General features: G+C 40.2%; 3 protein-coding genes across 6 annotated transcripts in view; 2 read left to right on the plus strand and 1 right to left on the minus strand.

The window, feature by feature from the left end:
- Positions 1-19,507, minus strand: part of LOC138855329 (uncharacterized) — a 22,269-nt gene extending 2,762 nt beyond the window's left edge. Inside the window, exons 1-4 of one of the 3 annotated variants that reach the window (XM_070104234.1) lie at positions 19,414-19,507; positions 16,109-16,374; positions 7,492-7,697; positions 1-1,811 (exon numbers count right to left, since the gene is read on the minus strand). The exon at positions 1-1,811 is cut by the window's left edge and continues 2,762 nt beyond it. In XM_070104234.1, coding sequence (XP_069960335.1) covers positions 143-1,811; positions 7,492-7,697; positions 16,109-16,351 — 2,118 coding nt within the window. In that variant the 5' untranslated portion in view covers positions 16,352-16,374; positions 19,414-19,507 and the 3' untranslated portion in view covers positions 1-142. The other 2 variants (XM_070104226.1, XM_070104218.1) reach the window with 2 other exon arrangements.
- Positions 19,508-29,647: 10,140 nt separating this feature from the next.
- On the plus strand, positions 29,648-43,738 carry LOC128685100 (uncharacterized). Its single transcript, XM_053771611.2, has 3 exons — positions 29,648-29,824; positions 37,726-38,197; positions 38,667-43,738. Exons 2-3 carry the CDS (start codon positions 37,728-37,730, stop codon positions 41,290-41,292), a joined length of 3,096 nt encoding a protein of 1,031 aa, XP_053627586.1. The 5' UTR covers positions 29,648-29,824; positions 37,726-37,727; the 3' UTR covers positions 41,293-43,738.
- A 6,193-nt stretch (positions 43,739-49,931) lies between these two features.
- On the plus strand, positions 49,932-117,323 carry AGBE (1,4-alpha-glucan-branching enzyme). 2 transcript variants are annotated; one of them, XM_070104243.1, is made up of 16 exons: positions 49,932-50,463; positions 52,640-52,809; positions 56,053-56,168; positions 57,525-57,551; positions 68,358-68,486; positions 71,753-71,897; positions 73,412-73,502; positions 78,049-78,258; positions 86,095-86,166; positions 91,917-92,088; positions 95,144-95,353; positions 99,968-100,139; positions 100,472-100,656; positions 104,499-104,606; positions 105,772-105,912; positions 112,909-117,323. In XM_070104243.1, the coding sequence occupies exons 1-16, from the start codon at positions 50,360-50,362 to the stop codon at positions 112,954-112,956; spliced, it is 2,100 nt and encodes a 699-aa protein (XP_069960344.1). In that variant the 5' UTR covers positions 49,932-50,359; the 3' UTR covers positions 112,957-117,323. The 2 variants fall into 2 exon arrangements, with proteins under 2 accessions (XP_069960344.1, XP_069960350.1); XM_070104249.1 differs by lacking the exon at positions 57,525-57,551 and having other exon boundaries at positions 49,933-50,463.
- The last annotated feature ends 373 nt before the right edge of the window (positions 117,324-117,696 follow it).

Here is a 117,696-nt window from a genome sequence, read left to right on the forward strand (position 1 = left end):
ACGTCTAATAGAATTAATATAGTTTTTGCTTCCATTATTCGTACTATCTTCAATCACACGATTATTATTATTATTATTATTATAAAAAAGAAGCGCTAAGCCACAAGGGCTATACAGCGCTGCTCAATCACACGAAATACATCTACGTTCTTGAGCTAAAATATTTTCTGTAATCCCAGGTCCCTAAATTTTCTTTGATAATGTATTTGATCATTTTCATCCATGCCTCCTTAGATTCAACAGTTTGTGCTTTAAACCCATAGCTCCTTTCCCCTACAGACATTATCTCTAAGACAAATGCTCTGGCGTCCGTTGTAGGTAGTACTCTTAGTCTTCTGGTGGGGATGCATTCTATGTACTCGTACTTGTCTTCTCTTGGCATCGTTATTACCAGCATTTCCGCGAAGAGAAGCACGCGGTAATCAGTCGTGGTTTTCGCTGATGATAAACCCTTTATGTGGAAAGAGCTATGAAGGAACAGGGGAGCATAGTCATGAACATCGAATGGAGCTCCTTGGATGGCATCCATCATAATGCCAGAGTCTGCTTGACGAGTCAGTTCTCGAAGCATCTTAAGAGCTTCTTGAATGACCTGTGCGTCTTCAGGAGGAGCAGTGGCCAGCATTTTTTCCATGCTCTTGGCGTAGAGATACAGCCTCTTCCACGAACTCCGCACATCATCCTGCAATTTTGGGAACATCTGTTTCACTCCCTTTGATTGTGCTTCTATGAGTCTGCTGATTTTCGGGGAGTTCATCAGGTAATACTTGTACCGCTCCAGCTGAACTTTCCGGGAGATAAATACTTGAGCAATTCTCGAAGGTGATTTGCATCCCTCGTGGAGCTCAACATACATGTCGTTCTGAATATCAGCTAACATTTCCGTCCCTCGAAGGAGAATCTGCAGATCAAGCGAGAGTGAATGTATTGCTTCTCTTATCCTCCAGAAAGTACTTTTGAATTTATACTCGTCTCTGAGAAAAGAATCAATATCCTCTTCTAGAGTAGTTTCTGATTCCCTTTTCTGCAGCTGCTGCGGCTGCTGCTGCTGCTGGGGCTGCTGCTGCTGGGGTTGCTGCCAATGTTTTTCCTCATCATCAGGCATTGATACACTCATATAGATTTGTTCTGCATCTTTTACGTCGATCCCTATTATTTCATAGTACTTCTCACCAATATCCTGGTTGCTTCCATCATCATCGTCATCAGACCATGAATACACATCTACGTCGGGGTCAGCAAAGGATCTGTAACTTGGCAGAGGTGGCATCGAATTCGCCAGTTCACGTGTATTCCCGTAACGCACCGGGAGAGGAGGTGGGAGAGAATAATAATTATAAGGCTCTTTTTGTTGTGGCCTTTGATATGATAGTGGTGGCGGTGGCGGCGGCGGCAGGGGTCTCCGGTCGATGATTTCATAGATCGTCTGGTCTGGTGTTAATATTGGGTCCACTTCTTCGTAGATTTGTTCCACGGGGTGAACAGGATAAATTATCTCATAATCTGGAGGAGGGATGACACGGTTTCTCTCGCTAGGTCGTCTGTCATCCGGTCGTCTAGGTGGGTCAGGTTGTTTGTCATCAGGTCGTCTAGGTGGGACAGGCAGTCTGTCATGAGGTTGTCTAGGTAGGGTGTATTTTCTCTCCTCAAGCCATCTCGATGGGGTGTATTTTCTGTAATCAGTGGGCTTAAAAAAAGCGGGTTGTTGTTCCTCAGGAGACCTAGGCGTGGCGGGCTGCTCTTCCTCAGGAGACCCAAGCGTGGCTAGTTGATTCTCAACAGGTAACCTCGGCAGCGGACAACTCATGGTGCTGTTGATATAACATATTTATTCGATGTATTTTTTGGTACAAATAGTTATAATTAACTGAATTCACATATAAGATTACATTCGTACAACTTTCACAGGTAAGAACATGAAAATGAAGAAACTATAGTAGGCTTGTTAACCAATGATAACCAGGTTCAACTTACATTCACACCCACTCATGTACCCGTCCAATCTATATTTAAAGCTACACAAAGTTCTTGCCTAATTTTATGACGCTACCTGGGAGTTTGTCCCACTCATCTACAACTCTACTGCTAAGCCAATACTGCCTTATATCCTTTCTAAATCCAAATTTATTCAGCCTAAAGTCATTGTTGCTAGTCCTGTCTTGGTTAATTACTTTCAGCACTTTTTTTTATATCCCCTTCATTTATTCCTGTTTTCCGTTCCTACACTTCAGTCATATCCCCTGATTCTACGTCTTTCCAGAGAACGCAAGCTCAGTGCTTCAGTCAGTATTTCCAGAGAGTGCAAGTTCAGTGATTCAGTCAGTCTTTCCAGAGAGTGCAAGTTCAGTGTTTCACTCAATCTTTCCAGAAAGTGCAGGTTCGGTGCTTCAGTCAGTCTTTCCAGAGAGTGCAAGTTCAGTGTTTCACTCAATCTTTCCAGAGAGTGCAGGTTCGGTGCTTCAGTCAGTCTTTCCAGAGAGTGCAAGTTCAGTGCTTCAGTCAGTCTTTCCAGAGAGTGCAAGTTCAGTGTTTCAGCCAGTCTTTCCAGAGAGTGTAAGTTTAGCGTTTCAGTCAGTCTTTCCAGAGAGTGCAAGTTCAGTGTTTCAGTCAATTTTTCCAGAGAGTGCAGGTTCGGTGTTTCAGTCAGTCTTTCCAGAGAGTGCAAGTTCAGTGTTTCAGTCAATTTTTCCAGAGAGTGCAGGTTCGGTGTTTCAGTCAGTCTTTCCAGAGAGTGCAAGTTCAGTGCTTCAGTCAGTCTTTCCAGGAAAGGTTTTTGATACATAAGATCAATTTCGTTATCTTTCTCTGCATATTATTTCCCAACACATTCGTGTCCATTTTGTAATACGGAGATCCGAACTGAGCAGTGTAGCCTAAAGGAGGCCTTGCCATAAATATAAGCTTGGTACTTTTATTATTTATAATTTTTTATATTAAGAAAATAATTCTTTTAGCTTTATTACGAACACTTATTTACTGTTGTCTTGGCTCTAAAATTCTATTAACCAAAATGTATGAATATTTTTTTTGTATTCAGTTTCAGTCTGACTAAGACCTACATTGTTTACCTTATAAGTACCATCATTATTTTCTTTTTCTAAGATTAGAACCTTATATTTCTTGACTGAATTCACTGCGTCTGCGTCTGCGTCTGCGTCTGCGTCTGCGTCTGCGTCTGCGTCTGCGTCTTGTCCGACCATAACAACGACCTTCCTAGCGTCTTCATCACAAATTATCTGAATTTAATATTTAATTGAATTTTGCCCTAACAAATTTTTCCAACTTGAAACCATTGTTGCGAATCCTGTCTTGGTTAGATATTTTTAGCACATTATTTACATTCCCTTTATTTATTCTCGTTTTCCATTTAAACACCTCAGTCATATCCTCCATAATTCTACGCCTTTCTAGAGAGTGCAGATTCAGGTCCCTCAGTTCCTTGAGTTCCTCAAGGAACTTATTGCTGCAGTTCTGAGTGAACGCAGGAAAAAGTCTATAATTACACCACATTTAGTTTTGGTGTCGTGGTGAGAGAAGAAGTGGAGAAGATCGTGTTGTACAAGAATGGTATGATATACCGACAAGATGATATGTAGACACATGTGCAATATCTGGGTATCTTTATTGTAGACGTTTCGCCATCCAGTGGCTTTATCAATACAAATTCTAGGGCATAATTTGAAGACAGTAGAACTATATACAGAAGATGAGGTAATCAGTCCCTCAGCCTTGGAGTTGGTGTGGAGAACACCGTGGTCGTGGAGATTCTGGAGCATAGGCAAGAAGGTCGGCGCTTATAAACTAACGTTAGTATATAACCAACGATATATAGAGTTGAAGAACAACCTGAGGACTCCTGTTAATTATACTTCTTGATAAGAAGCCGAAAATTCTATTCGCTTATTTCGAACACTTGCGCACTGTTGTCTGGGCTTGAGATTACTACTAAGAACATAAGAAAGGGGGAACACTGCAGCAGGCCTGTTGGCCCATACTAGGCAGGTCCTTTACAATTCATCCCACTAACAAACGTTTAACCAACCTAATTTTCAATGCCACCCAAGAAACAAGCTCCGATGTGCAAGTCCCACTCAAATCCAACCCCTCCCACTCATGTACTTATCCAACCTAAATTTGAAACTACCCAAAGTCCTAGCCTCAATAACCCAACTAGGTAGACTGTTCCACTCATCAACTACCCTATTTCCAAACCAATACTTTCCTATGTCCTTTCTAAATCTAAACTTATCTAATTTAAATCCATTACTGCGGGTTCTCTCTTGGAGAGATATCCTCAAGACCTTATTAATATCCCCTTTATTAATACCTATCTTCCACTTATACACTTCGATCAGGTCTCCCCTCATTCTTCGTCTAACAGGTGAATGTAATAAAGTTGGTAGAATTACCGACAATATGTAAAGTAAAAGGACACAAGTGCAACTAATGTGACATTTATTGTGGCAACGTTTCGCTCTCCAGGAGCTTTATCAAGCCATTACCTTGGCTTGATAAAGCTCCTGGAGAGCGAAACGTTGCCACAATAAATGTCACATTAGTTGCACTTGTGTCCTTTTACTTTACAAGTGAATGTAACTTAAGAGTTTTCAATCTTTCTTCATAAGGAAGATTTCTAATGCTATGTATTAATTTAGTCATCCTACGCTGAATGTTTTCTAACGAATTTATGTCCATTCTGTAATATGGAGACCAGAATTGAGCTGCATAATCTAGGTGAGGCCTTACTAATGATGTATAAAGCTGCAGTATGACCTCTGCACTTCTGTTGCTTACACTTCTTGATATAAATCCCAGTAATCTATTTGCCTTATTACGTACGCTTAGGCATTGCTGTCTTGTGCAAGAAAGGTATAAAATACCGACAATATGAAAGTTAAGACACATGTGCAACATCTGGATATCTTTATTGTAGTAGACGTTTCGCCATCCAGTGGCTTTATCAATACAGATTCTAGGACATAATAGGAAGACAGTAGAACTATATACAAAAGATGAGGTAATCAGTCCCTCGGCCTTGGAGTTAGTGTTCACAGCATCGTGGTGGAGGAGAATCTGGAGCAAAGACAAGAAGACTGGCGGTTTATATAGGCGTCAGTGGATAGGGACGGGCAGCAGACGAGGGCAAAGTCACTGCTGCCCGTCCCTATCCACTGACGCCTATATAAACCGCCAGTCTTCTTGTCTTTGCTCCAGATTCTTCTCCACCACGATGCTGTGAACACTAACTCCAAAGCCGAGGGACTGATTACCTCATCTTTTGTATATAGTTCTACTGTCTTCCTATTATGTCCTAGAATCTGTATTGATAAAGCCACTGGATGGCGAAACGTCTACTACAATAAAGATATCCAGATGTTGCACATGTGTCTTAACTTTCATATTGTCGGTATTTTATACCTTTCTTGCACAACTTGTCAGACACTGCAACATCATGGAATCTTGGTTCAGAGGACATCTACAAGACCTTCACGGCTGCTGCAACTAACCCATCTCTTTGGGAAGGACCTACTTCCACTGGGGAATCCCGCCTACCAGTGACTTTGCCCTCGTCTGCTGCCCGTCCCTATCCACTGACGCCTATATAAACCGCCAGTCTTCTTGTCTTTGCTCCAGATTCTCCTCCACCACGATGCTGTGAACACTAACTCCAAGGCCGAGGGACTGATTACCTCATCTTTTGTATATAGTTCTACTGTCTTCCTATTATGTCCTAGAATCTGTATTGATAAAGCCACTGGATGGCGAAACGTCTACTACAATAAAGATATCCAGATGTTGCACATGTGTCTTAACTTTCACATTGCTGTCTTGGTTTAAGGTTGCTGCTTACCATAACCCCCAAGTCCTTTTCGCAATCTGTATGGCTAAGTTCTACATTATTTAACTTATAAGTGCTAGGGTTATGGACACTCCCGAGCTTCAGAACCTTGCATTTATCTACATTGAACTGCATCTGCCACTTTTCTGACCAAGAGTAGAGTTTGTCTAAATCCTCCTGAAGTTCCCTAACATCTACGTTTGAATCAATTATCCTACCTATCTTTGTGTCATCGGCGAATTTGCTCATATCACTAGTAATTCCTTCATCAAAATCATTGATATATATTATAAACAACAACGGGCCCAAGACTGATCCCTGTGGAACGCCACTTGTTACTGATCCCCACTAGAATTTAACCCCATTTATGGACACTCTCTGCTTCCTGTCTGTGAGCCATGATTCGATCCACGAGAGCACTCTTCCCCCAATGCCATGAGCTGCTACTTTCTTCAACAGTCTTTGGTGCGGAACTCTATCAAATGCCTTACTAAAATCTAGAACTCCTAAAACTTCTTCGTAGTCAGAGATATCAAAATCTACATTATTTAGTTTATAAGTATCATATTTATTTATCTTTCCCACGCTTAGAACTTTGCATTTGTCTATGCTAAACTGCATCTGCCACTACACGTCTCTAAACCATACCCCCGGCCGGGATTGAACCCGCGGTCATAGAGTCTCAAAACTCCAGCCCGTCGCGTTAGCCACTAGACCAGCTAGCCACAATAAGATTCATCCAACTAGGTACATTTCTACACCATAGGAAAGTTAGCACAGGCACCTCTGTGACCACAAATGCAAGTTTTTACAGACGAATCTCCAGCTAGCGTGGCCGTGACGAACTCTAGCTCAAGTCCCTTCACTGCCGTCAACATGACTCAAGAAATCGTAATGACACGATTGCAAATAAACCATACCCCCGGCCGGGATTGAACCCGCGGTCATAGAGTCTCAAAACTCCAGCGCGTCGCGTTAGCCACTAGACCAGCAGTGAAAGGACTTGAGCTAGAGTTCGTCACGACCACGCTAGCTGGAGATTCGTCTGTAAAAACTTGCATTTGTGGTCACAGTGGTGCATGTGCTAACTTTCCTATGGTGTAGAAATGTACCTAGTTGGATGAATCTTATTGTGGCTAGCTGGTCTAGTGGCTAACGCGACGGGCTGGAGTTTTGAGACTCTATGACCGCGGGTTCAATCCCGGCCGGGGGTATGGTTTATTTGCAATCGTGTCATTACGATTTCTTGAGTCATACACGTCTCTAGCTATATTACTGATACATAATTCTCGTTGATCATGAATTACTACTGCAACTTATTTAGTCAACGGAATGCTGGGGCCGAGATCTTAGGCCCATCATGTAGGTCTGTAATGTTTTGAATAGCTATCAAACTGACACCAGCTATATAGGTAACAGAAGCACATGCATGCCACCAACACACGCTACATGCTGCTAGTACCAGCTATACATCATAATGTTAGAAACGCTTCTTTAGTCCCAAAGTGGCTGACAGACTGACAAGTTGGATGAGGAAGTAAAAGAAAATTCAGTACTCAGCATCAAAGAGATGTATGAAAAAGACCTATGAAGATGGAACCGAGACTCGACCCCAGGAACATAATTATGGGATTCCTTGCATCACCACTCACCTGTTGATTGGCAGGGTCTTGAGTGATTTCGTCTTGATCCTCTGGTATTCTTCAATGAACTTGTTGGCACTTTCCTCAGAGAAGAAGTTAAGTACTACAGCCTTACGCTTTTTCGCCTGTTGGCACTTCCCGATGAACACCAGCTTGCCTTGGGAACCCTGGACGGCATTTAGGACGCTAATGCTTAATATTTTATGCATAGTTACCTGTCGGGAGCACCAGTGGTGAAAAAAACTTAATTATCTCTGCTCTACCCTAACTAATTAAATTTAACATAACCACTTTGTCTTATTTACCTACTAAGGGCACCAGTGGTGAGTGAACAAGATCTTACGCTATGTAGAATGTTATAAATCATGGTATCACATAATATGGTGTTGCTAACCATACCACGGGCGGGGATAGAACCCGCCCGTGGTACGGTATGGTTTGTTTACAATCGTGTCATTACGATTTCGTGAGTCATTTTGTTGCTAATTGTAATAATTCTCTTATCACAAATCTTACCGTGGAAAATGAACCTGTGAGCAGCAACATCACATTCATAAGAACATAAGAAAGGAGGAACACGGCAGTAGGCCTACTGACCCATGCGAAGCAGGTCCATGTCCCCCTCCCCGATTTGCCCAATGACCCACCTAGTCAGGTCACTTCCGCTTAAGGAAGGAGCACGGCATCAGACCTGGTAGCACAAGCTAGTCAGGTCCAACTCACACCCACCCACATCCACTCATGTATTTATCTAACCTATTTTTAAAACTATACAACGTTTTAGCCTCTATAACTGTACTCGGGAGTTTGTTCCACTCATCCACAACTCTATTACCAAACCAGTGCTTTCCTATATCCTTCCTGAATCTGAATTTTTCCAACTTGAAACCATTGCTGCGAGTCCTGTCTTGGCCGGAAATTTTCAGCACGCTATTTACATCCCCTTTATTTATTCCTGCTTTCCATTTATACATCTCGATCATAATCCCCCCAAATTCTACGCCTTTCAAGAGAGTGCAGATTCAGGGCCCTCAGTCTGTCCTCACAGGGAAGATTTTTGATACATGGGATCAACTTTGTCATCCTCCTCTGTACGTTTTGCAGTGCATTTATATCCATTCTGTAATACGGTGACCAAAACTGTGCAGCATACTCTAAATTCAATTCAATTCAATTCAAAGTTTATTCTCTATAAGGATTACAGTGCCGAGTTTACAGAAATTTGGTTATTGTGTGGTTTACATGTAGTAAAATTGTGATTACAGAGTGTACCACTAGAACGCTTAGCATGGCTAGGCATTTCGGGCAGACTTAGTTTTATTCTTAATAGTAAAATATTACAAATTATGCGGTAAGTTGGTATTATGGCTAAGTGACTAAATACTAGTTTGTGAGTTTAGCAATGTGAATGTTTTTGTTTTGGCACAGTACATAGTTTCAGTATTGGAGTATCACAGGATTCATTATTTTAAGATTGAGGTTAATATTTCTGTTTATGGTCAAATGAGTGAGTGAGTGTAAGTGTGAACCACCAGGTTGTATTCGTGTAGTTAGTTGATGGGGTGTATCAGGGAGATAAGATGTTTTCTAATGGTAGTTTTGAAGGTGATGAATGTGTCTGCAGTTCTAGAGTTCTCAGGTAGGGTATTCCAGATTTTAGGGCCTTTGACATACATTGAATTTTTGTAAAGGTTTAGTCGGACACGGGGAATGTCGTAGAGATGTTTGTGTCTGGTGTTATGCCTGTGGGTTCTGTCACAACTATCAAGAAAGCGTTTTAGGTCAAGGTTGATATTAGAGTTTAAGGCCCTGTAGATGTAGATTGCACAGTAGTAAGTGTGGATGTACTGAACTGGGAGTAAGTTTAGGTCTATGAAGAGTGGGGGGGTGTGTTGCCAGGGATGGGATTTAGTGATTATTCTTACTGTAGCTTTTTGTTGGGTTATTATTGGCTTTAGGTGTGTTGCTGCAGTTGATCCCCAAGCACAAATAGCATAGGTGAGGTATGGATAAATAAGTGAGTGGTATAGTGTGAGAAGGGCATTTTGCGGCACGTAGTATCGTATCTTGGAGAGGATCCCAACCGTTTTGGATACTTTTTTGGTTATATGCTGGATATGGGTGCTGAAATTCAGGTTGTTGTCAAGGTATAAGCCTAGGAATTTGCCGCCATTAGTTCTGGTAATTAGAGTGTTGTCAATCTTAATGTTAATTTGTGCATCTCCTGCTCTGCTACCAAACATAATATAGTAGGTTTTGTCAGTGTTAAGCATAAGTTTATTGGCTGTCATCCAAGTCGATATTTTAATCAGCTCCTCATTCACAATGGTGTCGAGGGTGGCAAGATTAGGGTGAGAGATGACATAAGTCGTGTCATCAGCAAAGAGAATGGGTTTCAGGTGTTGGGATACGTTTGGAAGGTCATTGATGTATATGAGGAAGAGCAGGGGACCAAGGACACTTCCCTGCGGAACTCCAGTATCAAGTGGCCGTGTTGCTGATGCTGTGTCTTTAATGGTGACGTACTGATACCTATTAGTAATGTAAGATTTGAAATAAGCAAGCGCATGGCCTCTTATACCGTAATGATCAAGTTTGTGGAGTAGGATGTCGTGGTCTACCGTGTCAAAAGCTTTTCTTAGGTCAATAAAAATTCCTAGTGGATATTCCTTATTTTCCAATGCTGTGTAAAGCAGATCTAGCATTTTTATGATTGCATCATTAGTGCTTTTATTTTTCCTGAATCCAAATTGGCAGGGGTTGAGTATGTTTTGAGCCGTTATAAATGAATACAGTCTCCTGTGCACGAGTTTCTCAAAGATTTTGGATAGCAATGGTAAGTTTGATATTGGCCTATAGTTGTTTAAGTCTGTAGGGTCACCACCTTTATGTATTAGTGTAACCCTTGCCATCTTGAGTAGTTTCGGGAAGGTGCTAGTCTCTAGTGACTTGTTAAAAAGTAATGAAATAGCATGCGAAAGGACATGGGCCGCTCGCTTGTAAAGTAGTGGTGGGACATGAGACAGATTCCCCGAGTTATTTTTAAGTGACTTTATAATCTCAGTGACTTCTGTGGGCTCAGTTGGTGCAAGATAGAAGGAATTAGGGAAATTCCCATCTAGGTAGTCCCCGGCATGGGCATTGGTATGTGGGATTTTACTGGCGAGATTAGATCCTATGGTTGAGAAGAAGTCGTTTATCTTGTTAGCTGTGTCAGTGGGATGTAGTGGTGTTTCATTAGGTTTAGTTATGGACAATATTCTTGGTTTTTCTCAGTTTGTGGGTCCCTAGAATCTGAGTGTTTTCCAGGTCTTTTTTATATCTCCTCTAGTGTCTGTGAATCTGCTGGAGTAGTATAGTTGTTTGGCTTTCTTTATTACTTTGGTGAGAGCTGATGAATAGTGTTTAAGAATATCTTTGTGTATTAAGCCCTGTCTATATTGCTTTTCATATTGGTGTTTCTTGTCGATGGATTTCAGAATGGTGCTGGTTAGCCATGGGCTAACCAACTTAACACTGACAATTTGTTAAGAAAAATGTCTGTCCAGTCATCAATACCATTGGCCTTGGAGAATTCTGTAGGCCAATCAACAGTCTCTAGGTCAGCTGTGAACTTCCTTACTGAGGCCTCGTCATGGAGTCTAAATGAGACTGTTGTATTCAAGTGGTGGTTTACTAATGTTTGTCAGGAGGAAGGTAGGGTAGTAGTCTGTAGTGCTATCTGTGATTATCCCTGATTTAAGGGGGGCTAGTATATTGGTCCATATGTGGTCTATTATGGTTGCACTTGTCTCAGTGAGCCTGGTTGGTTTAGTTATTGTTGGTATGAGAAGTGTGTTGTTCATATTGTTGATGAAATCAGTTACAGGCTGATCATCTAGTAAGCCAAGGTTGATGTTGAAGTCTCCAGCTAAGAGAAGGTGGTGTTTATTCATTTGTTTGTTTGTTATTAGTGACTTTAATTTCTCACTGAAATTTGGGATGTTAGTGTGAGGTATCCGGTAAATGGCACCGATTGTTATAGGCGTCTTAAAGTTTTTTACAGTAAAATTAGCAAAAATGTATTACCCATATTCATCACTAAAGCAAGTGGTGCTAAGACAAGATAATTGGTTAGAGTAATAGATTGCAATACCACCCCCAACTTGGTTTGGTCTGCAGTTGTGAATTGCTGTGTATCCTGGTAGAGGGTAGATATCTATTATGTCCTGCTTAAGCAAGGTCTCAGTAAGAATAATGCAGGCCTAACCAAAGATATATAGAGTTGAAGAACAACCTGAGGACTTCTATTATTTATACTTCTAGATATGAAGCCAAGGATTGTTAGCTTTATTGCAAACACTAATGCACTGTTGTCTTGGTTTTAGATTACTGCTAACCAGAACTCCTAAATCCTTTTCGCAATCAGTAGTATTAAGATCTACATTATTTAGTTTATATGTGGCATGGTTATTTTCCTGTCCAACATTTAGAACTTTGCATTTGTCTATATTAAACTGCGTCTGCCACTTCTTCGACCATTGCATCAGTCTATTCAAATCATCCTGGAGTGCTCTAGTGTTCTCATTAGAACGAATTGGACGGCCTATTTTGGTGTCATCAGCAAATTTGCTTATGTCGCTATTTATTCCTTCATCTATGTTGTTTATGTAAATTGTGAGCAACAAGGGGCCCAACACTGACCCCTGCGGAACACCACTTGTGACGTGCCCCCATTCTGATTTCTCCCCATTTATGCAAACTCTCTGCTGCCTATTTGTCAACCATGCCTCTACTCAGGAAAAAAAATTCTCCTCCTATTCCGTGTGCCTTAAGTTGCCTCAGTAGCCTCTGATGTGGAACTCTGTCGAAAGCCTTACTGAAGTCCATATACACAATATCATATTTATTACCATGATCTACCTCCTCAAACACCTTAGTGAAAAAAGTTAGTAAATTCGTAAGACAGGAACGCCCCTTTGTAAAACCATGTTGAGATTCATTAATCAACTTATGCCTATCAAGATGGTTACGAATTGCTTCGGCAATTATTGATTCCATAAATTTTCCCACTATGGAGGTAAGGCTTATTGGTCTGTAGTTCGAAGCTAAGGACCTGTCACCTGCCTTGTAACTAGGTATTACATTTGCCATTTTCCACATATCAGGCACTATGCCAGTTTGTAGTGATATGTTGATAAGATTAACCAAAGGTATGATAAGTTCCTCTTTACATTCCTTTAACACCCTTGCAAACAGTTCATCAGTTAGGTTTTAATTTCTCTATTTGTCTGAGGACCATGTCACTAGTTACTGCAATCGTGCATAGTTTATTATCGTCCTATTCTACATAATCTATTAATTCAGGAATTTCGCTAGTATTTTCCTGGGTAAAAACTGAGAGGAAGTAGGTATTGAAAATTTCACACATATTCTTATCACTGTCAGTGATCTGACCAAAGTTACTCTTAAGTGGGCCTATCTTGTCCCTAATCTTACTTCTGTATACTTGAAAGAACCATTTTGGGTTAGTCTTCGAATCCCTTGTGACCTTAGCCTCATAATCCCTTTTTGCTTTTCTTATTCCTTTTTTTTATTTCTCTCTTTAATTGAATATATTGATTTCTTAACTGCCCATCCCCTCTTTTGATACCCCTATATATGCCTCTCTTTTGACCAATGAGATGTTTTAATCTATTGTTCATCCATTTGGGATCATTTTTGTTAGATCTGATTTCCCTACTCAGAACAAATGTTGTCTGGGCAGCTAGAACTATGTTCTGAAAACGTCATATTGGCAACCAAGATCACCTACCTGACCCATAGTCAGGTCATCCCAATTTAGTCCACCCAGGTAATTTCTCAGTCCCATGAAATCGGCCAAGCAAAAGTCTGTGACAGAGATTTGATTGCAGTTATCTGGGTAATTCCATGATATATTGAAACTAAGTGATTTGTGATCACTTTCCCCAAGCTCATCATTAACCTCAAGATTAGTGATTCTTTGTTGGCAAGAACCAAGTCAAGCAGATTGTTTCCTCTAGTTGGTTCTGTCACACTCTGTTCTAAAAAGCAATCCTGAACCGCATCAAGAAAGTCACTAAACTCAAGATTTCCTGTCATATTGTTCCAATCAAATTGTCTAAAGGTAAAATCTCCCATTAACACAACATTTTCATATCTAGATGCCTTATGAATTTCGTCCCATAACAGCTTACTGCACTCCCTATCAATGTTTTGAGGCCTATAAATCACACCCACAATTAATTTGTCACGACCCTCAAGAAACTGTAGCCAGATTCTATGTTCAATGTTTCTAATCTTATATCATGTCTAAGACAACAATTTAAATTATCTCTGACATACATCGCCACTCCACCACCCTTCCTGTTGACCCTATCAGTGTGGAATAGTTTATAACCCTGTATGTTGCATTCAGAAGGCATTTCTCCATCTTTCAGGTTGAACCAGGTCTCTGTTATACCAATAATATCTATATTACCTGCACTTGCAATTAATCTTAGCTCATCTATCTTATTTCTTAGACACCTATTATTTGTATAGTAAACCTGAAGGGAGCTAGTCACTCGTTGCCCTCTACTATCTCTCTTTGTTTGTTGATCAAGTGATTTGCCTTTACTAGCAACTTTATTTTGAATATTGTCTTTTAAACATATCCCTGAGGTATCCCGGTAATATCTGCTATTTTCAGCCCTAATATTGCAGTCTGATTGTTTCCCACAAACACCCATACCTCTATAATCTATCAGTTTAAATTCCTAGACAGGTCATCAGTTACCCCCTCAATCGAATTGGCTAATGCAACCACTCCATCCCCAGAGAGATGAACCCTATCCTTTGCATACATATCACGTTTGCCATAGAACTGTGAACCACTTGCCACTTAAAGAGGCTGTCACTCTCACTGCTGGTGACTATTTCCTCCTTTCCAGCTAAATTCTTCTCACACTAATATCCCATATCATAAAAAATAATATTTGAAAGGGTCCTAAGAAGCAAGATCGCCACCCATCTAGATACCCATCAATTACACAACCCAGGGCAACATGGGTTAAGAGCAGGTCACTCCTGTCTGCCTCAGCTACTAGATCAAACGACAAGGTCCTAGATGCACTAGAAGACAAAAAGAATGCAGATGTAATAAATACAGACTTTGCAAAAGCCTTCGACAAGTGTGACCATGGCGTAATAGCGCACAAAATGCGTGCTAAAGGAATAACAGGAAAAGTTGACAGATGGATCTATAATTTCCTCACAAACAGAACACAGAGTAGTAGTCAACAGAGTAAAGTCTGAGGCGGCTACGGTGAAAAGCTCTGTTCCACAAGGCACAGTACTCGCTCCCATCTTGTTTCTCATCCTCATATCTGACATAGACAATGATGTCAGCCACAGCACCGTGTCTTCCTTTGCGGATGACACCCGAATCTGCATGGCAGTGTCTTCCATTGCAGACACTGCAAGGCTCCAGGCGGACATCAACCAAATCTTTCAGTGGGCTGCAGAAAACAATATGAAGTTCAACGATGAGAAATTTCAATTATTCCTATATGGTAAACATGAGGAAATTAAAACTTCAGAGCACAAAACAAATTCCTTCCACAAAATAGAGCGAAAAACCATCGTCAAAGACCTGGGAGTGATCATGTTGGAGGATCTCACCTTCAAGGTGAGATCAATCGCACCTGCTAGAAAAATGACAGGATGGATAATGAGAACCTTCAAAACTAGGGATGCCAAGCCCATGATGACACTCTTCAGGTCGCTTGTTCTATCTAGGCTGGAATATTGCTGCACACTAACAGCACCTTTCAAGGTAAGTGAAATTGCTGACCTAGAAAATGTACAGAGAACCTTCACGGCACGCATAACGGAGATAAAACACCTCAATTACTGGGAGCGCTTGAGGTTCCTGAACCTGTATTCCCTGGAACGCAGGCGGGAGAGATATATGTTTATATACACCTGGAAAATCCTAGAGGGACTAGTACCAAACTTGCACACGAAAATCACTCACAACGAAAGCAAAAGACTTGGCAGACGATGCACCATCCCCCCAGTTAAAAGCAGGGGTGTCACTAGCACGTCAAGAGACAATACAATAAGTGTCAGGGACCCGAGACTGTTCAACTGCCTCCCAGCATACATAAGGGGCATTACCAACAGACCCCTGGCAGTCTTCAAGCTGGCACTGGACAAGCACCTAAAGTCGGTACCTGACTAGCCGGGCTGTGGCTCGTACGTTGGGTTGCGTGCAGCCAGCAGTAACAGCCTGGTTGATCAGGCTCTGATCCACCCGGAGGCCTGGTCACAGACCGGGCCGCGGGGGCGTTGACCCCCGGAACTCTCTCCAGGTAAACTCCAGGTAAACTCACTCCCAAATTCATCTAGGCGAAGCTTCAGCCTCCTATTTTCCTCCTGAAGAAGTAGAATCTCCTTCTCCAACACTTGAACCTGAGATTCTAAAACACTACAACAAGCCATGGTGCTTGGTAACACATCACGCTAACTCCCAAAGAGCTTAAGTCGGGTATGACCACATGTGACCAATTAAACAATACACTTCAATTGTGTTAGTGTTAAGAGTGGACAGTGTAGACACATCAAGAATAGTTTCTGAACTCACCAAGATATTTCGATGATAAATCTGAAGAGTTTCTTTCTCCATCAGGATCTGCACATTGATGTTGCTCATCTCAACACGTCCTAGTACACCCTGGTCAACGTCTCGCCCTTGGCCATTGTCACGTACCACGTTGTAACATATCTGGGTCAGGGAGAGGCGCTCCTCCCTATCCAGATTAGACATAGTACATTTTACCTCCACCAGCCCCAGGAGTAGACCTACGTAGGCTGTGTGATCCTCCATGATTTCTTGACTGCACGCTCCTGCTGAGGAAATTAATAATAAAGACTGATAGAAAGCAGACCAAGGTTATCCCATTCACTGAGAAGCGCTAACACCGCAGGAGTCATACAGCGCCTAGGAAATGGGAGGCAATCAGATTCGATCTAAATAAGAAAAAAGGAGAAGAATAGCTCCAGTTCCTTGAAACAAGAGCATTTCAACAGCATCAATGTACAGTAACACAGTATTTGTATCAAAACTAACGACTACTTTCTTAGTCTTCACACCATTGTAATTCTGACAGAGAACATGGCAGATATGTACATTCTGAATGGGGTCTCTTGTGATTAACTAACAAAGGATCGAGTCTCCACAACTCCATGTGCTGAAAAAACCCAGGTGGGTTCAGCGCTTCATATACACAAAGCAAAAATAGAGAGGTATATTATGGCACAAGCGATGTTACACATTCCTGAATGAAATTAATTGACGGAAAGTTAGTTCTTAGTTTGATAGTTATATTATACATCCCATACCCATCCTGTGGGTGATGGTCACCCCATACCCATTCTGTGGGTGGTCACCCCATACCTATCCTGTGGGTGGTGGTCAGCCCATACCCATCCTGTGGGTGGTCACCCCATACCCGTCCTGTGGGTGGTGGTCACCCCATACCCATCCTGTGGGTGGTCACCCCATACCCATCCTGTGGGTGGTGGTCACCCCATACCCATCCTGTGGGTGGTGGTCATCCCATACCCATCCTGTGGGTGGTCACCCCATACCCATCCTGTGGATGGTGGTCATCCCATACCCATCCTGTGGGTGGTCACCCCATACCCATCCTGTGGGTGGTGGTCACCCCATACCCATCCAGTGGGTAGTGATCACCCCTTACCCATCCTGTGGGTGGTCACCCCATAACCATTCTGTGGATGGTCACCCCATACCCATTCTGTGGGTGGTGGTCACCCCATACCCATCCTGTGGGTGGTGGTCACCCCATACCCATCCTGTGGGTGGTCACCCCATACCCATCCTGTGGGTGGTGGTCACCCCATACCCATCCTGTGGGTGGTGGTCGTCCCATAACCATCCTGTGGGTGGTCACCCCATACCCATCCTGTGGGTGGTGGTCACCCCATACCCATCCAGTGGGTAGTGATCACCCCTTACCCATCCTGTGGGTGGTCACTCCATAACCATTCTGTGGATGGTCACCCCATACCCATTCTGTGGGTGGTGGTCACCCCATACCCATCCTGTGGGTGGTAGTCACCCCATACCCATCCTGTGGGTGGTCACCCCATACCCATCCTGTGGGTGGTGGTCACCCCATACCCATCCTGTGGGTGGTGGTCGTCCCATAACCATCCTGTGGGTGGTCACCCCATACCCATCCTGTGGGTGGTAGTCACCCCATACCCATCCTGTGGGTGGTCACCCCATACCCATCCTGTGGGTGGTGGTCACCCCATACCAATCCTGTGGGTGGTGGTCATCCCATACCCATCCTGTGGGTGGTGGTCATCCTATACCCATCCTGTGGGTGGTTGCCCTATACCCATCCTGTGGGTGGTGGTCACCCCATACCCATCCTGTGGGTGGTGGTCACCCAATACCCATCCTGTGGGTGGTCACCCTATACCCATCCTGTGGGTGGTGGTCACTCCATACCCATCCTGTGGGTGGTCACCCCATAACCATCCTGTAGGTGGTGACCCCATACCCATCCTGTGGATGGTGGTCACCCCATACCCATCCTGTGGGTGGTGGTCACCCCATACCCATCCTGTGGGTGGTGGTTACTCCACACCCATCCTGTAGGTGGTCACCCCACACCCATCCTGTGGGTGGTCACCCCATACTCATCCTGTGGGTGGTGGGCACCCCATACCCATCCTGTGGGTGGTGATCACCCCATACCCATTCTGTGGGTGGTGGTCATTCCATACCCATCCTGTGGGAGGTGATCACCCTATACCCACCCTGAGGGTGATGCTCATCCCATACCCATCCTGTGGGTGTTAGCCACCCCATTCCCATCCTGTGGGTATTGGTCACCCCATACCCATCCTGTGGGTATTGGTCACCCCATACCCATCCTGTGGGTGGTGGTCACCCCATACCCATCCTGTGGGTGGTGGTCACCCCATACCCATCCTGTGGGTGGTGGTCACCCCATACCCATCCTGTGGATGGTGGTCACCCCATACCCATCCTGTGGGTGGTGGTCACCCCATACCCATCCAGTGGGTGGTATTCAAAACATTACAGGAGCACAAAATGGGTACTAGGACTAGGCCTCAAAACTTTTGTTATTCATTGTGAGTTACTGTAGTAATGAACTAGTATTTACAAACTTATTGATTTACAAATAACAGGACAGTGTTGTCTATGTCCAGATTATCCAGATTTTATGTGGTCATGAATTCAGTGGCAATCATAATGTAGCTTAATGGCCGACAGGCGAGTAATAAATATCTTTGAAACCTTACAAATTAAACGACCGTATCGCAGTGGGTGTCAGGTTATTCGTAGCCTATTATATTCCATAGCATTGGGAATCGTAGGTATTCAGGTTTGATCCAAGGAAGATTGGATTAGTTCTAATTCCTTGAATTAGGAGCCCTTCACCAGCATCCTTGAAGAGGCACGTAATTACATGTTCATGTTTCCACTAGAATCTACCTTGTCCATAATTACTATCGCAAATGCGATAGTAATTATGGACAAGGTAGATTATAGTGGAAAAATGAACATGTTATTAGAAGACGGGGGAACTTGCATGCCTCTTAAGGGTAATCGGAGCATGCAATTTGCTCACCTGTAGTGTGGTTGCTGGGGGTCGAGTTTATTCACTCCTGATTAATTAGTGTGTATTTGATGGGCCTCGAAATGGTTATCCTGCAGCTCTTGTTAGTGCTTCCACCGACCTTCTCACGGATAACGCAACTTTTCTTAGTGCTTCACTGCTATTAATAGGGTATCACTGCGTAATGAACACTGTCGGCGCTCTGAACCATCATGAAGATTAGTTTTTTTTTCTTTTAGACTACAGAAGATGACTATGCTGAAGTTACCTTTGCAAGTCTCTGTAAGACTGAGTTATCATGCCTGCAGCCTTGAAGTGATGCGAGATTCCATAATTAATAATTCTAATAACTAGGATATTTTATCTATATGTTATCAATGATTGAGTTAATTTAGTTAGAGAATTAGCCGGGTGGCAACTCAGATTTTATCACATGAAGTTTAATCGGATTTGATAAGATTACTATTGCATTTTTAATAGTACTTACTGCACAAGAGCAGTAGGTCCACTGAAGGTTGCATATTCAGATCCACTGAAGTCGGAAATAAGGTTAATGATTATTACTTTATTTCAGATTAATGTATAAGCACAATTTGGAAGTCCATGGTATACAAATTATTTCCGGCAACCTTAGACTACAACTAACACCACATAGTTCTTCTAGTGAATCTATTACAAGGCATTTACAAGGGTTACAAAATAGTTAAGATGCAACTTACAGCATAGATTCACCAAGATGTATCTATATCCTCAGCATATATATGCTGAGAATTTACTTTAATCCCTATTTTAGGGACTGAAGTATTCTTGTCTGGTGGTGACCCCTCCAGGGAGGTTCCTTGATGTCAATGAGTGGCTCTTGATCTAAGGAAATGGTCCTATTCCTTGAATACCTTCCATTCTCCCTGTCTGCGTAAATAATTCATTACGATTGTGACCAGATATAAACATGTAAACAGTTCATTACCACTGTAACGTGTTCATCTATCACAATTTTGGAGTCCAGTCTCTGGACCCATTATGTACCTCTGTAATCTTTTGACTCCCACCCACAGGATGGGTATGGCGTGCATAATAAACATATTAAGCTAACTAACCCCAGGCGCTGCATGAAAATTCTTATTTAAAGCAGTAATGATAAAATGGAGGGACAGGAAAACAATGATAATGCGAATTAAAGTAATAACTCGAATAGCAGTTGATAATTTAATTGTTTAGGAGACGTGGATTAAAGAAATTAACATCCCTACTTCCCTCAAGGAACCTTCCTTGAGGGGAGCATAATACTCTAATTTAAATTCAACCATACCTTGCCAAAATATAAGGCAATATAAATAAACCAAAACTACATTTAAGGTACACTGTAATATTTTTTATGACTTGATTCATGTCTGCATAAACAACTCATTACGATTGTAACCAGATAAACACATGTGAAAAGTTCATTACTACTGTAACTTGTTTAGATATGGAAATGTCATTTTGACTTTCTTGGGTTATCCTAGGTAATCTATACATATGCTGCTATGTATGAAAATCTAGGTAACTGTATTTATGTATACCTGTACCTGAACAAACTACTAACTTTGGGGTCCAGTCCCTGGATCAATTTTGTACCTCTAATCGTATGACTGCCGCTCAGAGGATGGGTATGGGGTGCATCATAAAGATATTATGGTAACTAACTTGTAACCAGTGTATAAATGCGCACTATACTGTAAAAACCTTTTGTAGTTAACCTAAATAAAGATAATCTTATCTTATCCATCAAGGGGAGAAGGTCTCCATGTTCTTGATCTGTTAGTGTAAGGAACAGTTGTTACATCCCATTTCCTTGCACCAAACCTGATTACCTCCCGTTCTCCAGACTTTCTATGATGACTATGAGTTTAGTATTTTGCTTTGAGCATAATAATAATATTAGTATTTCTATCGTGCCTTAGAGTTGAGTAAAAGGAACTAAGAGCGCACGTCACAGAAAATGGTAATCCAATTCATTCATAGAAAATAGAGGATGTCAACCCTGAATGGCAAACTTTTGTAGATTTTTAGATTTTTTTTTTTTTTTAGATTTTTGCCACCAAAGTGGCTAGTTTATTGTGCACCCCATATCCATCCTGTGGACGGTAGCACAAGAGCATATGGATACACAAAAGGTCTAGGAACTAGGCCCCCAAAAGGGTTAACAGGTGTACATATTTATTTATTTATTTATTTACAATTTGAGCACACATACAGAGGTACAAAAAAATACAGATAAGAGCAGCATGCCAAAGCCACTTATACTATGCATAGCATTACGGGCTGGCTTAAAATTAACTTAAGATTAACTAAGCAATGATGAAATCAGTGATGAAACATTAATGTAAACAGATTACTATAAAGCACAAGTGAGTATTACAAAGACAGGTCATATGGTTGCATGCATTGTTGTACATTCAGTAGAATGGAGTATTCTGTTAGGTAGTGTATTTAAAAAATAATAAAGTTAGATTGGGTTTTAGGTTTAACATTTATGTGATATAATTGTGAGAAACATTTAAGATATACAATTTATAAGGTTCAGTTATTCAGTATTTATTTGGTTTTGGGTGAGTAAGTGATCTTTGAGAAGAGACTTGAATTTATAAACAGGTAGTGTTTCTTTTATATTTACAGGTAATGAATTCCAGATTTTAGGGCCTTTTATGTGCATTGAGTTTTTGCATAGCGTGAGATGGACACGAGGAACATCAAAGAGTGATCTGTGCCTTGTGTTATGGTCATGTGTTCTGTTGAGGTTGGCAAGGAGATGTTTGAGGGGAGGGTTAATATCAGAGTTAAGTGTTCTATGTATGTAATAGGTGCAGTAATAAGTATGGATGTTTTGTATGGTGAGTAGGTTGAGTGTATTGAATATTGGTGGAGTGTGCTGCCTGTAGTGAGAATTTGTTATCATTCTAACTGCAGCCTTTTGTTGGGTAATTAGTGGTCTGAGATGGTTACTTGTTGTTGAGCCCCATGCACAAATTCCATAGGTGAGATAGGGGTAAATAAGAGAGTGATATAGGGCCAGGAGGGCTGACTGTGGAGCATAGTACCGTATCTTCGATAGTATGCCTACAGTCTTGGAAATTTTCTTAGAAATTTGTTGTATATGTGTATGAAATTTGAGTCTATTATCAAAGTGGATTCCTAAGAATTTTCCCTCTGTTAGCTTTGTGATAGGTGATCCCTTTATCATTATGTTAAGAGGGACATCTGTAGCTCTGTTACCAAACTGAATGAAGTAGGTTTTATCAATGTTTAGTGTAAGTTTGTTAGTCCTCATCCAGGTAGATATTTTCTGTAATTCGGTATTTACAGTACTGGCTAGCGTGACTGGGCTCGGGTGGGAGAAGACGTAAGTAGTGTCATCTGCAAATAGTGTGGGTTTGAGTAATTGCGAAGCATTTGGTAGGTCATTTATGTATAGGAGAAAGAGAAGAGGGCCAAGGACACTTCCCTGTGGGACACCAACTGTAATTGGTTGTGCAGAAGAGTTTGCCCCATTTGCGTACACATATTGGCTTCTGTTGCTGAGGTATGACTTGAGGTAGTTGAGGGAGTGCCCTCTTATACCATAGTGTGACAATTTTACGTGGAGCAAGTCATGGTCAACTGTATCAAAAGCTTTACGTAAGTCAATGAAGATCCCCAGTGGGACTTCTTTTTTCTCTATTGCAGTGTATATATGTTCTAGCATGTGTATAATAGCATCATTAGTATTTTTATTAGGCCTGAATCCAAATTGGCAGGGGTTGAGTATGTTTTGGGAGATAAGGTAGGAGTAGATTCGTTTATGAATTAATAATCTACATATCTACAGTTCACTTATCTGTTACAAGCAAATTTAGGTAATTTGCTTAGTATATCTGTTATCTTATTTTCATTAATAAGATATCTTGACATGTCACATATGTTATTATACTGTATCTCTATATTCTTCATACATAGCAGCAGCATCGGGCAAGTGGCCATAAAATTAGAAATTCGAACTGAACTCCCTATGGTGGATAGAGTAACTCAATACGAGGCCAATGAGCCTATATAAATGGATTTCTAATGTTTAGTTTTCGAGCAATTGCTAATCTCCGAAGTCCGAAAATTTTCCCACTTGCCCGACAAAGGGTTACTCCCTTTGTCGGGCAGGTCCGAAAATTTTCGGACTTAAACACGTGCACCTTTACACGTGCCATCCTACACGCGCCGCACATCTGGATTCCCGTTCTTTAATTCTAACCAATCACAAGCCTTCCCTGAGTCGCTTCAGCTAAGTGATGATGGTGTTTGCCGCCTTCCCATTGGTTGAGAGATCAAAACATAAACACTCGTGGCTTGGCGTCGCCCAGAGTGGGTTTTTTCCATCCAGTGCCACTAATATACCCTTGGATTTTACCTTCTACAGTGTCGGTAAGTACTGATTGTTGTGTTTAGTGCGTACATGAATAGTTTAGGCATATTTTGATATATAAATAAAGTCCATGTGAAGCATAATGTGAGTGTAGCATGCAGTTGAAGAAAGTGCAACAAAGGAAGTACGAAAATTTTTGTACCTGCCCGAGAAGTGACATATTATAATTTCAGTAAAATAAATATTTATAAAAAAAATTCTATTCCATATATGAATTCTGTAGTGGTCTGGATCTATACAGAAGGTTTTTATTGTCCTTCCAGATCAATGAGAAATTGTTTTATGGGGAGCCCTCCAGCACCAGGTCGAAATATGTCTGCATTTTGGATGACAGTGACTCAGAACCAGAGGTAGATGACCCAGAATTGCTGGATAGTGGTGATGAATACTTGCCACTGGATGCAGAGGTGTCAAGTGATGATGAGGAGGAAGAAAGGCCAGCCAAAAAACAGAAATTAGTGAAGAAAAAGAAAGGTATTACGATTGCAAATATTGCAGCCACTCGAAGAAATTGGTCACATCCTCATTCCAGTGTTCTGTATGCAAAGTAAATCTGTGTATAAAGAGTAATAGAAATTGCTTCAGCAACTACCATACCATCAATTAGCAATATAGAATAATTGGTCTTCCTCATGAATCTCAGAAATATGGGACTTGAAAGTTTTATCCCTTTGCAATATGTCCATGCTGCTATTTGTTTCATTTTTATATTTTTCTAATACATACAAACTGTTTTGATACAAGTTTCATTTATGTTTTTGATACTGTCTGTTTGTATAATAAATTTAAAAAATAGTTATTGGGTGTTTTATTAACAATTGCAAGTTTGCAACATTCAGATTCATACCTGTACCTGAACAAACTTACTAACTTTGGGGTCAAGTCCCTGGATCAATTTTGTACCTCTAATCGTATGACTGCTGCTCAGAGGATGGGTATGGGGTGCATCATAAAGATATTATGGTAACTAACTTGTAACCAGTGTATAAATGTGCACTATACTGTAAAAACCTTTTGTAGTTAACCTAAATAAAGATACTCTTATCTTATCCATCAAGGGGAGAAGGTCTCCATGTTCTTGATCTGTTAGTGTAAGGAACAGTTGTTACATCCCATTTCCTTGCACCAAACCTGATTACCTCCCGTTCTCCAGAATTTCTATGATGACTATGAGCTTAGTATTTTGCTTTGAGCATAATAATAATATTAGTAATTCTATCGTGCCTTAGAGTTGAGTAAAAGGAACTAAGAGCGCACGTCACAGAAAATGGTAATCCAATTCATTCATAGAAAATAGAGGATGTCAACCCCGAATGGCAAACTTTTGTAGATTTTTAGATTTTTTTTTTTTTTTTAGATTTTTGCCACCAAAGTGGCTAGTTTATTGTGCACCCCATATCCATCCTGTGGACGGTAGCACAAGAGCATATGGATACACAAAAGGTCTAGGAACTAGGCCCCCAAAAGGGGTTAACAGGTGTACATATGGATTTATATCTACATATCTACAGTTCACTTATCTGTTACAAGCAAATTTAGGTAATTTGCTTAGTATATCTGTTATCTTATTTTCATTAATAAGATATTTTGACATGTCACATAGGTTATTATACTGTATCTCTATATTCCTCAATAAGTGGACAATTAAACACAGTGTTCAAGAGTGACCATATGCCTGATCACATAATTTGCATTTAGTTTGATCATCTGTGTGTCTCCCAAACTGCCAGAAGTGCTTGTAACCAAGCCTAAGCCTGGCCACTACAACATCAGTCAGTCTGTTCACATTGCAAGTTGCTCCATAAACATACTTATCTACGTTCATGTTATCATAGTGGGTTATAGATCTACTCAGGCTCCTAACTGCATTCCTATAATTATAATTTTCATTATTTACTTCTCTCCTAATATTATTCCTAATGCTAGACACAGATATACCAAAGTTATATTCTACATTCTCCTTATGGATACTCTTCTTTACTAAAATATCAACTTTATCATGAAGGAGTAATCCAAACTTTCGTAGATAATGCAGAGAATGTTTTTTTTTGGGAGCTGATGGACTAAGGAGCCTGCAACTCAGTAACTACCTAATGGACTGATATACCTGGAATTCGAAAACTACCTGATGGACTGAAATACCTGGAACTCAGAATCTACCTGATTTGACTGAAATACCTAGAACTCAGAAACTACATGATGGAGTGAGATACCTGCAACTCAACAACTACCTGATACACTCTGTAACACAAAGGGATATTCTCATCATTCAGTTTACACGGAATCCAAGAATTCCAAGTTTATTCTCTGTATTAATAAATTGGCAAATTTGCACTTACTCATTATAAACTCAAAAGGTGTCATCCTTTTCATAATATGTATTAGCTATTAAAGACTGAAGCCAATCACTAGAGGCATATTATACTCAATTTATTTCACGGAAAAATACCGTACCATTATAGAAATCAAAAGGACATAAAAAATCACGGCCCAGCCCCTGGACCAATTTTGTGCCTTTGTAGTCTTTTGACTACCGCCCACGGTTGCTTAGTTTAATATCCTTATTATGCACCCCATACCCATCCTGTGGGTGGTAGTCAAAAAATTACTGAGGCACATAATATATCCAGGGACTGGGCTGCAAAGTTCTGATAACTAAACAAGTTACAGTGGTAATGAATTCTTTGTAGATGAGTGGTTCAGAGAGCCGACAAGTTGATAAATTAGACACATGTGCAACACTTGGGTATCTTTATTGAGGAAATGTTTCGCCACACAGTGGCTTCATCAGTCCATACAAAAGAGAATAGTGAAGAACAGGAGGAGTTTGAGGTAATCAGTCTCTCAGCCTTGAGACGATGTGGTCAGTCCATCAGTTTTGAAAAGTATACAGTATATATGCTGAGAAGTAGCTTGTATACCGTAGGCAGGAGAGGTGCAGCAGTTGTAATTCCCTGTATTAAGATCCCAAGATGTTACTGGGATCTTAATACTACAGGGAATTCTTCACTTGCCTAACCCTTGGGCACGACCTACTTCCACAATGGACAAATGTGATACCACCTACGACTGCTGCACCTCTCTTACCTACGGTATATAAGCTACTTCTCAGCAATTCTCCTTTGTATGGACTGATGAAGCCACTGTGTGGCGAAACGTTTCCTCAATAAAGATACCCAAGTATTGAACATGTGTCTAATTTATCAATGAATTCTTTACACGAGCAAGTAGACACAAATATAGTATAACGCGATCCTTTTTTGACTACGTTTCGCCCACATAGTATGCTTTATCGTCACCAACGTATTTGTGACGATAAAACGGATTTGATCGTATTATACTCCATTCGTGTTTACGTTTCCATCGTGTCAGTATTTTATATAATTTACCGCGAACTGTTTACATGTTTATGTCTGGTTACAATCGTAATGATTTATTTATGCAAACATGAATTAAGTCACCCAGAGTTTTGATAGCTACCTCGCTAATGTAGCTATCAAAACTTTGGGGATCAACCCCTGGACCCATTATGTGCCTCTGTAATCTTTGACTACCGCCCCTAATAGTTCCACGAACCTTTCCTTTCTTATAGTTCACCAGTGTTGAAAATATGAAGAACAACATCCACATCAGTGAGGTGCAAGTCCGGTCCTCGCCATGTGTTTTTGAGGCCACTAGAACAAAAAAGAACAAAAAAGGCACAATACCATGGCTGGAACAATACACAAATAACCTACACATAGAAGAGAAACTTATGACGACGTTTCGGTCCGACTTGGATCATTTACAGGTGGCTGTGAGAGATACATGATAATATACACTTGGAAAATCCTAGAGGGATTAGTACGAAACTTGCACACGAAAATCACTCCGTATGAAAGCAAAAGACTCCGCAGGAGATGTAACATTCCCCCAGTGAAAAGCAGGGGAGCCACGAGTACACTGAGAGACAACACAGTAAGTGTCAGGGGCCCAAGACTGTTCAACTGCCTCCCAGCATACATAAGGGGGATTACCAATAAACCCCTGGCTGTCTTCAAGAAGGCACTGGACAGGCAGCTAAAGTCAGTACCTGACCAGCCGGGCTGTGGTTCGTACGTCAGTTTGCGTGCGGCCAGCAGTAACAGCCTGGTTGATCAGACCCTGATCCACCACTAGTCCTGGTCTCAGACGGAGCCGCGGGGGCGTTGACCCCTGAAACTCTCTCCAGGTATACTCCGGGTATAAGCTGCTGTCCCCTATGTGCGGGTTATTTGTGTGGAGTGGGCTAAATTAGGAAAAGTTATATATTTGTATTTTTTTTTGCTTCACGAATTACTTGGTCCCTCCACTGTCTTCTTGAGGCTGACACTCACATCTGTGAGAGGTGCTCTGTTTCTGGTGAGGTGCTCTTGATCCACAAAATTGGACCTATCCTTCCCTTCCTTGGATTGAATATGATTATCTTCCATTCCCAAGGTACTGCATAATCCCTACAGGTTTAACTCTTTACCATAATGTTAGCGGTAATAAACGCAGAGTATCTTGACAGCCTTCTTATCTTTTATCAGTGGATTTAATGAATTGTTTAAGCAAATTTTGCCAGACTATTTAGGTCATTCAACAGTAAAGAACGACCTCCATCTACACTAGAAGCATTGGTCAGTGGGATACCCTGTCAGTCCTGACAACTAGATCAGTTAAAAAATTATAGCCCACAAACAATCCAGTCGAGACAGCTTAATCATGAAGACTTCTGAAACGATAACAGAACACACCCCTCAAAGAAGAGAGCGACTTGCACATGTTTTGACTAGCAATGACTCTCCACTTTGCTGCTTCAATCCACACTGAGAGTGATAACTGATCAGTATGGTCTGCAGGGCATGAACTCATCAAGTTCCAAAGAATGGCAAGGTAGACACAATACAGTCACAGTCCAGTTCCCAGCCGAAAGGGAACCACAATCTTAATTCTTCATCAACTGGATTATGCGTGCTAGCCACTGCAATGGGATGGCGATATATCCCTGGAAGACCGGTAAACAGCTGGTGTGGGACTATACATCTACTCTAACCAACAACTATTCTATTCTGCATTTGTCACTAGGGTGGTGCTTCTTACCATAGGGAACGGCACTGGGTCAGCGACAGTAGGTGCTTCATTCATTAGAGATTTGCCGGTACTTCCGGCCCGGGTCTTCTCCAGATGGTGACCCGGCGCCAGTAGGTGCCTAACCCACTAGTACTGCTTTGCCCAATAAGATCAGAGGCCTTGTTCCTGAATAAAGAATACCACACGTTTTTTTAAAATAACTAGGCTCTGAGTACATTTAAACTACTGGAGACCCAAGAGCTACCACCTTCCACTTGCAGTGTTTTAGTGTGGTGATCCAGTGGTAGAATGCTTACTGGATTTTCTGCTCCAGTTCAGCCACTGAGGCCCTTTAATTAAAAGCCCCACAAGACCGTAATAATCAACAAATTATAATTAAAAAATGTGATAGTAGTTCAAGACTAATATTAAAACATCTAATTTTGTGCATTTTATTTCGAGGCAATGGGCCCTCGTGATTATATATATATATATATATATATATATATATATATATATATATATATATATATATATATATATATGTATATATATATATTAGGTGGTAGTTCTTTATATGTTGATGGGTGAGCCGTGATCAACATACTGTCCTCTCCTGGCATTGCACTAGACTCTTATCTCAGCACTTATGAGGCAGAGTTCCCCCTTATCTCATATCCTTATCTAATCGTTAACTTACTTCATACACAAAATTAGTCCCTGAGGCCGTTTGTCTTCGTCTATAACCTTTCTTCTTTCATGAATATGGGCGACTCTTTCCATAAAAAAATCAAGGCTTAATATGCTACCAAGAAAGGGGTTAATCTACTAAAAATTCGCCTGGTAAATTTCCTTTCGGCATAGCCTTTGGTATTATATCTACCCACCTAAATGCTAACCATTTAGACATTGCATTGTGATAAGACACGAAGCAATGAGAAATTTCCCGGAGAAGGCTATATGGCCAGAATGATTAAGAATGAAGTCAACTAGTGCTTTGGTATGACGAGTGGCGGCCATGTTGCTCCTCGACCCTGCCTCTGTTTTTGGATAATTTCTCTAATTTACATACGTTCTGAAGGATAATACTCACCCACCGAATCCCCGGAGGACTGGCAACTTCATACAGTGTGGATATTGGATATATTAAACCCTGTCATCGAAATATTTGATGGTAAAATTCCTAGGAGCCTTATTGAGAGTACTCGACGCCATTTGGTACTTTTTTATGTATATATAATTATAAAGTTTTTCTCTTCCGCAGTTTCCAAAAGTTGTTTATCCCATAAGATCTTAGTCAGATAAATGTTGTAAATATATTATATAAATCTTTGTGAAGCGAATAAGTAAATAGCAATGTGATATTGAGGGAACCGTAAATCAGATAAAAAAAGTAATTCAGATAAAGGTAATCTTCCATATTTTATATGACTGTTAATATTATTACCTTTTAATATTTATAATTATTTAGAAAATAAATATCACTCTTACATGCCTTCAAGTTTTAATAGCTATATATATATATATATATATATACTCGGTAATAATTTAGGAACACAATGTTTATAATTACAACTTTAATTTTTAAGGAGGTGGACCGGTAAGCCAGTGGAAGGCCTCGGTCAGATGGTCAAAAGCTCCAGCTGTGAGTCATCATATGACCCGCGTCAGGAAACGCTTGTCCTGTTTCCTGACAAATCTTACCTAATAACCCATATGGAGATAAATTCAGAAAATTAATTGATCTGCTGAAATATATATGTCGTGCCGAATAGGTAAAGTTGGTCACTTAGCAAGAACTCATTTAAAATTAAGTCCTTTCTAAACTTTTGTCTTATACGTTCAACATATATATTTTTTTTCATTTATGTTAATGTAAAAATTAATAGTTTTGTACCAAAAGAACCTTAGAAAACTAACCTTATTATAAGAAGCGCAATTTAATTTAGCTTAATTCAACTAAATATATTTTAGATAAGTTTACAATAATGTGACGGCCCGGTGGTCTGGTGGCTAAAACTCCCGCTTCACACACGGTTCGATTCCCGGCGGGTGGAAATTACGACACGTTTCCTTACACCTGTTGTCCTGTTTACCTAGCAGCAAATAGGTACCTGGGTGTTAGTCGACTGGTGTGGGTCGCATCCTGGGGGACAAGATTAAGGACCCCAATGGAAATAAGTTAGACAGTCCTCGATGACGCACTGACTTTCTTGGGTTATCATGGGTGGCTAACCCTCCGGGGTTAAAAATCCGAACGAAATCTTATCTTATAATAATAAACAAATACAATGAAATATATTTTTTGTTCATTAGGTTCAGAATGATTTTTGCAAAATTATAGCATACACAAATTTTCGCTTGCCTTATTCGGCAAGAAGAACATTGCTATTTAAGGCAAAATCGCCACTTTTAGCTATTCGGCACGACACACACACACACACACACACACACACACACACACACACACACACACACACACACACACACACACACACACACACACACACACACACACACACACACACACACACACACACACACACACACACACACACACACACACACACACACACACACACACACACACACACACACACACACATGAAGATTGGGGAAGGGCAAAGAAGACCGCAGACGGAGTACAGTCTAGGGGGCCAGAGACTACAAACCTCACTCAAGGAAAAAGATCTTGGGGTGAGTATAACACCAGGCACATCTGAAGCGCACATCAATCAAATAACTGCTGCAGCATATGGGCGCCTAGCAAACCTCACAACAGCATTCCGACATCTTAATAAGGAATCGTTCAGGACCCTGTACACTGTGTACGTTAGGCCCATATTGGAGTATGCGGCACCAGTTTGGAACCCACACCTAGCCAAGCACGTAAAGAAACTAGAGAAAGTGCAAAGGTTTGCAACAAGACTAGTCCCAGAGCTAAGAGGTATGTCCTACGAGGAGAGGTTAAGGGAAATCAACCTGACGACACTGGAGGACAGGAGAGATCGGGGGGGACATGATAACGACATACAAAATACTGAGAGGAATTGACAAGGTGGACAAAGACATGATGTTCCAGAGATTGGACACAGTAACAAGGGGACACAGTTGGAAGTTGAAGACACAGATGAATTACAGGGATGTTAGGAAGTATTTCTTCAGCCACAGAGTAGTCAGTAAGTGGAATAGTTTGGGAAGCGATGTAGTGGAGGCAGGATCCATACATAGCTTTAAGCAGAGGTATGATAAAGCTCACGGTTCAGGGAGAGTGACCTAGTAGCGATCAGTGAAGAGGCGGGGCCAGGAGCTCGGACTCGACCCCCGCAACCTCAACTAGGTGAGTACAACTAGGTGAGTACACATACACACACACACACACACACACACACACACACACACACACACACACACACACACACACACACACACACACACACACACACACACACATACACACACACGCATACACACATGATATACATATATAAATATATATATATATATATATATATATATATATATATATATATATATATATATATATATATATATATATATATATATATATATATATATATATATATATATATATCTATATATATTGATAGAGAGAGAGAGCAATACAGATCAGTTAATCAGATCAATAAAAACGAAGAATGCCTTTAAAACTAAAACTTTTTCCGAATAATTAATCCCTGAGGGTTAATAACCCAGGACAACCAAAAAAAATAGTGTGGCTTATTTCCTCTATGGTGGTCAGGTCCTCCCCAGGATGCCACCAACAACAGTCTACTAACTCCCATATACAGACCTTCACTGCAGGGTGAACAAGCTCACCAGATTTAAGGAGACAGTATCATTCGTCTCGTCTCACCCGGTAATTGAACCCAAGTCGTCTGTAGCTGTGACCCTAAAGCTCGTGTCCAGGTATCATATAAATGAAAATAAGACACCAGACATATTAAGCAAATATCCCAAATTTGTTTGCAACCTAGAAGAGAAATTATAGATGTATATCCAGTTGTACCACTCTTTGGGACCTAGCTCCTGGGCCTTTTGTGTGTCCATATGTTCTTGTGCTACGTTTATGCGATGGATATGGCGGGTTGAACAATAAACTAGGCACTATCATCCACAGGATGAATATTAGGTGAACAATGAAGGAAAGTGTATTATTATTATTATTATTATTAAAGATTAGCCGGTATTCTCCCGGCCCGGGCCTTTTCCAAGTGGTGGCCCGGCCTTGGCTCCCTCTCTAGGGAGTGTCTGAGACCTAAGTCTCCCATGGGAGGAGGCACAAGTACCTCCTCATCTTCGGGACCAACTGTCCCCAGGCCTAGCCACAAGCTAGGCCTCTCTGGTCTGCCATCCCCGCCCCAAAGGGGCTAATGGGAATGACAGTCTTATGAGCTAAAGGCTCGGGCTCAGGCACCTACCCTACCCTAGAAGGGTTAGGCATGGTGTCGATGAAGGAAAGTGTAAGACGTAAGGCAAGACAACCATAACTAACTTGTATATAACTAACCGAGAGTAACTGATATATTATTATTATTGTTATTATTATTATTATTATTATTATTATTATTATTATTATTATTATTATTATTATTATTATGATCATTATTATTGCTACTAATAGTAAGAGTAGTAGTAGTACTGCTATTACTACTAGCTCTATTACTGCTGATAACACAATAATTAATAGCAAATTTGTTAACATAAGCAGCAAACGCCGCTAGTACTGTAGTGGTAATATTAACTGCAACTTTAACAAAAGGAGAGCCATTCATTACTTGCAACTTTTAAGCACTTGTTTGAATAATAATAATAATAATAATAATAATAATAATAATAATAATAATAATAATAATAATAATAATAATAATAATAATTAAAATAATAAAATTTAATAATAATAATAATAATAATTTATTTGCTACATCACATGGGAAGCAACAGAAAAAATCGCCAATAGAAAGAGTGTAAGTTTTAATCACATGAGTAAGGAAGCTGAGGAGAGCTTCAGTTCCTTGGATGAAGATCCCCTTGTCCTTTTCTTTCTTATTTCTTGCCATCTTCTGTCCTTGTAAATCACTTGTTAAAGCAACTGCTCAAGCAGAAATTTCTCACCTAGCTGGTAGTAATAAGTTATCACAAGTTATATACACTGATTGATCTAAACAGGAGTCTTCTGGCAGGGCTGCATCTGCTCTTGTTGCCACCTCCCTAGTTAAGAACGATAATAAATTTGTTGAACTAGGCATAAGAATTAACAACTGGGCGTCTACACTGCAAACTGAATTGTTTGCAATCCTAATGGCGCTAAAGCTAACTTATGACACTGAGCTTGACTCTATCATCATTACTGATTCTATGTCATCATTGAAGGCTCTTGACTCATATAATGACTACAACAACATGCTCATTGGAGAAGCCAGGTATAGATACTCAAAAATCCGGGACAAAGGAATTAATGTACAATTGTTATGGATCCCATCACACACTGGATTACTCCTTCATGATAAAGTTGATATGTTAGCCAAGAAGAGTACCCAGAAGGAGAATGTAGAATATAACTTTGGTATATTTGTGTCTAGCATTAGGAATAATATAAGGAGAGAAGTAAATAAAGAAAATTATAATTACAGGAATGCAGTTAGAAGCCTGAGTAGATCTATAACACACTAAGATAACATGAACGTAAATAAGTATGTTTATGGAGCAACTTGCAATGTGAACAGACTGACTGATGTTGTAGTGGCCAGGCTTAGGCTTGGTTACAAGTACTTCTGGTAGTTTGGGAGACACACAGATGATGATCAAACTAAATGTAAATTATATGATCAGGTATATGGTCACTGTCTTGAATACTGTGCTTAATTGTCCACTTATTGAGGAATATAGAGATACAGTAAAATAACCTATGTGACATGTCAAGATATATTATTAATGAAAATAAGATACCAGATATACTAAGCAAATTTCCTAAATTTGCTTGTAACAGATAAATGAACTGTAGATATGTAGATAAATAAAAACCCATATGTACACCTGTTAACCCTTTTGGGGCCTAGTTCCTAGGCCTTTTTGTGTATCCATATGCTCTTGCGCTACCGTCCACAGGATGGATATGGGTGCACAATAAACTAGCCACTTTGGTGGCAAAATATAATCGTCCTTGAAGGGACGTCAAAGGTTAAGGACAAACTCTGCTATTTTTACCAGAGTTTTGGCTTAACCATGCAGATTCCTGGCTTGGGTGCTGTAACTTGCCGATCCGTGACGCTTACAGTTGCGTCAGCAGTTGCGTCACGCCTAAGTTGACCACATACAGCGAGGCACAGTCACCGTCTTTATTTTTACATCAATCCTTTTTTAGTCTGCTTTTCAAGTAAACTTTAATGCGCATGCATAGATGTATGGTGGCCCGTGGCCTGGTGGCAAAAGCTCTCGCTTCACACGCTGAGAGTTCGGGTTCGATTCTCGGCAAGGGTAGAAACATTGGGCGTATTCCCTTACACCGGTTGTCTTTGTCCACTCATCAGTAAAATGGGTATCTGGGACAAAATGACCTAATTTGCCCGAAATGCTCTACAAAACAAGCGGTTTTCTATATAGTAGTATGTCATTGATATCAGCTACGTCTGTATACATGTACTTGTAGAAATAAAGATATTATTATTATTATTATTATTATTATTATTATTATTATTATTATTATTATTATTATTATTATTATTATTATTATTATTATTATATGTACTCATCTACTTGTGGTTACAGGGGCCGAGTCTCAGGTTCTGGCCTGGACGAATTATGTACCTCTGTAATCTTTTGACTACCGCCCACAGGATGGGTATGGGGTGCATAATAAACATATTAAACTAACTAAACTCAGGTTCTGGCGGTGATCGTGGGGGTGATTATACACATAATTGGGGTTGTCAGTTTAACAGGGAAAGTAGGCACATGAGTTTTCAACTTTCTGAGAAATAGAACAAAAAGGGCAGTAGTAAACAGAGCAGAGTCCAGCATTAACGAGGTAATTAGTGCTTAAAGGCACAGTCCTGGCACCTCTACTGTTTCTTACCCTCATAGCTGGCATAGAGAAAAACACTCGCCACAATTCTGTATCATTTACGAACGATACAAAAATAAATATAAAAGTAACATCGGCAGAAGACAGGGGGGAGATATAAGCAGGGTTTTCCAGTGGGCAGGGGAGAACAGCATGACCTTCAATAGTGATAAGTTACATCTGTTTAGTTATGAAAGGAATAAAGAACCACAAAGGGATATATGATATACAAAACTCGCGCTTATGCTGTTCTTCTCTGAAAATTGATGGACTGAGTACATCAGCTCCAGGTTGAGGGGTGAGGGGCTGATTACCGCTAACTCTTCCTTGTCTTCCAACGTTCTTCTCTGTATTAATAATAATAATACAATAATATCTTTATTTCTGCAAGTACATGTACAATGTATACAGTCCTAGCTGACATCATTTACATACTACTATATAGAAAGTCCCTTGTTACGCAGAGCATTTCGGGCAAATTAGGTCAGTTTCGTCCCACACCAGTCGACTATCTCCCAGGTACCTATTTTATTGATGGGTAAACAACGATAGCCAGTGTAAAGAAACACGCCCAATGTTTCTATCCTCGCCGGGAATCGAACCCGGACCCTCGACGTGTGAAGCGAGAGCTTTATCCACCAGGCCACGGGGCACCGTGACTGAAGAAGCCACTGGCTGGGGAAACGTTTAGACAATAAAGATTCCCAAATGTTGCACAAGTGTCTCATTGATAGGCCTTAAAGATCACTGCTAGGCTTTCAGTCTAAAACAGTCTAGATGTATAAGAAGCCCTGTGATTGATATATTTTGTCCGGCCAGTGACTGGAATGGAGACCCCGACAAGACAAGTCAGGAGTTTCTTCTCGACAAGGTATGTTCACATACCCAAAATAATTCAAAAGTGTTGTACAGCGTGGCAGACTGGAGAGATTCTTAGCGTCTCTGGCAGTGTCTGGCTGTGGGAGTGGACCCCATCACGTCATTAGTTTTCGAGGAATCCAGTAGTATTTGGATGTTTTATTGCGGTACTGATTACATATTTCCCAGTAATATTAGATTATATTCTTACAAGTACACGTATTCAGATATGAGAGAGAAAGAGAGAGAGAGAGAGAGAATGATTATCGGTAGGAGTGAACCTCTAAGCAAACTGCACGTAACCTGATAATGAAAAAGACGGAGAGAGAATATGTGTATTCACCTCACCTATTTGCGATTGCAGAGATCTAGTCTGAGCTCCTGGTCTTCTGCATTACTGAGTTTACTCTTTCGTGGCTTAGTGAGCCCTATCATACCTAGTGTAAGCGCTTTGTACATATCCTATCTTTATCACTTCCCTGTCCTGGTCCTTCCATTTCCTGAATGGTCTGAAGCTGAAGAAAACTTTCTTTTATTCCTATGACCCACCTGTGTTTTCCTAACTTCCATCTACACCCTTGTGTACCTGTTTTCCGAAACATGAACAGCCTGTCCCTATCCACAGTATTTTGCACGACCTGGTCAACGAATGAGCGACGGGGGCGTTGACCCCCGTAAAACCCTCCAAGTAGACTCCAGGTAGATAGACTCTCCCCTGGTCGTTCTGTTCTTCAGTGTCATCAGATTTATCTTCTTGTGTTTCTCTTTATAACTTTTTTTCAAAATTTCTGGTATACTTGATGAGGTGCGTGTTCCACAGTGGTGTTGCTTACTCCAAGCTTGGTCTCATATAGGGCTGTCAATAAATCTTTCTTGAGATTCTTGAAAGCTAATCTTAGATTTGCCAAACGCCTCAGGCAATATTTAGTACTGTGTGTGTAATTACCTTTTAATAATTACATATTTGTAGCTACAGGAGCAGAGTTATGCTCGTGGTGTCTCGTCTTCAATACGTTGTTCATTGCATTTTTTAATTTCAATGTTTGCAACACGTGCATACGCGCATATGCGTGCCTGCATGAGTACGTTACATATAATAAATATGGCTTACAAGTAAGGCATGACAATTTCAGGTATGGGCAGCGTGACGTGTGTGTTGCTGGGGGTGGCTGAGGTGAAACTGCCTTTACGACGCCTTCCTCAGGAGGTCCGCACCGAGATCGCCTATGTCTCCCACTGGGCTGTCCTACACAGCGGCCATACCAACGAGGAAGACAAGCAGGAGCTCCTTATACGACGTCAAAAATTCATCGGAGAGGTAGACAACTTCTACGCTCTCCGGGAGGTTGTGGTGAAGGTCATTGGTGAACAATGTCAGATTCTCCAGGGCTCTGAAGTAGTTTTGAAGCACCGTACTAGCGATGTGATCATCGCCACGCCTGTAGAGGGAAGCCCCTTACGGGTAGTGTACATCAGCAGAAGTGACAGCTTCGGCCGCGCCGCTGTCGTGCTACAGATGAAAACAGGGAGTGAGGTGGAACAGATCTTGGCCTTGTTCTCTACTGCAGTGCCAAGCAAACTGTCGCCTCTCACCCAGCAAAACAGGTAATGTAATATGATGTAAATGGTTTACAAAACCGACTACTTGAAGAATTAGACACTTTTTGCAACATTTGGGAATCTTTGTTGTGGAAACGTTTCGCCAACAAGTGGTTTCCTCAGTCCAGTAAAGAGATGATTGGTAAAGGATGAGGAGTTTGAGGATAGCTCAAATTCTTTGAATGAGGCACCCCATTCAAGGGATATGACCCGTACGAGTTTAATGTTTCCCAGGAATATACTTATAATAATAATAATAATAATAATAATAATAATAATAATAATAATAATAATAATAATAATAATAATAATAATAATAATAATAATAATTCAATGTAAGTTGGAAATATACCTATCGCGTGTTTAGTTGTCTCCGTGTACATTCTTTTGTGTCACTGGTTAGTGCTTATTACACTTGTATTATGATATCAGTAAGAGTATGCAGAAAATATGACTTAGTTACGTTGTATTGCAGTGACGGGCTTCAGATACCACCTAGCAAGGAGCCCAAAGCCTCATGGGGCCGTGGCATGGGCAAAAAATTTACAGCCATGCTGGCCTCGCTAGCCGGCACCACTAACCTCAACGTAGCCATCGCCACCACAGCCGCAGCAACTAGCATCACCGCCGCCGCCGCCGCCACTGCGAACACCAATCCTTGCTCAGAAGACATGTCCGTCTCCGGCGCAAACCTTTCTGAGACTCTACAGCCCAGTGTTGAGTCCATGCTTGACTCAGACGACGAGGAGGACTCTAGCGACGATACCGATAGCAAGTCCGCGCAGACGTACTATGAAGACATGGGCTTCGATGCCAACGTGCAGGAGCGCCTCTATGATGACCCACCGGCCGATACGGTATCAAGATCCAGCGACTCTTCTTTGGAATCTAACGCCTCCATTATAGAGGCTGAACTAAGGTTCTTTATAGAAACTGACGAGGACTTCGTAAAATCCATTCAGAGTCTAGAAGACGACAGGGAGCGTTTAGCAGACGCTGAGACTCCTCAGTTTATTCGTGAGAACTTAATTCTTCTGTTCGTGCAAGTGAAGGCGTTAATTCAGCTACACACGGAGCTACATGCAGAGTTTGAGAAGAGTAACAGTAACCTGCAGATGCTAAGTGAAGCGATTGTGCATCATCAGAGAGAATATGAGAATTATGTCTATTTTATGGAAAATATCCCTACTGTAGATCGTATTCTAAATAATCACAAGGATTACTTTCTAACCCATATGCCAGAGTTGCCAGAGAAACTGAGGAAGCCCAGAATGCGTCTCCACTACTACGTCCTCACCCTTGAGACCCTTCACAAAAAGTGTTGTATCAACGAAGAAAAGACGGCACTTCAGAAAGCTATCGACGTCCTCAAAGTTCCCTTGAAGAAGGCTGACTCGAAGCTCTTTCTCGGCGCCGTTACCGGATCACCTTTCGACTTGACCAACTTCGGAAACTTGATTCGTCATAGTGACCTTGGACTGCGACGAGGGGGAGACCTGCCTCGTCGGGTCTACCACGTTCTTATGCTGAAGACACTTATCTTGCTCACCATATCCGAAGGCAGGTACTACCGATATATTACGAGTTTCCGAATGGACCAAGTTGGTTTGGGGAAGCAAGAACGAGGAATCTTATTCAACCTCGATGTCAGAAACGGCCCAAGAGGACAAGTTGTCCATTACACATTCAAAGCCAAAAACATTAACATGCAGCAACAATGGATTAACGACTTGAAAGGAATCCTTAAAAACAAACCTCAGTCTTCTTCCCAGAGGAATAGTTATAGCGAATGTGAGTCAGATTCGAGACAGAGTGGTATGCGTAGTAAGGTACGTCGCGGGCCGTCTATGGAAAAGTCGAACTGGGGAGTCTCGCAGGCAAGTCATAGCGACTCAGATGTTCTCGACGACGACAGCTCACGCACAGGAAAAAGCGAGACCAACGTGTCATGGACTGGTCGTCGTGCAGCTATTAAGAAGAACTCTAGTTCGTCTGGCAAGGCTCGACCAGTGGTACGGCAGCCGAGTGGTTACTCGTCAGACGGTGAGAGCACATCAGCCAGGTGGAGTAGCCATTTGCCTCCCTTGACTGTCTGGACGGCATTTCAGCAATTAGAAGACCTTTATAAAGGGAAGTCTCTTCCGAACGGTACGAAAGAAAACCACCACGTTGTACTAATCACTTTATTAGAAGAAGAAGAAAAATATATATCAGGTGTAAATGAGCAACTTGGTTATTTCTTGCAAGATGAGTACTTGAGACCCCCACAGTTCTTGATGACTCACTTGCGTCACATTTACGATTTTCACTCTAATATCTTTCGTCCTCTACTAGAAAAGGCTGTAAGCTCCGGGACAACGGAAGAAGTCGCTCAGTGCTTTATTGATTGTTCTGAAAAGCTGAAAGAGCTATACTCGAATTACCTTGCAGATCGCTCTCGCTTAGAAGTAGCGATGGAAGATATGAACTGTCGCTACGTGCACCCGGTGCGCCAGTTCGAGCTGTATATGATGTATCTCTCGAGACTCAACATTTCAGGAGAACCGGAACATCCTGCCGTAACCGCAGCGTTAGCCGTGTTAAGAGAATGTGTAGGCATAGCCAACACCATTCTTCTAACGGAGACCATAGAGGGGGCGCCCTTCGATCTTGACGAGTGTGGTCCTGTTCTGTTAGAGGGGAACGCAAAGGTTCGATGGACCGGTCACATGAACAAACAGGAGTTTCACGTTGTCCTCCTGAGTACCATGATTCTCCTACTGGAGCCACATCCTCCCACCTATCACTACGTTGAAGCCATTCGAATGGACACAGTGGGTCTGGGACCAGCCGCAGACGATTACTCCTTCCAACTCGAGGTTCGAACAGTGGCCACTAAAACTCTTACATACCATTTCCGAACACGCACCAAAAACATAAAGAAGAAGTGGATGAGAGAAATTATGGATATACTCAAGATGCAAGTAGAAAAATTAAAAGAGAAGCAGCTAAGAAGACTGGGAACTGAGACGGGAAAGATGAAAACGCTGGAGACAGGAGGCGACACTGAACTTTACAAAGTCTCCCCACGAAATAAAATTCTTATAGAAACTGATTTGTGAGTACTTAGTGACGTTGCCTCAGCAAAATCCACAGTGAACAGACACACAACTTGCAGTGAACAGACACAATTTGCAGTGAACAGATACACCTCTTGAGTGAACAGGCACACATCTCGTAGTGAACACTCAAAACAATTTTTACTGAATAAAAATGGCTTGAATAATGAGTGCAAATTAAGTAACAGATGATAACGCTTCCGTAGCTATTGTCAAATTATGACTCGGCGGTAATATAAAAAAAATATTATGTAAATATTTATTTTATGTTTTGTTTTATTAGTTTGTTTAGTGATAACACTGCATAGCGATCACAGTGTTAAATTAATAGGCTAGCTTCAGCCCCGGAGAACCATTAAAATTACAAGTATTAGCTGGATGACTTTGTAGATGATCGGTGGGATTCTTGGAAAGGTGGATGACTGTATGACTAAACGGTTGACTGTAAGACTGGTTGACAGACAGTATGACTATATGGCTGAATGGCTGGCTGGATGGTTGTTTGGCTACCTGGATGGTTGTTTGGCTAGCTGGATGATTGTTTGGCTACCAGGATGGTTGCTTGGCTAGATGAATGCTTGGCTAGCTGGATGATTGTTCGGCTAGCTGGGTGGTTGTTTGGCTAGCTGGATGGTTGTTTGGCTAGCTGGATGGTTGTTTGGCTAGGTGGATGGTTGTTTAGCTAGCTGGATGGTTGGTTGGCTAGCTGGATGGTTGTTTGCCTAGCTGGATGATTGGCGTCTGGATGGTTGTTTGGCTAGATGAATGGTTGTTTGGCTAGCTGAGTGGTTGTTTGGCTAGCTGGATGGTTGTTTGACTAGCTGGATGGTTGTCTGGGTAGCTGGAAGGTTGTTTGGCTAGCTGGATGGTTGTTTGGTTAGCTGGATGGTTCTTTGGCTAGGTGGATGACTGTTTAGCTAGGTGGATGGTTGTTTGGCTAGCTGGATAGTTGTTTGGCTAGCTGGATGGTTGTTTGGCTAGCTGGATGGTTGTTTGGCTAGCTGGATGGTTGTTTGGCTAGCTGGATGGTTGTTTAGCTAGCTGGATGGTTGTTTGGCTAGCTGGATGGTTGTTTGGCTAGCTGGATGGTTGTTTGGCTAGCTGGATGGTTGTTTGGCTAGCTGGATGGCTGTTTGGTTAGCTGGATGGTTGCTTGGCTAGCTGGATGGTTGTTTGGCTAGCTGGATGGTTGTTTGGCTAGCTGGATGGTTGTTTGGCTAGCTGGATGGTTGTTTAGCTAGCTGGATGGTTGTTTGGCTAGCTGGATGGTTGTTTAGCTAGCTGGATGGTTGTTTGGCTAGCTGGATGGTTGTTTGGCTAGCTGGATGGTTGTTTGGCTAGCTGGATGGTTGTTTGGTTAGCTGGATGGTTGTTTGGCTAGCTGGATGGTTGTTTAGCTAGCTGGATGGTTGTTTGGTTAGCTGGATGGTTGTTTGGCTAGCTGGATAGTTGTTTGGCTAGCTGGATGGTTGTTTAGCTAGGTGGATGGTTGTTTGGCTAGCTGGATGGTTGTTTGGTTAGCTGGATGGTTGTTTGGCTAGCTGGATAGTTGTTTGGCTAGCTGGATGGTTGTTTGGCTACTTGGATGGTTGTTTGGTTAGCTGGATGGTTGTTTGGCTAGCTGGATAGTTGTTTGACTAGCTGGATGGTTGTTTGGCTACTTGGATGGTTGTTTGGCTAGCTGGATGGTTGTTTGGCTACTTGGATGGTTGTTTGGTTAGCTGGATGGTTGCCTGGCTACTTGGATGGTTGTTTGGTTAGCTGGATGGTTGCCTGGCTACTTGGATGGTTGTTTGGTTAGCTGGATGGTTGCTTGGCTACTTGGATGGTTGTTTGGTTAGCTGGATGTTTTTTGGCTAGCTGGATGGTTGTTTGGTTAGCTGGATGGTTGCCTGGCTACTTGGATGGTTGTTTGGTTAGCTGGATGTTTTTTGGCTAGCTGGATGGTTGTTTGGCTAGCTGGATGGTTGTTTGGCTACCTGGATGGTTGCCTGGCTAGCTGGATGATTGCCTGGCTAGCTGGAGGGTTGCCTGGCTAGCTGGATGGTTGCCTGGCTAGCTAGATAGTTGCCTGGCTAGCTGGATGGTTGCCTGCCTAGCTGGATGGCTACCTGGCTAGCTGGATGGTTGCCTGGCTAGCTGGATGGTTGCCTGGCTAGCTAGATGGTTGCCTGGCTAGCTGGAGGGTTGCCTGGCTAGCTGGATGGTTACCTGGCTAGCTGGATGGTTGCTTGGCTAGCTGGATGGTTGCCTGGCTAGCTGGATGGTTGCCTGGCTAGCTGGATGGTTGCCTGGCTAGCTGGAGGATTGCCTGGCTAGCTGGATGGTTGCCTGGCTAGCTGGAGGGTTGCCTGGCTAGCTGGATGGTTGCCTGGCTAGCTGGATGGTTGCCTGGCTAGCTGGAGGGTTGCCTGGCTAGCTGGAGGGTTGCCTGGTTAGCTGGAGGGTTGCCTGGCTAGCTGGAGGGTTGCCTGGCTAGCTGGATGGTTGCCTGGCTAGCTGGAGGGTTGCCTGACTAGCTGGAGGGTTGCCTGGCTAGCTGGATGGTTGCCTGGCTAGCTGGATGGTTGCCTGGCTAGCTGGATGGTTGCCTGGCTAGCTGGATGGTTGCCTGGCTAGCTGGATGGTTGCCTGGCTAGCTGGATGGTTGCCTGGCTAGCTGGAGGGTTGCCTGGCTAGCTGGATGGTTGCCTGGCTAGCTGGAGGGTCGCCTGGCTAGCTGGATGGTTGCCTGGCTAGCTGGAGGGACGCCTGGCTAGCTGGATGGTTGCCTGGCTAGCTGGAGGGTCGCCTGGCTAGCTGGATGGTTGCCTGGCTAGCTGGAGGGTCGCCTGGCTAGCTGGATGGTTGCCTGGCTAGCTGGAGGGTCGCCTGGCTAGCTGGATGGTTGCCTGGCTAGCTGGAGGGTCGCCTGGCTAGCTGGAGGGTTGCCTGGCTAGCTGGAGGGTTGCCTGGCTAGCTGGAGGGTTGCCTGGCTAGCTGGAGGGTTGCCTGGCTAGCTGGAGGGTTGCCTGGCTAGCTGGAGGGTTGCCTGGCTAGCTGGAGGGTTGCCTGGCTAGCTGGAGGGTTGCCTGGCTAGCTGGAGGGTTGCCTGGCTAGCTGGAGGGTCGTCTGGCTAGCTGGAGGGTCGCCTGGCTAGCTGGAGCGTCGCCTGGCTAGCTGGAGGGTCGCCTGGCTAGCTGGAGGGTCGCCTGGCTAGCTGGAGGGTTGCCTGGCTAGCTGGAGGGTCGTCTGGCTAGCTGGAGGGTCGTCTGGCTAGCTGGATGGTTGCCTGGCTAGCTGGATGGTTGCCTGGCTAGCTGGATGGTTGCCTGGCTAGCTGGAGGGTCGCCTGGCTAGCTGGATGGTTGCCTGGCTAGCTGGAGGGTTGCCTGTCTAGCTGGAGGGTTGCCTGGCTAGCTGGAGGGTCGCCTGGCTAGCTGGATGGTTGCCTGGCTAGCTGGAGGGTCGCCTGGCTAGCTGGATGGTTGCCTGGCTAGCTGGAGGGTCGCCTGGCTAGCTGGAGGGTTGTCTGGCTAGCTGGAGGGTTGCCTGGCTAGCTGGAGGGTTGCCTGGCTAGCTGGATGGTTGCCTGGCTAGCTGGAGGGTTGCCTGACTAGCTGGAGGGTTGCCTGGCTAGCTGGATGGTTGCCTGGCTAGCTGGATGGTTGCCTGGCTAGCTGGATGGTTGCCTGGCTAGCTGGATGGTTGCCTGGCTAGCTGGATGGTTGCCTGGCTAGCTGGATGGTTGCCTGGCTAGCTGGAGGGTTGCCTGGCTAGCTGGATGGTTGCCTGGCTAGCTGGAGGGTCGCCTGGCTAGCTGGATGGTTGCCTGGCTAGCTGGAGGGACGCCTGGCTAGCTGGATGGTTGCCTGGCTAGCTGGAGGGTCGCCTGGCTAGCTGGATGGTTGCCTGGCTAGCTGGAGGGTCGCCTGGCTAGCTGGATGGTTGCCTGGCTAGCTGGAGGGTCGCCTGGCTAGCTGGATGGTTGCCTGGCTAGCTGGAGGGTCGCCTGGCTAGCTGGAGGGTTGCCTGGCTAGCTGGAGGGTTGCCTGGCTAGCTGGAGGGTTGCCTGGCTAGCTGGAGGGTTGCCTGGCTAGCTGGAGGGTTGCCTGGCTAGCTGGAGGGTTGCCTGGCTAGCTGGAGGGTTGCCTGGCTAGCTGGAGGGTTGCCTGGCTAGCTGGAGGGTCGTCTGGCTAGCTGGAGGGTCGCCTGGCTAGCTGGAGCGTCGCCTGGCTAGCTGGAGGGTCGCCTGGCTAGCTGGAGGGTCGCCTGGCTTGCTGGAGGGTCGTCTGGCTAGCTGGATGGTTGCCTGGCTAGCTGGAGGGTCGTCTGGCTAGCTGGAGGGTCGTCTGGCTAGCTGGATGGTTGCCTGGCTAGCTGGATGGTTGCCTGGCTAGCTGGATGGTTGCCTGGCTAGCTGGAGGGTCGCCTGGCTAGCTGGATGGTTGCCTGGCTAGCTGGAGGGTTGCCTGTCTAGCTGGAGGGTTGCCTGGCTAGCTGGAGGGTCGCCTGGCTAGCTGGATGGTTGCCTGGCTAGCTGGAGGGTCGCCTGGCTAGCTGGATGGTTGCCTGGCTAGCTGGAGGGTCGCCTGGCTAGCTGGAGGGTTGTCTGGCTAGCTGGAGGGTTGCCTGGCTAGCTGGAGGGTTGCCTGGCTAGCTGGATGGTTGCCTGGCTAGCTGGAGGGTCGCCTGGCTAGCTGGATGGTTGCCTGGCTAGCTGGATGGTTGCCTGGCTAGCTGGAGGGTTGCCTGGCAGACTTCATGTATGGAGAACAAGTGCATAATACTCCCGTGATGTGAAATTTTAAATTGTTGTTGTAATTCATGTGCAAGAAATAAATACTTTATATGATAAAATTCTTGATTATTACCTAACCTAATGTCACAAAACACAATTAAAATTGTACGTACGATGCTATTAATAAACACTCTTGAAAAAAAATGATATCCTGTGATTACAATAGTCAGTATGACATTTCCGTAGCAAAACCTAAATGGTATATAAAAGCGCATGTTATTGTAAAATACTCTTATTCTGGTGATCGTTTTTTTTTGTGAACGTTTCATATTAAAAAAAAATGGAGGGAATATTGGCATTTATGTAAATGAAATGAAAATTAGTCATCTGGGTGAATATATAAAGTTTGTCAGTCATCAAAAATTTACTGTCTATTATGCATCATTTAATCATATCAGTGATTCGTGAAAGACCTTTCAATATATTAACTTGCCTTAAACGCTAATTAAATCACAAAATTTGTAAAATTTGATTCATTGACAAATTTTGGGTACAGAAATTTGGCGTGATTATGGAGTTGTTTAGTTATTATCGAGAAAGGCTTTTTTTTCAAGTGTACTTAGCAATTTATGCATACAATATTTTGAGTTTAATAAACCCGTAGGGATTGTACAGCCCCTGTGGGTGGGAGGCATTCAGGCTCAATTCAGGATTTTAGAGCCCAGATCCAATTCCCTAGATCAAGAGCCCCTCACAAGCATCAAGGACCCTCCCTGGAGGAGAATATTCTCAGAAGCATTCTGTAAATATCAAGAAATAAATGCTTCGCATAACCAGGAACTTAGTATTCAGTGTACAGACATGTAGGAGTGAGGAAGAGCCAGTTGTGAGTGTGGGGGAAGTTCGTGAGGCAGTAGGTAAAATGGAAGGGGGTAAGGCAGCCGGGATTGATGGGATAAAGATAGAAATGTTAAAAGCAGGTGGGGATATAGTTTTGGAGTGGTAGATACAATTATTTAATAAATGTATGGAAGAGGGTAAGGTACCTAGGGATTGGCAGAGAGCATGCATAGTTCCTTTGTATAAAGGCAAAGGGGACAAAAGAGAGTGCAAAAATTATAGGGGGATAAGTCTGTTGAGTATACCTGGTAAAGTGTATGGTTGAGTTATTACTGAAAGAATTAAGAGTAAGACGGAGAATAGGATAGCAGATGAACAAGGAGGCTTTAGGAAAGGTAGGGGGTGTGTGGACCAGGTGTTCACAGTGAAACATATAAGTGAACAGTATTTAGATAAGGCTAAAGAGGTTTTTGTGGCATTTATGGATTTGGAAAAGGCGTATGACAGGGTGGATAGGGGGGCAATGTGGCAAATGTTGCAGGTGTATGGTGTAGGAGGTAGGTTACTGAAACCAGTGAAGAGTTTTTACGAGGATAGTGAGGCTCAAGTTAGAGTATGTAGGAAAGAGGGAGATTATTTCCCAGTAAAAGTAGGCCTTAGACAAGGATGTGTGATGTCACTGTGGTTGTTTAATATATTTATAGATGAGGTTGTAAGAGAAGTAAATGCGAGGGTCTTGGCAAGAGGCGTGGAGTTAAAAGATAAAGAATCACACATAAAGTGGGAGTTGTCACAGTTGCTCTTTGCTGATGACACTGTGCTCTTGAGAGATTCTGAAGAGAAGTTGCAGAGATTGGTGGATGAATTTGGTAGGGTATGCAAAAGAAGAAAATTAAAAGTGAATACAGGAAAGAGTAAGGTTATGAGGATAACAAAAATATTAGGTGATGAAAAATTGGATATCAGATTGGAGGGAGAGAGTATGGAGGAGGTGAATGTATTCAGATATTTGGGAGTGGACGTGTCAGCGGATGGGTCTATGAAAGATGAGGTGAATCATAGAATTGATGAGGGGAAAAGGGTGAGTGGTGCACTTAGGAGTCTGTGGAGACAAAGAACTTTGTTCTTGGAGGCAAAGAGGGAAATGTATGAGAGTATAGTTTTACTAACGCTCTTATATGGGTGTGAAGCATGGGTGATGAATGTTGCAGCGAGGAGAAGGCTGGAGGCAGTGGAGATGTCATGTCTGAGGGCAATGTGTGGTGTGAATATAATGCAGAGAATTCGTAGTTTGGAAGTTAGGAGGAGGTGCGGGATTACCAAAACTGTTGTCCAGAGGGTTGAGGAAGGGTTGTTGAGGTGGTTCGGACATGTAGAGAGAATGGAGCGAAACAGAATGACTTCAAGAGTGTATTAGTCTGTAGTGGAAGGAAGGCGGGGTAGGGGTCGGCCTAGGAAAGGTTGGAGGGAGGGGGTAAAGGAGGTTTTATGTGCGAGGGGCTTGGACTTCCAGCGGGCATGCGTGAGCGTCTTTGATAGGAGTGAATGGAGACAAATGGTTTTTAATACTTGACGTGCTGTTGGAGTGTGAGCAAAGTAACATTTATGAAGGGATTCAGGGAAACCGGCAGGCTGGAGTTGAGTCCTGGAGATGGGAAGTACAGTGCCTGCACTCTGAAGGAGGGGTGTTAATGTTGCAGTTTAAAAACTGTAGAGTAAAGCACCCTTCTGGCAAGACAGTGATGGAGTGAATGATGGTGAAAGTTTTTCTTTTTCGGGCCACCCTGCCTTGGTGGGAATCGGCCAGTGTGTTAATAAAAAAAAAAATGTTACTAATTTCCCTGTTAATTGTTTACTGTAGTTTCTGAAAATAAATATCTCGTGTTTTTTTTTTTGACTAGCTTGTTAATAAGGTTTAATACCTATCGACTGTAGGTAGTCTTTTTCACCACCTGACAAGACTACTTTAATCCTGAAAAATTAGGATTAAACCAATATATATATATATATATATATATATATATATATATATATATATATATATATATATATATATATATATATATATATATATATATATATATATATATACGTATATTCTTTTTTATGTAGTCTCTCTCTCTCTGGTTTTGTGGTTCAAGTCGTGATGAATAAATAATAGTGAAAAGATTGTTAAGCGGCTTTAAATATTTTGGAGCGTTGGCCAATATTTAGTACTGCTATATTTACGGGGAAACGGTAAACCCGTAGGGGTCGTACAATTCAAGAAGCTGCCTTAAATTCCTCGGATTAAGAGCCCTTCACCAGCATCACGTAACGGTTCTCGAAGGTCACTAGTCAGGCTGGCTGGCTAGCGACCTTCCCCGACCTTGAACCATGAAGGTCATATCAACGTGACGGACTTAAGACATCAAGCGAAGGTCTCTATTAATAATATCAGCTGGGAAGTTCGCCGTCATTAACTGAATGTCTTCGCTAAACAGCTGTGATGTCGCCATTAACCACAGAATTTTATATTCTAAATTATGTACTTATTACTGGTAAAATTGACTTGTAATGTCTCTAAGCTCTCTTCTCTTCCTCTGTCCCTTCGCTTCACGTGGTATCTTTCGGTCACAATGAAGCTTTTAAAAATAACTTTGTTTGCAATAGAAGGCGCAAGAGCAGTCTAATTTTAGATATTTAGTTACTACAGAAATGCAGCAAGTTGCCCGCCCTTGTGCATGTGATGTGCTGGTGCTGGCAGCCACCACGTGACTTCGTACTCTACCTTCACTAGTAACACATAGCATACCATCAGCATATTATAGAATAACTGTACCTGTCTTTCTATTATAATTCAAGTCACAGTATGAGACACCAGAGGCTGGAATATAAATTACAACCTGCAGGGGAGGAGGACATGATCATGCGTCTGGAAAGGTGGTATCGTGTGTCTGGCAGGAGTAGAGTAAATAAATACATTAGTAAATAAATAGATAACTTTTATTTAGGGTCATTACACAAATGTAGAATTTTTACAGTTGTCTTACGGAATAAATTATATGTAAATTAACCAAGACTCATCCAGTAAAGTCAAACACTGTGACTTATTTGCATCGAGTGCCGCCGGCAGCAAACTCAGGCTGTGGTAGACGCAGATTGTTGCTCATTAATTCTTCCAGATTTTACACCTCATGGGACTACGTTACAGCTCTAGGACTGCTACCGGTGTGTAACACTCGTGTGTGGGCAGACCCCAGAGAGGGAAACAGCAGGTGACAGGCAGAAACAACAACAGGAACCAGTGGTTTGGTCTAGCCACAACCCCAGCCTCTAACATCCAGCTGATGACGGTTAACCGAGGTGGTTTATCAACATTATAACCTCCCCCCAGTTTCCTGTGATCCAGTTTTCACGGTTAACCGGGGCGGTTTGTCAGCCTTGTACCCCCGGTTTCTTGAGATTCATTTGATCACGGTTAATTAACTCAAGTAGTTCATCAGCCTCAAAGAAGTCTTGAGGGAGGCGATGATGGAGGTCGCGGAGCCCATGAAGGTGGAGGTGCCCAGGCTGAGTGACCTGCTCACCAGGGACCCTTACCTCACCAAGTACGAGAAGGAGATCAGACGAAGGTGAGCCAAACCCTCACGACTTTTGCAAGATTAAGGCAGTGGTAGATGTTGCCATGGTGACAGCTTCCCAGGGTGTTGCCATGGTGACAGCTTCCCAGGGTGTGTTGCCATGGTGACAGCTTCCTAGGGTGTGTTGCCATGGTGACAGCTTCCTAGGGTGTGTTGCCATGGTGACAGCTTCCTAGGGTGTGTTGCCATGGTGACAGCTTCCTAGGGTGTGTTGCCATGGTGACAGCTTCCTAGGGTGTGCTGCCATGGTGACAGCTTCCTAGGGTGTTGCCATGGTGACAGCTTCCTAGGGTGTGTTGCCATGGTGACAGCTTCCTAGGGTGTGTTGCCATGGTGACAGCTTCCTAGGGTGTGTTGCCATGGTGACAGCTTCCCAGGGTGTGTTGCCATGGTGACAGCTTCCTAGGGTGTGTTGCCATGGTGACAGCTTCCTAGGGTGTGTTGCCATGGTGACAGCTTCCTAGGGTGTGTTGCCATGGTGACAGCTTCCTAGGGTGTGTTGCCATGGTGACAGCTTCCTAGGGTGTGCTGCCATGGTGACAGCTTCCTAGGGTGTTGCCATGGTGACAGCTTCCTAGGGTGTTGCCATGGTGACAGCTTCCCAGGGTGTGTTGCCATGGTGACAGCTTCCCAGGGTGTGTTGCCATGGTGACAGCTTCCCAGGGTGTGTTGCCATGGTGACAGCTTCCCAGGGTGTGTTGCTATGGTGACAGCTTCCCAGGGTGTTGCCATGGTGACAGCTTTCCAGGGTGTGTTGCCATGGTGACAGCTTCCCAGGGTGTGTTGCCATGGTGACAGCTTCCCAGGGTGTGTTGCCATGGTGACAGCTTCCCAGGGTGTGTTGCCATGGTGACAGCTTCCCAGGGTGTGTTGCCATGGTGACAGCTTCCCAGGGTGTGTTGCCATGGTGACAGCTTCCCAGGGTGTGTTGCCATGGTGACAGCTTCCCAGGGTGTGTTGCCATGGTGACAGCTTCCCAGGGTGTGTTGCCATGGTGAGTGCTTTCTAGGGTGTTGCCATGGTGACAGCTTTCTAGGGTGTTGCCATGGTGACAGCTTGCTAGGATGTTGCCATGGTGACAGCTTCCCAGGGTGTGTTGCCATGGTGACACCTTCTCAGGGTGTTGCCATGGTGACAGCTTCCCAGGGTGTGTTGCCATGGTGACAGCTTTCTAGGGTGTGTTGCCATGGTACAGCTTGCTAGGATGTTGCCATGGTGGCAGGTTACTAAGGAATCTTGGAATAAGAGTTTTTTTATTTTATGCCTCACTCGCTGTTCTAATACTGTATGTTCTAGCATATAAATGCTCTATTAAACTATTAATCTATTCAAACAAATAATCTTCAACCCTTAACTATATAATATTAAAGTATATATAATATTTATTACAGTATATTATCACTATATATGTACCCACTTATAATTAGTGTATCCTTTTTAAATTCAGTATGTAATCCATTCACATGAAAGTGCAGTATGCAGATATCAAGTAATAAACAGTTGTATTAAAAATAGTACTGTACCTTAATTTTTTTTATGGTCAGCCTGGCTGCTAGAGTATTCTGTCTATCTGGCACTTACTGAATGGAGGATCATGCCACCATCACTCCTTGAGCTTTATGAATGACTTGTGTGGGTTTAGCACTTCACATGAATTTAACAGAATTAATAATGATAATGTATTAAATATCTATATTCTATGATGCCTTTTTTTTTTTTTTTTGCTGTATAGTCCTTGTGGCTTAGCGCTTCTTTTTTATTATAATAATAATAATGTGATGCCTTTTTATATTATATACAATAAAACAAATCTATGGTAACTGGTCTTCACATTGAATGAGGCTTGTTTGTATATACAGGCATACCTCGCTAGTACAGCAGATCAGGTTCCAAACCGCTGCCATAAAGCCAGTACATATAACCTTAAAGCGAATTGCAGCCTTTTTTTTCACTTGCTAGTTCATATAAAACCTAAAAGCGATGTTCACAGTTCAGCTATATGATAGCACACAGTATATGTATACAGTACAGTATAATTATGTATACAGTACAGTATCATATTTATGTATACAGTACAGTATCATATTTATGTATACAGTACAGTATAATATTTATGTACACAGGCCAGTATAATATTTATGTACACTTGCTTGTTTGTCAATATAAGGTATGGATGCTTCAAAAAACTGGTGGATCAAATTGACCAAGCAGAAGGAGGAATGGAGAAATTTTCCAGAGGTTACGAGACATTTGGCCTTCATGTAAACCCAGACAACAGTGTGACTTGTGTTGAGTGGGCACCCATGGCACAAGGACTCTTCCTCAAAGGAGATTTTAGTAAGGCTTGTGTTGGTTATTACATATGACTAAATTCTTGATATATAGCTGCATAGTTGCACCTGTAAAGCTTAATTTTTTGTAATTGACAGGTTGTAGGAGTTTTTCATTAATAGTTAAGACTTGTTGGAAGTTTTCTGTCCCCTCAAGGAAGGTTCCTTGATGCTGGTGAGGGGCTCTTGATCTAGGGAACTGGATCTGTGCTCCAGTTCCCTGAGTTAAACCTGAATACCTTCCATCCCTCCTCCAAGCACTGTATAATCCTATGGGTTTAGTGCTTCCCCCTTGATTATAATAATAATGGAAGTTCTCTGTGATGTTACCTAGGCAATACAGGGAGTGCCTTATTATGCTGTAGGTTGATACTTATACATTTGATGCTGCATAGCCCTTGTGGCTTAGAGCTTCTTTTTCATTATAATAATAATAATAATAATAATAGTAATATACATTTGATGAGTAAAATAAAAGTGCAAAATTAATCCTTCATAATTATTAATAGCAATAATTGAATGGTTTAGTTGCCACTTTCAGGATGAAAAATATGGTATTTACCAATAAGCACTGCTCCCCATCCCTGAACAGTGATTCAGTAACATAGACAAAAAGGTGGTTAGTTGTCCCATGGGTGTGAAGGGCCCTATGGCTCCATTTTGTATTGTATAAAAAAATTGTTTTAATGGAAATGTAATTTATATTGTCAGATTCATGTGTTATTTTATTATACAGAAAGGCCCTGCTTATGCAGCAAGGCAGATTCCAGGCTACTGCTGTAAAGCAAAAATTGCTGTAAACTGAAACATAGCCTTTTTTCACTTTAATATGCATATAAAAGACTGATAATATGTTTACACTATCGTGTATTAAGTGTGCAATAGAGTTAGGCCTGAAAAATGCATGTACAGTACACATATTACTTACCTTAAAATGTTTTTTGTCCTTAGGCCTGAAAAATGCATATACAGTACACATATTACTTACCTTAAAATGTTTTTTGTCCTTAGCTTATAGTGAGTGGTGAATATATTTATTGTACAGCCTCCTCATTTAGCGACGTACTTGTTTATCAATGACTTGGACTTATGATGGGCTCTCTGACCAGTATGCATACCCAAATAATGTACGTACATATTAGAGCCGATTTCCTCTATTCTGTTTATTACAGTATACAGTACACTACTGTATAAATATTTAAAAATATACTAAAAATTTTATGAATGATGCAAAGGTGACATTAAAACAATATCAAAGATTATTGCAACCCAGGCACAATAAGGCCTGTTATCCTGGGTGTAAAGGGGAGCAAGGAGCAGAACAAACACAGCTGAATGACTTTGAAATATATTTTCCTTCACCAAGAGTAGTGGTAATTATTTACAGTTATGTATACTATATACAGTTGGAAATGTATGTGTACAACACGTTTAGTCAAAGGCAAAGACAGCCTGGAGACAGAATGGACAACCGTGCTCAACCAGCTCTAGAATGGAAATGACAAGGGTGGAAAGGTGAGTGGTGACCTCTACACTTCCACAATTGCCAGACCCACCTTCTCATTGGCTGAACCTTGGTACTGATCGAACGATGGTGCCCCATCATTTGACCCTTAGTACTGGTTTGCTGGTTGGGGAGATAGCCTTTCAGTGAGGGTGTGTACATGCGCTGAATAAAGGTTACGTACTCTTTGCATGCCACACCCCCACCCCGAGAGGGCTCAGGAATGGGCTCCCATCTCCCATTGGTAACTGTGCCACCATGACACTATATCATGGGACTGCCTTTCCTCTCAACCATCCAACTCTTAGGTAGAGCTCAGCTGTACTCATGACATAAAGCCAAACTCCAAACTCAGAGTGAGACAGCAGACAGTATGGCTAAAGTAGGTCCAAGATACCTGCGGACGGAAGCAGGGCATCCCCTCACTAAAAAAAAACCCACAACAATAAATACTCATAATATATAAGAGGAAAAAAAGAGCTTGAAACCGGTTACCACAGGTCCCTAACACATCGTAACCTAATACTACATGTAAAATCTACTTGTGACAATGAGTCAGCCAGCTTATTTTCTTTGCTGGCTATGTGTATTATTCTGAGAGAATAGGGCTGCAGCTGTAGACTCCACCTCATGAGCCTCGTATTGTGGTTCTTCATGGCTTGGAGATACACCAGAAGGTTGTGGTCACTAAACAGTGACCACCTGTTAAGTCTGGCCCATGTAAACATCGAAGTGCTCCAAGGCTAGTACCAGCATGAGGGTTTCTTTTTCAACGGTAGAGTAAGTCCTCTGGTGCGGCTGAAACTTGGCTGAGAATAAGGCCACAGGCTGCAACCCCTCATCCCGTTTGCAACAGTACTGCTCCAACCCCGGACAGGCCCCCTTATTACAACCCAGGCACAATAAGGTCCGTTATCCTGGGTGTAAAGGGGAGCAATGAGCAGAAAAAACACAGCTGAATGACTTTGAAATATATTTTCCTTCACCAAGAGCAATGGTAATTATTTACAATTACTGTGTATACTATATACAGTTGGAAATGTATGTGTACAACAGGTTAGTCAAAGACTAAGACACCCTGGAGACAGAATGGACAACCATGCTCAACCAGCTCTAGAATGGAAATGACAAGGGTGGAAAGGCGAGTGGTGACCACTACACCACAATTGCCAGACTCGCATAAACCCACTACCTTTATAGTATACTCCTTGCTTAGCGACGATTTTGTCTACTGACATGGTCTTGGGAACAAAACTCCATCTTTAAGTGAGGAGAGGCTCTATTAAGTCTGAATAAATTAGGAATGGGTATAATTGAAAACTGCTTCATTAGTGAAATGCTGTAAAGCAAAGCCCTGTAAAGTGAGGCCTGCATGTACATCGAGTAATTAATTATCAGAGTATAAATAGATTTCAAGTATAAATATATTGCATATACAGTATGTGTTACTTTAAAACCTCGCTTGCTCTTAATCCCAGTAGGCCTGCTGCAGCCCACCTCTTTTATGATGGATGGAACAGTCTGCCAATAAAGATCATAGCAGTTAAAACTTTAGGTGCCTTTAGAAATAGGTTAGAAAAGCACAGGGGTTATCATTGTTGAAGATGAAACCTTGGGTAGCTTTAAGAATTGTTTGGACAAATATTTGAGTGACTGGTTAAAGTTCTTTAAGGTGTGTATACTTTATTTTGCTGTCATTGCCTTGGCAAATTTGCACAGTTTGTTTTAATGTTTTGTGATTTACAGATGGCTGGAATAAACTGAGTCATCCTTTTAAAAAACTGGAATATGGGAAATGGGAAATATCATTACCAGCAAACCCTGATGGTTCATGTCCCATTAAACATACATCACGAGTTAAGGTAATTTGAAGTAACTAAGCGTAAAATATTCCCAAATTGCATGGTTTGTCAAGTTGTTCTTTTTTTGCAGATTGGAAATAGTGTATAAATAAATTTGGTTTATCCAGTTGCAGCTTGCATTATGTGCATTACTGACCACTTGTTATTTTTTTATGAAGAGAAAATAAAGGCTCCTCAGCATTACTGTATGTATGAATTTTTTATTGCATGTGTTTGATGATGAAAAATTTAAAGAAGGATATTGGTACTATACCCTCAACTTTAAAAGATTTGAGGTACCATATACATTGTAGGCACAATACTGTGAGCCTGTGAACCTTAGTCACTCAGTGGGATAAGTCATTCTGTATTTGTTTTGTTAGAATCTTATTATTACTACTGTTTAAATTATTTGTTTTTATAAACCTTGAAAAATTCGAAGCTTTCTGTAAAACATAGTATCAAAGGTGAATGTGTAATGCTATTTTTTAAATGCTAGTATTTTTCATTTTTTTGTAAGACTGTGGAATTAATTATTTTTGAAGATGCTAATTAATCACTGAATTAAGTTTCACTTTAGTTATTTGGTACAGTACTGTAATTTAGATTGTGGTATTTTTTCTTATAATTCCACAAAACCTGCCTCCATGAATTTATTGAATGAATTCTATTTTCCAAGTGATTTCCATAGTGATTTATGGACTTCACATAAATACTAAGAGCACCTAGACAAGGAATGAACAGCATAGCTTGACAAAATCCATGTTCTTCCCCTCCTCCAACCCCCACAAAGAATACACTAGGAACATTCACAAAGGATGGTCAGTTTGTTAGTTTGATGACACGAGGTATGGTGTGTAGTGTGTTGGTGAGAAGCAGAGGAAGGATTTAGATTATCGGCTATCTCATCTTGAGTACATGGGTTGTTTTCATCTTAGGCCCTGAATGGCACCACAGTAGGAGGGAGAAAGAGAAGAGAGAAATAGGAGAAATGGTGAGACAGTTCACAGACCTGCTAGACTCTTACCAGACCGATGAATATTGCTAAGACATTATTAATGGGCAAGGGGCAGGTTATGTGGGTTTGTTACCTGATGTATCCTTTGTCATTAAACAGATTTGTTAAATGAAGTGTTATTATATAGAAAATTCCTGTACCTCTGCTTGTACATGGTATGCTTGCCATTGCATTTTAATGCTTAATTGTTTATGAATAGCCTTTTTTTTTTTAAATCACCTCATTGTAAACACTGTAAATACTGTAATTAGCTTTTGATCTTTTCCTAATTACAATTGCTTATTGAATTGCTAACTAAACATAGCAGTGTCATTATTAAAATGGATAACTCTAATGATGCAAAAAATTTTATTTTCTAGATTGGCGTGATGATGTCATTGGATCAGGTAACAAGAGTGCATTCTTACATGAGTATGATACCGTACAAACCAAACTAGAGCATTCTTAAAAATATTTATAAGATTTCTTTTAGGAAAATATGTTCTTAATTTTTGTCTGCAGTACAGTAGGGCCCCACCTTACGACATTAATGCATTCTCAAAAAAACTGTTTGTTACTTGGGTGTTCGGGGCTTAGTGTGTTTTCCTATAGTCACCCATGTTATAATTGGAGATCCTCTCGAGGGAAGTTCCTTGATGCCAGTGAGGGGGGCTCTTAATATGAGGAATTGGGCTTGTCCTCTTCCTTGGATCAAAATTAATTGCCTCCAATTCTCCAGACATTGTAAGACCCCTATGATTTTAACGCTTCCTCCTAAATATAATAATAATATGTACTGTATTGGAAATTCCTGAGCCACAATATTCTGTATGTAATTTTGTTTATTTTTAATAATGAAATACAGCCTTTCCTTACTTAGCGACGTACTCGTTTACCAACACCTTGGACTTATGACGAGCTCTCTGACCAGTATTCATACCTAAATAATGTACTGTATATTAGTGATTTCCTTTATTCTGTTTATTTCAGTTTACAGCACACTACTGTATAAACGTTTAAAAATATGCCAGGAATGTTATAAGTGGTGCAAAGGTGACATTAAAACAATATCAAAGATAGTTTACACAAACTCACTACCACTATGCGTAGTATGTTCGTCACTTCGTGACGAATTTTGTTAAACAACGTGGTCTCGGGAACAGAACTCCATCGTTAAGTGAGGAGAGGCCGTAATGTACAGCAATCAGAAGAGTCATCCTGTCTCTTCCCTTTCCTCCCTCTTTTCCACTCCTAACCTTTCTCCCTCTCTTGCATTCCCTCCCTCCCACACTCCCCCACCCTCTCCCCCATAGTATTTGATGAACATGATACAGGTGGCAGAAACAGGATGACTTTCCTCTCTCCTTATCGCCAATTCCTTTCCTCATTTGTGGTGAGGGAGGATTGTTGTGGGCTGGACTGCAGTGTGGGAGGCAGGGTGAGGTGCAGGTGAGCCATGTTGCTGCACCTCAGTCATTGACATGTATTGGACAGTGCAGCTGAGTAGCTGCCAGCAGGCTACAGTAAATATTATTTCTACAGTTCTTGACCATGCATAAAATGATAATACGTAAAATGTGAATGCATTTTGTTGAAAAATAACCAAGAAAAATATTATACAGTACATCGAATTCAGGTCTTAACAAAATTGCTATCATTAGTTGTATAGTTCTTGATATTAATTAGTTTTACAGTTCTTGATTGATCTGTAGCAAACAAACATGAGCCCTCCACACATGCATAAAATGATGATACACACAATATGAAAGCACTTAGAATAAAAAGAAGTGAATAACTAATTTTTTGAAAATTGTCTGAATGCTAACAGGCATGTTTGCTTCTGCATCCAAAGTAGATCCTATTCTAGGCAAACCATTTTACAAATTTAAATAAAAAATCTAACTTTTATTCACTGGTATACAAATTCTGTAAAAAAGAAGAAAAATATATAGCATGTAATTCACCTAGCATTCGTAAGAAATTGATTGGTTCCAGAGTGCCCAGTTTGTAAGTGTGAATCTTTGTTGGTCAGAACATCGTAAGTTGGGGCTCTACTGTATGGGGTTTTACCAAGCATATAACTTTAAAATATATGTATATACAGTACATTAATTAATATTATCAAGCCCTTTACAGTTATTTGCTACTACTAATAATAATAATGATAATAGTCTAGTGAATTTTGTATTTATGATTTATTAGGTTATGGGCTATAATACAGCAATGACTACTCAGTTTTTCATAAAGTACATCCAAAATAGGTACTTTATTAGTTTTGTTGTATAAAGCATCTTGATCAGGCACACTTTGAACTTCATCAATTTTTTAAACACGACTATTATGAAGTTCAGCTCATCAGGTGAGAAATATATATACTGTATTTCATTTGGTGCATAGGTGGCAGTCTTAATCTTTCCTTATACATTTTGCCTTGTCCATGGGTACTATTGCTAGATTTTCTGCATGGTAATATCTCATTGGAGCCACAAAAGGTTGTCTTGAACCATTTTTAATTTACATTTTATTAACCTGCATCTCTTGCCTAGCACTGTTTTTATAATGCTGCATTCTTTGTGTTAATTCTATACTGCCATTTGTCTCCTCGTTTAGCATTATTACATCTTTGTTGTATTTCATTCAAATGTTTTTTGTTACTAAGCTTTGAATATTTCTGAATCTGCTGCAGTGTTTTGATGTGTTTTTTGTAATTTGATGGTTTTGATTTTATTCAGAAATGCTGAGGGAAACAAAAACAAAATTATGGACATGCTTAACCCTTAAACTGTCCAAACAGATCTACATTCACATGCGTAGTGCTCCAAAAGTAGATCTATGTTTTTTACATATTTTCAAATATAACAAAAAAAGTGTAGATCAAAGTTTTTTTTACACGTTTTCAAATGTAAAAAAAAAAAAAAAAAAAAAAAAAAAAAAAAGTCTTAAATTTTTTTACATACTTTCAGATGTTGAAAAAATGTAGATCTACGTTTGGACAGTTTAAGGGTTAAAGTATTTTAACAGTTTTACTGTTTCCCTGATGCCATTTCAACCTTATTCACAGGTTTTAGCCCTTCACTGTTTCCTTATCTGTCTTGATTTCTCTTTACCTCTGTTGAGTCTCTTTTTGTAATGCTGTACAGTTGTATTTCTTAAACTTAAGAGGAGGCAAACTATACTTGCACCTTTGCCTTGTTCCTAAGTCAACAAGATGAGTAAATGAAATTGCTTATTTGTACTAAGTTGAGCTTGGATGCAGTAGTTTTGACTGGCTGTACAAATTATTTTTTATGATGGAAAGAAGCCTTTGTATTTTATTTTTTACATAAAAAATCAAGACCATTTTGATCTCTGCTAGGAAAAGGGAGTTTTCATCTCTTAGTTTATAAGGGAGATCTTTGCATTAAGATAAGTAAACATTATTTAGGAAATCTGTGCATTCAGAACTATGCATGTGGATAATATAGACAGACATTAGTGTAGGTAGTAGGTTGGTAGACAGCAACCACCCAGGGAGGTACTACCGTCCTGCTAAGTGAGTGTAAAACGAAAGCCTGTAATTGTTTTACATGATGGTAGGATTGCTGGTGTCTTTTGTCTGTCTCATAAATATGCAAGATTACAGGTACGTCTTGCTACTTCTACTTACACTTAGGTCACACTACACATACATGTACACGTTTATTTATACACACTCATCTGAGTTTTCTTTGATTTTATCTTAATAGTTCTTGGTCTTATTACTTTTCCTTTTATATCCATGGGGAAGTGGAATAAGAATCTTTCCTCCGTAAGCCATGCGTGTTGTAAAAGTCAACTAAAATGCCGGGAACAATGGGCTAGTAACCCCTTTTCCTGTAAAGATTACTAAAAAGAATAAGAAGAAAATTGTCAAAGTGGGAAGTCTGAATGTGCGTGGATGTTGTGCAAATGATAAGAAAGAGATGATTGTGGATGTTATGAATGAGAAGAAACTGGATGTCCTGGCTTTAAGTGAAACAAAGCTGAAGGGGGTGGGAGAGTTTCAATGGAGAGGAATAAATGGGATTAGGTCAGGGGTTTCAAATAGAGTTAGAGCTAAAGAAGGAGTAGCAATAATGTTGAAGGATAAGCTATGGCAGGAAAAGAGGGACTACAAATGTATAAATTCAAGGATTATGTGGAGTAAAATAAAGATTGGATGTGAAAAGTGGGTTATAGTAAGTGTGTATGCACCTGGAGAAGAGAGAAGTGTAGAGGAGAGAGAGAGATTCTGGGAAATGTTGAGTGAATGCGTGGGGAGTTTTGAATCAAGTGTGAGAGTAATGGTGGTTGGGGATTTCAATGCTAAAGTGGGTAAAAATGTTATGGAGGGAGTAGTAGGTAAATTTGGGGTGCCAGGGGTAAATGTAAATGGGGAGCCTTTAATTGAGCTATGTGTAGAAAGAGATTTGGTAATAAGTAATACATATTTTATGAAAAAGAGGATAAATAAATATACAAGGTATGATGTAGAACGTAATGAAAGTAGTTTGTTAGATTATGTATTGGTGGATAAAAGGTTGATGGGTAGGCTCCAGGATGTACGTTTATAGAGGGGCAACTGATATATCGGATCATTATTTAGTTGTAGCTACAGTTAGAGTAAGAGGTAGATGGGAAAAGAGGAAGGTGGCAACAACAAGTAAGAGGGAGGTGAAAGTGTATAAACTAAGGGAGGAGGAAGTTCGGGCGAGATATAAGCGACTATTGGCAGAAAGGTGGGCTAGTGCAAAGATGAGTAGTGGGGGGGTTGAAGAGGGTTGGAATAGTTTTAAAAATGCAGTATTAGAATGTGGGGCAGAAGTTTGTGGTTATAGGAGGGTGGGGGCAGGAGGAAAGAGGAGTGATTGGTGGAATGATGAAGTAAAGGGTGTGATAAAAGAGAAAAAGGTAGCTTACGAGAGGTTTTTACAAAGCAGAAGTGTTATAAGAAGAGCAGAGTATATGGAGAGTAAAAGAAAGGTGAAGAGAGTGGTGAGAGAGTGCAAAAGGAGAGCAGATGGAAGAGTGGGAGAGGCACTGTCAAGAAATTTTAATGAAAATAAGAAAAAATTTTGGAGTGAGTTAAACAAGTTAAGAAAGCCTAGGGAAAGTATGGAGTTGTCAGTTAAAAACAGAGTAGGGGAGTTAGTAGATGGGGAGAGGGAGGTATTAGGTAGATGGCGAGAATATTTTGAGGAACTTTTAAATGTTGAGGAAGAAAGGGAGGTGGTAATTTCATGCTCTGGCCAGGGAGGTATACCATCTTTTAGGAGTGAAGAAGAGCAGAATGTAAGTGTGGTGGAGGAACGTGAGGCATTACGTAGAATGAAAGGGGGTAAAGCAGCTGGAACTGATGGGATCATGACAGAAATGTTAAAAGCAGGTGGGGATATAGTGTTGGAGTGGTTGGTACTTTTGTTTAATAAATGTATGAAAGAGGGGAAGGTACCTAGGGATTGGCGGAGAGCATGTATAGTCCCTTTATATAAAGGGAAAGGGGACAAAAGAGATTGTAGAAATTATAGAGGAATAAGTTTACTGAGTATACCAGGAAAAGTATACGGTAGGGTTATAATTGAAAGAATTAGAGGTAAGACAGAATGTAGAATTGCGGACGAGCAAGGAGGCTTCAGAGTGGGTAGGGGATGTGTAGATCAAGTGTTTACATTGAAGCATATATGTGAACAGTATTTAGATAAAGGTAGGGAAGTTTTTATTGCATTTATGGATTTAGAAAAGGCATATGATAGAGTGGATAGAGGAGCAATGTGGCAGATGTTGCAAGTATATGGAATAGGTGGTAAGTTACTAAATGCTGTAAAGAGCTTTTATGAGGATAGTGAGGCTCAGGTTAGGGTGTGTAGAAGAGAGGGAGAATACTTCCCAGTAAAAGTAGGTTTTAGACAGGGATGTGTAATGTCACCATGGTTGTTTAATATATTTATAGATGGGGTTGTAAAAGAAGTAAATGCTAGGGTGTTCGGGAGAGGGGTGGGATTAAATTATGGGGAATCAAATTCAAAATGGGAATTGACACAGTTACTTTTTGCTGATGATACTGTGCTTATGGGAGATTCTAAAGAAAAATTGCAAAGGTTAGTGGATGAGTTTGAGAATGTGTGTAAAGGTAGATAGTTGAAAGTGAACATAGAAAAGAGTAAGGTGATGAGGGTATCAAATGATTTAGATAAAAATTGGATATCAAATTGGGGAGGAGGAGTATGGAAGAAGTGAATGTTTTCAGATACTTGGGAGTTGACGTGTCGGCGGATGGATTTATGAAGGATGAGGTTAACCATAGAATTGATGAGGGAAAAAAGGTGAGTGGTGCGTTGAGGTATATGTGGAGTCAAAAAACGTTATCTATGGAGGCAAAGAAGGGAATGTATGAAAGTGTAGTAGTACCAACACACTTATATGGATGTGAAGCTTGGGTGGTAAATGCAGCAGCGAGGAGACGGTTGGAGGCAGTGGAGATGTCCTGTCTAAGGGCAATGTGTGGTGTAAATATTATGCAGAAAATTTGGAGTGTGGAAATTAGGAGAAGGTGTGGAGTTAATAAAAGCATTAGTCAGAGGGCAGAAGAGGGGTTGTTGAGGTGGTTTGGTCATTTAGAGAGAATGGATCAAAGTAGAATGATATGGAAAGCATATAAATCTATAGGGGAAGGAAAGAGGGGTAGGGGTCGTCCTCGAAAGGGTTGGAAAGAGGGGGTAAAGGAGGTTTTGTGGGCGAGGGGCTTGGACTTCCAGCAAGCGTGCATGAGCGTGTTAGATAGGAGTGAATGGAGACGAATGATACTTGGGACCTGACGATCTGTTGGAGTGTGAGCAGGGTAATATTTAGTGAAGGGATTCAGGGAAACCGGTTATTTTCATATAGTCGGACTTGAGTCCTGGAAATGGGAAGTACAGTGCCTGCACTTTAAAGGAGGGGTTTGGGATATTGGCAGTTTGGAGGGATATGTTGTGTATCTTTATACGTATATGCTTCTAAACTGTTGTATTCTGAGCACCTCTGCAAAAGCAGTGATAATGTGTGAGTGTGTGAAAGTGTTGAATGATGATGAAAGTATTTTCTTTTTGGGGATTTTCTTTCTTTTTTGGGTCACCCTGCCTCGGTGGGAGATGGCCGACTTGTTGAAAAAAAAAAAAAAAATAGTGATAAATTATGATAGGTAAATTTAAGTGATTATGTGTGAATGATGGTAAAAGTGAATTTTCTTTTTTGTCACCCTACTTCAGTGGGAGATGATCACCGTCTTAAAAAAAAAAAAACTCAGTGGTGTTGCTTCTGCTATTCTTCCTGTTGATGTCTAATGTGTAATAGTGTGATTGTTTATAATTTCTCATAAACATTATAAACATGACTTGTACAGTGACCAGTCGAAATATTCATTTAAGAATAAAAAAAGTTTGGGTATTTATTTTTATGAAGTGGGTGTTAGCATTGTTACTACTACATCAATTTTATCTTGTTATTGTTGCTAGTCAATTTTTTTTTAATTCACATACCTTATAAAGATAAAAATAAAAATTCACATTAGTATGTCTAATAAATGTTTTGGTGTTACTTGATCATATTTTTAGATTTTCTTGTTTGATTGAGATATTTTTATGGTTTAAAGGAGAAATTCAAAATTAAGTGAAATTAATGTAAAAATTGTGTAACGAGTACTGGAGACCAGTGAAGTGTTCATGTAGTATATACAAGATCACCATCATACCAACTGGGTCATGGTTTTACAAAACAGCCTGACCCTATCCTTATGAATCTACATGGGATTTGTCCGCCAACTTTATCCCATCCTTCCCCAAGACTCGTTCTGGTTGATCATGTCCTATGAAATAGGAGGAATAATACATTAAAACAAAAAAATAAAATGGAGAAAGTTGGAGATTAGGCTTAATCAGAAAGATACTTCTCTCTGGGGATCCCTGGGTCTGGTAGGATGTTGAGGAGGACAGGACACTATTTTTGTGAGCTGTTTCATTATTTGGATATTGGCTACTGTACTTAAAAATGTGAGTATACCCTTGATATACCTTTGAAGAATTTCGAGAGTATATCTACTCTCTGAGCCCGGCCATGGGCCAGGCTTGTCTGGTGCTCGCCTGGTCAACTGGGCTGTTGCTGCTGGAGGCCTGCTGCCCCACATATCCATCACAGCCTGGTTGATCTGGCACCTGGTGAAGATACTTGTCTAGTTTCCTCTTGAAGGCTTCAACACTTGTTCCAGCAGTGTTTCTGATATCTTCTGGTAAGATGTTGAAAAGTCTGGGACCCCGGATGTTGATACAGTGTTCCCTTATTGTCCCCACCGCACCCCTGCTCCTCACTGGGTTTATTTTACACTTCCTCCTATATCTCTCGCTCCAGTATGTTGTTATGGCAGTGTGCAGATTTGGGACCAAGCCCTCGAGTACCTTCCAGGTATATATTATCATGTACCTCTCTCTACTCTGCTCCAATGAGTACATGTTCAAGACTTGCAGGCATTCCCAGTAGTTTAGGTGCTTTGCTGGCTCAATGTGAGCCGTAAACGATCTTTGTAGAGTAGAGCATACATGATTGGCGTTGACTATACAATAACTTTGTGTTAATCAGTCTTTGAGGGTAAACATCCTTGGCTGGTAGCCCCAGTGTTACAAATGATATTTTCTCAACATTCTCGCTATGCTCTGTACTTTTGTTCAAGTTAGGCAATACTTTATATTATTCCTGTTATGTTCCAGGTACTGATGATTCTTCCTTAATGACCTTGAAAATCTTTTTGTCTACCATTTTCCCAGTTTCTGGGATAGTGTTTTGACATAAATTTTTCACAGAATCTGTTATTTTTTTCCATACTGCTTGTATATATACAGTACAGTACATAGACTAATATTATACTCAAGAATTCATTTTTATTACCTTGGATACTTTTTTCACTGAAAATACTTAGGCACTTTGTCTCATTTTTGCTGTTTGAATTTTCTGCTGTGGTACCTGGGAATATGTCAAACATTTATACTGGTAATCCATTAGACCCCAGCCAGATGTTTACTCACTTTTTTGCCTAATAACAAATGACCCCCTCCACTTGTGAGGTGTTGGTTGCTTGAGAGATGTCGTCCGAGACTCTCACATTGCTCCAGAATCCAGTTGTCATCCTCTCTGCTGTTTTCTCTCATAGCTTGATTTAAGACATGATGAACTAGTCAGCTTTTTATATTAAAATAATGAGCAAACGTTGGAAACGTGGAATTTACATAAATTGTTCAGGGTTTGTAATTTTTTTCTACAGCCTTGGGAAAAATTTTGCTTATCACTCTTTTAATGCTTTGGCTTTTCTTAATAAGCACAATAATTAATGGAATGGGCAGAAATTGAACCCTTGGCAAGCCAGTCTTAATACTAGGAGGGCATTGCTCTAGCAACTTTAGCATGCTGGCCAAATAAAATTCTTTTAACAAGGTACATTTCCATTCACTAAGCAAGTTAACAGTGGACTCCATTGTGACCATAAATGCCATGATTTGTCATGGGTTTGAGTCCTGCCAATTTTGTGAGTTCACAGTACAGTATTGTTATATACTGTATTTAACTCATAAAATAGTAATTTTAAATACGTATATGTATACCTAAATAATCATATAATTGCCATTTACAATTTAAATTTAATATTAGTATTCAAAATCTGTATTAGCCTTATTTTTAACGTTGAAAGTACAGTATTTTAATTTTCTATAATTCTTTTACATTACACACCCATGCAAGGAATATGATTTCAATACACCATTCAGATCGATTAAAACTGCTAAGGCTCTGCATTTACGGTACTAGGAAATATGAAACCAAGTATCTTGCAAAGTAATTACATTTGGAAGATAAGATGGTGAAATTCCATCTTTATTTTTTCTGCAGGTGTGGTAATTTATGCTTCAAATTTGACAGAGGTGTTTTTTCTGTTTTCTTTCATTAATTTGTTTTACTGGACGAGTGCCTTGGTACTGGTGAAGGGCTCTTCATCCGAGTAATTGGAGTTAACGTCTCCTTATTTCGATCAAACCTAATTACCTCATTTCCTTCCCTTGGTGTTTTTTGACCCCTATGGGTTTATCCCATTCAGGGTCCGTGCCATAGTTCATTGGCTTTGATTTGAGGGTCCAAACTGTAGATCTATGCCATGAGCTCAGCTCACTCTGATAAGCTGTGAGTGGTAAATTTGGGCCTAGATATGAGAGAATACATCTATGTGGTATGTGTGCTCCACATAAAACAAATCCTGCAGCACACAGTGCATACCGAGAGAAAAAATGAGACTAATTTTAGATTAAAACAGCGACTTTGCAGTTTTTTGTATGTTTTTTATAGTTGTATTTGCGATTTCTTGGTCTCATTTGATAGAGTGGAAGATATATTACAGAAATAGAGATGATTTTGATTGGTTTTAGCACTGGAAATGGCTTGAAACTGAGCTCAAAATAGCGGAAATGTTAAATTTCTGCCAATGTTCAAGAGTAAACAAATGACCTCACACATCTAATACATGCCAGCTGATGGGTCTGATATACATTCACAATTGTGATATTATTTATACAATTATTGCAATATTGCATAACAGTAAATCTTCTATTTTTTTGGTTTGAATGAAGATTCATTATGTGAATAAAAGATCAAAATGGAATTCATTTGTAAAGCCTGAAAAAATAACTTCTGAACAGAGGAAATGTTAGTTTAGTACCAGGAATGCCTGCATTGTTTATTCTGGACCCTATTTTGAAATTGGAATATTTTGAACTTTGCATTAAATTGCCCAAATTACCAATTTCCAATCACATTATCTTGTAGTTGAAACAGTTGACTTGGCGATTTCTTGTGCTCAATCGGTAGAATAGAAGTAATACTGGTGAAAAAGCTAAGAATTTGGTCAACTGGAATAATGTAATTGGCCTAAAATGGGAGTCAAAGTCGGCAAAATTGCTGATGCATAAATATCGCTGACACATCAAAATTCGCGAGAGCATAATTTCGCCAGTTTTCCATCAAATTTTGTACTTTTTGTTTTATTACCTTCAGAAAAAGATTCTCTACCATTTCATAAGAAAAAATAATTTTTTTCTTGAAAATTCTTGGACCCTAGTGCACACTTTGAAATTTGGCCTCTGGACCCTGAAAGGGTTAATGCTTCCCTATGAATATCATAATTAACTGGTAATATATTTTCCCAGATAAGTCTACTAACCCCAAAGGACATGATGGTGGACAGATTATGCCCATGGGCATCATATGTGGTGCAGCCACCCAAGACAGAGGGACTAGCATATCATCATCACTTCTGGAACCCCCCACCTGAAGAGGTATGTAAAGGTTTTCTGAATCTCATATGATGAGCAGTCAGTAGTAGTGGTGGCAGCCTGGTACTGTATTTTAGTATCAAATGATAGTGTTGACATATATTCCCAATATGGCATTTGGTGTTTATATTTGAGTGATTTTTATTGTTTGTAATTTTTTAACATTACAGTAGTTAGGGAAGTATGTTCATGAATATCTGCTGAAGTTTTTACTGTAGTATTTTCAAGAACAGTAGTAAATACTGCTTGTAGATAAATAAATTTGAGTAGATAATGGTATGAGATACTAACATGGTGGTAAATACAGCCTCTTCACACTTAGTTTACCGACAACTTGGACTTATGACTGGCTCTCTGACCAGTATGCATGCATAAATAATGTATATTAGAGCTGATTTCCTCTAATCTGTTTATTACAATATGCAGTACACTGTATAAACATTTAAAAATATACTAAAAATGTTATAAATGGTGCAAAAGTGACATTAAAAAAATGTCAAAGATGGTTGACACAAACCCACTATGATTATAGTATGCTCCTTGCTTAGTGATGAATTCGTTTACTGATGTGGTCTTAGGAATGGAACTCTGTCGTTAAGTGAGGAGAGACTATAGACACAAATGTAGTTGCATGGAACCCTCAGTGATGATGATTCTCCCATGCAGTAGGCTTTATTGGGCACTTCAAAGCATGTCCTGTGATTAGTTTATAATTCAATAGTCATGTTCGGAGCCCCCCAAAAAATGGGCATTGAAAAAAAATATGTACAGTGATCCCTCGTTTTTCGTAATTAATCCGTTCCTGGAAGTGTGACTATTATCGAAATCTACGATTTTTGAATAAATTTTCCCCATAAAAAATAATGTAAATACAATTAATTCGTTCCTGACACCCAGAAGTACTAAAACAAAAATTTTTACATGAAATATAGATGTAGTACATAAACAATACAATGGGACATGATGAATGAAACATTAACAGCATAACACTTACCTTTATTGGCGATTCTTCTTAGTGTATGGAAGACTGGAGGAGGAGACAGATTGCATTAGTTACTCTTTGGAAGGGGAATCCCCTTCCATCAACACCTCAGGTACCAAGTGCTTTTCTGGGGTTACTTCTCTGTTTCTTAATGCCACTAGGACCAGCTTGAGAGTCACTGGAGTCCTGTCTAGCAAAATAACTGTCCAGAGAGCTCTGTTTCTGGCATCTCTTTAACACCTTCCTAAAATAGGCCAAGATTTTATCACTGTACATGTTGCCAACATGGCTTGCAACAGCCTTGTCAGGGTGATGTTTCTCCATAAATCTTTCCATCTTACCCCACATTTCAAAAATCTTAGTTTCTGAAGAAGGCAACTTCTTCCATCTCTCTTCCTCCTCTGCAGCAAGATTCTGAGATGCGATCTGTTGCTCTTCCTGCTGAAGCTCTTGCAGCTCCTCAGTGGTGAGCTCTTCATTGTGGTCTTCCACCAACTCTTCCACATCCTCCAAACTCACATCCAACCCCATGGAACTCCCCAGTGCCACAATAGATTTAACAACTGACATAGGCTCATCAGGGTCAGCCCTAAACCCTTCAAAATCTCTCTTGTGGGCACAATCTGGCCACAATTTTCTCCAAGCAGAGTTCAAAGTCCTGGTAGTCACTCCCTCCCAAGCCTTACCTATAAGGCTTTTGCAATGGAGGATGGTGAAGTGTTCTTTCCAAAAATCTCTTAGGGTCAAGTGAGTGTCTGAGGTCACATTAAAGCACCTTTGAAACATTGCTTTGGTGTAGAGTTTTTTAAAGTTTGCATTGACCTGCTGGTCAATGGGCTGGAGGAGAGGAGTGGTATTCGGGGGCAAGAACTTTACTGTGATAAACCCAAACTCCTCCAAAATTAGGTCATCCAAGTCTGGAGGATGAGCAGGTGCATTGTCCATTACTAGAAGGCACTTGACATCCAATTTCTTTTCCAGGAGGTAATTCTTCACACTAGGGCCAAACACTTCATTGAATTACTCGACGAAAATTTCCCTCGTGACCCATGCCTTACTATTAGATTTCCAAAACACACACAATTTACTCTTCATAACATTGTTTTTCCTGAACACACTGGGATTTTCAGAATGGTACACTAGTAACAGCTTCACTCTGAAATCCCCACTAGCATTAGCACAGAACATGAGCTTCAGCCTGTCTTTCATATGCTTGTGTCCTGGCAGTCCCTTTTCCTCCTGAGTAATGTAGGTCCTCTTTGGCATTTTCTTCCAAAAGAGGCCTGTTTCGTCACAATTGAACACTTGTTCAGGTTTCAGTCCTTCAGCTTCTATGTACTCCTTGAATTCATGCACATATTTTTCAGCCGCTTTTTGGTCCGAACTGGCAGCCTCACCGTGCCTTACCACACTGTGTATGCCACTACGGTTCTTAAATCTCTCAAACCAACCTTTGCTGGCCTTAAATTCACAAATATCAGTACTCGTTGCAGGCAATTTCTTTACTAGATCGTCGTGCAACTGCCTAGCCTTTTCACAAATAATCGACGTCATAAGACTATCTCCTGCTAATTGTTTCTCGTTTATCCACACCAATAATAACTTCTCAACATCTTCGAGTACTGGTGATCTCATTTTTGTCAGCATATTTACCCCCTTTGCAACAACAGCTTCCTTGATTTCCTTTTTCTTGGCCACGATGGAAGCTATGGTTGTATGGGGTTTGTTATACATCCTGGCCAGTTCAGCCACACGTATGCCACTTTCATATTGTTCAATGATGTTTTTCTTAAATTCAGTCGTATTTCTCGCCTTCTTTACCAAAGGCTTGGCACTAGGAGCTTTCTTTGGAGCCATGGTAGCTTATTTAGTAGTTGCAAGCACTAAAATGAATGGAATATTAGGAAATATTTCGTATGAGCAAATGAGGAGACCGTCGTTCACTGGTAAACAGTGGCACACTGGCTGGGAAGGGAGGCCGGGGCGACTCAGAGTGTGAGTACGCGTTCCAGACGAATGACTTCGCTAGTCAAACTACGATTGGCGAGCCAATGTTTTGACGAAAATATCGTTACGATTTTCGAAAATTACGACTATTGAGCCTTACGATTATCGAGGGACCACTGTATGTAAATCTAGTTTGTTTTTGCAGGCTGCTCATTAATAAAAACAGATCCTCAAATTCTGTGAATTTAGAGGGCTGATTATACTAAACATAATTGTAATTCTTAAAATTCCTTGTGTGTGAAACAGAGTATGAAGCATTTTTACATCGAGTTCATTACAGAGGTACTCGTTCAAACATCCTCGTCCTGACAAACCTATCAGCTTGAAGGTGTACGAGTGCCACATTGGTATTGGCACTGACCAGCTTAAAGTTGGAACCTACAAGGAATTCTCTAGGAATGTTCTGCCAAGGATAGTGAAACTGGGTAAGTTACTAGTATTCACCTATTTGTAGCTATAGGAGGAGCAGAGCTATGCTTGTGGTGTACCATCTTCAATAATTATTTTGTGTAATTTTTTTTTATTTCCAATAGTTGCAGGACCTACTACTATTTTAATCCGGTTCTACTACACTGTAAGAAGACTTTTTATATATTTTTATTTTTTTTTGCCCCACTTGTTTTTGTTTTTTTATTCCTCCTGTTGGAGGTAAAGGCACTAATGAACTTCATTATCTTTGCTTTCATATCCTTTTATGAGCTTTGTGGTGGTTATTATTCTCTTCTTTTCTTGCTTTCTGCTACTGAGGGCATCTAGTGCTTTCACCTTTTCACAGTGACTCATATTTTTAAGCTATAGTGCATATTTTGTAGCTTCTTTTTTATATCTCTTCTGTCTTATCCCCTTTTTATAATTTTGGGCACCATACATCCACTTATTTCAGTTTTAGTCTTAACATGTTATAAACAGCTTATTTAGCATTTTTCCATCTACATATTTGAAAGCTGTTTTATTGTTTTCTAATGTTAAATGAAAGTTTCACAATTTTGTTTGTGATCTTCTGCCGACTTTTGTATAAAATTGCTCGTAGATCTTTCTCTAAGACACTTGGTCTTTTATTACACAATTTTTATTTTTTCTCCATGGGGAAGTGGAACAGAATTCTTCCTCCATAAGCCATGTGTGTCATAAGAGGCAACTAAAATGCTGGGATCAAGAGGCTAGTAACATCCTTCTCATGTACATATATACATGTATTACTAAAGTTAAAAAGAGAAACTTTCGTTTTTTATTTTTGGGCCACACTGCTTCAGTGGGATACAACTGGTTTGTTGAAAGAAAAATCTTTATTTTTCATGTGATCTGTATCCATTTTTTTTTTCCATTTCCTTGCAGTGATCATGCCACTATTTTTATTTGTTCAACTATTTTTGTTTTGGAAATCCGAAGTTAGTAATTAATTAAACTCTTAGTAACAAGAAGCATAATTTTTCATAAATTATTTTAGTAAATAATATTACTGTAATAAAATGTTAGTTTAGTGTAAGTGAAATTAAAGAACTTGGACATCCAGCAGGCATATGAGCATGTTAGATAGGGGTGAGTGGAGGCAAATGGTTTTTGGGATTTATGAGCTGTTGGAGTGTGAGCAAGGTAACATTTTGCAAAGGGATGCAGTGAAACTGGTTAGCTGGACTTAGTCCTGGATGTGGGAAGTATAGTGCCTGCACTCTGAAGGAGGGAAGGAGGAAAATCTGAACAATAGTGTCAGCATGCCTCTAGCAAGACTGTGATGGAATGAAAGATGGTGAAAGTGTTTCTTTTTTGGGTCACCCTACCTCAGTGGGAGACAGTCAGCTAAAAAAAAAAATTATCTTTGATAACCCCTGTTGGAATACAACATATTGTATGTAGAATAAAATGTTATAAATAAAATCATAATTATTAGGTCATTAACATAAATGTTTATGCAAACATTAAATGATAATTTCTCTTTTAGGTTATAATGCCATCCAAGTAATGGCAATCATGGAGCATGCATATTATGCCAGCTTTGGCTATCAGGTCACCAGCTTCTTTGCTGCATCAAGGTGAGTACCCCTATATACCAAAAATTGCAAATAGAACCGCATATAAGATTTAGAACATAATTTAGAGGCTATTTTATAAATAAACATTGCAGGAGGTTATAGATCTCGCAAAGGAACTCGCAGAGTTATGCCTTTAGCAAGGGCAACATTCACATATGAACTTTGGTTTAAAAAGTTAGCTTTAAAAATCTGTATGCATATTAAAATTGGTAGAATTTATTTTTCTGAACATTATTTTTTATACTATATGCTTAACAATTCGCAGACAGGCGAAATTATTTAAAAAATATTCTCTCTCAGTTCACACAGCAGGATTCAAACCTGCAAACTTGGCATCAGAATACACAGCACCTTATCCACACAGCCAGACTTCTGGAATCTGGCTATGTAGATAATGTACTGGAATCTGGTTGTGTGGATAATGTACTGTGTACTTGGATGCCGAGTTTGCAAGTTCGAATCCTGTCATGGACCGAGAGATTAACATACACTGTAATAATATTTAAGGCAGTTTCAGTAACATTCAGGTGACTTTGCTCCTTGTAAAGTTGTGGCCTCCTATATATCTGGCAGTGGGAAGGAAAACACAGAGAGAATTACAGGACTTTGAGTCACATTCCTAGATGAAGGTCAGCTCTTAAGTATGTACATTAATATACTTTTTTTTCCAAGCACAAGTGAGGTCAGAAATGGTAAAATATGGAAAAATATTTTGATTTGCTTTATGATCTTAGGTCATTGAATTACTGCTGCTTCTAAATATGTTTTAGATTTATGTGATTCCTTAACAGTGATTTATACTTTGAACTAATACAGTGGACCCCTGCATAACGATATTAATCCGTTCATGAGAGCTCATTGGTATGCGAAATTATCGTTATGCGAATGAATTTTCCCCATAAGAAATAATGGAAATCAAATTAATCCGTGCAAGACACCCAAAAGTATGAAAAAAAAAAAATTTTTACCACATGAAATATACATTTTCCTACACACAAAGAGAAGGATACATGCACAATAGTAGAGTAGTACATGCACAGTATATATTGTGCATGTACTACTCTACTAAATGAAGAATAAATGACACCTTTATTGAAGATGCAGCAATGACTGATGAGACACTGTGTCCTGGGAGTGCCTTTTCCTCCTGAGTACTGTAGGTCCTGTTTGGAATTTTCTTCCAGAACAGGCCTTATCACACTGTGTATGCCACTATGATTCTTAAATCTCTCAAACCAACCTTTGCTGGCTTTAAATTCACCAATATGAGCACTAGTTCCAGGCGTTTTTCCCTGTTCACCTGGGTGTTAGTCGACTGGTGTGGGTTGCATCCTGAGAGACAAGATTAAGGACCCCAGTGGAAATAAATTAGAGAGTCCTCGATGATGCACTGACTTTCTTGGGTTATCCTGGGTGGCTAACCCTCCGGGGCTAATCGTTTCTCGGTAATTGTTTCACGTTAAGCCACACCAACAACACACACTCCACATCTTCGAGTAATACAGCTGATGGTGGTGCAGCAACATCAACAGCTGTGGTGCAGCTGACCATGGTGCAGCAGCAGCTGTGGTGCAGCAACAGCTGACCATGGTGCAGCTGTGGTGAAGCAACAGCTGACTTGTCCAATTTATCAGGTGATCGTGGTGCAGCAGCAGCAGCTGACTGTGGTACGATAGTATTTATCACCCTTTTTACCACAGGGTTGGCACTAGAAGCTTTCTTTGGGCCCATGGTGGCTTATTTAGCAGTTACAAGCACTATAAATAATGGAATAATACAAAATGTATCGAATGTATGCATGCAACCGGCCACCCTGGCTTGTAAACAATGACAGCAAGGCAGGCGCTCAGGCTGGACGGACAGGTTCGGGACAGATTCGGGACGAGTCATGTTCAGAAACAGGTGATGATGGTGCAACAGCAACTGACCGTGGTGCAGCAGCAGCTGACTGATCCAGCAACAGCTGACTGGTCCAGCAACAGCTGACTGGTCCAGCAACAGCTGACCGTGGTGCAGCAACAGCTGACTGGTCCAGCAACAGCTGACCGTGGTGCAGCAGCAGCTGACTGGTCCAGCAACAGCTGATCGTGGTGCAGCAGCAGCTGACTGATCCAGCAACAGCTGACTGGTCCAGCAACAGCTGATTGTGGTGTAGCAGCAGCTGACTGATCCAGCAACAGCTGACTGGTCCAGCAACAGCTGAACGAGGTGCAGCAGCAGCTGACTGATCCAGCAACAGCTGACTGGTCAAGCAACAGCTGACCGTGGAGCAGCAGCAGCTGACTGTGGTATGATAGTATTTCTCACCCTTTTTACCACTGGGTTAGCACTAGAGGCTTTCTTGGGGCCCATGGTCACTTATTTTGCAGATGAAATCACCAAAAACGCTGTAATAATACGAAATGTTCCGATTGTATGTTTGGATGTTACCGCAGAGGCTGGCTTGTAAACAATGCCACCAGCGGAACATGTGAAGCTGGCTCAGGCCGCACATTAGAAGCGTCTCGGACGAATAGCGTTGAGTGAGTTTTTTAGCGGTATGCGAGGCAAAATTTTAGTGATAAAATGTATCGGTATGCGGATTTAACGTTATGTGATGCCAACGGTATGCGAGGGTCCACTGTACATGGCATGAAAACGTAGGTCTCAGTGTATTAAGAAGACATTGTTGGTGTTAGTTTTCAAAGCAGAATCATGCTTATGTAGATTGAGTTGCTATCTCTTTAGGGAATTACTGAAACTGGAAATATTTTTAATGGCTTAACAAATATCAGACTTGGAAAGACTACTTGTCTCAGTGATGCTTCGGGCAGCCTGACATATTGGTAGGAAGTTATGTAGGCTGCTGGGTTTTATTCATTGAAATGCTCTTGGCTCTGTTTGTCTGTCAGGAAAGTGTTAGGAAAGTTTAGCTGGTAAAAGAATTGACTATCATTTATAATCTCGTTGTGAATTATAATCTCTTCTCATTTCATTTAAAAATAAAATTTTTATTTATACATGTACCTTTAAAATCTTACCTTATAACTAAACCTTTTTTAAATTTTCTATCTGTTTTTATTTGCATAAATATTTACACTTGGTTCCCCTGAACATAAATGTAAAGAGGCAAAAATACAGTACAGTACTTGATGGGCATATTTCTGAAGAATATATGCAGTGGAACCTCGGTTTTCGTCTTTAATCTGTTCCAGAGAGTCTGACGAAAACTGTAGCAATATTTCCCATAAGAAATAATGTAAATCCAATTAATCCGTTCCAGACACCCAAAAATATTAACAAAAAATACATTTTATAGAGAATAACTATAGTTTTACATACAAAAAACAATGAGAAATAAATATAAAGGACTAATGAAATGGATAAATGAACATTTAAATCACTTTTACCTTTATTGAAGACTTGTTGACGTATGGAAGACGGCGAGGAGGGGAGAGGGAGGAGAGGCTATCACTGCCACCATCACTACCACCATCACTACCACCACCATCACTACCACCACCATCACTACCACCACCATCACTACCACCACCATCACTACCACCACCATCACTACCACCACCATCACTACCACCACCATCACTACCACCACCATCACTACCACCACCATCACTACCACCACCATCACTACCACCACCATCACTACCACCACCATCACTACCACCAGCAGCAGCAGCAGCAGCCACCACCACCACCCACCACCACCACCCACCACCACCACCCACCACCACTCCCCACCACCACCACCCACCACCACCACTCACCACCACCACCACCCACCACCACCACCCACCACCACCACCCACCACCACCCACCACCACCACCCACCACCACCACCCACCACCACCACCCACCACCACCACCCACCACCACCACCCACCACCACCACCCCCCACCCCCCCCCACCACCACCCACCCCCACCACCCACCACCACCACCCACCACCACCACCCACCACCACCACCCACCACCACCACCCACCACCACCACCACCATCACCACCACCATCACCATCACCATCATCATCATCATCATCATCTAATGGTAGTGGGTTTGTGTCAACCATCTTTGATATTGTTTTAATGTCACCTTTGCACCATTTATAACATTTCTGGTATATTTTTAAATGTTTATACAGTAGTGTACTGTATATTGAAATAAACAAAATAGAGGAAATCAGCTCTAATATACATTATTTAGGTATAAATACTGGTCAGAGAGCCCGTCGTAAGTCCGAGGCATCAGTAAACGAGTGCATCGTTAAGTGAGGAGAGGCTGTATTTAGTTTTCTAGTATTATACAAGATTACTTACATTAACAAAATAAGGGCACGATACCATGACTGGAACGATACACAAATAACCCGCACATAGAAGAGAAGAGCTTATGACGATGTTTCAGTCCGACTTGGTCTGACTTTGTAAATGGTCCAAGTCGGACCGAAACATCGTCATAAACTCTTCTCCTCTATGTGCGGGTTATTTGTGTATTACTTATATTTCTTGAGTTAATCATGATCCATGTAAATGCTGTACTATTTTTCAGCCGTTATGGTACACCAGAGGAATTAAAGGAGATGATTGATACAGCACACTCCATGGGTCTGTTTGTCCTCCTAGACGTTGTTCACTCGCATGCCTCGAAGAATGTGCTTGATGGCCTTAATGAATTTGATGGCTCAGACTCCTGTTATTTCCATGGTGGCTCAAGGGGAACTCATTCTCTTTGGGACTCTAGGCTCTTCAATTATTCCAAGTAAATATTTTTGAGAAACTTAGTGCTGTATAAGGTTTAAACATAGAAAAATTAAGAAAGTGGTAAACTCCCTCTCCTATGTTCATTATATGTATCAATTAGAATCTTGTTTTTTATGTACTAGTTTTCTTGCACTTCAGAATAAGTGCTCACTAGTAAATAGCATCTCAGTAGCTCTGAAAATTTAAATTGAAGTAGGGACAATTTTGAGAATGCATTAATTTAAAATGCAAGTGTGGGGAGGTGTGTGAGGCATTGGGTAAAATGAAAGTGGGTACAGCAGCTGGAACTGATGGCATCATGACAGAAGTGTTAAAAACAGGTGGAGATATAGTTTTGGAGTGGTTTGTTCAATAAATGCATGAAAGAACATGCAAAGTTCCTTTATGTAAAGGGAAGGGAGACAAAAGAGAGTGTAAAAATTATAAGGGAATAAACCTACTGAGTATATCAGGTAAAGTGTATGGTAGGGTTATTATTGAAAGAATTAGAGGTAAGACAGAGAGCGGGATCGCAAATGAACAAGTAGGCTTTAGAATGGACAGGGGATGTATAGACCAAGTGTTTACATTGAAGCATATAAGTGAACAATATTTAGATAAATGTAGGGCAGTTTTTGTTGCTTTTATGAATTTAGACAAGGCATAATGATAGTGGATAGGGGGACAATGTAGCAGATATTGTAAGTGTATGGAATAGGTAGTAAGTTACTAAATGCTGTAAGGACTTGTATAAGGATAGTGAGACTGAGGTAAGGGTGTATAGGAGAGAGGGAGATTACCTTCCAGTAAAAGTAAGCCTTAGACAGGGATGTGTGATGTCACCATGGTTGTTTAACATATTTATAGATGAGGTTGCAAAAGAAGTAAATGCTAGGGTGTCGGGAGAGGTGGGATTAAATTATGTGGAATCAAATACAAAATGGGAGTTGACACAGTTACTTTTTGCTGATACTGTGCTTTTGGGAGATTTTGAAGAGAAGTTGCAAAGGTAAGTGGACAAGTTTGGAAGGGTGTGTAAAGGAAGAAAGTTGAAAGTGAGCATAGATAAGAGTAAGGTGATGAGAGTATCAAACAATTTAGATAAGGAAAAATTGGACATCAATTTGGAGAGAGGAAGTATAGAAGTGAATGTGTTCAGATACTTCAAATTAGACTTGTTGGCAGATGGGTTTATGAAGGATGAAATAAACCATAGAATTAATGAAGGAAAAAAGGAGGGCGGTGCATTGAGGTATCTGTGGAGACAAAGAACATTATCCATGGAGGCAAAGAAAGGAATGTATGAGAGTATAATGGTACCAACACTTTTATATGGGTGTAAAATATGGGTTGTGAATGTTGCAGCGAGAAGGAGACTAGAAGCAGTGGAGATGTGTAAGTGCAATGTGTGGTGTAAATATTATGCAGAGATATTTGTAGTGTGGAAATTAGGAAGAGGTGTGGAGTTACTAAAAGTATTATTCAGAGGGCTGAGGAGGGGTTGTTGAAGTGGTTTGATCATTTAGAGAGGATGGAGCAAAATAGGATGACTTTGAGGGTGTATAAATCTGTAGTGGAGGGGTAGGGGTCATCCTAGGAGAGGTTGGAGGGAGGGGGGTAAAAGAGGTTTTGTATGCAAGTGGCTTGGACATACAACAGGCATGTGTGAGTGTGTTAGATAGGAGTGAGTGGAGATAAATGGTTTTTGGGACTTGACAAGCTGTTAGTGTGAGAGCAAGGTAATATTTTGTGAAGGGATTCAAAGAAACTGGTTAGCTGGACTTGAGTCCTGGATGTGGGAAGTACAGAACCAACACTGTAAAGGAGGGGTTTAGAATATTTGCTGTTTAATGTAACATCTAAATTAGCATTTCTGCACACTTTTGGAAAGACAGTGATAAATGTGAATGATGGTGATTTTTTTTTTTTTTTTTTACTCTGCCTCGGTGGGAGACTGCCAGCATGTTTAACCCTTAAACTGTCTAAACGTAGATCTATGTTTGCATGTGTAGTTCTCCGACCTTGATTTTCTCCATTTGAAAGCATGTAAAAAAAACGTAGACCTACGTTCGGAGCTCCCCCGCACTTGGACATAGATCTACATTAGGACAGTGTAAGGGTTAAAAAAAAAATATATATATATATATATGGTACAGAAGATTTAAGAGATACATTGTTGATATAAAGGTGGCATATAAGGTACATGTTGTTACGTGTGTATCACCGATTATAAGGCGAAAATCTCATCCAGCTCCTCAGAGCTGGGGCGTGTACCCAAAATACAGCAGGCATTACCCCTTTGAACAGCCGCACTGAGCCGCTGGAACAGAAAACTAGCTGCCCTGGGATCCCTGGTTACCCTGATGAGTCTTTTTCCCAGCTCCTTAAGGAATTTAGATGCACTCTTTCCCCATGAGCCAAGGGTCTCTGAGCCTATGGGAACAAACATATAATGATGGGCAAGTTCTCCATATTTTCTAGACTTTTGGGACTCCCTGAAGCTGGCAGCTGCCCCTCCTTCCTCCCTGGTGTATTGGAGATAGGTATCAGCCAAGGTAGATACACATGTATATATATAGTACATTTTTTTTTTTTTTTCTTCAACAAGTCGGCCGTCTCCCACCGAGGCAGGGTGACCCAAAAAAGAAAGAAAATCCCCAAAAAGAAAATACTTTCATCATCATTCAACACTTTCACCACACTCACACATTATCACTGCTTTTGCAGAGGTGCTCAGAATACAACAGCTTAGAAGCATATACGTATAAAGATACACAACATATCCCTCCAAACTGCCAATATCCCAAACCCCTCCTTTAAAGTGCAGGCATTGTACTTCCCATTTCCAGGACTCAAGTCCGACTATATGAACATACCCGGTTTCCCTGAATCCCTTCACTAAATATTACCCTGCTCACACTCCAATAGATCATCAGGTCCCAAGTATCATTCGCCTCCATTCACTCCTATCTAACACGCTCATGCACGCTTGCTGGAAGTCCAAGCCCCTAGCCCACAAAACCTCCTTTACCCCCTCTTTCCAACCCTTTCGAGGACGACCCCTACCCCTCCTTCCTTCCCCTATAGATTTATATGCTTTCCATGTCATTCTACTTTGATCCATTCTCTCTAAATGACCAAACCACCTCAACAACCCCTCTTCTGCCCTCTGACTAATGCTTTTATTAACTCCACACCTTCTCCTAATTTCCACACTCCGAATTTTCTGCATAATATTTACACCACACATTGCCCTTAGACAGGACATCTCCACTGCCTCCAACCATCTCCTCGCTGCTGCATTTACCACCCAAGCTTCACATCCATATAAGAGTGTTGGTACTACTATACTTTCATACATTCCCTTCTTTGCCTCCATAGATAACGTTTTTTGACTCCACATATACCTCAACACACCACTCACCTTTTTTTCCCTCATCAATTCTATGATTAACCTCATCCTTCATAAGTCCATCCGCCGACACGTCAACTCCCAAGTATCTGAAAACATTCACTTCTTCCATACTCCTCCTCCCCAATTTGATATCCAATTTTTCTTTATCTAAATCATTTGATACCCTCATCACCTTACTCTTTTCTATGTTCACTTTCAACTTTCTATCTTTACACACATTCTCAAACTCATCCACAAACCTTTGCAATTTTTCTTTAGAATCTCCCATAAGCACAGTATCATCAGCAAAAAGTAACTGTGTCAATTCCCATTTTGAATTTGATTCCCCATAATTTAATCCCACCCCTCTCCCAAACACCCTAGCATTTACTTCTTTTACAACCCCATCTATAAATATATTAAACAACCATGGTGACATTACACATCCCTGTCTAAGACCTACTTTTACCAGAAAGTATTCTCCCTCTCTTCTACACACCCTAACCTGAGCCTCACTATCCTCATAAAAGCTCTTTACAGCATTTAGTAACTTACCACCTATTCCATATACTTGCAACATCTGCCACATTGCTCCTCTATCCACTCTATCATATTTTTGTTTTTTTTTTTTATTATCACACTGGCCGATTCCCACCAAGGCAGGGTGGCCCGAAAAAGAAAAACTTTCACCATCATTCACTCCATCACTGTCTTGCCAGAAGGGTGCTTTACACTACAGTTTTTAAACTGCAACATTAACACCCCTCCTTCAGAGTGCAGGCACTGTACTTCCCATCTCCAGGACTCAAGTCCGGCCTGCCGGTTTCCCTGAACCCCTTCATAAATGTTACTTTGCTCACACTCCAACAGCACGTCAAGTATTAAAAACCATTCGTCTCCATTCACTCTTATCAAACACGCTCAGGCACGCCTGCTGGAAGTCCAAGCCCCTCACACACAAAACCTCCTTTACCCCCTCCCTCCAACCTTTCCTAGGCCGACCCCTACCCCGCCTTCCTTCCACTACAGACTGATACACTCTTGAAGTCATTCTGTTTCGCTCCATTCTCTCTACATGTCCGAACCACCTCAACAACCCTTCCTCAGCCCTCTGGACAACAGTTTTGGTAATCCCGCACCTCCTCCTAACTTCCAAACTACGAATTCTCTGCATTATATTCACACCACACATTGCCCTCAGACATAACATCTCCACTGCCTCCAGCCTTCTCCTCGCTGCAACATTCATCACCCATGCTTCACTATACTATATACATATACTATACTCTCATACATTCCCCTCTTTGCCTCCAAGGACAAAGTTCTTTGTCTCCACAGACTCCTAAGTGCACCACTCACCCTTTTCCCCTCATCAATTCTATGATTCACCTCATCCTTCATAGACCCATCCGCTGACACGTCCACTCCCAAATATCTGAATACATTCACCTCCTCCATACTCTCTCCCTCCAATCTGATATCCAATCTTTCATCACCTAATATTTTTGTTATCCTCATAACCTTACTCTTTCCTGTATTCACTTTTAATTTTCTTCTTTTGCACACCCTACCAAATTCATCCACCAATCTCTGCAACTTCTCTTCAGAATCTCCCAAGAGCACAGTGTCATCAGCAAAGAGCAACTGTGACAACTCCCACTTTATGTGTGATTCTTTATCTTTTAACTCCACGCCTTTTGTCAAGACCCCTCGCATTTACTTCTTTTACAACCCCATCTATAAATATATTAAACAACCACGGTGACATCACACATCCTTGTCTAAGGCCTACTTTTACTGGGAAACAATTTCCCTCTTTCCTATGTACTCTAACTTGAGCCTCACTATCCTCGTAAAAACTCCTCACTGCTTTCAGTAACCTACCTACCTACACCATACACCTGCAACATCTGCCACATTGCCCCCCTATCCACCCTGTCATACGCCTTTTCCAAATCCATAAATGCCACAAAGACCTCTTTAGCCTTATCTAAATACTGTTCACTTATATGTTTCACTGTAAAGACCTGGTCCACACACCCCCTACCTTTCCTAAAGCCTCCTTGTTCATCTGCTGTCCTATTATCCGTCTTGCTTTTAATTCTTTCAATAATAACTCTACCATACACTTTACCAGGTATACTCAACAGACTTATCCCCCTATAATTTTTGCACTCTTTTGTCCCCTTTGCCTTTATACAAAGGAACTATGCATGCTCTCTGCCAATCCCTAGGTACCTTACCCTCTTCCATACATTTATTAAATAATTGCACCAACCACTCCAAAACAATATCCCCACCTGCTTTTAACATTTCTATCTTTATCCCATCAATCCCGGCTGCCTTACCCCCTTTCATTTTACCTACTGCCTCACGAACTTCCCCCACACTCACAACTGGCTCTTCCTCACTCCTACAAGATGTTATTCCTCCTTGCCCTATACACGAAATCACAGCTTCCCTATCTTCATCAACATTTAACAATTCCTCAAAATATTCCCTCCATCTTCTCAATACCTCTAACTCTCCATTTAATAACTCTCCTCTCCTATTTTTAACTGACAAATCCATTTGTTCTCTAGGCTTCCTTAACTTGTTAATCTGACTCCAAAACTTTTTCTTATTTTCAACAAAATTTGTTGATAACATCTCACCCACTCTCTCATTTGCTCTCTTTTTACATTGCTTCACCACTCTCTTAACCTCTCTCTTTTTCTCCATATACTCTTCCCTCCTTGCATCACTTCTACTTTGTAAAAACTTCTCATATGCTAACTTTTTCTCCCTTACTACTCTCTTTACATCATCATTCCACCAATCGCTCATCTTCCCTTCTGCACCCACTTTCCTGTAACCACAAACTTCTGCTGAACACTCTAACACTACATTTTTAAACCTACCCCATACCTCTTCGACCCCATTGTCTATGCTCTCATTAGCCCATCTATCCTCCAATAGCTGTTTATATCTTTCCCTAACTGCCTCCTCTTTTATTTTATAAACCTTCACCTCTCTCTTCCCTGATGCTTCTATTCTCCTTGTATCCCATCTACCTTTTACTCTCGGTGTAGCTACAACTAGAAAGTGATCCGATATATCTGTGGCCCCTCTATAAACATGTACATCCTGAAGTCTACTCAACAGTCTTTTATCTACCAATACATAATCCAACAAACTACTATCATTTTGCCCTACATCATATCTTGTATACTTATTTATCCTCTTTTTCTTAAAATATGTATTACCTATAACTAAACCCCTTTCTATACGAAGTTCAATCAAAGGGCTCCCATTATCATTTACACCTGGCACCCCAAACTTACCTACCACACCCTCTCTAAAAGTTTCTCCTACTTTAGCATTCAGGTCCCCTACCACAATTACTCTCTCACTTGGTTCAAAGGCTCCTATACATTCACTTAACATCTCCCAAAATCTCTCTCTCTCTCTGCATTCCTCTCTTCTCCAGGTGCATACACGCTTACTATGACCCACTTCTCGCATCCAACCTTTACTTTAATCCACATAATTCTTGCATTTACACATTCATATTCTCTTTTCTCCTTCCATAACTGATCATTCAACATCTATCAACTCTATCATATGTCTTTTCTAAATCCATAAATGCAATAAAAACTTCCCTACCTTTATCTAAATACTGTTCACATATATGCTTCAATGTAAACACTTGATCTACACATCCCCTACCCACTCTGAAGCCTCCCTGCTCATCCACAATCCTACATTCTGTCTTACCTCTAATTCTTTCAATTATAACCCTTCGTATACTTTTCCTGGTATACTCAGTAAACTTATTCCTCTATAATTTTTACAATCTCTTTTGTCCCCTTTCCCTTTATATAAAGGGACTATACATGCTCTCCGCCAATCCCTAGGTACCTTCCCCTCTTTCATACATTTATTAAACAAAAGTACCAACCACTCCAACACTATATCCCCCCCTGCTTTTAACATTTCTGTCATGATCCCATCAGTTCCAGCTGCTTTACCCCCTTTCATTCTACGTAATGCCTCGCGTACCTCCACCACACTTACATTCTGCTCTTCTTCACTCCTAAAAGATGGTATATACTCATATATATAGTTTATTAAATGCAGTAGTTTTAGAAAATAATGCATGTCATACTGATTTTTAAATTACTGTAGTTACAGATCACTTGAGTATATATTACATATATCTAAAAATCTATATTAGTCTGTATGTACTTTGTTTTCAGCCTAGCTTTATATTCTTTTGCAAAAAGTGAATCAAGAACTAAAACTAGACTTTAACAAATATTTAGAATTTTTGTTTTCCAAAAGTAACTACATGTATATATATTGACTTTTCTTATCAAAAGCTCATGTACTACGATATAGTGACATTCTTCAGTCAGAAATATTTCTAGCGGTATACATTAAATTCTTGCCTAATAAAGTTTTTTATTTAAATTCTTTCAGTTGGGAGGTGTTGCGTTTCCTGCTGTCAAACCTGCGATGGTATCTTGAAGAATACAGATTTGATGGTTTCAGGTACAGTATGTATAATACAGTAGACTGTCATTTAACACAGGTTTATTTGCCACAATTTGGTTATAGCACAATTGGAGAATTGCTGCACAATTTTATACAACACTTCGTGAAATTAACTTAACACGGTTCAGTTTGTAGAAGGGGAAAAAAAAGTCGGCCGTCTCACACCTGAGGCAGGGTGACCCAAAAAGAAAGAAAAACCCCAAAAAGAAAATACTTTCATCATCATTCAACACTTTCACCTCACTCGCATATAATCACTGTTTTTGCAGAGGTGCCCAGAATACAACAGTTTAGAAGTATATACGTATAAAAATAGACAATATATCTCTCCAAACTGCCAATATCCCGAACCCCTTCTTCAGGGTGCAGGCATTGTACTTCCCATTTCCAGGACTCAAGTCCGGTTATATAAAATAACCAGTTTCCCTGAATCCCTTCACTAAATATTACCCTGCTCACACTCCAACAGCTTGTCAGGTCCCAAATACTATTTGTCTCCATTCACTCCTATCTAACACTCTCATGCACACTTGCTGGAAGTCCAAACCCCTCGCCCACAACACCTCCTTTACCCCCTCCCTCCAACATTTTTGAGGACGACCCCTACCCCGCCTTCCTTCTCCTATAGATTTATGCACTCTCCATGTCATTCTACTTTGATCCATTCTCTCGAAATGACCAAACCACCTCAACAAACCCTCTTCAGCCCTCTGACTAATACTTTTATTAACTCCACACCTTCTCCTAATTTCCACACTCCGAATTTTCTGCATAATATTTACACCACACATTGCCCTTAGACAGGACATCTCCACTGCCTCCAACCGCCTTCTCACTGCAGCATTCACAACCCAAGCTTCACACCCATATAAGAGTGTTGGTGCTACTATACTTTCATACATTCCCTTCTTTGCCTCCATAGATAACATTTTTTGCCTCCACATATACCTCAATGCACCACTCGCCTTTTTTCCTTCATCAATTCTATGATTAACCTCATCCTTCATAAATCCATCCGCTGACACATCAACTCCCAAATATCTGAAAACATTCACTTCTTCCATACTCCTCCTCCCCAATTTGATATCCAATTTTTCTTTATCTAAATCATTTGATACTCTCATCACTTCACTCTTTTCTATGTTCACTTTCAGCTTTCTGCTTTTACACACACACCCAAATTCGTCCACTAACCTTTGCAATTCTTCTTTAGAATCTCCCATGAGCACAGTATCATCAGCAAAAAGTAACTGTCACTTCCCATTTTGTATTTAATTCCCCATAATTTAATCCCACCTCTCCCCACACCCTAGCATTTACTTCTTTTACAACCCCATCTATAAATATATTAAACAACCATGGTGACATTACACATCCCTGTCTAAGACCTACCTATTTTAATTGCCATATCTTACATCTGTCAAGCAATCATGGCACCCAGTAGACATACAAGTGTTGCTGAAAGTTGCAAGAAAAGGTATAAGCATTTAACCCGTAAACGGTCCAAACATATATATACGTTCACTACCTCAGTGCCCCGAATATTTTGAAAAATAAAAAATTCTTTTTTTTTTTTTTTTAATGAAAATAAGAGTACATTTTTCTAAGTGTTATAGGATAAAAAAAAATTATGGTCAGTACTTACAGAGATCCTAGGTAGTAGGTTGGTAGACAGCAACTGCCCAGGGAGGTACTACCGTCCTGCCAACTGAGTGTAAAACTGAAACTTGTAATTGTTTTACAAGATGGTAGGATTGCTGGTGTCTTTTTTCTGTCTCATAAACATGCAAGATTTCGGGTATGTCTTGCTACTTCTGCTTACACTTAGGTCACACTACACATACATGTACATATATATATACACACCCCTCTGGGTTTTCTTCTATTTTCTTTCTAGTTCATGTTTATTTCCTCTTATCTCCATGGGGAAGTGAACCAGAATTCTTCCTCCGTAAGCCATGCGTGTTGTAAGAGGCGACTAAAATGCCGGGGGCAAGGGGCCAGTAACCCCTTCTCTTGTATAAATTACTAAATTTAGAAAGAGAAACTTTCGTTTTTCTTTTCGGGCTACCCTGCCTTGTTGGGAGACGGCCAATTTGTTGAAAAAAAAGAAAAAAAAACTTAGAGATATGAGGCCGAGAAGTTAGCACTAGAGGCTCATGTGACAGCAACATCGAGTCCTGCCGCTTGCAGAAGTGTTGCCGATGTACCTTTTTTCTATTTTTCATATTATTTTATATAATTTTTATGTTCTGATAATTACAATTTATAGTAGTTCTTGTTATTTCATAAACAATCTTTATTCTGACATTAGTATTAGGTACTGAAATTGTATTCAAATTGTCACAAACACACTAACGGGTAGACATTTATACCTGCTTCGGCCATTTACTATTGCCTTGGAATATATACAAAGTATTTATAGGTCCCAGCAATGTTTTGGATATGTGGAAGTATATTATAATAATAATAATAATAATAATAATAATAATAATAATAATAAGAAAATAATAATAATAATAATAATACATAATACAGTGGACCCCAGCATAACGATTACCTCCGAATGTGACCAATTATGTAAGTGTATTTATGTAAGTGCATTTGTACGTGTATGTTTGGGGGTCTGAAATGGACTAATCTACTTCACAATATTTCTTATGGGAACAAATTCGGTCAGTACTGGCACCTGAACATACTTCTGGAGTGAAAAAATATCGTTAACCGGGGGTCCACTGTAATGAGTTCCCTTGAAGCATGAAAAACAAGCCTCAGTCCACCCCTGACAGTGACATAAGATGAGATAACATTAGATAAGAGCTGACATTTGATGAGCATACACGAGGGTGAGGTGATAAGACTTGATAAGATAAGATTAGAGGTGACATTTGATGAGCATCGGCCCTCGCTTGTTTTCACTGGTACACAAACATGTCTGTCTATCTGTCTAGCTCTTTGTCTCAAAGAGAGCCACAAGACTGCATCATCACGTTTACTCGTATCTTCGAGCAGAGTATAGCACTTTGTCTGGATTTTTTGGGTTATCCTAGGTAATTTACACTATGTATGCTTCTATTTATGTGTACCTGTGAGACAGAAAGAGGCAAAGATAGACAGAGACAAAGATAAAGATAGACAAAGACAGAGAGACAGACAGAGATAGACATACACACAGACAAACAAACGGAGCGAGGCCGCCACGCAGCCAGCCAGCCACACAGCCGGCCAGCCACGCAGCCTGCCAGGTACGCAGCCGGCCAGCCACGCAGCCGGCCTGCTGAATAAGTATTACGTTCCAGAATTGTTTCTCTTTACTTAGGGCATAGGTTATAAGGCATTCTGAAAGGGTATTGCACAACTGTTGCACATGGGTTATTATCGAGGTTTTTTGATATTTCCTCAACCACTTATGGCCACATCCACCTCAAAGCCACTAAACTCGGGGTCAACATCACTTTCCTCTTAAAATGGGAGAGTTAATACTACATGAAATCAGTGTATCTCAGGTGTTTGTCGTGCTGTTTGCTCTAGCTGGTGCTCATTTGAACTGGTGCTCCCACAAGGTACTAAGTGGTTCCAGGTTTTTTTAATACAGTGCACACTGAGTGTTATGACCCATTCTATGCTGACAAGGCATCTCAGGCCAATCGTGCCATATTTGAAGGCAGGAAAATAAAACGTTTATATACGTTTGGGGCACTAGCGGTAAGAACGTATATATATGTTTGGACTGTTTATGGGTTAAGTCTTAGAATTAACGAAGAAAATAAAGATATTAGACAAGATAACCGGTGGCCGTAATGAAGCATAACTTTGTGCACATAAGAATGAGGTAAATATGAGTGTGTGTAATTGACTTACTGATTGGCTTACTGATTGACTTACTGAATTACTGACTGACTTGACTGACGTAAAGTTAGACTTTTTCACTGAAGAGGACCCTGAAACAGTGATTAAATAATATAGTAGGCAAAAATACCAAATATGATGAAGGCATGGTATGTGGGTAAGAGAAAAGGTTAGAAAGAGCATTAAATGATTGCAGAAGAGGAGCAATTGAGATTATGGGTGAGGCATTATCAGTTCTTGTTCTGAGAAGAAACTGTTTTTCAGAAAGAAAATGTAAGAAATCCAAGGCAGCAAATAAACTTAACTGTTAACCCTTAAATGGTGAAAGTGAAAGTGGACATACTGGATAAGGAGGTTGGGGTATTAGAGAAAAGGATATTTTAACTGTTAAATATAGGTGAGTAAATGAGGGCAGAAATTTAATTCTTGGGACAAATCAAAAAAATTTATTTCTTCCTTTCCTCTCTATCACCTGATGTGCAAAGTAGTTTAAAAGAATGTTACAAATTAGATTACTAAACACTTACTGTGTTTTTTTTTTTTTCAACAAGCCGGCCATATCCCACCAAGGCAGGGTGGCCCAAAAAGAAAAAAGTTTTTCTTTTTAAATTTAGTAATTTGTACAGAAGAAGGGGTTACTAGCCCCTTACTCCCGGCATTTTAGTCGCCTCTCACAACACGCATGGCTTACGGAGGAAGAATTCTGTTCTACTTCCCCATGGAGATAAGAGATAAACAAGAACAAGAACTAGAAAGAAAATAGAAGAAAACCCAGAGGGGTGTGTATATATATGCTTGTACATGTATGTGTAGTGTGACCTAAGTGTAAGAAGTAGCAACACGACATACCTGAAATCTTGCTTGTTTATGAGACAAAAAAGACACCAGAAATCCTGCCATCATGTAAAACAAATACAGGCTTTCGTTTTACACTCAGTTGGCAGGACGGTAGTACCTCCCTGGGCAGCTGCTGTTTACCAACCTACTACCTATATAAACATTTACTATATATATAGTTAACACTCCATCAAGTATTAAAAACCATTTGTCTCCATTCACTCCTATCAAACACGCTCAAGCATGCCTGCTGGAAGTCCAAACACAAAACCTCCTTTACCCCCTCCCTCCAACCCTTCCTAGACCCCTACCCCGCCTTCCTTCCACTACAGACTGATACACTCTTGAAGTCATTCTGTTTCGCTCCATTCTCTCTACATGTCCGAACCACCTCAACAACCCTTCAGCCCTCTGGACAACAGTGGTAATCCCGCACCTCCTCCTAACTTCCAAACTACGAATTCTCTGCAAATTCACACCACACATTGCCCTCTTACTTTGGAGCACCCAGTTAGTTTTTATTTCCAATACTATTTATCACAGTAGGTAGGAAGAAGTATTGGAAGGTGTAGTTCTGACAGGTGGAACATGGCATCATGTGCACAGATAACACATTTCAAATAACCCTCTAATAACCCTTGTTCAGAGTGTAGGTATTACACTTCCCACATCCAGGACTTGAGTCCGGGTAATTGGTTTCTCCTTGATCCCTTCAAAAACATTATCTTGCTCACATTCCAACAGTGCTTCAACTGTAAAATCCACCCTTTTTTCTTCCACTCTCTCCAGTCTGTCACATTCACATTTGCCCACTGGATATTGATCCCCCAATCACTGAAATGCTATTGGTGTTCGAGTTCCCTGACATGCACTTGGGAGATGGCTTGTATGTACAAAAACCAGAATACTAATTCTAAATTAGCTTTATAAAATAAAATGCAAAATAGCAGTAGCTATAGAATTTTATTGGCAGTAATTGTGTAATCAGCATTATATTAACTTCATGATTTTACCCAGTATTGAGACATATGTATGCAATAAACTTGATACCTTGACAATAGATTTGATGGTGTGACTTCCATGCTGTACCACTCGCATGGTATTGGAGAAGGTTTCAGTGGCCATTATGACGAGTATTTTGGACTGAACGTGGACACAGAGGCACTTGTTTACCTCATGCTAGCCAATCACATGCTTCATCAGCTTCACCCTGAAGTCATCACCATTGCTGAGGTATGTGAAAATTGTAGATCACTATATTTTATATCAGATCGGATTGATGTTAACAAGCAACACAAAAAAAAAAAAAACGTTTTGGCACTCTACTGTTTGCCCTAATTACATGCAGCTATATTTCGATAAACATTGAAATTAAATGAGTTAAAAGTACAATTTATACAACAGATTTTGCCCATACAGTGGAACCTCTACTTGTGAGTTAAATCCGTTGTGTGACCTTGCTTGCAACTGGATTTGCTTGTTTGCAGACTCGATTTTCCTCATTTAAATTAATTGAAATGCAATTAATCCGTTCCAGTGGAATTCTGTACTTCAATAATTTCCGTAATGTCAACTCGAGGCTTATTTATCTATCACACTTCATCTAATATGACATAATAAACAATATAACATAGAAACCTGATATGTACTCTAGAATGAATAAAATATGTCATTACATATGTGGCGGCGTCTGTGGCCGACGAGTTTGTCTGGAGACAAGGCAAAATACTCATTGAATATTTCGCTGTCATCAACTCTACGGCTTATTTATCTATCACAGTTCATCTATTATGACATGATAAACAATATAAATAACACAGAAACTTGATATATACTCTAGAATGAATAAAATGTGTCATTATGTAGCAGGTGGAGGAGGCCACAACCGCTCCCTCTTTGTTGTGGTAAACACTGCCATCTGATGACGGCCTTTTGAAGCCGGCTATTATTATAATTATTATTATGTAGTGTATTATTATTGTGTGTATTATTATACTTTTTTTTTTTTAACAAGTCAGCCGTCTCCCACAGAGGCAGGGTGACCCAAAAAGAAAGAAAATCGCCAAAAAGAAAATACTTTCATCATCATTCAACACTTTCACTTCACTCACACATAATCACTGTTTTTGCAGAGGTGCTCAGAATACAACAGCTTAGAAGCATATACGTATAAAGATACACAACATATCCCTCCAAACTGCCAATATCTTGAACCCCTCCTTTAAAGTGCAGGCATTGTACTTCCCGTTTCGAGGACTCATGTCCGGCTATATAAAAATAATCAGTTTCCCCGAATCCCTTCACTAAATATTACCCAGTTCACACTCCAACAGCTCGTCAGGTCCCTAATACCATTCGTCTCCATTCACTCCTATCTAACACGCTCACGCACGCTTGCTGGAAGTCCAAGCCCCTAGCCCACAAAACCTTTATCCACTCCCTCCAACCCTTTCGAGGACGACCCCTACCCCGCCTTCCTTCCCCTACAGATTTATATGCTCTCCATGTCATTCTACTTTGATGCATTCTCTCTAAATGACCAAACCACCTCAGCAACCCCTCTTCACCCCTCTGACTAATACTTTTATTAACTCCACACCTTCTCCTAATTTCCACACTCCGAATTTTCTGTATAATATTTACACCACACATTGCCCTTAGACAGGACATCTCCACTGCCTCCAACCGCCTCCTCGCTGCATCATTTACAACCTAAGCTTCACACCCATATAAGAGTGTTGGTACTACTATACTTTCATACATTCCCTTCTTTGCCTCCATAGATAACATTCTTTGTCTCCACATATACCTCAACGCACCACTCGCCTTTTTTCCCTCATCAATTCTATGATTAACCTCATCTTTCACAAATCCATCCGCTGATACGTCAACTCCCAAATATCTGAAAGCATTCACTTCTTCCTTACTCCTCCTCCCCAATTTGATATCCTGTTTTTCTTTATCTAAATCATTTGATACTCTCATCACGTTACTCTTTTCTATGTTCACTTTCAACTTTCTACCTTTATACACACTCCCAAATTCGTCCACTAACCTCTGCAATTTTTCTTTAGAATCACCCATAAGCACAGTATCATCAGCAAAAAGTAACTGTGTCACCTCCCATTTTGTATTTGATTCCCCATAATTTAATCCCACCCCTCTCCCGAACACCCTAGCATTTACTTCTTTTACAACCCCATCTATAAATATATTAAACAACCATGGTGACATTACACATCCCTGTCTAAGACTACTTTTACCAGGAAGTATTCTCCCTCTCTTCTACACACCCTAACCTGAGCCTCACTGTCATCATAAAAACTCTTTACAGCATTTAGTAACTTACCACCTATTCCTTATACTTGCAGCATCTGCTTATTTATTTTTACAATTTTATTTATGCAGAGTACAGTGGAGCCTCGGTTTTCATTTTTAATTCGTTCCAGAGAGTCTGACAAAAATCGAATTCGACGAAAACTGAAGCAATATATCCCATAAGAAATAATGCATATCCAATTAATCTGTTCCAGACACCCAAAAATATTGACAAAAAAAAAATACATTTTAAAGACAATAACTATATAGTTTTGCATACAGAAAACAATGAGAAATAAATATAAAGCACTAATGAAATGGATAAATGAACATTTAAATCACTTTTACCTTTATTGAAGACTTGTTGGCGTATGGAAGACGGCGAGGAGGGGAGAGGGAGGAGGGGTTATCTCTACCACCATCACTACCACCCTCTACCACCATCACTACCACCCTCTACCACCATCACTACCACCCTCTACCACCATCACTACCACCCTCTACCACCACCACCACCACCCTCTACCACCATCACTACCACTCTACCACCATCTCTACCACCATCACTACCACCCTCTACCACCATCACTACCACCCTCTACCACCATCACTACCACCCTCTACCACCATCACTACCAGAAACAAAACCAGACTGACTCAGAATGTGTGCGTGGGAAGCTTTGTGTGAGCACTGGCAGACGGACACATTCGGTACGGTGGATGAAAACCAAGGTGATGAACGAAAACTGGAACAATATTTTAGCAAAAATTCGATGAAAACTGGGGCAAACAAAAACCTAGGTTCCACTGTAGTTTTAAATATAATGTTAATTTTTTGGTTAAAAACATTGAATAACCATTGGGTTCCAAAGCTGTGTAAATTTTACATATGTATTAGGTAATCAATAAATTAAAGACTAAGGCTCACATATTAGAAAAACACAGGAAAAAAGTCTACTTTTCTTACCAGGATGTGTCTGGAATGCCAGCCTTGTGTCGGCCAGTTGAAGAAGGTGGTACTGGCTTTGATTATCGGTTGGGAATGGCAATCCCTGATCACTGGATCAAACTTCTTAAAGAAAAAGCCGATGATGACTGGGATATGGGAAGTATTTGCAACACGCTGGAGAATCGGCGCTACTTGGAAAAAACTATTGCATACGCAGAGTCACATGATCAGGTTAGTTCCTTTTCGCTGTGCAATTTAACCAGTCTGAAAGTAAAGTTCTCTACTGCTTAAGTGGAAATAACTTTTAATAGTATTTTAGCCTTTTTAAGAAAGTTTATTGCCAAATGTAGCATACTGTATGAATTTTGACATTGGGGAAAATGTGGCCATTGTTTTATACATTCTTAGGCAATGTACAAAAGCATATGATAGAATTATCAATAAGAGTTGATGGTAAGACAGAAAAAGGATGGTTGAGCAACAAAGATTTTAGGAATGGTAAGGGATGTTCTTACATTGAAGAATATTAGTGAGCAATACTAGATAAGGGTAGGGAACTGTTTGTTGCATTTGTGGATTTAGAAAAGGCATGGGATAGGGTGGATAGGAGAGCAGCATGGCAGATGTCAGTGTATGGAATAGATATATAGTAGTAGGTTACTAAAAGAATCTTTCCTCTGCAAGCCATGCGTGTTGTATGAGGCAACTAAAATGCCGGGAGCAATGGGCTAGTAACCCCTTCTCCTGTAGAAAATACTAAAAAAGAGAAGAAGAAAACCTTTATAAAACTGGGATGCTTGAATGTACCTGGATGTAGTGCAGATGATAAAGAGATGATTGCTAATGTTATGAATGAAAAAAAGTTGGATGTCCTGGCTTTAAGCAAAAGAAAGTCAGGAGTATCTGAGAGAATTAGAGCTAAGGAAAGGGTAGCAATAATGTTGAAGGATCAGTTATGGAAGGAGAAGAGGGAATATAAATGTATAAATTCAAGGATTATGTGGATTAAAATAAGGGTTGGATGCAAAAAGTGGGTCATAATAAGTGTGTAGGCACCTGGAGAAGAGAGGAGTGTAGAGGGGGAAGAGAGAGAAAGAGATTAAGTAAGTGTATAGGAACTTTTGAATCAAGTGAGAGAGTAATTGTAGTAGGGAACCTAAATGCTAAATTAGGAGAAAGATTTAAAGAGGGTGTAGGTAGTAGGTTGGTAGACAGCAACCACCCAGGGAGGTACTACCATCCTGCCAAGTGAGTGTAAAACGAAAGCCTGTAATTGTTTTACATGATGGTAGGATTGCTGGTGTCTTTTGTCTGTCTTGTAAACATACAAGATTTCAGGTACATCTTGCTACTTCTACTTACACTTTGGTCACACTACACATACATGTACAAGCATATATATACACACCCCTCTGGGTTTTCTTCTACTTTCTTTCTAGTTCTTGTTTATTTCCTCTTCTCTCCAAGGGGAAGTGGAACAGAATTCTTCCTCCGTAAGCCATGCGTGTTGTAAGAGGTGACTAAAATGCCGGGAGCAAGGGGCTAGTAACCCCTTCTCCTGTATAAATTACTAAATTTAAAAAGAGAAACTTTTGTTTTTCTTTTTGGGCCACCCTGCCTTGGTGGGATATGGCTGGTTTGTTGAAAGAAGATGATTTAGAGAGGGTGTGGTGGGTAAGTTTGGGGTGCCAGGTGTAAATGATAATGGGAGCCCTTTGATTGAACTTTGTATAAAAAGGGGTTAGATTATAGGTTAGATTATACATTTAAGAAAAAGAGGATAAATAAGTATACAAGATATGATGTAGGGCGTAATGACTTGGACTACGTATTGGTAGATAAAAAAAACTCTTGAGTAGACTTCAGGATGTTCATGTTTATAAACGGGCCACAGATATATTAGATCACTTTTTAGTTGTAGCTACAGTGAGAGTAAAAGGTAGATGGGATACAAGGAAAATAGAAGCAGCAAGTAGGAGAGAGGTAAAGGTTTATAAACTAGAGGAGGAGGCAGTTAAGGTAAGACATAAACAACTATTGGAGGATAGATGAGCTAGTGAGAGTATAGGCAGTTGGGTTGAAGATGTATGGGGTAGGTGTAAGAATGTAGTGTTAGTGGGTGCGGAAGGGAAGATGAGCGATTGGTGGAATGATGATGTAAAGAGGGTAGTAAGGGAGAAAGTTAGCATATGAGAGGTTTTTGCAAAGTAGAAGTGATGCAAGGAGGGAGGAGTATATGGAGAGATAAAGAGTGGTTAAGAGAGTGGTGAAGCAATGTAAAAAGAGAGCAAATATGAGAGTGGGTGAGATGTTTTCAAAAAATTTTGTTGAAAATAAGAAAAAGTTTTGGAGTGAGATTAATAAGATGAGGAAGCCTAGGGAATGAATGGATTTGATAGATAAAAATAAGAGGAGAGTTATTAAATGGAGAGTTAGAGTTTGAAGTATTGGGAAGATGGAGGGAATATTTTGAGGAATTGTTAAATGTTGATGAAGATATTGAAGCTGTGATTTCGTGTACAGGGCAAGGAGGAATAACATCTTGTAGGAGTGAGGAAGAGCCAGTTGTGAGGTGAGGGAGGGGGGAGTTTGTGAGGCAGTGGGTAGAATGAAAGGAGGTAAGACAGCTGGGATTGATGGGATAAAGCTAGAAATGTTAAAAGCAGGTGGGAATATAGTTTTGGAGTGGTTGGTGCTTTTATTTAATAAATGTATGGAAGAAGCTAAGGTACCTAGGGATTGGCAGAGAGCATGCATAGTTCCTCTGCATAAAGGCAAAGGGGACAAAAGTGAGTGTAAAAATTAGAGTATACCTAGTAAAGTGTATGGTAGTTATTACTGAAATAATTAAGAGTAAGACGGAGAGTAGGATAACAGATGAACAAGGAGGCTTTAGGAAAGGTAGGGGGTGTGTAGACCAAGTGTTTACAGTGAAACATGTAGGTGAACAGTACAGTGGAACCCCGGTTAACGATATTTTTTCATTCCAGAAGTATGTTCAGGTGCCAGTACTGACCGAATTTGTTCCCATAAGGAATATTGTGAAGTAGATTAGTCCATTTCAGACCCCCAAACATACACGTACAAACGCACTTACATAAATACACTTACATAATTGGTCGCATTGGGAGGTGATCGTTAAGCGGGGGTCCATTGTATTTGTATAAGGGTAAAGAGGTTTTTGTGGCATTTATGGATTTGGAAAAGGTGTATGAGAGGGTGGATAGGGGGCAGTGTGGCAGATGTTTCAGATGTATGGAATAGGAGGTTTTTTTTTTTTTATTATCACACCGGCCGATTCCCACCAAGGCAGGGTGGCCCGAAAAAGAAAAACTTTCACCATCATTCACTCCATCACTGTCTTGCCAGAAGGGTGCTTTACACTACAGTTTTTAAACTGCAACATTAACACCCCTCCTTCAGAGTGCAGGCACTGTACTTCCCATCTCCAGGACTCAAGTCCGGTAGGTTACTGAAAGCAGTGAAGAGTTTTTATGAGGATAGTGAGGCTCAGGTTCGAGTATGTAGGAGGGAGGGAGATTCTTTCCCAGTAAAAGTAGGCCTTAGACAGGGATGTGTGATGTCACCATGGTTGTTCAATATATTTATAGGTGGGGTTGTAAGAGAAGTGAATCCTCAGGTGTTGGCAAGAGGTGTGGGGCTAAAAGATAAAGAATCTAACACAAAGTGGGAGTTGTCACAGTTGCTTTTTGCTGATGACACTATGCTTTTGGGAGATTCTGACGAGAAGTTGCGGAGGTTGGTGGATGAGTTTTATAGGGTATGAAAAAGAAAAAAAATTGAAAGTGAATATAGGAAAGAGTAAAGTGATGAAGATAAAAAAAATTAGATGACAAAAGATTAGATATCAGACTGGAGGGAGAGAGTATAAAGGAGGTGAATGTATTCAGGTATTTAGGAATGGATGTGTCAGCAGATGGGTCTATGAAAGATGAGGTGAATCATAGAACTGATGAGGGAAAAAAGATGAGTGGTGCATTTAGGAGTCTGTGGAGACAAAGAACTTTGTCCATGGAAGCAAAGAGGTTAATGTATGAGAGTATAGTTATACCGATGCTCTTATATGAGTGTGAAACATGGGTGGTGAATGTTGCAACAAGAAGAAGGCTGGAGGCAGTGGAGATGTCGTGTCTGAGGGCTATGTGTGGTGTGAATATAATGTAGAGAATTTGCAATTTGGAAGTTAAGAGGAGGTGCAGAATTACCAAAACTATTATCCAGAGGGCTGAGGAGGGGTTGTTGAAGTGGTTTGGATGTGTAGAGAGGTTGGAACAAATTAGAATGACTTCGAGAGTGTATAAATCTGTAGTGGAGGGAAGGTGGGGTAGGGGTTGGCCTAGGAAAGGTTGGAGGGAGGGGGTAAAGGAGGTTTTATGTGCAAGGGGCTTGACCTTCCAGCAAGCATGAGTGAGTGTGTTAGATAGGAGCAAATGGAGACAAATGGTTTTAAGGACTTGACGTGCTGTTGAAGTGTGAGCAAGGTAACATTTATGAAGGGATTCATGGAAACCGGCAGGCCGGAATTGAGTCCTGGAGATGAGAAGTACAGTGCCTGCACTCTGAAGGAGGGGTGCTAATGTTGCAGTTTTTTAACTGTAATGTGAGTGTGCCTCTGGCAAGACAGTGATAGAGTGAATGATGATGAAAGTTTTTCTTTTTCAGGCCACCCTGCATTGGTGAGAGACGGCCGACGTGTTAAAAAAAAATTAGGCATGATGTATAGTTTTTTATGAGTTTCCAAAAATTACATTGCGGTGAAAATTCATTCAGCATAAACATTACCTTTGTGTTATTCAAATATATCATAAAAATGTCTTGTTTCAGGCTCTTGTAGGGGACAAAACAATAGCATTCTGGCTTATGGATAAAGAGATGTATACCAACATGTCCAAGATGTCTCCTCCATCTCTGATTATAGACCGAGGAATTGCCCTTCATAAAATGATCCGGCTCATCACTCATGGTCTTGGTGGCGAAGGCTATCTCAATTTTATGGGTAGATATTATTTCAAGTTTTTCTCAGCCTTTCAAGTGTTGTTCCCTTTTAAAAATCAGGTTAGAGGTTCTGGCTTAGTTGCTCTCTAATATGAAAAATAATACACAAGATTTATATTCCCTCCGAGTCATCCTGTTTTTCTCCATCCTCTAAATGTCCAGACCACTTCAACAACTCCTCAGCTCTCTGCATAATACTTTTAGTAACTCTGCACCACCACCACCTCCTAATTTCCAAATTACTAATTTTCTCCTTAATATTTACACTACACATTGCCCTTAGAGATGACATCTCCACTGCCTCCATGACTTTTATTTTCAAAAAAATTTCAGGCAATGAATTTGGCCACCCAGAATGGCTAGACTTCCCTAGAGTTGGAAATAATGAGAGTTATCATTATGCACGGAGACAATGGAATGTGGTGGATAACGATCTGCTCAAATACCAGTACCTGAATAATTTTGACGCTGCAATGAACAAACTTGAGGACAAGTACGGCTGGCTCCATGCTGATCCAGTAAGTGTTGTGGAATAATAGTTAACCCTTTCAGGGTCAGTCCCTTACTTGTGCGGCTTAACAGCCAGGGTTGGTTCTGTACTTATATGCTAAAATTCTAGCACCTTCATATTGAGCGGGAGAAAGCTGATAGGCCTACATGTGAGAGAATGGGTCTGTGTGGTGAGTGTGCGCAGTACGAAAAAAATTGGGGCACCCACATTGCATTGTGGGAGTGGTAATTCGGTGCGCCTTGGTCACCAAGCCAAGGTAAGGAATACTTCACTCTGGCGAATTGGGGCTCTTCCCAAGTGATAGTTCTAACACAGATTGATGTGTCAGTGAAGACGAATCTAATGGTTTTGAGGAGTTTGTGACAGAAAGTAATGACCAGGATACCAGAAATAGTGATGAACACCCACACCATTATCAACCTTCCACTAAAAAAGTCAAAATGACTTATTTGCATGTGGGTGGTGGGTTAGACAGCATAGTTGGTGGGGAAGACAGTGTGGGTAGTGGGGAAGTTAGTGTCTGTGGTTAGGAAGTAAGCTTGGGTTTGTGTAAACAACATGGTTGGTTGGTTGGCCGATTGACCTTGGCTGTCTTTATCTCTGTCTGTCTGTATATGTATATCTGTGTCTCTGTCTCTGTCTTACAGGTACACACAAATACAATTATCTTTCTTTCAACACACCGGCCGTATCTCACCGAGGTGGGGTGGCCCAAAAGGAAAAACGAAAGTTTCTCCTTTTCTTCTTCTTCTTTCAACACACCGGCCGTATCCCACCGAGGCAGGGTGGCCCAAAAGGAAAAACGAAAGTTTCTCCTTTTACATTTAGTAATATATACAGGAGAATGGGTTACTAGCCCCTTGCTCCCGGCATTTTAGTCACCTCTTACAACACGCATGGCTTACGGAGGAAGAATTCTGTTCCACTTCCCCATGGAGGTAAGAGGAAATAAACAAGAACAAGAACTAGAAAGAAAATAAAAGAAAACTCAAAGGGGTGTGTGTATATATATGCTTGTACATGTATGTGTAGTGTGACCTAAGTGTAAGTAGAAGTAGCAAGACGTACCTGAAATCTTGCATGTTTATGAGACAGAAAAAAGGACACCAGCAATCCTACCATCATGTAAAACGATTACAGGCTTTCGTTTTACACTCATTTGGCAGGACGGCAGTACCTCCCTGGGCGGTTGCTGTCTATCAACCTACTACCTAGTAAATACAATTATATATGGTGTAAATTTCCTAGGGTCTAGTGCTATACTGTGCTTGCAGATATAATGCATAGTAAGCATGACTGGCAAGTAATACATATTTTCACTATTTTCACTTGTTCAGGAATCAGACATGACAACCGTGTCGTGTGTAGTACCTGTTGGTTCACGAGTGGCTTTCTCTGAGACAGAGACAGAAAGACAGATAAGCAGAGACAGAGATAAACAGAGAGCTAGACAGACAGACAGACATGTTTGTGTGTAACAGTGAAAACAGATAAAGCCAAGGCAGTGCACACTCATCAAATGCCACCACTGCTGCACTGTCATGCTTCAAGTAAACTTATTATATACTCCTGCATATCCAAAACTTTACTGGGACCTATAAATACTATGTATACATTTATAAACAGTAGTATGTGACTAAGGTAGGCAAAAATGTCCACCTGTCAGTGCTTGTGTGGTTTTTGTGTAGCATACAATGAGTGAATATACGGTGGACCCTCAGTTATTGGCTGTAATCCGTTCCAGAAGGTTGGCCTAAACCCAAAAAGGCCGAAAACTGAAAAAATATTTCCCATAAGAATTAATGTAAATCCAATTAATCTGTTTCAGACATCCAAAAATATTAACAAAAAATACATTTTTTAAAGATTAACTATAGTTTTACATACAGAAAACAGTGAATACACTCATTACTTACCTTAAAATATTTGTAGTCTTAATGTAGGGAGAGAGGCGAGTAGTATTTATTTGTAGGAAGTCAGTGTAGGTAGTGGTAGATGTAGGTACAGTACACGTATGTAGCCCCCCTGGGCTATACACATACACATACTTACCTTAAAATATTTGTAGTCTTAATGTAGGGAGAGAGGCGAGTAGTATTTATTTGTAGGAAGTCAGTGTAGGTAGTGGTAGATGTAGGTACAGTACACGTATGTAGCATCCCTGGGCTACACTACACCGCCATATCATTACCATGTCCACTAAGTTTAATCATTTCTAACAACTACCTTGAGATGTCATCATAAACAAAGGGAGAAGTAATGAATAATTCAGCCGAGAACTGTAAACAAACGCATATGACAAGCGGTTACTGGGCGAGATGCCAGATTCACAGTTTTCTCTAACGCTGAATCAGAGAAAAGGTAATGTTTACTCTCCACTCAATAGCATATAAACATTGCATGTTTATATGTTATGTTAAGTGAGAAGAGGCTGTATTTACGATTGAATATTGCATCTTTACGTTTGTTTACATTTTTCTCAACTGTAAATGATACATGTACAATTTCTAATTGTTTGTGTGTGTAAGTTTTGATAAATTTTAACTTTTTATAATAGATTTGTGTATACTTTATGCTAGTAAATGATAAACTAGTTTTTTGTTTTCAATGAACTGGCCGTATCCCACCGAGGCAGGGTGACCTAAAAAGAAAAACAAAAGTTTCTCTTTTTAAATTTAGTAATGTACATAGGAGAAGGGGGTTACTAGCCCCTTGCTCCTGGCATTTCAGTCGCCTCCTACGAGAGGCATGGCTTATAGAGAAAGAATTCTGTTCCACTCACCCATAGAGGTGACTAGTATTTACATATATTCTATGCATTTGTAACACCTAACTTTTTCTTAATTTTTTCAGTCGCAAATCTTCAAAAAAATTTCCAGTATTATTTATTGAAAAAAATCCATGTATAAGAGGACCTGCGCAGTTTAAACCTGTATTGTTCAAAGGTCAACTGTACTGTACTGGCATTTTCAAAAACAAGAAGTTATGAAGTAACTGTAAAGGATGAGAGTGCTAGTATCATCAATTGAAAGAACAGTACCTTGAATGGTAGCTTTGAGAATAATTGATGTCATCACTTTATAAAGATTTGAAAGTATCAGGAATTAGTAACAGTTGTCTCTCCAAGTTCAGATGTGTTTACACCTGAGTATTTTGAAAGTTTTAATTTATTAGGAGTGATGAATTAGGAAATTAAATAAGTTCCAGTAGAATAAAAGTAATCAGTATTATTAAGACACTATAAGAGTATGTGATTGAATATGTTAAGCTACTACTTAATAAATTTAACATTTTGAGGGTGCAATGATTAGTTTTTATAGAGCCTTTAGTACAGTATCATAGATTTTACATAGAAAGCTGCATTAAATAACAGATACTGTTAAAATTGGTTTTATATATTTTTTAAGAATGTTTCTCAAGACGAATGGTATTTGGGACCTGACGATTTATTGGAGTGTGAGCAGGGTAATATTTAGTGAAGGGATTCAGGGAAACCGGTTATTTTTATATAGCCGGACTTGAGACCTGGAAATGGGAAGTACAGTGCCTGCACTCTAAAGGAGGGGTTCAGGATATTAGCAGTTTGGAGGGATATATCGTGTATCTTTATACATATATGCTTCTAAACTGTTGTATTCTGAGCACCTCTGCAAAAACAGTGATTATGTGTGAGTGAGGTGAAAGTGTTGAATAATGATGAAAGTATTTTCTTTTTGGGGATTTTCTTTCTTTTTGGGTCACCCTGCCTCGGTGCGAGACGGCTGACTTGTTAAAAAAAAAAAAAAAAAAAAAGTTTCTCAAGAGAGTAACCCGATAAATACTACAGCTTATACTTTTTTTTCATGTCAGGGATACACAAGCACAAAACATCAAGGGGATAAAGTGATTGTGTTTGAACGTGCAGGCTGTGTTTTTGTCTTCAATTTCCACCCCAATAAGAGCTATAGTGATTACAAGGTGAGTTATTTTACAGTTTGTATTCCATTCATTTTCTCTGTTTTCTTATGGTACATTATGATAGAAGATAGATACTGCCTTTCCTCATCTAGTGAAAAGTTAACTAATTATATCCTACAACAAATACATGATAATTACTTTTGTTTGCCTTGTTTTAGGACTTAAGGTTAGTGTGAGAGCAGAAGTGATGTAGCAGATAGGACCCCAATGGACATAAGTCACTTTGACTTTTTCGGGTTATCCTAGGTTCTCTACACATATGCTGCTATGTATGATAATCTATATAACTGTATTTGTGTATACCAGAACAAACTTACTGATATAACTAATATAAGAACCAGGCAAAAAAATAAAAGTCAGGCTTCAAAACTTTGAAGCTAGGGCTTTACTTTAGATGGCATATTCTCTAGGTAAGAATTGTTTCATATTTCATTTAGATAAGTATAGATATGATATTGGCAGTTTGGAGAGATATATTGTGTATTTTTATACATATATACTTCTCAACTGTTGTATTCTGGGCACGTCTGCAAAAACAGTGATTGTGTGAGTGAGATGAAAGTGTTGAATGATGATGAAAGTATTTTCTTTTTGGGGATTTTTTTTCTTTTTGGGTCACCCTGCCTCTGTGGGAGACGGCCAACTTGTTGGAAAAAAAAAAAAAACTATAGATGTAAATAGGGGTTTGGGATATTGGCAGTTTGGAGGGACATCTAAACTGTCATAGCTGAGCACCTCTGCAAATACAGTGGACCCCCGGTTAACGAACTTTTTTAATTCCAGTAGTATGTTCAGGTGCCAGTACTGACCGAATTTTTTCCCATAAGGAATATTGTGAAGTAGATTAGTCCATTTCAGACCCCCAAACATACACGTACAAACGCACTTACATAAATACACTTACATAATTGGTCGCATTTGGAGGTGATCGTTAAGCGGGGGTCCACTGTACACTGATTATGTATGAGTGATGGTGAAAGTGTTGAATGATGATGAAAGTTCTTTCTTTTTGGGATTTGCTTTCTTTTTTGGGTTTTTCTTTCTTTTTGGGTCACCCTACCTCTGTGGGAAATGGCCGTTGTGTTAAAAAAAAATGTAAATAACTGGAATTTCTTGTTCATAAGCCTCTACAGATTTATTTTTGTCATTATTTTTATTTTAACAGATTGGTGTAGGTGCTAGTGGTAAATACAAGATAGTTTTAGATTCTGATTCTGAAGAGTTTGGTGGCCACAAGCTTATTGATCATAGCACTGATTTCTTCACTAAAGAGGAACCTTTCAACAATCGACCACGTTGCCTTATGGTAAGTAATCAAGAAATCCAACTTCCTCCAAATTGCAACATTCAAAACCCATGCTTTACACCAATACAGTAAACCTATTGTCCAGAATTTGGGTGTACTATACCTAGCCATCAGCCCTGCCTATTGGTGGGTCATTTTGGGTGTCTAGTGATCATTTACCAGCTGTGTGGATGAGTGAATGTATGACTGCTGAAACCATAAACTTGTTTGAATAAGATCATTTCTATTTAAATATTTAAAAAAAAAATTTGCTTTATTTGCAATTTTTATTACTATTACCCAGTAAGTGATTGTGTGCCATTTATCATACCTCATGTTCTAAACACCTTCATAAAGTGAAGCTTTTATGTCAATAATTTATAGGTTGCAAGTGAATTTGATTCATACAATGGAGCAACACTGTAGGCAGTAAGAGGAATATGCAGTTACTTGGATAAGAAGCAGAAAGGTAACCAAGGTAAATGAAGCCAAGGTAAATGAAACCAAGGTAAATGAAGCCAAGGTAAATGAAACCAAGGTAAATGAAACCAAGGTAAATGAAACCAAGGTAAATGAAACCAAGGTACAGTAGGGCCCCACCTATATGGCGAGTTAGGTTCCAGGCTGTCGCCGGAAAGCAGACATCGCCGGAAGGCAGAATGCCATTTTTTTTCATTTACAAATGCATATAAATGTAGGTAGTAGGTTGGTAGACAGCAACCACCCAGGGAGGTACTACTGTTCTGCCAAGTGAGTGTAAAACGAAAGCCTGTAATTGTATTACATGATGGTAGGATTGCTTGTGTCTTTTGTCAGTCTCATAAATATGCAAGATTACAGGTACGTCTTGCTGCTTCTACTTACACTTAGGTCACACTAAACATACATGTACACGTTTATTTATACACACTCATCTGAGTTTTCTTTGATTTTATCTTAGTTCTTGTTCTAATTACTTTTCCTTTTATATCCATGGGGAAATGGAATAAGAATCTTTCCTCCATAAGCCATGCGTGTTGTAAAAGTCAACTAAAATGCCGGGAACAATGGGCTAGTAACCCCTTTTCCTGTAATAATTACTAAAAAGAATAATAAGAAAATTGTCAAAGTGGGAAGTTTGAATGTGTGTGGATGTTGTGCGAATGATAAGAAAGAGATGGTTGTGGATGTTATGAATGAGAAGAAGCTGGATGTCCTGGCTTTAAGTGAAACAAAGCTGAAGGGGGTGGGTGAGTTTCAGTGGAGAGGAATAAATGGGATTAGGTCAGGGGTTTCTAATAGTTAGAGCTGAAGGAGTAGCAATAATGTTGAAGGATAAGCTATGGCAGGAAAAGAGGGACTATAAATGTATTAATTCAAGGATTATGTGGAGTAAAATAAAGGTTGGATGTGGGAAGTGGGTTATAGTAAGCGTATATGCACCTGGGGAAGAGAGAAGTGTAGAGGAGAGAGAGAGATTTTGGGAAATGTTGAGTGAATGCGTGGGGAGTTTTGAACCAAGTGAGAGAGTACTTGTGGTTGGGGATTTTAATGCTAAAGTGGGTAAAATTGTTGTGGAGGGAGTAGTAGGTAAATTTGGGGTGCCAGGGGTAAATGAAAATGGGGAGCCTTTAATTGAGCTATGTGTAGAAAGAGGTTTGGTAATAAGTAATACATATTTTATGAAAAAGAGGATAAATAAATATACAAGGTATGATGTAGCACATAATGAAAGTAGTTTGTTAGATTATGTATTGGTGGATAAAAGGTTGATGGGTAGGCTCCAGGATGTGCACGTTTATAGAGGGGCAGCTGATATATCGGATCATTATCTAGTTGTAGCTACAGTTAGAGTAAGAGGTAGATGGGATAAGAGGAAAATGGCAACAAGAAGTAAGAGGGAGGTGAAAGTGTATAAACTAAGGGAGGAGGAATTTTGGGTGAAATATAAGCAACTATTGGCAGAAAGGTGGGCTGGTGCAGGTATGAGTAGTGGGGGGTTGAAGAGGGTTGGAATAGTTTTAAAAATGCAGTATTAGAATGTAGGGCATTAGTTTGTGGTTATAGGAGGGTGGGCGCAGGAGGAAAGAGGAGTGATTGGTGGAATGATGAAGTAAAGGGTGTGATAAAAGAAAAAGGTAGCTTATGAGAGGTTTTTACAAAGCAGAAGTGTTATAAGAAGAGCAGAGTATATGGAGAGTAAAAGAAAGGTGATGAGAGTGGTGAGGGAGTGCAAAAGGAGAGTGGATTGATAGTGGGAGAGGTACTGTCAAGAAATTTTAATGAAAATAAGAAAAAATTTTGGAGTGAGTTAAACAAGTTAAGAAAGCCTAGCGAACAAATGATTTGTCAGTTAAAAACAGAGTAGAGGAGTTAGTAGATGGAGAGATGGAGGTTTTGGGTAGATGGCGAGAATATTTTGAGGAACTTTTAATGTCGATGAAGAAAGGGAGGCGGTAATTTCATGCACTGGCCAGGGAGGTATACCATCTTTTAGGAGTGAAGAAGAGCAGGATGTGAGTGTGGGGGAGGTGCGTGAGGCATTACGTAGAATGAAAGGGGGTCAAGCAGCTGGAACTGATGGGATCATGACAGAAATGTTAAAAGCAGGGGGGGACATAGTGTTGGAGTGGTTGGTATTTTTGTTTAATAAATATATGAAAGAGAGGAAGGTACCTTGGGATTGGCAGAGAGCATGTATAGTCCCTTTATATAAAGGGAAGGGGGACAAAAGAGATTGTAAAAATTATAGAGGAATAAGTTCACTGAGTATACCAGGAAAAGTGTACGGTAGGGTTATTATTGAAAGAATTAGAGGTAAGACAGAATGTAGAATTGCAGATGAGCAAGGAGGTTTTAGAGTGGGTAGGGGATGTGTAGATCAAGTGTTTATATTGAGGCATGTATGTGAACAGTATTAATGGATTTAGAAAAGGCATATGATAGAGTGGATAGGGAAGCAATGTGGCAGATGTTGCAAGTATATGGAATAGGTGGTAAGTTACTAAATGCTGTAAAAAGTTTTTATGAGGATAGTGAGGCTCAGGTTAGTGTGTGTAGAAGAGAGGGAGAATACTTCCCGGTAAAAGTAGGTCTTAGACAGGGATGTGTAATGTCACCATGGTTGTTTAATATATTTATAGATGGAGCTGTACAAGAAGTGAATGCTAGGGTGTTCGGGAGAGGGGTGGGATTAAATTATGGGGAATTAAATACAAAATGGAAAGTGACAGTTACTTTTTGCTGATGATACTGTGCTTATGGGAGATTCTAAAGAAAAATTGCAAAGGTTAGTGGACGAATTTGGGAGTGTATGTAAAGGTAGAAAGTTGAAAGTGAACATAGAAAAGAGTAAGGTGATGCGAGTATCAAATGATTTAGATAAAGAAAAATTGGACATCAAATTGGGGAGGAGCAGTATGGAAGAAGTGAATATTTTCAGATATTTAGGAGTTGACATGTCAGCGGATGAATCTATGAAGGATGAGGTTAATCATAGAATTGATGAAGGAAAAAAGGTGAGTGGTGCATTGAGGTATATGTGGAGGCAAAAAATGTTATCTATGGAGGCAAAGAAGGGAATGTATGAAAGTATAGTAGTACCAACACTCTTATACGGGTGTGAAGCTTGGGTTGTAAATGCTGCAGCGAGGAGGCTGTGGAGATGTCCTGTCTAAGGGCAATGTGTGGTGTAAATATTATGCAGAAAATTCGGAGTGTGGAAATTAGGAGAAGGTGTGGAGTTAAAAGTATTAGTCAGAGGGCTGAAGAGGGTTTGTTGAGGTGGTTTGGTCATTTAGAGAGAATGGATCAAAGTAGAATGACATGGAGAGCATATAAATCTGTAAGGGAAGGAAGGCAGGGTAGGGGTCGTCCTTGAAAAAGTTGGAGGGAGGGGGTAAAGGTGGTTTTGTTGGCGAGGGACTTGGACTTCCAGCAAGCGTGCGTGAGCATGTTAGATAAGAGTGAATGGAGATGAATGGTATTTGGGACTTGACAAGCTGTTGGATTGTGAGCAGGGTAATATTTAGTGAAGGGATTCAGGGAAAGCGGTTATTTTTAAATAGCCGAACTTGAGTCCTGGAAATGGGAAGTACAATGCCTGCACTTTGAAGGAGAGGTTTGGGATATTGGCAGTTTGGAGGGATATGTTGTGTATCTTTATACGTATATGCTTCTAAACTGTTATATTCTTAGCACCTCTGCAAAAACAGTGATTATGTTTGAGTGAGGTGAAAGTGTTGAATGATGATGAAAGTATTTTCTTTTTGGAAATTCTTTCTTTTTTGGGTCACCCTGCCTCGGTGGGAGACAGCCGACTTGTTGAAAAAAAAAATTATACAGTGGACCCCCGGTTAACGATATTTTTTCACTCCATAAGTATGTTCAGGTGCCAGTACTGACCGAATTTATTCCCATAAGGAATAATGTGAAGTAGATTAGTCCATTTCAGACCCCCAAACATACAGGTACAAACGCACTTATATAAATACACTTACATAATTGGTCGCATTCGGAGGTAATCGTTATGCGGGGGTCCACTGTATTTATATTAGTATATATTTTTTGACACTGAGAGCAGGTTTGTGATGAGGGCATTCGACAGTGAATGGGTTAAATCCTTATTAATTCATATTTGTTATTTTATGTTTAATGTGTGTAGGGGGGCTCGTATTTGTTTATAAATTGGTAGGCTAAGAAATATAGCATTTTAAATATTGCATCCATGAAACCTTATTGTTCAGTTTTTCTTCCAACAGAGCTACCATTGCTTGTTTCATTTATTTTTGTAATATCTTGAGATTGCTACTCCAAATTGACTTCAAACCTCCAGTGCTTATGTATCTTAGTAAAACAAAGGTCAATTCATTTATTAAATTATTCATTTTTCTTACCTTCTCAAGGGTTAGTTTATTTCTCATATCTAGTTTTGTACTAGAGAGGTTGATAGACAGGAACTGCCCAGGAAGGTACGACCGTCCTGCCAAATGAGCGTAAAACGAAAGCCTGTAATTGTTTTACATGATGGTAGGATTGCTGGTGTCTTTTTTCTGTCTCTTAAACATGCAAGATTTCAAGTACATCTGCTACTTCTACTAACACTCAGGTCACACTGCACATGTATGTACAAGCATATATATACACACCTCTCTGGGTTTTCTTCGATTTTTTTACTAGTTCTTGTTCACGTTTATTTCCTCTTGTCTCCATAGTGAAGTGGAACAGAATTCTTCCTCCATAAGCCGTGTGTGCTATAAGAGGTGACTAAAATGCCAGGAGCAAGGGGCTAGTAACTCTTTCTCCTGTATACATTATTGAAGCTAAAAAGAGAAACGTTTGTTTTTCTTTTTGGGCCACCCTGCTTCAGTGGTATATGGCCAATTTGGTTGAAAGATGATGATGATCTAGTTTTGTAAGACTTGTTTAAAATCAACTTAGATTACATTAGGGAAACATCACAGTTTGACCCACTGGCCAGTTTGAGATATAATTAATAATATTAAGGTATGGTTATCATTTTCATTTTTTTTCTTTTACAGTTTAATCAGTGCTGTCATGGAATCTTGAAATTTTATACACTGGTCACATGCATTTGGCATGTAATTCTACTGAAGTATTAGGAAGTTGTGGCTAAAGAGATTTTAATTTAAAAAATGTGTATTATAAAGATAAAAGTGTATTGTAAAGATAAAAGTGTATTAAGAAAGAAAGTAGAAGAAAACCCAGAGGGGTGTCTATATATATGCTTGTACATGTACGTGTAGTGTGACCTAAGTGTAAGTAGAAGTAGCAAGACGTACCTGAAATCTTGCATGTATGAGACAGAAAAAAAGACACCAGCAATCCTACCATCATGTAAAACAATTACAGGCTTCCGTTTTAGTCACTTGGCAGGACGGTAGTACCTCCCTGGGCAGTTGCTGTCTACCAACCTACTACCTAGAAGAAATAAAGATATTATATTATTATTACCTTTATCTAGATAGTGTTCACTTATATGCTTCAATGTAAACACTTCATCTACACATCCCCTACCCATTCTAAAGCTTCCTTATTCATCTGCAATCCTGCTTTCTATCTTTACCTCTAATTCTTTCAATAATAACCCTACCATACACTTTACCTGGTACTTGGTAAACTACTACTTTCTACAAACCGGCCATATCCCACCGAAGCAGGGTGGCCCGAAAAGAGAAACAAGTTTCTCTTTTTAACTTTAGTAATGCATACAGGAGAAGGGGTTACTAGCCCTTTGCTCCTGGCATTTTAGTCACCTCTTACGACATGCATGTCTTATGGAGGGAGAATTCTGTTCCACTTCCCTATGGAGATAAGAGGAAATAAACAAGAACAAGTAAGAAAATAGAAGAAAATGCAGAGGGGTGTGTATATATATATGCTTGTACATGCATGTGTAATGTGACCTAAGTGTAAGTAGAAGTAGCAAGATGTACCTGAAATATTGCATGTTTTAGACAGAAAAGAGACATCAGCAATCCTACCATCATGTAAAAAAAATTATAGGTTTCCGTTTTACACTTTTGGCAGGAAGGTAGTACCTCCCTGGGCGGTTGCTGTCTACCAACCTACTACCTAACACTCAATAAAATATTCCCCTATAATTTTTACAATCTTTTGTCCCCCTTTCCCTTGTATAAAGGAATTATACACTCTGCCAGACCATAGGTACCTTCCCCTCTTTCAAACATTTATTGAACAAAAGTACTACCAACCACTTCAACACTATATACCATCTGATTTTAACATTTCTTTCATTCTTCCATCATTTCCAACTTCTTTACCCGCTTTCATTCTACCTAATGCCTCATGCACCTCCCCAACACTCACATCTGGTTTTTCTTCACTCCTAACATATGTTATACCTCCCTATCCAGTGTATGAAATTACTGCCTCCCTCTCTTCAACAACATTTAAGAGTTCCTCAAAATATTCCCGCCATCTTCCCAATATAAATATATCATAAATAGGATGTCATACTAATTATTGAGGAGAAATATAAGTTTTCTTTTATTTCAGGTGTACATTCCAAGTCGTGTTGCGATCATCTTGGCAAAAGTGGATTGAAAAAATTCCTGTCTACAAGGATTGTTTTATAGTAATTTATATATACTATATAATGACATGTTGATACTGGAAGCTCCCCAGTATTCCAGAAAAAGAAATTACTCGGTAAGTTAGCAAATGTATTGGTGCTTTCATTACAAAGAAATAAAAATACTGTACTAGATTTGCAAGATTTAACAATTTTTGTGTAAAATCAGCTTTTAGAAATAATGTGATTCATGTTAGTGTGATACGTACTATATTTAATGGGGGAGAAAGACTTAGGATATGCATACACTTAACCTAGCTTCACTATGCCATGGGAATAGGAAAGATTTTCAGTGTTCTGTTGAAGTGACACCAGCAAAATAGCCAGTTAAAGTGGCATAATAGAATACAGTGGACCCTCCCTTTTCATCTTTAATTCGTTCCAGAGAGTCCAACGAAATGTGAAATCGACTAAAACTGAAACCTTTTTCCCCATAAGAAGTAAAGTAAATCCATTTCAGACATCCAAAAGTTTCAACAAAAAATACATTTTATAGAGAAGAACTGTATTCCACAACTTATTTATCTGTCATAATTCATCAAATATGACAAAATAAACAATATTAATAACATAGAAACACGATATATACTCTAGAATGAATGAAATGTGTCATTACGTATGTGAGGAGTAAGTGATGGTGGTGGTGATGTTGTTGGGTTTATAAGGACCATTGAGAGAAGCCATACTTATTAGTGGTAGGCAGCAGCAGAAGCCACCAACACTATTCACACAAACAATGTACGTAATTTATAAATAAGAAATAGTATTTACACTTACTGTACCTTGGAGATGCTAGCATTGGTTTAGGGTGGTGGAAGATAGGCAGGGTAGTGTATGTTTGTTAGTGCCCTATATACCTCAAACAACAATGGAGGAGTCAGTTTTGTGTCGTCCTTTTTCTATTGCGTAATTGCTTAACTTACTTGCTACACTGTTAATGCTACACTTTATCACTGGCTGGCGCTATAGCCTTTCGACTCCTGCTGCTGCTTTAGTATCGTACACATTGTAGAAGCATTGAATCACTGAAGAAGGCACATTCTCCCTTCTCTTCCTCCTCCACTTTGGTACTTTGCTACGAGTTTTTTCTTGAATTCTATCATGTTTCTCACCTTCTGTATCAACGAGCTGACACTAGCAGCTTTCTTTGGGCCCATGGTGACTTATTTAGCAGTCACATAATTAACAAGTGCAAAAAACAATGAATTATTATGAAATGTTTCCTGTGGCCTCACAGAATAATGTTCACCCACATAGAAACAAAGCGATACTGCCTCAGAATGTGTGTGGGAGGCTGTGTGCGGTCAGCACTCAGACAGGTGTCATACCACCGACGAGAACAGAGGAAAGCAACGGAAATGGAGCCATTATTTTTACCGTACCACCGACTAGAACAGAGGATAGCAACAACAATGGTGCCAGTAATTTTACGGAAAAAATCGGCGATAACGGAAGTGAGTGAAAATAGAGCCCAACGAAAAGGGAGGGTCCACTGTAGCTTCTATCCATCTACGGTGTGATAGGTCTCAAGGGAGGCTACTTGATCCCAGTGAAAGGCTGTTGGTCAACTGTATTTGACCCAACTTCCTCTTCTTTGTAGTGAAACTGATTGCCTTTCATTCCAGTAGGCAATTTGACCCATACATGTTTAGTGGTCCCCCATGAATGCAATACTGTAATATTAAGTCAATAATTTAATATTATAATGGAAACATCTTGCTAAAATTGCTATTGAGTATATTTTTTTTACTAGTACAGTGTCAAACTAAAATTTAAAATATTTCACATGTACATTAATGTACAATATTCAATCAAATGTTTTCTAGTCAATTTGTTTCTAGGAATTACATGCATGCTAGTACTGTTTATGTAGGTGCTCTAAACTAGTTGTACTGATTATAATTTCATGTTTAACTACTTTGACGAGGGATCATAGGAGCTAACTGAAACGCTAGGTTAGATTTTATTGTTTTACTAATTAAAAAAATTATTTTTTACTGCAATTTTTTTTTGGCCATTGTAAGTAGTGTATATAAATACTCATATTAAGTGAAAAGTAAATTATAGAACAAGCTTTATGAACAGGATTGCACTTGTTCAAATTCTGATAAATATTTCATACCTTTAAGATAAATGCTTCATGGCTTGCTTAAATGCGAGAAGATTATGGATGTCAACATGACTTTAGCAAGACAGTGATTGAATGAATGACTGTGAAAGTGCTGCTGCTTTTTTTTTCGGGGGGAGGGGGGGGTGTCACCCTACCACATTGGATGATGGCCATAATGCTAAAAATTTAATGTGGTGCTACAAAAACTATCTTTTGGGTGTCTGTACCTGTTTTTCCTACTCTTAAAATTTTGAAACGTATATTTTATTCTTTGCACAAAGTTACAAACTTGACAACCTCTTGTACAGTATGTATATCAGTATCAATAAAATGTCAAGCAAAACATCTTAATCATTGTTGAAGTATAAAGGGGTAGAGAGAGTTTTGGGACATCTTTAACCCTTTGAGGGTTTTCGTCGTACTAGTACATCTTATGCGTAGGGGTTTTTGACGTACTAGTACTCATAAATTCTAGCGACCTCAAATCTAGTGGGAGAAAGCTGGTAGGCCTTCATATGAAAGAATGGGTCTATGTGGTCAGTGTGCACAGTCTAAAAAAAATCCTGCAGCACACGGTGCATAATGAGAAAAAAAAAACTTTTTCCATTTTTTTTTAATAAATCAGCGACTTTGCAGTGTATTTTCGTATAGTATTTATTGTTGTATTCTAGTTTTCTTGGTCTCATTTTATAGAATGGAAGACATGTTACTGAAATTGAGATGATTTTGACTGGTTTTACAATGAAAGGTGCCTTGAAATTGAGCTCAAAGTAGCAGAAATGTTCGATTTTTACCAAACTTCAAAAGTAAACAAATCGTGCCAAGCGTGCAATACACGTCAACTGGTGAGTCTAATATTCTTTCACAAGTGCACCAATAATATTTATACCATTTTTTACACTAATGCAGTAGTCTCCATAACAGTAAATCTTATATTTTTTGTGAGAATAAAAATTCAAAGTGGAAAGCAAAAGAATATAAGAGGGGCCTTGAGACGTGACTAATGACTAGAGGAAATGTCATTTTAGTGCCAGGAATGTCTTTCTTGTTTATTCTGGACCCTATTCCGAAATTGGCATCTTTTGAAATTTGTGTGAAATTGGCAAAATTGCTAAATTCTGACCACTGTACTGGATAGTTGAATTTATAAATGGGTGGTTTCTTGCACCCATTCGATAGAAAAAATGGAGTTCTAGCGAAATATTCATGTTTTTTGTCGACTAGTACAGTGAAATTGGCCGAAAAGGGGGCTCAAAGTGGGCAAAATCGCCGATCCGTAAACATCGCCGAGACTGCTAACTTTGCGAGAGCATAATTCCGTAAGTTTTCTATCAAATTTCAAACTTTTGGTGTTGTTATGATCGGGAAAAGATTCTCTATCTTTTCATAAGAGAAAATAATTTTTTTTTTTTTTAAATTTGGCCGACCCTGAGAACGAGTTTCGGAGAGGGCCTGTCGACCCTCAAAGGGTTAAAGGGCTGTGGAATAAAAATGATTAAATATGTAAGTTGGAGTTTATATTACGATATTGGCAAAGTAGCCACTCTACAGTGACAATGTTAGCACAGTATGTTGAAGGTAATGCAGTGTACTGTATATATACTGGTAGTCTTAGGGACCACTGTCACATAAGCAATATGTTCATTGTTTAAATTGCTAATGTTTTATTTTTTAATAATGAAGTACGATTCCTCGACTCTAACTTCTTTGTTATTTTTGTTAATAGCAAACCATAATTACTGTAGTTATCATAACCTATGTGGTGTAAATTGAGTCAGAACACAGTGTTTTAAATGTCATATTATGTAACAAGAATATATGTGGATAGAAGCTCTTTAATATTACTCTTATGGCTTTCTCCATTGTAATTATGGTATATTGAACTGGCATGACTTTTGTATATGTTGGTAATCTGTTTCCATAGGAAAATTGAAATGAAACCACTTCATTTTTTTAGGATATGTTTAATCCATGTTACAATATGGCCATTGTTATTCCCCAAACCAAATGGTTAATGTTTTCCAACATTTTGTAAAAAAGTTGATTGACATCAGAATGTTCTTGAAGAGATATACAAATGTTCCCGTGTAAATAAAAAGTTAAATTGTGTAAAATGAAATACTGTAATTATGTAAATGGGTAATAGAGTTATTTTGGTATATAATAAAATTTCATAAATTATGTAAATGTCTATAAAGAAACAAACCAAATATATATCTACCAGTAAGCCTTAGTGTTTCTTTATCTTAAGTGTGGTATATCGGATCAGTGTGTACTATGTTTTGATGTGACACCATTTTTCTGTAGGGAAAAATGAAAGATAAACCCTTGCTTTTCTATAGAATCTTGTCCTTGAAAAATTAAATCTTGAATCATCATTGGTCCTTTTTTATTACTCATTTGAGCTCTAAACTCGTTAGGGTCATACAGTGCATCAAGGAAAGGGAGGCAATCAGGTTCAGTTTTGACTGATAATAAGAAGAAAAGTAGGATAAGTCCCATTCCTCGGATGAAGAGCTCCTTATTAGCATCAAGACGCCTTCATTGAGGAACATCCCATAATCCACATTATTATTATTATTATTATTATTATTATTATAAT

The sequence above is a fragment of the Cherax quadricarinatus genome, chromosome 5 (assembly GCF_038502225.1).
Source record: "Cherax quadricarinatus isolate ZL_2023a chromosome 5, ASM3850222v1, whole genome shotgun sequence".
NCBI lineage: Eukaryota > Metazoa > Arthropoda > Malacostraca > Decapoda > Parastacidae > Cherax > Cherax quadricarinatus.

Coding starts and splice junctions, on each gene's coding strand:
- AGBE (XM_070104243.1), top strand. CDS start 50,360: ATGATGGAGGTCGCGGAGCCCATGAAGGTGGAGGTGCCCAGGCTGAGT. Junction 50,464..52,639: donor GAGAAGGAGATCAGACGAAG/GTGAGCCAAACC, acceptor TGTCAATATAAG/GTATGGATGCTTCAAAAAAC. Junction 105,913..112,908: donor ATCGACCACGTTGCCTTATG/GTAAGTAATCAA, acceptor CTTTTATTTCAG/GTGTACATTCCAAGTCGTGT.
- LOC128685100 (XM_053771611.2), top strand. CDS start 37,728: ATGGGCAGCGTGACGTGTGTGTTGCTGGGGGTGGCTGAGGTGAAACTG. Junction 38,198..38,666: donor CCTCTCACCCAGCAAAACAG/GTAATGTAATAT, acceptor GTTGTATTGCAG/TGACGGGCTTCAGATACCAC.